The 131,010-nt window shown below is 37.9% G+C and overlaps 3 protein-coding genes, 1 long non-coding RNA gene and 3 pseudogenes across 7 annotated transcripts; 2 read left to right on the forward strand and 5 right to left on the reverse strand.

The window, feature by feature from the left end:
- Window positions 1-4,946: 4,946 nt before the first annotated feature.
- Window positions 4,947-47,017, reverse strand: LOC140514263 (all-trans-retinol dehydrogenase [NAD(+)] ADH7-like). Of its 2 annotated transcripts, none has more exons than XM_072624422.1 (9): window positions 46,784-47,017; window positions 35,571-35,672; window positions 30,942-31,080; window positions 26,688-26,775; window positions 26,370-26,586; window positions 22,059-22,319; window positions 18,860-18,995; window positions 13,498-13,636; window positions 4,947-6,023 (listed from the first exon to the last, which is right to left on the reverse strand). In XM_072624422.1, the coding sequence occupies exons 1-9, from the start codon at window positions 46,799-46,801 to the stop codon at window positions 5,999-6,001; spliced, it is 1,125 nt and encodes a 374-aa protein (XP_072480523.1). In that variant the 5' UTR covers window positions 46,802-47,017; the 3' UTR covers window positions 4,947-5,998. The 2 variants fall into 2 exon arrangements, with proteins under 2 accessions (XP_072480523.1, XP_072480521.1); XM_072624420.1 differs by lacking the exon at window positions 4,947-6,023 and adding an exon at window positions 6,054-6,532.
- On the forward strand, window positions 39,412-40,850 carry LOC140513375 (splicing factor ESS-2 homolog pseudogene; annotated as a pseudogene).
- LOC140514266 (uncharacterized) lies at window positions 45,330-56,641 on the forward strand. The gene is made up of 4 exons (XR_011970520.1): window positions 45,330-45,570; window positions 45,906-45,979; window positions 53,795-53,952; window positions 54,556-56,641. It is a non-coding gene; the product is annotated as an uncharacterized lncRNA (long non-coding RNA).
- Window positions 56,642-57,511: 870 nt separating this feature from the next.
- LOC140514767 (all-trans-retinol dehydrogenase [NAD(+)] ADH7-like) lies at window positions 57,512-77,359 on the reverse strand (annotated as a pseudogene).
- Window positions 77,360-77,493: 134 nt separating this feature from the next.
- On the reverse strand, window positions 77,494-86,417 carry LOC140514265 (alcohol dehydrogenase 1-like). Its single transcript, XM_072624423.1, has 4 exons — window positions 85,725-86,417; window positions 82,491-82,592; window positions 78,580-78,718; window positions 77,494-78,070 (listed from the first exon to the last, which is right to left on the reverse strand). The coding sequence occupies exons 1-4, from the start codon at window positions 85,776-85,778 to the stop codon at window positions 77,880-77,882; spliced, it is 486 nt and encodes a 161-aa protein (XP_072480524.1). The 5' UTR covers window positions 85,779-86,417; the 3' UTR covers window positions 77,494-77,879.
- LOC140514264 (transforming protein RhoA pseudogene) lies at window positions 79,308-80,503 on the reverse strand (annotated as a pseudogene). The gene has a single exon (XR_011970519.1). The product of XR_011970519.1 is annotated as a transforming protein RhoA pseudogene (transcript).
- A 4,919-nt stretch (window positions 86,418-91,336) lies between the features above and the next one.
- LOC140513870 (all-trans-retinol dehydrogenase [NAD(+)] ADH7-like) lies at window positions 91,337-117,180 on the reverse strand. Of its 2 annotated transcripts, none has more exons than XM_072623851.1 (9): window positions 116,891-117,180; window positions 108,520-108,621; window positions 103,121-103,259; window positions 102,042-102,129; window positions 101,729-101,945; window positions 96,328-96,588; window positions 95,504-95,639; window positions 92,721-92,859; window positions 91,337-91,959 (listed from the first exon to the last, which is right to left on the reverse strand). In XM_072623851.1, exons 3-9 carry the CDS (start codon window positions 103,206-103,208, stop codon window positions 91,935-91,937), a joined length of 954 nt encoding a protein of 317 aa, XP_072479952.1. In that variant the 5' UTR covers window positions 103,209-103,259; window positions 108,520-108,621; window positions 116,891-117,180; the 3' UTR covers window positions 91,337-91,934. The 2 variants fall into 2 exon arrangements, with proteins under 2 accessions (XP_072479952.1, XP_072479951.1); XM_072623850.1 differs by lacking the exon at window positions 116,891-117,180 and adding an exon at window positions 110,944-111,051.
- Window positions 117,181-131,010: the final 13,830 nt, after the last annotated feature.

A 131,010-nucleotide genomic window follows, 5' to 3' on the forward strand; every position in this document is an offset into this window, starting at 1 on the left:
CCCAAACAAAAATCTTCACTGTATATTTGACAAGTGGCCATTAAACCTTTGCTTTAGGACCTTTGATGAGGTCTTCTACCTTTTACTTGAGGCACCCTATTTCATTTTTGGATCATTTTAATTATTAGGAATATGTTCTTAACATTGAGTCTCAGTTTGTCACTGCAACGATTTCTTTTGTTCCTGCTCTTGCTGGCTGGAGATAAGCCAACCATATCTAATCCCTCTTTTAGACCCAACTCTGAGAAAAAACCATCTACAGTAGTTACCAAGTATACTATCGTTGTTGATGTTGATGTTTCCTAGTGACATCACCAGGCTCTGTCTTGACTTGCTAGGGAATTAGATTTAAATACGGCAAAGTCATCAGCCTCAGTCTGTCTTCTAGAATCATTTAAATCCAGTGGCAAGACAAATGTCAGGATGATTGATGATGGCTAGGAATGTTGTGGACCTTTGTATTTTCAATGTCTGGCCAACTTCGAAGCACTTCAAAGTGCCTGCCTCAGCTACCTTCATGGAAGTTGGAACAAATTGTTCTCATTCACCCATTCTGAGGGGAGAATCTTCATGTGTTTGAGGTAGACATTTCCCTACCTCACCAATAGGTTTGAGGTCTACTGGTTATTCTCAATCTGGTTTAGCTCATCTTCCAAGACAGTTTTACCAGGGTATGGCTGCTGTGCACTCCACAGCTTCTTGGAGCCTCAGGTGACAGTTGACCAAGACAGGTTATAGGTAACAACTATAAATTCTCCATGGTTGCATGTTGGGTTGTGGATACTCTAAAATCTCAGCTAAGGCAAATTAAGCATCTTATATTTGAATGAAAGAAATAGTAGGGTTTATCACATGGACGTCATTGTGTCACATGTTGACTCACAGAATATAGGACCATAGAGTTGAAAGGGCCTTCAAAGGACAGCTAAAGATGTGTAAACTGAGGTTCACAGAGATTATCTATCTTGCCCCAAATCACTTGGGAAGTATGTATCAGAAACACAATATGAGGCCAGGTCGTTCAATTCATAAGTCAATCTTCTTTTCACTTTTCCACATTGACTGTTTATATTCTAGTAAATGGCAGACAAGTTGGTCTTCCTCATAGAATCACAGAATCTCCAAGTTGGAATGAACCTCAGGTAAGTCATTTGGATCATTTCATATTTTTCTAAACAGTATCTAACAAGTGTCCATCTAGTCTCCACTTGAGAACCTCCAGTCTGCTTTTGGACAGGTCTAACTGTTTTTCCTTATATCAAGTCAAAATGAACCTACTATTCTCCTCCTCTTCTCCTCCACCCCTTTGTATCCTCCATCTTAACTTTAGCACACCCACACAATTAGCAATATACTCAAAGTTGAGATGGTAAGAAAGATTCCTATTGTTTGGGTCCAATGAAAATGAGGCCATCTGGACACAATTTTACTAAGTCATCCTGAATGTTGCTGAAATGATTGAGCTCTGTAAAATTGCAAAGTCACACCAAGTCACTAAGATATGGCTTGGAGGATTGGGGAGAAGGTCCACTTCTGACCTCTCCAACTGTCTTCCCCTCCTATCCTTTCTCCTCATGAGTGGGTAACTACAGGAATAGAGCATTCTTAATGGACATCACAGAATGAGAGGTGACTGAGAGCCACCATATATATATGTGTGTGTGTGTGTGTGTGTGTGTGTGTGTGTGTGTGTGTGTGTGTATATATATACATATATATATCTATAAAATGTATATATAAATTTTTCCCCATGTCTGACTTTATTGTCTAATTCTCCAAATGAACACTGGGAAATAATCTAGTCAGGGACCTGTGATAACTCATAGCTGATATCAAGGGTCATGACACTGTGGAAGAGCACCAGCTCTGAAGTCAAAGGACTTGAGTTCAAATCTCACCTCTTACATTTAATACCTGTATGACCTTGGATAAACTTCTTGATCTCCTTGGTCCTCAGTTTCTTCCTTTACAAAACAAGGGGTTGAACTAAAAGTTATCTGAGGTCTTTTTCAGTTCTAGCTTTGTGATCTCTGCTATTCCATCCCCATAATTCCAAAACAAGCCTCTCTTCTTTAAGATGGCAAAATTTAAAGGGAGAATAATTTTAGCTCTGCCCCAACAGAGTCAAGTATCTGTTAATACTGTTTGGAGGAATGATTGCCAAAAATACCATCCAAACCACAAGTGTATGCCTAAACCTTGGCATGCCTCAGTCTTTCTTTGTCACGCAAACCTGGTCCACACAGATGCTCTAACATAAGCTGAAGCCTTCCCAACTATGCCTCACAAACCTTCCCATGATTTGTGCCACCAACCAGGCATGAAGCTACAGGAGTTTGTTCACAGACCTCATGGAGGGAGCTGGCCTCTAAGTATTGCTGTTAAGTACAAAGTTTCTCTAATAATACACATCTCTGTAGCACTTTGAAGTTCATGTAAAACATTCCACATAATTTCCTGGGAGGTGAATTGTGTAAAGATTATAAACTTCCTTCTGCAGATAATTAATATTACTTATTGTTACACAGTTATAGAGATTTAAGGTTTGCAAAGACACTTGCAAAGACCCTTGATATATATAATATTTGCACATATGTGTGTATGTATTTTGGTATATATATTTATATATGTGTATGTATATATGTGTGTATATATATTATACAGATATAAAATTGATCCTCCCAATAACCCTGTAATGTGGGTGCTATTATTATCTCCATTTTATCAGATATGGAAACTGAGGCTCAGAAAGTATTCGATAGACATTATGCCACCTAGAAACAGACTCAGGGAGATGAAGTGATCAAGTTGGCTCCACTTCAAAAGAAAATTCAGCAAAGACATTTGCCTATAAATCAGCATAGCTTAAAAGATGGTCTTGCAGAATTTCTAAAATTTAGTACTGGAAAGGGCCTCAATGGTCAACTAGTCCAACTTATAAAAGAACTATCCCTACAATACATTTTGCAAATGGTCATTCAGTTCCTCTTTGAAGACTTTGTAATTCTTGAGGCAATTCATTCCACCTTTAGTTAGCTCTAATTTTTTTTATAATGTTTTTGCTGATATTGAGCCTTCCAACTTCAACTCTTTAGGGTCACATAGAACACAATTAACATTTCTTCCACAAGTTCTCGAGTGTAGCAATCATAACCTTTCCACTATGTCTTCTCTTTTCCATGCTAAATTTCTCCAGTTCCTCCATATGATAACACTCCTCCTCCAACATTTTATTTTAACCCTTGATATGAAACTCAGCCAGTTAAAAGAGGGTTACCCTGAATGAGAATATAAGAGCCCCACCCTCAGAAGTGCACTTTGTAGCACCCTCTTTCTGCTGCATTGACTCGTGTCTCTGTATTCCTCAACACAGAGCTGGCCCTACGTGAATTATTCTCTATGTTGGTGTGTATGTCTTACTTGTATTTTGGGTTCCCTTGTCCTCTCTTCCCTCTCCCCATCTTCAGCATTTTTTGCAATAAGCTTTCCATTGCTTTGGCTCCTACTGCTTTACATAGTTTCTCAGCATCTGAACTCATCAAAAGGTTTGCTTTTCCACCAGTCTGTGGCTGGCCCATAGACCTTTTCTTAGGTAAAAAGTGGGTACCAGAACAAAGACTTCATCTATTGACAGCTGCACCTACACCAGGAGAATGTGGCACTGTGAGCCAGCTGTAGAAAGCAATGGTCAGTGTTGGAATCCTACAACCTCCTGGAAGGGGACTCCTTTATGCCAAAGGACTGTCTCAAAACAAGAAGAGAAAAAGATAGCATAGGACTGGACATTGAAATTCATAAGTCTAGTACAAGAAGCAGAAGTTCACACAGTCCAGATGTTCTAAACCTTTCTTGTGTATTGGACCTCATTGACATTGGAATGATGCTTTTAAGTGTATAAAACAAAATACACAGGATTCCAAAAAAACCCCAATTATATAGAAATATAATGAGCAAATTTTCTTCTTAATCTAGATTAAGATCTCCTGCCATAACTCCTGCTATGTAACTTACCACTGAAGATTTGAGATGTAGGAACCTTGTAAAAAGATGCCTTAAGAAAAATGGCACCATTTTGGAGAACAATCTGGAATTATGCTCAAAGAGTTGCTAAACTGTCTATAACCCTTTGATCCAGCAATGCCACTACTAGGTCTATCACCAAAGATAATCAGATAAAAAAGAACCTATATGTTCTAAAATATTTATAGCAAGTCTCTTTGTGGTGACAAAGAACTGTGGGGATGGTCATCACTTGGAGAATGGCTGAACAAGTGGTGGTATAAGATTGTGATGGAACACTACTGTGCTGTAAGAAATGATGAGCTTGAGGATCTTAGAAAACCATGAATAGAACTGCACCAAATAAGGAAGGGTGAAATGAGGAGAACCAAGAGACCACTGTATACAGTAAAAGCAATATTGTTTTAGAAACAATTTTAGGTAAGTCATTGTGACTATTATAAATACCCAGGTTATCTACAAAAGACCCTATAAAGGAAGATGCAATCACATTGAAGTATGTATAGAATGATTTTACATACATAATATATGCATATGTATGTATATAACATAGGCATATGTACACATATACACATACGTATTTATATATAATGGTAGCCATCTTTAGGGTAGGATTGGGAGAGGGAAGAAGAAAAGGAGAAAAAAGTTACACAATAACTTTATTATATATTTAAAAGAGATAGCAAGTTGTACATAACAGATTTTCAGTTTCATGTGCAATTGTCTTTTTTAAAAAATTCTACTGTGTTATAGAAATGTTTGTTTTATTTCATAAATTAAAAATAAAGCAAAGTTTAAAAAGGAAATATTAGATATAATTTCACATTCAGAAGAACTTATATCCATATAAGCAAAGGGATATCAATACATAATTGACTTTATTAAAACTGAACTGCATAATCATTTGGAAATTCTCAAAAAAGGAATTCAGAATATATTTTTATCATTCAATTCAAAATTGCAAAAATGCACATTTTCTTTAAGCTTTGATACTCATTAAACATTCATCTTAAAATTTACATCAAATTATTTGAAAATGTTTCTTGAAATGAATTACAAAAATATATGAAATTGTATGAAATTACTGTCAGCTCCTTGACGGCAGAAATTATTAGTATTATTCCTTTTTGTTTTGTATCCCCAGTGCAAAGTAAAGGGTGTGGTACACAAAATATACTGTATAAATGCTTGTTGACATGAAACAAATGCTCTACTTTCTGTAAAATATGCATTCATATTTCTTAATTGAAGCAGGTGAACTGTATCATATGAAAAATGAACTATTTTATTTTATGAATTCAATTTGCTTTTAAAAGAGGTGCTCAAAAGTATTCATATTCTTTGAAACATGAAGGGATAAGACAAGGAAGATGACAGATGCAGCCTTTTTTGTTTAGTACATATAATGTAAATACATGTAAGACATTTGTATATATGTGTGCACATTTTGAAAACATAATTTGATGTCTTCATAAGAGCTTCCTTGTCAATACTTCATCTGAAAGATAATATCTGGTTTAAGGTATTACAATAACATCATCCCATATGTCTTCCCTAGCTCATTTGAAATAGATAATTAGAACCCTAGAAGGAGTCGTCCTTTATGCTCTTATTAATTTGATGCATGGATATTATCATTTCCCTTAAAACTTCTACTTCAGTAAAAAGTGGAAAAAGCCTATATCTTTATCTAATGATCTCTAGTCCAATATAAACCATTTTCTTCAGATTAAACACCAACAATCTTAATATTACCAGTAGCATCCTACTATTATCCCAGATAAATTAAATTATGCTAGTGACTGCATTAATTCTTAATTTAAGAAATTGAGTCTATTTATTCTAACATACTTAATTTCTGTCTTGTGTCTTCCCCACATGAAAGAACCATATATGCTCTATGGTTATTATTTGAAAGTGAAACATCACAGAAAGAGACTTCTGATGGATCCACAGATATCTCCTATAACTTCCAAGTTCAAAAAGTTAGGACTGTTCGAATGCTGAAAGAAAAAATATTAGTTTCTATTAATAGCTTGTTTCCAGCTCTCCCAATAAGAGTAATTTAATATTGGGGCCCACTTCTTATAGACCATACTCTTTAGTGTGCACAGAAATAGTAAATGAAAAATTGCTACTTCATTTCAAATGAAGTACTGCTCATTAAGTGAATGATGAATCTGAAAGATCAATTTGCTAAACCTGGGGGCTAGGGGAGGGCACAGTCAGGAAGCTAAAGGATATTTGGGGGTCAGTGAGGCCTAAGGCCATTTCCCCTAGTCTTAAAAAAGAGGTGTCTTTTAGATGTAAAAGCAGGTCTCAGGTTTTACGCTTCCCAAGTGAGAGAGTAGGAATAGATGAGCTCTGTGTCCTTCAAAATGTGAATCAATGAAGTTGTGATACTTTGCTCTTCAGGAAAATAAAATGCATAACACATATACTGAAATACTTGGCAAAGAGGAGGAGCTCAGGCAGATTAGCAGATTTATATAATGAGGATACATTTCTTCTCCTGTAATTAAAAAGAGAGAGAGATTCTTGTCTCCTACATGATACAATTAAATGGAACCTATTCCTGCAAAGAGATCAGAAAATGAGGAAAAGAATCCTTATGTACAAATATATTTAAAATAATTTTCTTTCAGTGGAAAAGAATTGGAAACTGAGGGGATGCCCATGAGTTGAGGAATGACAGAATAAGTTATGATATATGCATGTGATGGAATACTATTGTGCTATAAGAAATTATGAAGAGGATAGTTTTGGAAAATTCTTGAAAGACTTGTATGAGCTGATGCAGAGTTAAGTGAGAAGAACCAGGAGAACAGTTGAGAGAATAACAAGGATACAATAAAAACAACTTTGAAAGCTAAAGGACTGTGGATCGACTGTGATCAATTCCAGAGTACATGAAACATGCTACATATATATGTATATATAGATAATATTTATATATACATATAAACATGTACACACACATAGAGATATATCAATATTTGCAATACATATGGCATTTTACAAGATGTTTGTGAGAACTTACTTTGCTTGAATCTACATATTTATTATAATAATTTTTTCTTCTTTTTCATTTGAGGTTGGGAAGATGAGAGGTAGAAAAGACAGATTTGGGTTAATTGAAAAAAATAAAATAGAAGATCAGTAATAAATAATTACTAAGGTTCTTTTCAAACTTCCAGATCCTTCAATGGTCTTCTAATTCTTAGAGCTTAACTGCAAAAGTTGATGTAAGATGGCAGAGTACAGACTGAGTCCCAGCCAAACAACTTTAAAAAAAATCTCAAATCAAATTTTAGGATGGCAGAGCCAACAAAAGTTTAGGTACAGACATTTTTTCCAGCCTAAGACAATTTAGGAAGTCTGCAGGAGAGATCTGTGACATCAGAGTGGGTGAAGACCTGCAGTGTGATAGGAGCACCAGCTGTGGGCTTTAGAGGTAGCCACCACGCAACAGCAGCAGCTTCAGGGGCTCTCAGTTCAGAGACAGTAAGGGGGTCAGACAACTAATCAGAAAGAGATTTGGGGGACCCTTTGTTGTGCACTAGGTATGGCTGATGTTGATTTGCATTACCTATAACCAGTTGTGGGTCACAGTTTTAAAATGAAGTAGGGACCCCGGCCACAGTTCCAGAGTCAAGAGGATTGCTAACATTTATGACTGCAGGAGAGCAGAGGCCCTTCCTGAGTAAATACCAGAGTGTGGACCAAAAGAGCAATGACCATATCTCCCCCAGGTTCATATCACCTTGGAAACATCAAAAACTTGTAGACCCCCAGAACTAGCTCAAAAATAGCAGCACAGAAATGCATGAAGCCTAGGACAGTGCCTTCTCAGCTGCAGGTGATGAGGGTCCAAATTTAACATAGAGTTGAAAGTGAAGAAATAGGCTGGGAAAATGAGCAGATGACAAAAAAAAGAACAACTATAAAAAGCTATTATGGTGGAAGGGAAGACCAAGACACAAACTCAGAAGAAGACAACAATGTGAAAACAGTTACAAGCAAAGCCTCAAAGAAAAATCCTAATTGGATGGAAGGTCAACAAAAATTCCTAGAAGAGTTGAAGAAAGAGATGAGTGGTAGAGGAAAAATTGAGAAAAGAACTGAGAATGAGACAAGAAAATTATGAAAAATAATGAACAACTTGGTAAAAGAGGCAACAAAAATACTGAAGAAAATAATAACTTAAAAAGCAGAATTGGCCAAATGGAAAAAGAGGTACAAAAGCTCACTGAAAACAGTAAGTCATTAACAATTAGAATCAGGCCAGTGGAAACTATTGACTTCATGAGATTTTAAAAAAAAGTTAGAAGCCTAAAAAAAATGACGAAAATGTGAAATATCTCATCACAAGTACAAGTAACCTGTCAACAGATCTAAGAGAGATAATTTAAGAATTATTGGACTACTGGAAAGTGATGATTAAAAAAGAGTCCAGATATTATATTTCAAGAAATTAACAAGAAAAATTGCCCCATATCCTCTAGAAAAAGAGGATATAAAGAATCTATAAATCATTTTCTGAAAGACATCTGAAAATGAAAATTTCTGGGAATATGATAGCTAAATTTCAGAGCTTTCTGGTCAAACAGAAAATATTGTAATCAGACAAAAAAGAAACAATTCAAATATCATGGAGCCACAATCAGAATCACACAAGTTTTAGCAGTTTCCATGTTAAAGAAGTGGAGGGTTTGGAATGTGATTTACCACAGGGCAAAGAAGCTAGCATTACAACCAAGAATAACCTACCTGGCAAAACTGATAATCCTTCAGGGGGGAAAATGGATATCTAGTGAAGTAGGGGCACAGCTGATAGAACACCAGGCCTGGAGTTAGGAAGACCTGAATTCAAATGTGACCTCAGATACTTACTAGCTGTGTGACACTGGGCAAGTCACTTAACTCTGTTTGCCTCAGTTTCCTCATCTGTACAAACTACTCCATTATTTTTGCGAGGAAAACCTCAAATGGGGTCAGGAAGAGTCAGACATGACAGAAAAACAAATAAATAACAAATGAAATAGAAGACTTCCAAGCATTCCTAATGAAAAGACCAGAGCTAAATGGAAAAATTAACACTGAAATACAAAATTCAAAAGAAGCATGTAAAAGTAAAACATGAAAGAGTGATCATAAAAGACTCAATAAAGTTAAACTGTCTCAGTGGACATTCCTATATGGGAAGATGATACATATAACTCCTAAAAACTTTGTCATTATAAGGCAATTAGAAGGAATCTGCATAGACTCATAGGCATGAGTGTGAATTGATTATATTGGGATGATCTCCCCTCTCCAAAAATAGAGTGTAGGGGTGAGAAAGAGGGATCCACCGGGAGCAACAGGAAGGGAGAAGTAGACTAGGGCAAGTTTTCTCACATAAAGGAAGCATGTAAGGAAGGAGGGGAAAATAGAATGGTGGCAGGAAATACTTAAACCTCATTCTCATCAGAATAGGTTGAAAGAAGGATAAATATACATACACACGCACACATATACATACACATACATATCTATAGCTTTAGCTATATTTGTATACACATGAACACTCAGTTGGTAGAAATCTGTGTTACCCAATACAGAGATAGAAGAGGAGACAATAAGAGATATGTGTTGGGAGAATGACAAGGGGGAGGATGGATTAGGGGAAGCAGTGGTTGGAAAGAAGACAGACTTTTGAGGAGGGACAGGATAAAAGGGAAAGATAAACAAAGAAATGAAATGGAGGGAAATGCAGTTAGTAATCATAACTGTGAATGGAATGAGAGAAGCTAGCCTATGGAACAGAAGCAGATAGCAGAAAGGATTGGAAAGCAGAATCCAACAATGTAATGTGTACAACACACACACACACACTTGGGACAAAAACACACACACAGAATTGAAATGATAGATTAGATCACAGTCTATTAAGCTTCAACTTAAGTGAAGAGGACAGGAGTGGCAATCATATTCTCAGAGAATGCAAAAGCAAAATTAGACCGAATTGAAAGAGATAATCAGGAAAACTACATTTTGCTAAAAGGTGCCATAGACAACGAAATATTTTTAAAATGTACAGCAAATTTCTCTAGTAAAAGTCTCGTCTTAAATATATAGGAAACTGAGTTCAATTTATAAAAATAAGATCCATTCCCCAACTGATAAAAGGTCAAAAGTTATAAATAGGCAGTTTTCAGAAGAAGAAATCAAAACTATCTATTATTATATGAAAAATGTTTTAAATCACTACTGAGTAGAGAAATGCAAATCAAAACAGCTCCAGGGTACCACTTCACACCTATCAGAAATGACAAATGCTAAAGAGAATGAGGGAAAATAGGTACACTAATAAACTGTTGGTGTGGTTGTGGAGTAGTCCAACCATTCTGGAGAACAATCTGGATACTATGTCCAAGGGCTATAAAATTGTACAATTTGGCCACTTGCTAGGTCTATTCCCCCAAAGAGATCAGAGGAAAAGGAAAAGTACCTATGTGTACAAAAGCTTTTTAGCAACTCTTTTTGTGGTGGCAAAGAATTCGAAATTATGAGGATGATTATTAACTGGGGAATGGCTGAACAAGTTGTGGCATGTGATTGTGATGAGGTAGTATTTTACTACAAGAAACGATGAGGGGGATGGTTTCAGAAAAATATGGCAAAACCTATATGAGCTTTTGCAAAGCAAAATGAGAAGAACCAGGACATCATTGTGTACAGTAACAGTCACACTGTAATGAGGGTCAATTGAGAGACTTTTGGATACTCTGATCAATAGTATGGTCCAAAACAATCCAAAAGACTCATGATGAAAAAAATGTCATTCACCTCCAGAGAGAGAACTGATGAATTCCTGGTGCAAACTGAAGTACAGTTTTCTCATTTTCTTTATTTTGGATTTTTTTTTGGGTAATATGACTAGCACGATATGACTGATTTTACACGTATAATTGATATGTTGGTTGCCTTCTCAGTGGACAGTGAAAGGTGTGGAAGGGAAGGAGCAAATCTAGAATTCAAAATTTAAAAATAAAAGAATGTTTAAAATTAATTGATATATTTTCAAAACTTGACTCACTTCAGAAGTGAGTTGCAGAAAGGAGGTTATTTTATAATTTTGGTTTTTAACAGTGCCACCCATAAAGGGAGTTCTTTATATTCACCAGCCTTGACTTGTTGGATTTTATCAACTCTTTTCTAAACTTCCTATTAGTCTTATTGTTACAGATCAAATTTTTTTCTTTTTATTTATTTTTTAGTTTTCAACATTCACTTTTATAAGATTTTGAGTTCCAATTTTTTTCTCCCTCCGTTTCTTCCCTCCCTCCATCCCAAGAAAGCAAGAAATCTGATGTAGGTTATACATATACAATTATAGTAAAAATATTTTCACGTTAATCATGTTGCAAAAGAAGAATCAGAACAAAAAGGAAAAACCAAGAGGAAGAAAAAGTGAAAATAGTATGCTTTGATTTGCATTCAGATTCCATAGTTCTTTCTATGGACATAGATAGCATTTTCCATCATGAGTATTTTGGAATTGTCTTGGATCGTTGTACTGTTGAGAAGAGCTAAGTTTACAATAGTTCATCATAGAACAATGCTGCTGTTACTGTGAATAACGTTCTCCTGGTTCACTTCACTCAGCATCAGTTCATTCAAGTCTTTCCAGGTTTTTCTGAAGTTCACCTGCTCACTATTTCTTATGAAACAATAATATTCTGTTACATTCATATACCATAACTTGTTTAGCCATTTCCCAATTGATGACCATTCCTTCAATTTCCACTTCTTTGCCACCACAAAAAGAGTTGCTATAAATATTGTTGTACGTGTGGGTCCTGTCCCCATTTTTATGATCCCTTTGGGATACACACCTAGAAGTGGTATTGCTTGATTGAAGAGTATGTACAGTTTTACAGCCCTTTCCACATAATTCCACATTGCTCTCTAGAGTTGGTTGGATCAGCTGCTAACTCCACCAACAATACATTAGTGTTCCAATTTTTCCACATCTTTTCCAACACTTTCCATTTTGCTTTTCATACATCAAAATTGAAGACATTCTGTACTTTCATAGAGCTTCTTCTCATCACTGTCTTATTCATTCCTCTAACGCAAGTTAGTTGTCTACTGTGCTATATTGAATAACATATGTAATAGCATTTGTATCTATACACAATTTCAGATGAAGACAGATGTCAGGATTATCATGTGACTTTTGGCAAATCACTTAATCTCCCCAATTGTAAATGAAGAGGTGAGGCTAGGTGGTCCCCAAAATCCCTCTTAACTATAGAATGTTACTATGATCCTATGATTTGGTCAAATAATTGGTTAATTGGAAAACAATCAGTTTGTCTGATTTCAAATGTTTTCCAAGTGGTGATTCGTTGTTTAGAATGTTCAAATCATTTTTTTGTAATGGTTTTAGACCACTTTACTCATGGAGACATGTACTGTCTATCCCTTGTGATCTGACTCTAACTTTAGTACATAAAGGAGACATAAAGACTGGAGAAGGATGAGAGAGAAAAAAACTCTGTGATTTTCCCCAGTGCAATGGAAATTGCTTTTTGACAATGAACCTTTTGTCCTTGTAACCTTCAATGCCATTGGGATCCAGAGAAATGCATGATGGGAGATGGAGCACTGTGCACAATGGACTTTCTTAGATAGTTATGAGTAAGTATAGGCACCAGGAAATGGGGATGGAAAAAATATTCTTTTAAAGTAATCCAGTTTTCTCTACTTTGTTAACCCAGTACTCATTTTTGAGATCAAAATCGAACAGATTCTGTCCTGTTACAACACTCCATATGCCATCATGTATTTCTCTTTGTCTGAGAAGTTTCATAGGCTATATTTTATATAGAAAGGTTCTCTTTTCCTATTTCCAGGGTCCAGTGAGACAGTTTTGGTATAACACTCAAGTCATTCACTATTCATATCCATCTTCTGCCTTTATCTTCTTATCAGCATTGGGATTTGATGCCAAGAACTCTCAGGATTAATACAGACAGTGGGGATTATTTCATAAAATCATGTCTTAGAGACCATAGATGTTATCGAGAAAAACCACATCATTTTAAAGAGAAAGTGAGTAGCATCAGAGAGATGTAGTTGTCAAAGATCATATAGTCAGCAAGTTACAAGACTGGGATTTGGACCTAAATTATTGGACTCTAGGTCTAGACTTCTCTATGCTACCCTGCACCCAGGTGACATCAGCAAAATGAACTTCCATTTTTTGAGGGAAACAGGATTTAATAGATCTGATGAATGAAAAAAATGTATGGAAATTCAAAGGAAAACATTATGTTCATGTGGGACAATCCAATATTGATCCTATAAGGATTTTCATTTTTGTGGAAGTCAGAAATTTAAAAAAACCCCACATAAACAAGATGATTGTTTCCAAATTCTGTATTATACAAATTGCAGTTTTGAGTGTTGTAAACATAAAAAACATACCTTTCTCCTTTGTTGAGCATATCAAATCCATCCCTGATTTTGTTGAAAGGTAAAACATGGGTTATTAAATGGTCCAAGTCAAATTTCTTTGCCATGTAGTCAGCCACTAGTTTTGGGAGATCGTTTCTGGTTTTCCAACCTTAAAAAATTAAGCACCAGTATTTTACTTTTGTAAACCATTAAAAGTCAGTCAGCCAAACATTTATTAAGTGCTTACTATATGCCAGGTATTGGGGGGGCACAAAGGAAGGCAACAATAGTTTTGCGTGAAGAGTTTACACTCTAATGCGTGGCAGAGCATTGAGTGGATTGTCTAGGGAAATAAATGGACAAGAGAAGGGGTTCGTGTGTGTGTATGTGCGTGTGTGTGCATGTGCGTGTGTGTGTGCGTGTGTGTGTGTGTGTGTGTGTGTGTGTGTGTGTGTGTGTGGTTGGGTTGCTGTCTGTACTGGTGGCATGCCCAAATGGATGAGATCATGGATCCATACAATATTAAATTACATTTTACTCTAGATTTAAATTTGACAACCTTTATTTTATATGATGTTATTTTTTTGTATCAAAGGAAAATCTAATGCTATATTTGTAGTATATAAAAGACCCTTTTTAGAAGAAAAGGATAAAGTGAGGGGGCCCAGATTCTTTCATGGCCATAGTGTCTTTTACAAAAAATCTTACTTCATCCAAGAAACCTTTTTTAGCTAACCTCATTCTGCAGTGATCATGTTGTCTTAGGTAAAACCCATAATAACCCATATTTATTATGTAGGGCTTCATGATTTACAAAATAGTCATATTAAAACTACCCTGTAATGGAGGTAATACAAATATTTTAAAAGTGATCAAACTAGAGCTCAGGGAAGCCATATTTATTCCTCTGTCACCTAGCTTGTAGGCGTGGGAATCTGAATTTCAGGCTGGATCCTTTATACTACACAAGATTCTGTTATAAAGCTAATACCATTTTGTGAGTTTTATCTCTAGTTTCCTTTTTAGTTATTGCTTTTTAGAATGTCTTATATTGCCAGGTTACAAAGTGCTCTCCATACCCTGTCTTGTGTGGTCTTCACAACAGTCCTCTAAGTTTGGCAGTACAAAATTGTCTCCATTTGCCAGAGACAGAAATTCACTTTCTCTTTCCTCCTCAAGCAGAGCAGGCAACAGAGAGTACAAATTATTCTTTCTTCCTGACATGATTATAGCAGGACTTGGCCCTTTCTCCCCTCTGTCTTTATAATTTTGGAAAATAGCCCTGGATAATTTGAATAACCCATCCCAGCTACTCTAGGAGATGGGGAACTATAGAAACGTTTAGGGATAAAGGGGGGAAACTTCCCTACTCCATGAAGTTGAGCAGGGAGTGCCAGCATGATGGAGAGTGACACTTCCTGGGTATATGAGGAGAGACAAGCCAAATAGAAATAACTCCCTGTGAGCCTACATAGGGTTAAAACAGTGGCATGCTGGGTCCAGATCAGAAGAGTTCACTGGAGCCAGTTGTTACATTTTCAGGACGAGGATTTACTCTTCAGAAAACAGCAAACACTCCATGAAAGTTTTTTTTTTGATATTTTTGATTATATATATTCAAGAAAGAGATGGAGAAAATATAAAAAAATCCAGATTAAACGTGTTCCATGCAAACATTTTCTTTTTAAGAGTTGGTTGTTAAATCTTTGTCAGTATATTAGTGGGTTAAAGGCAAAGACTGACCCAAGAAACACAAGAAAAAAGAGTTCCTATATGCCCTACCATCACTAGAATCCTCTTGTGTAAAGCTTGGTATTGTGAGAACTCTGTTTAAATGATGGCTTATGAAGAATGGATGAATGAGCTAGAGGGAAAATTGCAACTAGAGGCATCAATAGGAATGAGTGACATTAGCTGAATCCAGAATTATGCAAGTCTCTTTAGAGAGAAGGTTGTTTGGTCACTTTGGGTTTATTGCTACATTCTTTGGATTCAGATTCAAGTCCTATGAGTTTCCATTAATTCATAAATAAAAATGTTAATGTTTTAAAGCTTGTAAATCTATGTGATTTAAAAAATTTATTCATCTATTTATTATTTTAAATGTAATTTAATTTTTTGTTACATTTTAAGTTTTGAACTATCTTAGTCTTTCCCTATCTTGCACTATAGAAGGCCACCACCACTTCACACACAAGCTCACACACACACGCACACACATACACATGCACACATATACACACATAAAACTATACTAGGCACACTTCTATTTATCAATTCTTTCTCTGGAGGTGGGTGGCATCTTCCTTTATAGGACTTTTGTAGTTAATCTGAGTATTTATAATACTTAGAATAACTTGGTTGTTCACAGTTCCTTGCACAATGTTGCTGTTACTATATATAATGTTCTTTTGGTTCTGCTTGTTTCACTTTTCATTATTTTTTGCAAATCTTTCCATGTTTTTCTAAAACCAATTTGCTCCTCATTTCTTATAGCACAGTAGTATTCCATCACAATCATATCCCACAACTTATTCAGGTATTCCCCAATGAATGGGCATTCCCTCAATTTCCAGTTCTTGGCCACCACAAAAAGAGCTGCTATGAATATTTTAGAATATATAGGTTCTTTCCCTTTTTCCTTGATCACCTTGAGAAACAGACCTCCTAGTGAACTTGCTGAGGCAAAGGTTATACATAATTTTATAACTCTGGATGCAATTCTAGATTACACTCCAAGCCTGTGTGATTTCAAAAGGCAGTTGGTGCTTACCCAAAAGGGAGCGTCGTATATTAAATTACCCAGATTAGTTAGGTGGGGCAATAAATCACAGAGGTTTCTCCAGTTCAGCCAGGACCTTCTGTCACCTGGGAACCATTGACACCTGTTGAATCTGTAAGTTTTTAAGGAAAGGGATGCTATCTTCTACTAGTTTCTATCTTTTTGGTTTTATTTTATTTTTTTCTATTTTTTTATTTTTACCTTCACAGACTGTATAGTACAGTACTCAGCACAATGTACAGTCTTAATAAATGTTTCACTTTTTCTATAACTAACTTATAGAATGTCTGATCTTCAATAATGAGGACAAATATTAGGGAGAATACTGATTAAATTTTGATGTTTCTTATTCTCTTGGCTTCTCATTTTTCTGTTTTTTGTTGTTATTTATTTCAAAGAAGTTCTAAAAATAAATTTCCATTCATGGAAATGTTTTTACAGTTTTGCAAAATATAAACTAGAATCAGAATGATTTAAAGCTGAGATAGAGTTGAGATCATCTCTTTACAGGCAAGGAAACTGAGGACCTTAGAGGTTAAAGTGAGTTAACAAAGAGCAAAAACAGGGCTCAAAGTCTGTTCAACCCTAGCCCACTTCTTTATCACTTACATTTGCTGTCTCTCCAAGGTTTTAAGTGTGACAAAGAGCATTATAGATATAGAGAAGACAGGAGAGGTGGTGGATTTAATGGGGAGGATAATGTTGCATAGATACATTAAAAATTATGTTTGATGGAGATCATATATCTTAAGGCTAGATGGAAAAACTGAAAGCATAGGGAGGTTCTCCCCACCAAACCAAACAAAGAAGCAAAGTCCCAACAGATTTAGGAAATGCAAAGGACCAAATCCTGCAAAGACACAATTCATTTGTTCATCCTAGGTCAGCATAGGGAGACAGACAAAAGTTTAAAGTTCCTGGGGATGGGTCAGGAAGGTAGCAAGGGGAAGTTCCTAATCTATACTGGGTCACCACCAGACCCATAGTAGGGAATCATCATGGGCACAGGCACCAATTGGCAGCTTTGTCACCTTCTACCCTCTTCTGGGTCACAGATCCAGGGTGGAATACAGTTCCATGAGTGAGAAGCGAGAAGGTGAACTTTTGTCAATTTTTTTTTTAAAGGAAGCCAAGGACTTCACTCTATTGCCTAATTCAGATGAAATAAGCTTTCCCCAATTACCTCCTCCTCCGCTACCAGCAGCAACAGAATAAAGTTCAGCTTGTACTGATCTAGTATGGACAACAGGGTAGAAAAGTCAAGAGTGCTGCTATTTAGGAATATTACAATAGGTAAATTGTTTAACCTCTCCGACCTTCAGTTGTGTCATCTGTAAAATGGGAATAATTCTTGAATTAATGATCTCACAGGATTGTTGTAAGGAAAGTGCTTTGTAACTTTGAAACTCTATATCAATGTGAGTTTCTGTTATGGAGGTCAACTCATCTGTCGTGATATGAACCTACAGCTTTCAGATCCAAATTTGGATCTGAAAATGTGTGTCCATGGCCTTATAGGCATTACTGAGTGGAAGAGCAAATCAGTACCACATGCAGGAATGTAATTGAATATTATTGTGCTATAAGAAATCATTGTTATGAAGATTATGGAGAATTATGTTGACATATAAACAGATACAAAATTAAGAGAGCTAAACTAAGAAAATAATATACAAGGACTATAATAATGCCAATGAAAAGACCTTCCTCCCCCCATAGTGAGTATTGTATAATTAAAATGTTTGGGTGATCCCGAGGGAGAAATGAGAAAATGCTCCTCCCTCCCTTCTTTGCAGAGGTGGTAATATGGGTCTGGAACGTTGCATATGCTGGTCCACTTGGGGACGTGTTAATTTTGCTGAATTTCTTTCTTCTCCTCCCCTGTCTTTATTACTCTTTGTTACAGAGAATGTCTCTATGTGTAGGAAGAGATATAAGTATATATTTGGGAATTAAGCTGATATAAAAATATAACAAAAATTCAAATAAAAAGAACTTCTAGTCATAAAAATTCCTGCTAGATTAGGGGGTAACATTATTGAGATAAGTCAAAGTAAGACCTGGGTATCTATTTTTTTCTTGTTGATTTGTTCAAATTTTTCCTTTATTTTATTCTTTTCTCTACACTCAAAGATCTCCCACCCCACCCCCACCATGAAATGCTTCTTAAAATGTTATGAGATCATAGGCTTTCTCTCTTGGAAAAGGACAGGTCAGAATGTCCAATCCCTTCTATCTATGTGTCAATACCTTTCTCCTCCATCTTCAGATATTTCTGATACTGTGACTTCTCCTCTGATTGGTAAATTCCTTTCCAAGTCCAAATTCCTTGCCATTTCTGGACTGAAAAGCCTGGCTAGCTATTTTCACATTTCTCCTGCCTTTGCTCATGACTTTCTGGACTTTGCTCCTCACCCCACCTTCTCCTCTGGCTGCCTTGTATGTGTTGGCATCTCACATTAGATTGCAAGTTTTTTGAGACTAGAAACAGAAAATATTTTATTTACTTGCATTTGTATTCTTAGCACTGATCACAGTGCCTGTCACATAGGAAGCACTTAGTAAATTCTCTCTGTCTGAATAAAAACTCTGCATTTCTCAGTCACATACCACCAAAAATACATCCTTTCCAGGTGCGTCCAGTAAACACCAGTAGGGGATCATAGGTGAGCATTTTTGATGCTGGAGGATCGCCAACTACCACGCTGGTCCCATAGTTCATATGGCAAGAAGCCAGGGCATCAACCTGATATACAAATGAAAGAGCAAATATGTTTCTTATGGTTTTGATCAGAATGGGAAGAGATTTGTGCCTTGTTCCATTGCCACCAATTAGCACAGTCCCCCAAATGAATGGATCACCAATCATGTATTTACCAGGCAACTGTGCTGGTTATGCCAAACAAAAGAGTACTTCCCCTCAAGAATGCTGCATTCAATGTGTATGTGAGGCAGCACTGACCTATACACATATAAGTATAAAGAAATCAGAAAGTAAACTCAAGGTAATTTAGATATTGGAGTAGGGGGAAGGCATCGACAGCTTGGGAGATCAAAAAAGCCTCCTGTTGGATGTGGTGTTTGAGCTGAGATTGGAGGAAAACTTGACTTACAGTGACATAGAGATGAAGAGGGAGGTCGCTCCAAGCATGGGGTACAGCACATAGGCATGGAAAAAAGAGATGGCATGCCATGCCAAGAAACAGAAATATGTCCCCACATGTTTGCATAGATTTGGTTTCTTACATAACAAAACTTGTTTTGAATAGTGTAGAAACTCTGCATTTCTTAGTCCTCTGTCACTAAATATCTTTCCAGTAAAGGCAGGAAACAGAAGGAAGAATTAGAGGATCATAGATTTAGAGCAAAAAGAGACCTTAGAAATCTTGCCTAGCCTGATCAGTTTATAGATAAGGGAACTGAAGCCCAGCAAAATGAAGTTGTTGCGACAGAGTTCCAAGGGAACATGTGAATGAGCCGGGATTGAAACTCAGCTCTGGTGTGCCAAAGTTTAGACCTCCAAATTCAGTATTTTTTTATTTAGTGGCACACTGTTATTGAAAAAAAAAATCATGTTCACAATATTTCCATCAGTGAAATATGATCAAAACAATGTCACCAGATATACTGCCTGGCGTGAACCAACAATATAACTATGGTCAAAATCTTGCCCTAGTGAATTTAATAAAATGGACTTTGTTGATTTTTCCATTAAAGAATTCAAATTAAATAGAAAAACAAATCTGTCCCAAGAGGTAACTTCTTGCTTCCCATAGAGAAACTGAGATTAATGCACATTACTTCTGAGTATTAGTTTCTTTGCCCCTTTACATTCCCTTTCCTTTCCTTTCCTTTCCTTTCCTTTCCTTTCCTTTCCTTTCCTTTCCTTTCCTTTCCTTTCCTTTCCTTTCCTTTCCTTTCCTTTCCTTTCCTTTCCTTTCCTTTCCTTTCCTTTCCTTCCTTTTTCCTCTCCTCTCCTTTCCTTCCCTTCTCTTCCCTTCTCTTCCTTCCTTTTTCATTCCCCCCTTTCTCTCTTCTCCCACTCTGTACTTATCTCTCTCCCTCACTCTATTTCTGTCTCCCCCTCCTCCAGATATTTACTAGAAGCATAGTACTAGTCTCCTTGGCCAGGCACAGTTATTGTTTTAAAAGATCAGTGTTTATTAGGAAATACCTAGAAAGAAATTATATTTATTACCATTATTACTACTAATATATAATAGAAACACATTGTTCTTACAAAAGAATAATTGAGCATGGCATTAGTTCCCTTGGCAGTAAACATAAATGCTAAGTGATGGAGCAAAGCCAAGAAACCATCATTAACTCAGAGATACTCACATCTAGGTCACACTAGGTCACTAGGGCATCAACAGTGAAGTGATCTCCTACAGACAACAGCAATCACCAGGGATTTGGACCAACCCTTCCAAGTTCCTCTTTTCCCAAAAGCCACACCCCTGGCCCAGCACTGTAGCCCTCTAGTTGGAGCTAGAACAATCACACACCTTCAGTAGCTAGATGAGAGGGGCTTTAATTTCCATTTGATACCTTGAGAGTAGGATCCACTGTGCTAATCTGAATGTTCATTTACTCAGGCTCAATTACACATCAGGGTGCAGAAATTCCAGATGGGAAAATGGGAAGGAGGGAAAGGATTTAGATTCCTTGGGAAGATGTTATAAGGCTTGCTGAAGACCCTTTGGTGTCCCCATAGCTTCCCTTTCCCCTCTCCAACCCTCAGGCAGATCACTGAGGAAGGTTGAGCTCTGTGTGGGATCACTTTTCTTTCCATTAGGCTGTGAGGTGGCACAGTGGTTATATGATGGACCTGGAGTCAGGGAGACCGGAATTTAAATTTAACCTCAAAACCTTACTACATAGTTGGATGACCCTAGGTAAGTCATTCTCTTGATCTCAGTTTCCTTAGCTATATAATGGGAATTAAAATAACAGCTAACTAGCCTAATTATGATAAGAACAAAATGAAAAAAATGTTTGTAAAGTGTTTTGCCAATCTTAAAATGTTACATAAATGCTACTATTATTATCATTTAAAATTCAAGAAAGTGCATATTTTCTTTGAATTGTTGATTGCTTGTAATTACTTGTCTACTTTAACTCAGATAATAATGCTGCAGAGCCATACTTGACTTGTAAAGCTAATCATACACTTCAGATAGTTTTGATCAGTCTAAATTTAGAGATTGGTGGATGACTGAGCAAAAATTGCCCTCAACTGCTATGTCTAGTCAGGCTCAGACCAGGCTCCCCATCGCATCTTAGCTTTAGCTGGGACACCAGGGGTCATCTTGCACAGGAATCCTGGTATTGACCCTGCCACCAGGAAACACCTTCTTTCTCACCCCTAGCTTTAGATTTCTTGCTCTTACTCAGAGAAAAATAATTCTATCAGTACTACCACTGCTATTAGAAATAAGGTAAAATCAATGACTCTACTCACCATCCCCTGTGACTCATCTGACCAAGATACCCTTTCTTCACTCCTTTATATATGTTATTTCTGCCTAGTAAAATATAAGCTCTTTGAGAGCAGGTATTGTTTCACCTTTTTATTTGAATCTCCAGAACCCGGTCTAGTACCTGCACATAGTAGGAGCACATTAAATTCCTATTGATCAATTTACACTGCTTTATGGAAATTCAGCTTTTGTCTGGATCATTGCTACATTCTAAGGACTCTATTAATGAATTTGAGAGGTGGACTCTACCATTGCTCAGATTTGAGCTGGGATTGAACATTTAGTCATGGCTCTCAAATTCTTCTCTCTACCTACTGATTACTTACCATGGTATCAAGGTTTCCAGTGGCCTCAAAGGTGAACTCCACAGAATCGCCGGTTATTTCTTTCAGGACTTCATTGATGGGCTTTGTGTAATCCTTAGGGTTGATGCACTCAGTGGCTCCTACAGCCTTGGCTCTCTCAAATTTGCTTGGGTTGATGTCAATTCCAATGATCCGGGAAGCACCAGCTACTTTGCAGCCTATGATAATGGAGAGGCCAACTCCTCCCAGCCCAAAGATGGCACAAGTAGATCCACGGGTGACCTATGGTGATGAAAAAATACTGGCCATTAGTAATTAATGATCCAGTAAAACTGATACTATAGTAAGTCTGGGATTTTGGGAACCATGAAATCTAGAGTGTAACTAATCCAGCATAACCATTGCCAAACTGATTCTGGTAGTAATACCTTGAAGGAATGAGAAACAAAGGTGGTTTAGAGATTTTATATATATGTACACATATACATATATGTGTGTGTACATACACAGAGACATACACATATATACATACACACATACATATATATATGTATTAGGAAGTGAGGCTGTCATCTCAGAAATGTCATTTTTAAAAATGCATATAGGCTCTTGTAAGGGACAGAAAGTGCAAACTTTTTGTTGTCATAAGTAACCTCACTTACATATCTTTATCAAGACTTTCCTGATTCCCTTCACTCCTCCACCCACCCCAAATAGTGCAGTAGATAGACTACGAGGCTGGCAATCAGGGAAATTCCTCTTTCTGAGTTCAAATCTGGCCTCAGATACTAACTGTGTGACAATGGGTAAGTCACTTAACCCTGTCCACCTCAGTTCCTTATCTGTAAAATGAGCTGGAGAAAGAAATGGCAAACTATTTTAGTATCTTTGCAAGGAAACCCCAAATGGGATCACAAAGAATCAGACACGCCTGAAAACTGACTGAAAGTGCCTCTCTACCAAAAAAAGTCTTTATATTTATTTCATATTGTTTTATATGTGCACAAGCCATTTCTCCTAATAGATGCTCCTTTAAATCAAAGATGGCTTCACGTTTCCTCTATTACCAGGGCCTAGCTCAGTGTCCAGCATAGAAAATGCAGTAGTTCCTTAATAGACGCTTAATTGATTGATCGATTGTTTCTTGCATGTAACAATATTTCAACAGGTCAATAAGAAGGGTGCTCCCATGGTGCAGATCAAGTCTCATGCCTAATTGATTATTTTGTTGAATTCTTATCTATGTCTTATCATAGAGTTTCATGAAAAAAATCTCTTCCAAGAATTAGAAGCCTTTTCTAGGTCTCAACATTCAATGAGCATCAGCAAATCCCTCCCTCTGTCACAATATAACTGTCTTTGTCAGTCATGAGGGCTGTTTTTATTTCTGAGTGACATCTTTCACACTTTGGTGACATCATTCACAATTAACAAAATTCAAATACAATAAACATGAACTAAGCATCTATGATAAGCAAATCACTGATCATAAAGTTTGGGACTCTGAGAACCAAATGCATTTTTAGCATTTCATGCACCCACTATCCTTGCAGTCCTTCTAGAAGCTGAGGCAGATGTTACAATCACAAATAACAATGCTCTACCCAATGCTGCACCATGAGGAGACCCTGGTGCAATCCATGTGTTACTATTCAAACTGCCAAGACCATGGATTGGGGATGACTTGATGTCAACAAGTTAAAACACTCAAGTTGAAGATTTCTTGGTTGAGATGACTCTGGTTATGATCCTTTTCACAGCTAAAATATTGCAAATATTTGTGTTATTATTAAGATGTTGCCATTTTAATGACAAACAAGAGACAGGGTGGGATTGCATTCCAGTTAGGGAACAGCCTGCATAAAATTATAGATTTAGGGGCTGTAAGGTCATATATAAGGAACAGCAAGTAGGTCAGTTGTACTACATTATAGAGTATAGGAAAGGTAATAACATAATGAACATAGGAGTATAGGCTATAGGTAGACTTTGAAAGACTTAGTTGTTGAACAAGAGTTTGTATTTTATCCAAAAGCCAATGGAAAACACTGGAGCTTCTTAAGTAGGAGTGAAATGTTCAGATCTGTACTTTAGGGACATTTCTTTGGAAGTTGTGTGAACAGATTAGAGAGGAGAAATATTGGGGGCAGAGAGACAGATTAGGAGATTCTTGCAATCCAGCTGCTCTTAATAATCATGCAGAAGAAGCTAACCTCTTGGTGCATTGGGGAAATGCAAACCTGGGTATCCAGAATGTGAACCAGCAAGCCACACTACACTTTGCCATTGAATGACAACACACTCAAATAGTCAGGTTTTTGGTTCATGCTAAACTGGATATTGAGGATAAAGATGGGATACTTTCTTGAATGAAGCTCTGAGACGTCGTACTTCGTTACAACTCCGCCAGCTCCAAGATATGCAGGATGTGGGGAAAATAGATAAAGCCTGGGAACCATCCAAAAACACATTAATAATGGGACTTGAGAAGAGTGCATCATGTACCACATACTTCTTAGCAACCAATGGAGTTGATCTCAGTATTTGAAATAAGAAGCGTCAATCTCCACTTGATCTGTGTCCTGATCCTAAACTCTGCAAAGCATTGGTTAAGTGTCACATTGAAAAAGTCAGTGGTCAGGTGGGTTCACAGAGTGCTTCTATGATCAGTAATGATTCAAAACTTTAGAGGAATGTATAGTATGTTGAAATGTGAAGATACTTTTTACGGCCCAGGAGGACACATTGCTACACTATCTCTGCGTTCTCCACATGTCAAGAAATGCCTCATCTGTAAAAATCAAGCTCAGTGTAGAACAAAGATTCAAGAATGCGTGGTGTGCTCTAAGAAGGAAACTGCTGTTCATTTTCAGCCCTGTGGCCATGTGTGTGTTTGCAAGAGTTGGGTTAACCTGATGAAGAAATGTGTGCAATGTTGGTTACTGGTTGAATGGAGAGTACCTTTGTGTCTTGTGACTTGCGGTGGCAACACTAACTTTGATATTGTGATGAAATAGTTTTGGTCAGAAAAACCTCAGGGCTGGTGTCCTCTCTACCGCATTGACATCTTGGGGCAAGACTTCACTCATGACTTTCAAGTATAGGCAATCCTACTTCGCAATCCTTTGAGTAACACTATTCACATTTGCCTTCTTATAAGAAGGTATGTGCCTTGCTGTCTTCCTCAGAGACTATGAGTATCCACTGATTTGCACATAGACAAATACAGAAGGGTTTGTATAGTCAGGACCCCCTTGAAGTGACCTTTCATGCTGTCATTTTATTCGCTACAGAACCAATTCCACCAATTCTTTCATTTGAGTCATGAAGGAGAACCTGAAACTCATTCTTCCATTTAGTGGGAATGTTCTCCTCTCTTCTGTGTTTTTCCCATTTTTAAATACTGAGAATGTCTCAAGTTTAATTCAGCAAGTCTAATATATCCACTTATTGGTTAATAGATAAGGCTATCTGTCACACAACAATTAGCTAAATTGAGATTTTAAGATTCAAAATGTCTAAATATTTTCTGATTCTTAGAATCACTTTCCTGCTACAATGTCACAGAAGAAATTGAAGTGCCACATGCCATTATAATCACCATATCGCATTTGTCTTTATTTCCAGGGTTGCCATGGCAAAACAATTCATTAAATAACCAACCTACAGCTGAAGAGATTTTCCTTACATGGTTTGACTGACCCATGGAAAGAACAATCAATGTGTTGCCAGGACTGTCCTAGAAACATCTCCACCATAGTAAAAGCTTGTGGTTCTAGGGCTCTGTCGGTTTAGTTTTTGAGAACCCACAGCAGACTCCTTTCATATTCTTGATCTTTTTTTCTTTCAGATGAATTTTTTTAACATTTTTTTCTAGCTTTATGAAATAATTCTTTGGTAGTTTGATATGGCACTGAGTAAGTAAATCAATTTAGGTGGAATTATCTTTTAAAATTATATTTTCTCAGTCTACTCATGAGTAATTAATATTTTTCCAGTTGTTTAGATCTGACTTTATTTGCGTGAAAAGTGTTTTGTAATTGTGTTCACATAGTTTCTGGGTTTGTCTTGGCAGTTAGATTCCCAAGTATTTTATGTTGTCTGCAGTTATTTTTAGCGGAATTTTTCTTTCTATCTTTTCCTGTTGGATTTTTTGGTATTATACAGAAATGCTGATGATTTTTGGGGGTTTACTTCATATTCTGCAACTTTGCTGAAGTTGTTAATTATTTCAACTAGTTTTTTAGGATTCCCTAAGTATACCATCATATTATCTACAGTGATAGGTTTTTTTCTCATTGTCTATTCTATTTCTTTTGATCATAATCTTACCTTGCCAGTGTTGATTGCAGCCCCATATCCAGTAGAGAATGCACAACCCATCAAACACACCTTCTCTGGAGGGGCAGAAGCATCAATTTTCACAACTGCACCTTCCTCCACCACTGTGTACTCACTGAAGGTACTGGTGTTCATGAAATGGTAGACAGGTTTCCCTTTGCAGGTAAATCTGCTGGTGCCATCAGACAATACTCCCTTACCGGTAATACTATTAAATACAACAAAGACATCTGTAAATTATTTCTACTCAAATATTAACAAGTCATGGGGCAAATAAATGAAATCTCAGTTAAAATGATAGAAACTCACTCGATCTTCTCACAGAAATTGGATTTGGGGCTTATGCAGGCAGAGCAAAATCCACATTGCGGGACAGCAAGTGGGATGACCTTGTCTCCTAGAAGAGAAAAAATATGATGAAAAACATTGCCCAGTAATAAGCTTTAAAAATACCAAATTAATAAACATTTCAGGAGTGGGCTATGGAAACAGGAGACAAGATGGCAGAGTACAGCCAGCAAAGAAGCTAAACTCTCCCAATATTCCCCTCCAAACAACTCTTTTAAATTTAATTTTTGTTCATTTTGAACTTAAATATAAGACCAAAAAAATAGAACATCTAGCACAATATAAAAAGAAGATTCCATATAAAACCATGAATTCCCATTTCATAATGCTTATTTTTTAAAAATAAAATATGTAATAAATACTATCCATTGTTTTCAAAGCTACCATGATATTTTGGTGCTTCCTTCTAAGTTTTCTTTTGTTCTCTGCTGTCTATTTTTTATTTTTCTTTCTTCCTCTCTCTCTACCAGCGTTAGAAAAGGCTAGATACAAATACATGTATATTTGTAGAACCATAATATGTACAATTCTATTTATCAGTTCTTTCTCTGGATGTGAACACTGTCTTCCTTCATAGATCCCTTGTATTTGATTTGAGTATTTATAATACTCAAAATTATTTAACCATTCAAAGCTCTTCTTAGAACAATATTGCTATTACTGAGTATAATTCTGCTTATTTTACTTTTCATTATTTTGTGCAAGTCTTTCCATGTCTTCTTTTTCTAAAAGCAGTCATCTTATCATTGCTTATAGCATAGTAGTATTCCATCACAATTATATACCACAACTTCTTCAGTCCTTTCCCAGTGGATGGGCATTCCCTCAATTTCTAGTTCTTTGCCATCACAAAGAGAGCTGCTATAAATATTTTAGAACATACAAGTGCTTTTCCTTTTTCTCTAATCACCTTGGGAAACAGATACAATAATAGCGTTGCTGGGTCAAAAGGCATACACAGTTCTATAACTCTTTGGGCATAATTCCATACTGCTCTCCAAAGCAGTTGGATCAGTCCGCAGTTCCACCAACAGTGAATTAGTATTAGTTTATCCACATGCCCTCCAACAATTGTCACTTTCTTGTCTATTGTTTTAGCCAATTTGTGAAATGGAAGATTGTTTCAAAGTTGTTTTAATTTGTATTTCTCTAATCAATAGTGATTTAGAGCATTTTTGTAGTTTTAATTTCTTCATTGAAAAACTGCCTGTTCATATTTTTTGACCATTTATCCGTTGGGGAATAACTCATATTCTTTAAAATTGGACAAAGTTCTTATATATTTTAGATGAGATATTTATCTGAGAAACTGTTTATAAAATTCCCCCCCCCCCCACGCTCTGTTTTCATTCTAATCTTAGTTACATTGGTTTTATTTTCAATTTAATGCAATTAAAATTATAGATTTTGCACCTCCTAATACTCTTTGTTTCTTTTTTCTACATAAATTTTTTGTCTATCTATAATTCTGACAAGTAATATATTTCATGTTCTTTAAGATTTCTTGTAATATCTCCCTTTATATCTAGGACATGTATCCATTTTGATTTTATCTTGGTAAGTGGTGGAAAATATTTGTCTATGCTCAATTTCTGCTAGATTGTCTTGCTTTCTCAATAATGTTTAGCAAATAATTAATTCTTTCTTCGAAAGCTTAAATCTTTACATTTGTCAAACAAAAGGCTACTATGATCATTTGCTACTATATACTGTACGTCTGCTCTATTCAACTGATCCACTTTTCTATTTTTATTTTCTATTTCTGGCTGGTATCAGACAGTTTTGATAATTATTCTTACACTTAATTTCATTAATGTCACTTTTAACTTTTAGAATTTCAGATTTGGTGTTCAATTGAGGATTTTTTTCTAGTTTGTTAAAATTGCACACTTAAATCATTAGTCTGCTCTTTCTCTATTTTATTGATATAAACATTTAGATATATAATTTTCCTTCTGATTACTACTTTTGCTGTATCCCATAGGTTTAGACATGTCTCATTATCATCATTTTCTTTAGTGAAATTATTGATTGCTTCTATGACTGAGAGGTTAAGCAGCTTGCCTAGGTTTCTACAGCCAGTTCAGAACAAAAGCAAGACTTCCACTGAGGTCATATCCAATATTCCAGTACCTCTTTTAGGCATAGCAAAAATTTCGTGGTAGCAAAGAACAATCCACAGAATGGATTCCTTTTGACTGGAGGATTGTTAAACAAAATATGATATCTTAATATAATGGAATATGATAATACATCAAGAAATCAATATGAGGAATTCAGAAAAACATGGTGTTATTTATGTAAGGAAGAGAATTTCCCCTCTCAAACCCAAGTTTATATCACAGTGCATTAATGATAAGTTAATTAGACCAGAGAGACAGGTCTTCACCCAGATCCCTTTACGAGGTGTGAAAAGCTTTTTTTTTTTTTTTTATCAATAAGAAGCAACTAGGTTGATGAGCAAACAAATTAGATATTCCTCTAAGTAGTTTGAATAGTTAAGATCTGGATGAATTCAAAGTTTCAGAGGTGGAGAAATTATAAATTCAAAGTTGCTTTTAGAGCAAACTGGACTTTGATGAGAGGAAAACGAATTTCATACTACTCTGTCCTCTTCCCACCCATAAGTCCACATCTGCATGAAGTTTTAAGACAGAGCTGCTTAAACCAGTAGAAGACTCTGAATCCAACAGGAAGGAGAAACATACACACCATACAGATATATAGAAGAATAGTTTCCTGAGGGAGGCAGAAGTTGCAAGAAGCATTCCCCCTTCCCTCAACAAAAAAGGAAAAGAAGTCTAATAAGGCAAGCCATCCCTGAGAATTCAGCTGAGCAACCTGCCTAACAGAGATGTTGACCCAAAGAGGAAATATGTGAGGACTCTATGAAAAGAGAAAAGGTTTCCAGGTTCTGTAGAAATGAAAGTTAAAAATTGTCTTTACCACATGAGTATCTACATGTAAACCTATTGCCATTATACTCTAAGTATGAATCTACTCTTTCCACAGATAAAGTGTGCAGTTGTGGGGAAATGTGTCCCCTGCTTACGAGGCAGAGGGGGAATGTTTTGTTATTTCTTTTGTCATTCCTTTTCTTACCATGCCATTTGAGTAACTGCTTCTCCTAAAAGTTAATTGTGTGTATGTGTGTGTGTGTGTGTGTGTGTGTGTGTGTGTGTGTTGACTAATGGCAAATGGAAAAGAAAAAAAATCTTGATGGTGTAGGGGTGGGTGTCCTGAGCTATAGCATTCACAAGGCAACCCCAAAGGGTTTTTCATAGAACCTGTGACATTAGTCAACTTTTGAAAAGTATATTGGAAGTGGATATTGCACTTCTATGACTTGATACAGGATGAAAAAACCAGTTTGTGAACAATAAAAACTATCATAACAGTAAAAGGAAGCCCAAATCTCCGTGCCTATAAAAATATATTGACCTGGGAGAACAAAGAATAAAATATCCCTTCCATGTCTTGCTAGGGCAAATCATTGCATTATAGGGCAGATGGCTGCATTTACTGTTGAATGTGGTTACCTTAGCCATCCTAATTACTTAACTGTTTTTCAGTTTTGTTGTTCAGTCGTTTCAGTCGTGTTCTACTCTTTATGACTCCATTTTCGAGTTTTCTTGGCAACGATAACAGAGTAGTTTGCCATTGCCTTCTCCAGCAGATTTTTACAGATGAGGAACCAAGGTGAACAGGGTTAAATGACTTGCCCAGAGCCACACAGCTAGTGAGTGTCTGAGGTCAGATTTGAACCCATGAAGATAAGTCTTCCTGATTCCAGGTTCAGTGCTCTATCCACCTAATTCTCCTGTTTTTCTTTTAGGGTATGGGATTGGAATATACCCAGAAATGATTTTGCTATGGAAATGAAAGGCATCAGTAAAATTAATTGTTATAAATAAGATACCTGTTAGAAGCAATCTAACTAATCTAAGTTAGGGCAATCTCTTTCCATTCTCTTCATTTAAAACATGTATCCTGGCCAATATTCCCACACTTCAGAGGATTCTTCTGTGTGTGTGTGTGTGTGTGTGTGTGTGTGTGTGTACTTTGGAAGCATGGCAAAGTCCATGGACTCATTTTGAAATGCATATAATAAAATAGATTTAAGATTATGGAGGAAAACAAATTACATTGAAATACAGTGATCAACATATGTAAAAAACAAAATCACAGACCTCAGATTAAAAACCCCTCTCTCACCTGGTTTCACTGTGGTTACTCCTTCTCCAATACTTTCTACAATTCCAGTTGCTTCATGTCCTCCAATTACTGGAAATTTAGCAGGCATGGCTCCTGTGGATGCATTGTTATCTGTGCGACATATGCTTGTAGCCAAAATCTACATGGAAAGCGAAAGACAACTGAATCCAGGGTGTAACAGGACCTTGGAAATGTGCGTTTAAATTATTCTTGACTGAGTTACTCTTGTATAGAGATTATTGCTTACATTGTATTGGATTCTTTGCCTACCAAATGGTTCCTGATTGGAAGGAGCTGACATTTTGAAGCAGCATTGTTTGGTGTGGCCACCACATTCCAAATGCAGTGAAATGCAAAGTGTTCAGGTAGGGGACCCAGTCAAGGCATGACTGATCATCTCACCAAAGGACCATATGATAATATCTTATTTTTTACCCAGTAAACAAAACATGAAATGACTCAGAGAGGTAGGTCAGCAGAGAAAGGGGCTTTCCCTGAAAGGTCTTACTAGTATTAATTATCCCAAATCCAGGCATGAAGCTGCAAAAACTTCTTTGATTTCAAACACTCTTTTAACGCAAGAAAAAAAATTGAATTAAATTTAAAAATTTAATTTAAATTTTTTATGTAAATAAAAATTTTTATTTGAATACAATTTTAAAAATTTACTTGAAAAATTAAATTGAAATTTACAATATATACACTAGAGAAAAATGTAAAGGGATATGACTTAAATTTTTGTAAGATGCATCAAGGAATGCGGTCACAAGTGGAATTAGGAAATATTTTTGGAGGTTAAAGAGGCCTTATAGGTATACTTTATGAATGAAAATAGTATTGCTAAATTAACATTACTTTATGTAAATTCATTTTTATTATAACATCTTCAATTGTAAGGGTATAAATCTTATTTTATAAATTCCAAGTCAATTCAATAAAGACTTATTAAATTCCTGCTAAATGAAAGACACAATTATAAGTGTCAAAGATATAAAACTAAAAGAAAATAGACCCCATCCTTGTCCTCAAGGAGTTTACATTCCACTGAGAGATAAAAAAAATACAAAATATATGCTAAATAGAGAACAAAGTGTTTATATTTGCTCAATGTGTTCCTAATATAAATCAATAGAAAAAAGACTTTTATAGCTAAATGAGTTCTAGAAGATTTTGTAAGAGCTCATTTATTCACAGTACATTATGATTGCTCAATAAATATTTAATAAGGGAAAGAGAGCTGTCAAAGTCTAACTCAAACACATTGATCAGATGCTGCCTCCAACAATCCAAGCTAGTCCACCATATTATATGATTCATGTCTATGCCTTCCTGCTTGTCCCACCTGATGTCCTGGGATCCTAATAGAGCACCCAGGATCTGTCCCTGGCTCTCATTAGGTAATGAGCACTTCTTTGCTTTAGATGATACATTTCCCTAAGGACATTTTCTATTCAAGGGATCCTCTGCTCTTAGCTAACTTTCACTTCTTCACTGTCCATTTTGAATTCTTCTGTCAGATACTCATTTTAAATTCTTCTCTTATGACTCAGAGTTGAACAATGCTGTGAGAGAAATTATTATTTTGCTATTATGTTAACAACCAATTATTAATTAGGATCCAGTATTTTAATATTTTTATTAAAGGCTCAACCCCTATCTCTGAACAAAATGGCTGATAGATGAGAATGCCTTAATCCCCAGGGAACATGCTCCTCTATATTGGATAGGACCCTAATCAACTAGAAGACCTTACTTCTGTTTAGTGTGTAAATAGAATCTAATCTAGATGAATTCTTGCCCTTAAGGAATAAGCCCATGTCCCTGTGCCCCTCCACTGCAGTTTAAGGTGAGTCACCCAGGTCCTGAAGGAGAAAACTAACCAGAGTGGTCTGGGTAGAGGACCAATTCCTTAGACCAGATTGATGGAGGCTGCTGAATCTCTTGATCAAGTCTAAGGAGGAGTTGAAGACTTTTAGCCCATCTCCTCATTTAAATCAATCAACATTGATTTGTCCTGTCAAGGGCATTCATTCCCTTTCAAAAAAATATTTCAGGCAATCATCATCTGCATTAGGTGTCTTTGGTTACTGAAAGAAACTACTGATCATCAATTTATTAATTATTAACTAGTCTACTTAATCCATTGATTATTAATTACCTAGAAACTCGGTCCCCTGGGTTGTATAATACTGTATAATACTGATTTTAATAGAAAACATTTAGATAGTACTTAAAGGTTTGCCAAGAGCTTTAGAAATGTTAATTCAATTGATCTTCACAGCAATCCTGTTCCATCCCTGTTTTACAGATGGGGAAACTGAACCTCAGAAAGGTAAAGAAATTTGCCCATAGTTAGTAAAATGTCCGAGGCAGGATTGAGGTCTTTTTGACTTCAGGCTTTGCACTCTGTGATCAAGAGAAAAGAATTAAGAATGACCCTGAAGTTGTGAACTTGGCTTATTGGGGGTGGAGGTGATGCCCTCAACAAAAATGGGGAAGTCAAAAAGAGGGGTAGATTTGGAGAGAAAGACATTGAGTTCTATTTTGGATATGCTGAGTTGGAGATGCCTACAAAACATCCAGTTTGAAATATCAAACAGTCATTTGGTGACATGGGTTTAGAATTCAGGATTGGGGAAGAGTGATCTGGAAGTCATACATCAAGAGATAACTGAACCCTTGGCTACATATGAGAAAATCAAGTAAGAAAACAGAGAGTAAAGAGGAGAGGACCCAGGACAGATCCTGGGAGAGGGGACCCAGAGGCGAAGTAACTTGCCTAGAATCACACAGTTAGTAAATATTTTGAGGTAGGATTGGAATCTGATTCTGGGTCTAGGACTCTATACACTATAGCAACTAGCTGCCTTGACAATCTTTTCAAAAGATTGATTTTTCTTTTTCCTAGTAGAAGTCTGGTGTTCATTAATAGCTTTTCAATTTCTTGGAAGCAATCTAATCTGTCTTCCTCCTACTACCTAGTTCTGGAATAATCTCGGGCATTTTCTGTGTCTGTCCAAGATGTATGTATATATTTGTGTGTCTATGTGTATGTATCCATTGTGTGTGAATGTGTATGTACAGATATGTGCATGTATGTGTATTTGTATATTGGATGAACTTTTATGGGATAGGGTATCCATCTAACTGCATGTCATAATCTACACATTTCACATTCCTCATCTCCTAAGTATCCTGTGTGACTAGCTAGGCCAAACTCTTTGGAGTGATTACAGATGTTTGCCAGGAGATACAGCAGTACTCCAGGGCTCAGTGCAACTGATACAATGTCTTCAGTAGACAGGAGTATTTGGAAAAGGTTATCATCTGCAGAAATTCCCTTGAATAGCCAACTTGAATATCCCACTGGATCTCCTTTATGACAGTGGCAAACTACCTTGGAAAGCATACATGTACCTAATTTTTGCCTTGCTTGATGTTAATGATGAGAGAGAGAGAGAGAGAGAGAGAGAGAGAGAGAGAGAGAGAGAAACAGAGAGAGAGAGAGAGAGAGAGAATAGAGAGAGGAAGAAAAGGACTTAGAAATTAATGTAAAATTCAATTGGCATAGAATTTAATTTAGAAAGCATTACTCTAGAAACCTCTGAGTGAGAATCTCCAAATATGATATAATACTGGAGACATCTACTTCCAAGTGATCCTTATATTTTTCTTCCTCATGAACACTTAGAGATTTAGCCCAGAGTCCTTTGGGGATGATAATGATATAGGTCTGGGTAAATTTATCTCATCTTAATAATTTAGTTTTCTCCCAATTATATATAAAAACTTTTTAACATTCCTTTTTTTAAAAAAAAATTTACTTAAAGTTTTGAGTTCCAAATTCTATCCCTCTCTCCCCTTTCCTTCTTCTCCTCCCCCTCCCTAAGATGATAAGCAGTCAGATATAGGTTATACTTGTGAAATTGAGTAAAACATTTTCATGTTAGTCATTTTATACCAGAAGACTCAAATAAAAGAAGAAAAAGAAAGTGAAATTCAAGTAATATCATTTCTTTCTCTGGGGGTGGATAGTATGCTTCATCACCAGTCCTTTGGGATTGTCTTGGATCCTTGTATTGCTGAGGATATCTAAGTCATTCACAGTTTTTCATCTTAAAATATTGCTGTTACTGTGTACAGTGTTCTCCTGGTTCTGCTCACTTCACTATCAAACAGCTTTCTAAGATAACTGTCATAAAAGGAATCATTGAGAAACACCCAGAATAATATAACAATCATAATATTGGCAGCTACAGAGATTTAATGCCATATTGGAAAGAACAAGACTCAGAACAATTTAGCTGCTTAGCCATGCCAGTGGTACACCTGTTTCCCTTTGGTAGAGGACCCTTATCAATATGAGATTTTCAGTCCAGTATATATTTGAAATGGTATTACTATACTCAGGATTACTTCCAACTCCAGTGCTAAGCCCTCCTTTGGCACATTGAAGCTCTGCGGCTTGGGGTAGGTCATTGAATTTTTTAGTGCCCCCAGGCAACTTGGAGGCTCTGAGATGCAGAGCAAGGGTCAATCTCAATGGTGGAGGGAGGTTTTTTTTAGGGGGGGTTCCCTATACCAAAGAAATCTCAGGCTTTCTCTCAAAGGAATTAAGAATTTCAGTACCTTAATTCGAACTTCATGGGCTTTTGGTGGTGCAACCTCCACTTCCTCAATGGAATAGGGTTGTTTCAGGCCCCACAGCACAGCAGCTTTGCATTTAATCACCTGGAAAAAACAGCAAGAACATATTCATGTGACATATTCATGAACCCATAACTTCTGATCATTTGACTAACTTAAGCCAGAGAAAATCCAGTGCAGGAGCTATCAGGGTGGGCTATTGAACTAATGCTCCATCAAGCCCAGAACTTTTTCATGCATTTACAAGCTTAAATTATGAAACTACCACCTTTGGAGAAATACCTGTTTCTCAGAAGGCTGGAAACATTGGCATGAGAGTCTTTAGGAGAAAGGAAAAAGAAACTGCTTTCAAAGAACTTGTGGGTCCAGAATGGAGGAAAGGAAGAGACTGTGCAAATTAAAATCATCTAGAAGAGCTGACCCTGGGAGCTGACACCCAGGTAGGCCTGATCTTCCAGCTGGGAATCTCTGTAGGATTTTCTATTACCAAAGATTTTCCTTGCCCTCTTTGTGTTATGCTACCTGATACAGTACTTACCAGTTAGAGATGCAGTTAGGTTAAGGAAAGGGTTTCTTTTAATGCAAAAAATAAGTCAATAACATAATAATGTGAATTCATTCAGCTTTTTTTACCTTCTAATGGTTGGGCTTTTGATCACAAAGTGATGATAGATACTTTTGGGCCCTAGAATTGTTTGTAGTGTAGGGTAGCCTAGACAGAGTGTTGTGTTGGATATCAGAAAGTAACAGTGTGAGGGAAAGGATTACTATAGTCCTGACAAGAGAGGAGATAAAAGGAATCAAAAACTCATGTGGGAAGGTGTCATAGACTTTGTCTACCTTAGAACTTTAACAACACAATTATCCAGCATCATGGAGTGTTGGAAGAGGTTATGAGGGAGTCAAAGCCAAGCTAGTAGAGAGAAGCCAAGAAACTGCCTGAACTCTCCCCAGTTTCCCTCAGATACAAAGTTAAATAAAGCCTTTAAATGGATTCTGCAGCAACAGAACTCACAAAAACACAGAGTGAAATAATTTTCCAGCTTAAAATAGTTTAGGACTTCAGGAAAGGTCTGTTTCACTTTGGTAAAAGGAGAGCAGAGCTCAGCAAGTGGTGTCCAGACAAGCCAGCATGAGGCTCTTAGCCACAGCTCAGATCAACAACTAAGGGCCCTCAGTCCTGGCTCAACAGGCCAGCAGTTAGTCTTCCAGCCTCAGTGCAGAAAGAAAATTGTAAGCTCTGGAACCTTAGCACAACATACAGGAGTAAGCTTGGCCACTCCCAGAAAGCACCTGAGGCTCTGAAAACCAGTGACTAGGCCACTGGCCCCCAGGAGAAGAAGCATGGCATAGTGACCACTATGTCCCATGAGCAGAACTCAACTTTAAAAGTCACTAAATGGGCCAAAAAAGGAGTAGAAAACAGAAAAGAGATCTGACCATAAAAAACTACTGTGGTGACAAACTCAGAAGAGGACAACAATGTCAAAATGCCCACAAGAGAAGCTTCAAAGGGGAATATGAATTAGTCTCAAACCACAAAATTCCTTTTTGAAGAACTCAAAAAGGATTTTAAAAATGAAATAAAGAAGGTAGAAGAAAACTTGGGAAAAGAAATGAGAGTTAGGAGAATTATGAAAAAAGAGACAACAGCTAGGAAAAAGAAGCACAAAAATCCACTGAAGAAAACAACTCCTTTAAAAGTAGAATTGGCCAAATGGAAAAGGAGGTATAAAAAGCTAACCCAAGAGGATCATTCCTTATAAATTAGAATTGGGCAAGTTGAGGCTAATGACTTCATGAGACATCAAGAATCAGTCAAAATCAAAAGAATAAAAAAAGATAGAAGAAAATGTAAAATACCTCATTGGGAAGACACCTCACTTGGAAAATAGATCCAGGAGAGATAATTTAAAAATTATTGATAAAGTCATGATAAAAAAAGATCCTGTACAGCATCTTTCAAGAAAGTATCAAGAAAAACTGCCCTGATATCCTATAATCAGAAGGCAAAAGTTATTGAAAGGTCACCGATCACCTACTGAAAGAGATCCCCAAAATGAAAACTCCAAGGAATATTGTAGTCAAATTGCAGCATTATCAGGTCAAGGAGAAAATACTACAAGCAGTCAGAAGGAAATAATTCAAATATCAAGGATCCACAGTCAGTATTACACAGGATTTAGCAGCTTCTGCACTTTTTCTAAAGGATCAGAGGACCTGGCAAATGATATTCCAGAAGGCAAAGAAGTTTGGAATACAACCAAGAATCAGACATTCAGTAAAATTTAGCACAATCATTCAGGGGGAAAGGTAGACATTCAATGAAATAGGGGACTTTCAGACTTTTCTGATGAAAAGATCTGAGCTGAACAGAAAATTCAATTTTCCAATACAGGACTCAAGAGAAGCATAAAAAGATAAAGAGGAAAAGCAAATCATAAACATATTATTCAATAAGATTAAACTGTTTACATCTCTTTATGAGAATATGACACCTGCTACTCTTGAGAATTGTATCTCTATTAGGTCAGTCAGAAGGAGAATACCTGGATAGAGGGCATGGGTATAAGTTGACTTTGATGTAATGATACTAAAAAAATTATGGGGTGAAAAAAAGGAGTGTACTGGGAGAAGAGGAAAGGAGAGGAGACAGAATGGGGCAAATTACATTACACGAAGAGGGACAAAAGATCTATTTCTGTAGAAGAAAAAAAGGGAGGGGATAAGCATTATTTGAATCTTACTCTCATCAGTTTTGGCTCAAAGAGGGAATAACATACACACTCCACTGAGTATAGAAATTTAACTTACCCTACAGGGAAGTAAGAGGGGAAAAGGGAAAAGAAAAAGGAGGATAATAGAAGGGAGGATAGATTGACAGAGGCAGTGGTCAGGAGCAAAACACTGGCGAGGAGAGCAAGGTGAAAGGAGATGGAAAAGTATAAATGAGAGGAAAATAGGATGGAGGGAAATATACAGTCAGTAATCATAATTGTGAATGTGAATGGGATAAACTCTCCCACAAAATGGAAGTAGATAGCAGAGTGGATTAAAAAATATAATCCTAAAATATATTGTTTAAAAGAAACAATATAGGGAACTTTCAGACAGAGCAGAGAACAAAGGTAAAAGGCTAGAGCAGACTATACTATGCTTCAGCTGAAGTAAAAAAAATCCCACAGAGTGGTAACAATTCTTTATCTCAGACAAAGCAAAAGCAAAAAATAGATCTAATTAAAAGAGATAAGGAAGAAAACTACATCTTGCTAAAAGGTGCCATAGACAATGAAGTAATATCAATACCAAACGTATATAGCATCCAAATAATAGTGGTAAATAACCATAGTAATCTACTATTTGATAAATCCAAAGACTCTAGCTTCTGGAACAAGAACTCATTATATGACAAAAATTGCTTGGAAAACTTGATAACAGTATGGCAGAAACTAGGCATAGACCAACATCTCACACCTTATACCAAGATAAGGTTGAAATGCGTACATGCTTTAGACATAAAATGTGGTGATACCATAAGCAAATTAGGAAAGCAAGCTATAGTTTGCCTGTCAATATATGGAGAAAGGAAGAATTTATGACTGAACAAGAAATAGAAAACATTATTATGAAATGCAAAATCTACACATTCAGTTAAAAAGTTTTTGCACTAACAAAACCAGTGCAAGATTAGAAGGGAAAAAGAAAGCTGGGAAACAATTTTACAGCCAGCGTTTCTGACAAAGGCCTCATTTCAGGAGCTTGGTCTCCCACCCTCCTCCAGCTCCACTTTGAGGCTGCACTCGAGCCTCGGGGACCCAGTGAGATGGAGAGGCCCTGCATGGGTAGCGCCTTGTTGGTTGCTGTGGCTGGATGCTGAGCACCTTGCAGAGGCAAGGTACAGCCTTGGCCAGCCCCAGGACAGGCAACAAGCAGGTGCGGAGGTTAAAGTCCTTGATGAGGAAGAGTACATTGAGGGCCTCTAGACATTGATTCATTGGGACTTCTTTCCTGATGTGGAGAAGCTGCAAGTTCAGGAGTACTTGGAAGCAGTGGAGATTGGGGGACTTGAAGAAGATGCAGATAGAGATCAAGTTTGTCTTCTCCCTGGGCAGACTCTCCAGAGACACCCCTTAGTAATATGTGACTGCAGCCATGTTTGAGATCCCTGTATTTCACCCAGGCATAGCCTCCTTGGTGACCAAGCCCAGTCTTCCTGCCAAAGGTCTGGAGGAAGGGTCAGGAGATGCAGAAGAAGAGGTCAGAGAGCCTCCTCCCTAATCGGGAAGCTTTCCTGACCAGGTACACCAGTGAGGACAATGCCTCCTTCCAGGAGATCATGAAAGTGGCGAAGGAGAAGGAGCATGTCCACCATGCCTGGCTCTATGAGGTGGAGGATGAGTTTGAAAAGAGGCAACAGGAGAACCTGGCCTTACTGTCCATGGAGCAGCAGGCCCTGCAGAGTCAGGCCCAGGCGGAGACCTGGAAGTACAAGGCTAAGAATTCCCTGATGTACTACCCTGAGGGTGTCCCTGATGTGAAGGTCTTGTTTAAGAAGCCCAGGCAGCTGCTGCACAGAAATACGCATTTTCTTGGGGACCCCTTCAACCAGGCCCTGAGCAAGTCCCAGGTGCTGCAGGAGCCACCGTCAATTTCCAGTACAAACAGGGTAAAGTGGGACCTGACTGGAAGGATCTGATCCTTCAGGAGTTTCCCAAGGTCAATGGATATGGATTCATAGGCCCCCTTTCTCTGGCCTCTGGTGTGAATGAATCTACCATGATGACATGGGGTGAGGATGAGAGCACCTCTCTGCAAATTGATGGGTCAGAAACTCCATATGTGGACAGAACTCCAGGGACAGCCTTCAAGATCCTGAATCATGAACACAGGGAGAGGTTAGGTCTCAAGATGGCCACCGAGGCAGCTGCTAAGAACTAAACCAAAAAACAGGAAGCTCTAAGAAGAGTTCCTGAGAACCTGGCCAACCTCACTCCGAAAGGCCAGAGCCATGCTATGTCTCTGGCCCAGAAGCACCTCATGAACAAGATTGCCAGCAAATACACTGACAAGGCCCTGTGGGCCAGCTACACACTGTCCCCAGTTCACCCTGGCTACAGGACACCTGCAGGTAGCCCTCAGATTCTCATGGGCACTCCTGCCCCTGGCACTACCGCGAGGACTCCTCTGATCCAAGGCCCTGCTTCCATCACTGACAACCTCCTGCAGCTCCCTAAGAGGCAGAAAGTATCAAACTTCTTCTGAGAACCCTGCAATGGGGATCCTGGACAGAGCACAGATGTCCCTGGTTGTGAGAACATTGGGAGCAGCTCTCCCTCCATGGCAGCAAGATGCTTTGACAAGTGGGACGGAAATGTTTCCCGTGAGGGGCCACGCCTGGCTCAGACTAGAGTGTCAATGACTTGCTGCAATAATTCTCTTTCCTTTTCCTTGAGGTATTGGGGTGACTGGTACTGGTGGAAACCTGATCCTTACCCTCACCCCATTTTCTAGTTCTTCTCTCTCCTGACCCACTACGAAAGAAATTCCTCCTATTTTCCTCCTGGTCTCTTCCTAATATAACTTAATTTCTATCCATAAAAGGAGTATGGTGCCTTTAAAGATAGGTTATGCTAAGGGATGACAAATTCCTTGAGGAAGGGAAAGGGAACTAATGCAGGTGTACCAAGGGATCCTAGTTCTATTCCAGCAGCTCCAGATTATAGAAAGAAACAAATCTTTTAATTAATCAGGTCCCGGAGATTCTGGATTATAAAAACTATTCAATTAATCAATATTCATTTATTAATTGTCTGCTGCGTGCCAGGTCTATGCTAAGTGCAGAGAATACAAAATAAAAAGGTGAAAAGACGGTCTTGAGTCTAAGCTCAAGTTGCTTAAAATCTAATCAGAAAGTCAACAAACAAGTACATACAGATACACAGAATAAATGGGAAATACATAAAGGAGAGGAGGAACTGGACCTAAGAGATGGGAAAGGCTTCCTGAGGAAGGTGAGATTTTAGTTAGTACTTCAAGGAAGCCAAGTGAGGATGAGAAGAGAAGCGAAGGGAGAACTTTCCAGGAATAAGGGACAGACAGAGAAAATATCTTGAGCCGAGAGAAGGAATGTCTTCCTCAAGCAACAGTAAGGAAACCAGTGCTACTGTATAGAAGAATATGTGGTGGGAAGTTAGATGGAAGATTGGAAAGATAGGAGAGGGTTAGGTGATGAAGGACTTTGAATGCTAAACAGAAGATTTTCCATTTCATCCTGGAAATGCTAGAGTTTATAGAATAAGGGCATACTCTTTAAGAAACTCACTTTGATTGCTGAATGGAAGATGGATTGGAGTGGGGAGAGACTTGAGACAGGCAGACCAATCACAAGCTGTTGTAATATTCCAGGAACTGTTTCACAGTGATAGCAGTGTCAGAGGAGAGAAGGAGGCATATTCAAGAGATGTTGTAAAGGTGAAATTGATAGGTCTTGGCATTAAAGTGGATTTAGGGAGTGAGAGTGAAGAGTCAAGGATGACTCTTATGTTGTGAGGCTGAGGATTGAGGAGGATGGTGTTGCCCTCTCCAGTAATAGGGAAAAAAGAGGGGGAGGGTTTGCATAAAAGATATTGAGGTCTGTTTTAGACATCTTGAGTTTAAGATGTCTACAGGATATCTAATTTGAGATGTCTGAAAGGCATTTGGAGATGTAAAGTAGAAGGTTAAACTTCAAGAAACTCAAGGAAAGAAACTCAAACCCAAAGAAATGGCACAAGCCTGAGTTTGGCATTGAGTCTTGGTCAGTCCACTCGTAGTTTAAGTACATAAAGAGCTGATCTACAAGCAGGGGAAGTAAAACTGAGAATCATCCAAACTTGGTTGATCATCAGAGATCCATTGCTGAGACTCTCTGAGGCATGCTACATTCAAATTGCCCTAAGGGTCTTTTACTCAATTTTCCAGCTAGTCTTTGGTCAAACTAGACCCTGCTAAGTCTTATGACTTTCATACTGATGTAGACCAACAGGGTTTCATTCCAGGAACAAATTATCTTGGGTCTTTTTTATCAGAAGAAGATCTGAAGATGAGGAAGACTTACATACAGTCTTGGCCAACTCTAACTAAGCCTGATTCTGGAAAGAGAAATTCAGTTGTCATGGGAAAGGGAAGGTGTTGAGATGACAAAGACTCTCATGATTGGAGGTTTATGTGCCCTGGCCCTGAACAATTGATGAAAGCAATGGGAAGTAGACCAAAGGAATCCGCAATCAAAGCCCTCCATGGTGACATACCCATATATATTCTTTCATCACCCAAGGGTTGAGGAACAAAACTGTACTTTTATGAACAACTTTATTGTAGTTTCTGATGCTCGTTTACAAATAATACTCATGCCTCAGGTTCAACTGGGAACACTACCTCATCCTGAGAAGAAGGAAATCATCCTTTCACTTGATAGACTGTGGATACTACGGTTTCCTTAAGCTTATGCAACTGATTATGGACCTTGTTTTCCTACCAAGAAAAACACGCAGTTAATGAGCTAGGAGGTCATCTGGCAGCTTCTTAAAGCAGTTACACAATAGTGTTTTCCAAACAGATCAATCTTATTCTTGAATGCCTTTTTTAGCTCAACATGGCTTTTAATCACAAAGGTTAACATCTGGACAGTAAGTATTTTATTATTGGGGAATATTGCTGCTACTTATTGGGAATATGCTTCATCTCCCTAATAAAAATGTCATGTTCTCAAAAGAAACAAGAAAGATACAGTTGTTACTGTTGACTGCTCGTTTCTTTCTTTGTGTTTCAGTGTTCTACGTTAAAATGTTATCTTCTGTACTTGAATTTGCATCCCAAAATGTAGAAAGATGAAAGATAATTCTGGTATTGGATCAAATAAACGTTTGGTCTGGAATTTTCGTTGAGGTAGTTATTAAAAATTTGATCAACATAGAGCAATGTTTGATAAGATTAACCTGGTAGGAGTGAAACATGGTTTGGTTTCTTAAATACTCATTTAAAAAGGGGGGAGGGAGTGCAATGAGGTAGCTCAGTGGATAGAGTACTGGCCCTGGAGTCAGGAGGACCTGAGTTCAAATTTGGTCTCAGAAACCGGACACTTACTAGCTGTGTGATCAAGTTACTTAACTCTGATTACCTCACCAAAACCAAAACCAAAACAGAGATTTTGGGGGAGGAGAAGTAAATTATAGGTAAATAAATATAAATATAATATATAGATAAAGATAACAGGTAAATTATCAGCATAAAGAACGCAATTAAATCCATGGGAGCTGATGATGTCACCAAGTGAAATAGTATAAAGGGAAAAGAGGGCCAGAACAGAATTCTGGGGAAAGTTTAAGGTTAGAGAATGTGATCTAGATGAGAATCCAGGAAAAGAGATTGAGAAGGAACATTCAGAGGAGTAGTAGGAGGCCCAAGAGAGAGGGATGTCCCAAAAACCTGGAGAGAAGAGAATATTTAGGAGGAGAGAGTGATCCACCATGTCAAAGGCTGCTGAGAGGTTGAGAAGAATGAAAATGGAGAAAAGGTCATTGGATTTAGTGACTAAGATCACTGGTAACTTTGGAGTTACCAATTTTGGTGGAAATGATAAGGCTGGGATGTAAGAGGTTAAGAAGAGTGTGAGAGGAGAAAAGCAGAAATATCCATTGTTGTGGATGGCCTTTTCAAGGAATTTAGTCACAGAGTACAGAAGAGATATTGAATTATAGTTTGTGAGGAGGGAAGCATCAAGTGAAGGTTTGTTTTTAATTCTCCCTCTCCCCCCCAGGATGTGGAAGACATGAGCATATTTGAAGGAAGTAGGGATTGAATTCAGAATCCAGAACACCTGTGGAGGAAATTCCCACAAGGCTGAAGGAGAGTGGAAGGTGAAGTCCAAGGTAATAAGACATACAGATTAGAACATGCTGGACTTTTAGAGTTGGTTCTTTAGTTCAAGATAGGAAAAAGCAGGAAGACAGAAGATGCGCATAAACATTTCTCGTGATTGGAAGTCTCGGAGTAGCCATTGCAGTTTGTTTTCTGTGCTGGCAACCAGGGAGTCAGTCATATTGTCTCTCTCTTCTAAGCATGTGAGTCCTTCCACCTTACTCTAGCAAATATCTCATTGGCTTGTATACAACTTTAAGCAGAGGAAGACTGGTGGATGTATGGGGCTGTCATAAGATAGGCTCACAAATCTCTATCCACAAGGGCTTTAGGTCAGTCATTGACTCCCATGAAGATGAAATTCTGAACAGAGTAAGTAAAATGAAATTCATAAAAATTAGTGTAAGAGTTAAGGGTGAAGATACCAGCTTCATTTAGTTCCATATGCTTATGAAAGCAATCTCCAAATTAATGTACAACCTCCATTCTAGGCCACTCACAATCATTTTAGACCCCAAGGTTACGATTTTATTTGAGATGTAACAAAATTTAAAACATTGCTTCTGGCATAAAAAAAAAAAATTCATGAAAAAGAATTTTAAAAGTTACTTTATCAAAATTAGCACTGAATGCCAAAATAGAGAAAATAACTGATTCATTATATTCATGGTGCTTTAGTTACAGCATTGGTGGTAATTACAAATATGCCAATTTGAGATATTCTTAAGTTTTGGTCCTTCTAGACCTTCTGGGACCATTTTGCCAAGCTCTTTCTAAACAGGACCAATCTCTAGTGTTTAAACTAGGTTAAGCACCTCTTACTAATTGCTTATACTTGGAAGTGTGTGTGTGTGTGTGTGTGTGTGTTTGTCCTTCGTTGCCAAAGAAGACCATGCCATCAGAGAAATAACGACATGACTTGCACTTGACTTTTTTTGAGAGAGGGAGGGCTGTGCAGGTCACCAGGCTCACTTCTCCTCCAGAGCCATCTGAATCCAGTGACCAGATATTCATCAGGATTACTGGAGATGACCCAGGATGAGGCAATTGGGGTTAAGTGACCTGCCCAAGGTTCACACAGTTGGTGAGTATCAAGTGTCTGAGGTGAGATTTGAACTCAGGTCCTCCTGACTCCTGTACTGGTGCTCTATCCACTGCACCACCTAGCTGCCCCTACTTGGAAGTAGCATGGGATGGTGAAAGATGCACAAGCCTTGTTCAGAAAATCATTGGAATGAGTCTACTTATTAGCTATGTGACCATAGGTAGAAGGCAGCTAGGTGATGCAGTATGCCTGGCCTGGAATCAGGAAGATGAGTCTTCCTGAATTCAAAAGTGACCTCAGACTTTTAGCAGCTATGGGATCATGGGTAAGTCACTTAACTTTGTTTGCCTCATTTTCCTCATCTATAAAATGAGCTCTCTTTGGCAAGAAAACCTCAAGTGGGATCACAAAGAGTCAGACATGACTGAAAAATGGCTGAAGACCTTAGGTAAGTAACTTTCTCCTCTCTGATTAATTACCTTCTCTCTGATTCAATTACCTCATCTGTTAAATCAGAAAACTGAACATTTATTTCCTTCACATGGTTGTGGTAAGAATTAGATTTAATATCCTGGAAAACTTTGTTAACTATAACACTCTACAACAACTTTTTTGGGTTGTTGCTGTTTTTAGTATTTTGATTATGACACTTCAATATAATTGGGTCTTTTTGTTATTCTATGTATTTTATGTTATTCACTTAAAAATATTCTTCTGAGAAAGAATCCATGGGCTTCTATAGACTACATCAGACTGCCACTCAAAAAGTTTCAGAACCTCTGTTCTATCCATACACTTAGTTATTATTTTATTAATACAAACAAGTCCTTGAACAGAGCCATCTTTACTTCTTAACCTCACACAGGTAATTGGTAACACATCGTTGGCCACTCCTGGGATTGCTCAGTCCTTTAGTGTTTGCACACCATGTGGTGCATCCTACCCCTTCCTAAATATAGCATTGAGAGCAGAAGGTGTTAATTTTCTAGTGAAAGGACATAAACCATATTCCTGCTAATACTGCTAAAGCCCTGCAGCAAAAATATTCCTCCCCATGGTCATTCTGTTTATAGTTTCCATTTTCTTCCTACAGCAGTGAAATGTTCCAACCACCATTTTTGCTAAACGCTTGCCCACCTAGGCAGACTTTTCCTCTCTTGAAGATTTACTTTCCCAAACCAATAAAAACCTCTAAGGGCACAGTTACTCTTCTTGTTAGCTTGTGATGAAGATACAAAAATTCTTTGCTTACCTTTCCTGAAGTGTTCATCCTGCCTTTTCTCGATTCTGATGTTCAAAACGCTTTGATGTCCTCTCGCCAAAGTTTGGACTGCCCTGTTTTGCAAACTTTTATCTTTTTCAGATAAAGTGTTCTATTTCAAATCAACACCTTAAGAAAAAAAGAACCTTACTCAGAACCTTCAATTTCTATCTCCCTACATGATTTCATCCTCTTGTAATGTTTAACTTTTCAAAAAAAAAAAAAAAAAAGAAAAACCAACAACCACTTGGTGCGTCTAAGGCAACCGGGAGTTATCACTAATAGTGAATAGGGATGAAACGATCGTTTTTTCTTTTGTAGCTTCGTGGTTCTAAAACAGTTCAGACAACAACCTGAGAATTTAAATCTTAGGAATTTTCCTTAACAGTCTTATTTTTTAAAATGACGTCTGATATGCAGAGCAATTTTTAGTTCCTCTCCTTCTGTTCTAGTTATTTACCTTAGACCCACAGCGACTGTATCATATATTGATCTCTTCAATCTATTCCCAAGTTATACAGAGGATCATATGAAGAAATACTGCCCGAGGAAAGAAAATAGAAACTGTGGGAAGAGACATAAGCTTTTGTCTTCAAGATCGACCTCCTGTGTCCAGAGGAAAGTGAACAATGTAGATTTCTTTTTTTCCAGTTTGTTGGGCATGACTTCAGGACTCTCCAGTCAACTCTTCCCCTATGAAGCCACACAATTTAGATAAGTTTGTTTCCCAAACTACTCTTGGGGTAGGGGAAGGAAGAAATAATTCTATTTATTGAGGAAGGTTCACTGGATGTTCTTGTTCATTTTGTAATTTTGATCTCTTTCCACCATGATAAAATGTTAATTATATCAGTGTGCTGTTTTCCTGTATCTTTTAATATAGTAAATTACTGGACACTGAGACATGAAGTAACCTTAAACGTTCTCAGTATTTTGCTTTTTCAAACTGGGTGGTGGAAAGTCATTTTAAGAGATTAGATACCATTTAAAGGTTCCTCTATGTGAAACCCTGTTCATGAGGGTAGGGGGAACAAGCAGTAGAACCTCCTCCAATATATTATGGGAGCTCCTCTAGAATTTAGATTAGTTTGGAGTTTCTAATTCAGACTACCTCCACAACACTTCTGCTGTATGTTGAAATATTTTTGTATGTTTAGAATCCATTGACAGGTCCTCAGGTTGGATTATATTGGAGGACAAGCTGACAGAATAAGGCATCTAGGCACTACTGCGGGGCTGTTGTCTTCTCATCCTCAAGTGATTCTTTTTTTCTCATTAAAGAGGTCAATGCCTACCTCCTAGGTTTCCTTTTTGCCTCAGCTTGAGGACTTCATTGTTAGTATTCCTTTAATTACCTTGACTTCCCAGTCCCTCAGTCTTCTTAACTCTCATGACCTACTTTTTGATTCCCTGGAGTTTACTAATTAGAGGGAATTAGATGGTTGATCTTCAGTTTTAGGAAAATCAACTACTACTACCACCAACTACTACTACCTACAATAACTACTATTACTACCAAATATTGTTACCTACAGTAGCTACTACTACTACCTATGATAACTACTACTACTAGGAACTACTACTTACAATAACTACTATTACTACTACCAACTACCACTGTGTATAAAAACAACAATTACTACCACTACCACCACTACTGTCACTACCACCACCAACTTTAGTTCCTTATACAGCAACCCCTAAGGCACCTTCCATTCTTTCTCCATGATGGAGTTCAAAGCAACCTCAGAAGTGATCTAGTCCAAACTTCTTTATTTTTTTTTTAACAAATGAAGAAGCTGAGGCAAGCAGGATTAAAGCATTTGACTAGGGTCACACAGCCAATAAGTGTCTAAGGCCAGATTTGAACTCAGGAAGCTGAGTCTTTCTAACTCCAGACCAGTGTTCTGTGCACCATGGAGCCACCTAGATGCCCTTTGAACTTGAGCACTTCCACAACATTCTAATAATCTGGACCCTTCTAGCTTTTTTTCAATCACGTGTGAATTAGTGAAGCCATTCAGTGGTTTAGGAATAATATCATTTTCCATAACAAAGTCCCAATCCTAGAAAAGTCTGTACTTTCTTCAAACATGCATCATTCAGAAACACTTGTCTTCTCTAGCTCAGTGCTCACACCTGGCTGAGATGCTTTGTGATCCACATACTTAATGAAGGTTCTGAAAAACTTTCACCCATCTATTGACAGTTTCAGAATAGCCTTCTTGAGTTGACCCAACACCAGGAGTTCTCTACTGCAATAAAATCCCTCTCTCTCATTCTCTCTCTCTGTCTCTCTATTTATCTCTTCCCCTTTTCTTTCTCTCTTCCTCTCTGCCTCTTTGTCTCTTTCCTTCTTTTTCTTCCTGTGTCTTTCTTTGTTCCTGTCCCTTTTTTCTCTCTCTGTCTCTTTCTCTGTCTCTGTCTCTCTGTCTATCTGTCTGTCTCTCTCTCTCTCTCACACACACACACACATAGTATAAATGGGAAGTAATCACAGAAGGAAGGCACTAGCAGTGGCAAGGGAGGAAATATTTGGGAAGTAATGGAACAGAAAAGTACTTTGACCCAGTGCAGTCAATGCTCTACTCAGTTGGATGTTGTATGCTGTTACTATGCAACATATTAGCTCTATCAGCTGTTGTTTGGCACTAAGCTCTGGCTCAACAGAAATCCTTGTAGTTTTTTTTCCTCAAAGGAACAGAAGGTGCTGCCATTGACCTGAAAAGCCACAGGTTTCCTGATGACCTCCATCACCAATAAACATTATTTTTTAAAAAATTATTTATTTTTAGTTTTCAACATTCATTTCCACAAAATTTTGAGCTCCAAATTTTCTCCCCGTCTCTCCCCTCTGCACACCCCAAGATAGCATGCATTCTGATTACCCCTTCCCCCCAATCTGCCCTCCCTTCTATCACACCCCTCCCTTCCCTTATCCCCATCTCCGCTATTTTCTTGTAGGGAAAGATAGATTTCTTTTTTTAAAAATTGTTTTTTTTTTACTTTTTAAAATTTTTAAAGTTTATTTTTAGTGTTCTACAATCACTACTATATAACTAAGATATTTTTCCCCTCCTGACCCCTTCCTCCCCCCTTCCTCTCCAACATGGCATACAATTTTATATAGGTTCTACACAGACATTTCTATTAAATACATTTTCACCACAGTGATGTTGTGTATAAGAATTAAAATGAATGGGAGAAATCATATAACAAACCAAAACGTAACACAAAAGAAAATGATCTGCTACATTCTGTGATTGAATTCCATAGTTCTTTCTCTGAATGTGGAAGGCATTTTGTCTTAAAAGACCATTGGGAATTTTTTAAGTCCTTGCATTGCAATGAAGTTCCAAGTGTACCAGAAAAAACTCTCTCACACTGTGGTTGTTGCGGTGCACAAAGTTCGTCTGGTTCTACTCCTTTTGTTCAGCATCAGATCACATAAGTCTTTCCAGGCCTCTCTGAAGTTTTCCTGTTCATCTTTTCTTACAGTGCAATAGTATTCCATTACATTCATATACCATAATTTATTCAGTTATTGCCCAATTAATGGGCATCCCCTTGATTTCCAGTTTTTGGCCACTACAAACAGTGCTGCTATAAATATTTTTGTACATATGGGACCCTTTCCCATTTTTATGATCTCTTGGGGATACAGTCCTAGAAGCAGTATTGCTGGGTCAAAGGGTATGCACATTTTTGTAGCCCTTTGGGCATAGTTTCAAATTGCTCTCCAGAATGGCTGGATCAGCTCACAGCTCCACCAACAATGAATTAGTGTTCCAACTCTCCCACATCTTCTGCAACATTTATCAGCAAGATAGATTTCTATACCCCATTACATGTATATCTTATTTCCCAGTTGCATGTAAAAACAATTTTTAACATTCAGTTTTAAAACTTTGAGTTCAACCTCTCTCCCTTCTTCCCTTCCCACCCAAGCAATTTGATATGTGTTATACATGTGTAGTTATGCAAAAGAGTTCCATAAAAGTCATGTTGTGAAAGACTAACTATAGTTCCCTCCATCCTATCCTGCCCCCCATTTGTTCTATTCTCTTTTGACCCTATCCCTTCTGAAAAGTGTTTACTTCTAATTACCCCTCCTCCCATTTGCCCTCCCTTCTATCAGCCCTACACACCCCTCTTTTCCCCTTCTCCCCTACGTTCCTGTAGTATAAGACAGATTTTCATGATAAATTGAGTATGCATGTTATTCCCTCCTTAAGCCAAATGTGATGAAAGTAAGGTTCATTTTTTCCCTTTCACCTACTCCTTCATCCCCTTCCCTGAAAAAATCTTTTTCTTGACTCTTTTATATGAGACATAATTTGCCCCATTTTATTTCTCCCTTTCTCCTTTTCCCAATATATTCCTGTCACTCCTTAATTTTACTTTTTTAGATATCATCCCTCCCTATTCAACTCACCCTGTGCCTTCTGTCTATATGTATATAATCCTTCCAACTACCCAAATACTGAGAAAAGTCTCAAGAGTTACAAATATTATCTTTCCATGTAGGATTATAAACAGTTAACCTTTACTAAGTTTCTTATGATTTCTCTTTCCTGTTTATCTTTTCATGCTTCTCTTGATTCTTGTGTTTGAAAGTCAAATTTTCAATTCAACTCTAGTCTTTTCATCAAGAATCCTTGATGATATAAACTCAAAGTCCTCTATTTCATTGAAGGACCATTTTTCCCCTGAAGTATTATACTCAGTTTTGCTTGGTAGGTGATTCTTGGTGTTAATCCTAGCTCCTTTGACCTCTAAAATATCACATTCCAAGCCCTGTTATTGCTTAATGTAGAAGCTGCTAGATCTTGTGTTATCCTGATTGTATTTCCACAATACTCAAATTGTTTCTTTCTAGCTGCTTGTAATATTTTCTCCTTGAATTGGGAGCTCTGCAATTTGGTTACAATATTTCTCGGAGTTTCCTTCTTGGGATCTCTTTCAGGAGGCAACTAGTGAATTCTTTCAATATTTATTTTACCCTCTAGTACTGCAATATCAGGGCAGTTTTCCTTGATAATTTCTTTAAAGATAATGTCTAGGCTCTTTTTTTGATCATGGCTTTCAGGTAGTCCAATAATTTTTAAATTGTCTCTCCTTGATCTATTTTACAGGTCAATTGTTTTTCCAATGAGATATTTCACATTGTCTGCTATTTTTTCATTCCTTTGGTTTTGTTTTATAATTTTTTAAATTTTTCATAAAGTCATTACTTTCCATCTGCTCCATTCTAATTTTAAAGGAATTATGTTCTTCAGTGAGCTTTTGAACCTCTTTTTCCATCTGGCCCATTCTGCTTTTTAGATCATTCTTACCCTCATTGGCTTTTTGAATCTTCTTTGTCATTTGGGTTAGTCTATTTTTTAAAGTCTTATTTTCTTCAGCATTTTTTGGGGTCTCCTTTAGCAAGCAGTTGACTTGTTTTTCATGATTTTCTTGCATCACTCTCAGTTCTCTTCCCAATTTTTTTCTCTATTTCTCTTACTTGATTTTCAAAATCCTTTTAGAGCTCTTCCATGGCCTGAGACCAATTCATATTTTTCTTGGATGCTTTGGAAAAAGGAGTTTTGACTTTGTTGTCTTCCATTTGTATATTTTAGGCTTCCTTGTCACCAAAATAAGATTCTATAATCTGATTCTTTTTCCAGTTTTTGCTCATTTCCCCAGCCATTTACTTGACTTTTGAACTCTGTCATGGTAGTTCTCTGCTTCCAGCAGAGGTGGGGAATGTATTGTCATTTGCTCCATCCCCCCACAATCCTTGGGTCTAGAGTTCCAGAAACAGTGGCTGTAGCTGCCCCTACTGAAGCTGTGGCTGCTGTGTGTTTCCCCTTTCTGATGCCCTGGGGTTAGGGCTGGATCACTCTACTCTCTTACATAGGTCCCACAGGTTTTTTCCATGGACCTTGCAATTTGTCCTTGGCCTTTTGGGATTTTGAAGCCTAGAAACCTCCACAGGTGGCCAAGATTCAGTCCCCCAGAGGCCTACTCAAGTTCTGTCTGTGCCAATGTGGCCCACACTGGACTGTGCTCTGCTCCCAGAGTGGCATGATAGACACCTCCTGGCGACCTTCTAGGCTGTCTTGGGCTGGAAATTTGCTTCACTCTGTCATTCTGTGAGTTCTGCAGCTCCAGAATTTGTTTAGAGTCATTTTTTACAGGTATTTGGCTGGGCTTGGGGGGAGTGCTCTAGCAAGTCTGTGCTGTTACTCTGCCATCTTAGTTCTGCCCCCCACTAAACATTATTTTTAAAAAGCCTTCCCCCATCACCCCAAGTCCTCCTACTGGAGTTCCTCAGAATCTAGGTTACTGCAACCTCTCATCTCCCTAGGAATGCATTCTCAGCCCCAGAAACCCATTTGCTTGAAAAACAAAGGGAAGAATATTACTAATTACCTCAGGTTTAGTCATTTCTTTGCATCAGCCTCCAGGGCTGCTCTGTCAGAGGCTTCACCATAGCTTGTTGGGAGCATTCCATATACCTACCAAATTTAATCTTTGAAGGTTAGACTATAAACCAGATAATGATTATTTGCTTTGAAAATGTCAGATAGCTCTGGGATCTGGGCCTATCCAGTTTTCAAACCCTAACTCTCTTCTGCCCTCCTATACGGAGGAGTGGTTTTAAAAGAGCACAAAAAGGTAGAGAGAGATTATGCCAAGCCCAGACAGCAAGATCATGGTCTCCTCCATTTGTTCAACCACATTCTTGGTCCTCTTATATGCATATACAGTCACCCCAGAACATTTGAGGGGCTTTGCAATATGCCCTCACAATATGAAGTCTTCTTTCTCATACTGAAAATAAGAAAGAATTATTTAGGAGCATGTCTTCACTTGAGGCTACAAGGTTTTATGTTGACAGACTTGAGAGGGAAGATCAAACAAATATCTGAGTGGGATGGCGGACAACCCAAGGACATCATGGAAACAGGAAGGAATTAGGTATGAGTCAGACCATTTGCCTGATCTTTTCAACAGAGATTCTGTGACACTTGGGAGAGAGCCTTGGAGGTCAATAGATAACAGCCAACAAGGCAGAACGAAGAGCAGGTATAAGGGACCAGTAAAAGCTCCAGGAGAAGGAATGACTGATTCATCATGAGGAGTGGAAAGTCTTCCTGTGAACCTTCAGAAAGGTATGCACAATGGGCAAATCTTAGTCTCTGCTTGCAAAACTTTAGAAAAAAATGAATAGACATTGCTGGGGAAATTTGCTGAAAGCAACACTTAACCAATGGGTAACGAGTGGGGTCCTGTCAGCTGAGGGTGAGTCTTTTGACATCACCATGTGAGAAATAATTCTTTTGACTTCCACTCTATTCCAATCAGTACTGATCAGTTTGCTATGATTCCATAAAGGGAGTGATTATAGGTTCTGTGTATTGGGCCCCAGAGTAACGGACTGCAGATTGTAAGTTCACTTGCTTAATCATAGGAAGCTAATCAGAAGCCCTCCACCCTTGTTTTCCCATGTGATGGTGACCAAGCCCAGTGTGTTGGAGGTGACTCAATTACATGGAAAGTCTTCCCACTTATTTTGTACCTCTGGACTATCTTGTCCAACATGACCATCTTATGACCATTTAGTTAGTGGAGATCCCCCCATGCTTTGCCCAACCCTAGGTCCCCTCCCCCGCACTGACATGCCAGTTTTAGTTGATTCACCTTTTTTATGTATATTATAATATACATAATTACGCTACATTATCTATATTTACATATTTATTTATTTTGTGTAGACCCTTTCGTGTTCAGGTGTCAAATCTGATATCAAGACTTATAAAAATAAGGTCCTGGAAGAAGGTGGAATCTCAGGTCATGAGGAAGATCTGAGGTCCACTTCATTGGAGGGGACCATAGACTCTTTAATAAAGTATCACTGGCTCAGAATTCTGCCTCAGTCTCTATTATTGTAGATTGGACAATTTCAATTCCCACAATAATCTAGTCTTGGGCTGACATGGGCACAATTTCACAGGACAATCCAGCTTCCCGGATTAGTTGATGTGATAGAAGGATCTTGACTTTGATACAGTCAGCTCACCAGGGCTTGATTAACTACAGTCTAAAATATGAAAAGAATTGCCAGATGTGATTGCCAAGCTGTTAGCATGATCTTTAAAATTTAGGACTGATACATTCCTGGAGAGTGATGAGAGCCTGCCGAAAGTCTATTTGCCAGGTATCTTGCAAATTTCATTAAAGGGACTTTAAACTAGAAGGCATAGGGATGGGAAAGGGTGATCAGAGAAACTACCCATAGATGCATAACCAAGTTAGACATCATAGATAAAAACTATAATGAAATAAGGAGAAAAATTAAGTAATCTAGAATTTTACAGGAGACAGAATCTAAGAAAGGATTCAGTGGCAGCATCTATGGTCTCAAATGTCTATGCAGAAATATGCAGAGTTGAGGCCCTAAGCAGGATGCTTGGAAGCCCTCATTCAAAGAGGCAAATGTGACCTTGTAGTTATCACTGGATCTTGGTAGGATGAAATCTATGGGGAGTATATGGCTCTAGGTGCTCACTCAAAAGAAACCAAGTAGTTAAAAGGGTGAAGTGTTGAATTTTTCTATTAAGAAGGCACACATAAGTGAGGAAATCCAGAAGTCTGGAAAAATGGTGGAGAGTATTTATGATGAGCTTTAATATAGCAAAAAGCAGAAACAATTTAGTCATCTGAGCTGACTAAAATCCAGACCGATTACAATCTGGACTATTGGCTGGACAAAAAGAAGAAATAGTTGAGTTATTCAGGAAAAGATCATAATCATGACAGAGAAATAACTGAAGTGACTGAAGGCTTTAAGTAGGGCAGACTTCTTCTGGAGGTGTGTGTGTGTGTGTGTGTGTGTGTGTGTGTGTGTGTGTGTGTGTGTGTGTGTGTGTGTGCCTAGCTGTTTCTCTCCATTTCTGTCTTCTTGTCCTTTTCTATCTGTGCATCTAATTCTCTGCTTCTCTGTCCCTTCTCTTCCCCCACCCCAAGTCCCCAAAAGCAGAACAGTTAATAACATTTTGACTTGACTTAATGATAATTTTATCCTTCCAAATGTGGAAAAAGTAACAAGGCAAAATTCTATTCTGGATCTGACTTTCATTGACAAGGAGGAACTTATTGCTGAGGTGGAAATTATAGGAAGCTTGGGAAGGGGAGGGATCACATTCCAAGAATGTGACTCCAAGATTGTTGTTCGTCCATCATGAAGGTTTAACTTAGGTAGAGCTGTGCCAAGTCATCAGAGTTATTGAAGTCCAGTGGCAAGACATAAGTGAAGATGACTAATGATGGCCCAGGATACAGTGGGAGACCTGGGTCTTTTTAAGCTAAGATCTTTCCCAGATCTCAATTTAAGATAGCACCTACTCAGTGATTAAGGGCTAGGTAAGAAATGAGGCAAAAGATGCCCTAGTTTGCCTTCACAAAAGAATCAATCTGGGAGGGGGAGATGCTCCAAGTTTCTAGACGGAACAGAAAAACATTTGGAATTTACATTCCCTCTGAGTTATCAAAACTCAAACATTGAGCAAGAAAGGCTTGGATTAAGACCTATTATTGGCCAATCAATGAAAGTCAGAGAGTGATTTGGGTTTAAAGGCATAGTGCAGCAGCTCCATTTGAATCACAATGGACTTCTTCAAAGCCTTTTTCTCTAGAGCTATATTTCAAGAAATCATAAATGAAAACCTCACAAGACAAAGAGTTAATTGTCCCAGGTTTTTGAAAAAAAAATGACAAAATAAATAAATAAGGGGAAAATCTAGCCCCCAAACTTCAAAATTCTTTGTGAAATAGAAGTGATCAAAAAAAAATCATATTCCTTTGGACAGAGCATGCATATGAAATGCTATATGGATGGAGGGAGAGGAGGAAGAGGAAGAGGAAAAGGATGATGATGAGGTGGTGGTAAGTGATATTACTAGGATGACCCTTGGAGATAAAGCACTTTAATTGTTCAAAAGTCATGGAGCTCCTAACTGTTCCCAGTCCATTAGCCTTGGAATTAAATAACCAAGATTTTGAAACTCCTAGAAAGAGGGTAAGAGGTGAAGCAGTTTATAAAACAATTTGGAACCAAAGTTCTCCAACTGAAGGGCACCTGATGAATTAGGATAAGTTCTGTTGTTCTTTCTGCACCGCAGTTTTTTGTTTTTTGTTTTTTTTTATAATTGTTAAAAGTAAAAAAAACCAAAACAAAACTAAAAAACAATGTCCTGAATTCTGGAGAGGGTTGGGATTCTACACTATTATGTACTGCACAAAATGATTAATGCATTACTCTGGGTTCTTGAAACTCATATCCAACCCAATAAATCTTTATCTCTAAATGAGGCTATCTAACCCATACTTTAGGATTTCCACTCACTGTAGCTACAGAAGTTGTAAAAGCCAAAAGACCCAGTAGTTCCCAGGGCCATACCAAATATCAGGCTAAAATTCGGTAGAACTTGCAATAAATCCATGGGGTCCATTAGTGGGTTTGATCTCTCTCATACATAGTAATAAATTGTCCTCCAGGATCACTGATGAATCAATTAGGAAATTGAGAGGTGACTTGAAAGCTGGTCAAAGAGAGTCATTATTTTGTGGTCCCTAAGGAGATATTTTTAAGATGTTCCACCCTTTGTCTTAATGCTCACTCACAGCACAGGTTTGGGGAGAAAAAATGAATTAGAAACAAGGGTAAAGACTATATCAGTGTTTTTATTGACATAGGAAACTTCTACCAGTGCAAATCAACATTTCTTCTGCAGTCTTAGGGCATTGCCTAGAGCTCTGAAAGGTTGTGATTTGTCCAAAGGACGCATTAGAAATGGAACTAAGCCTATTCACAATGAAACAACAGGTGCCAGAAAGTACAATCATGTCCATTCTATAGAAAATAATAATAATAATTATAAAGGGTTTCTTCATTGAGATTGAGAGTTACCTCCAAAGTTAATATCAATTTCTACTTTCCTGTCTATGTGCCTATATGTGTGCTGTTTATGAATTATAACCTTGTTGTTGTTATGGTTTGTCCTTTGTTTTCAAAGAGGACCAATGACATCATGAGGTGATGTCTTGGTTTTTGCATGCATTGGATTTAAGGTAGAGTTGTCCAGCCTCAGCTGTCAGCCTTACTCTTCTTCCAGAGTTATCTAAGTCCAGTGACAAGACAAAAGGTGATGGCCTGGGATATGGTGGATGACCTTGGCATTTTTGATGTCTGACCAAGTTCTAAATGCTCCATAGCTCCTGCTTTAGTCACTTTCAGAGCCACTAGAACAAGTTGTTCTCATCCACCCATTCTACCGGGAGAAGTCTTCACACGCTTGGAGGAGGCATCCCCCTATTTTACCAACAGGTTAGAGGCCTGTCAGTTATCCTCAACCTGGTTTAGCCCATCTGCATAGACAGTTTTACTGGGGTGTGGCCACTTTGTGTGCTACATCTCTCTGGAGTTACAGGTGAGAGCTGGATAAAGTTGGACACCAAAGGTGGATAAGCAACCCTGGAAATGGCATGGTAGCCCTCACTCCAGTGGTGCTAGATCTTCTTGAACATGAGAGACTAGAATTCAAGGGCTGTATATGAAAATCAAGAAGTCATTTGCATAGAGATGATAATTAAACCCGCAGGAACATGAGATCAATGAGAGGTCAACAATAAAAATATAGGAAGGGAAGAGGTTCTGGGACAGGACCTAAGGGGTACCCACAGTTACAGACTTTGAGGTGGATGATGGTTCATGGGAGCCTGAGAAGGAGCAGTTGGGCACATAAGAGAATAATGTCACCAAAACTTATAGAGAATACAGTATAATTTACAGATTAATTGTTATCTGCTTCAAAGGAGGGAATTTCCACACCACAGAATTCCCTTCACTGATGAAATCTTGGGCACAGTACAAAACCCCCAAATACCACCCCATCCCTTAATTATCACTAATACATTTTGGAAAGTCAGTCTTTTTTATTAAGAATGTTGAACACCTGTGAGGCAAAGTTTTCAAGTGAGAAGGTGGAAGGAGGGATTCACATGAGAAAAGGAGTCTTAAAAAGGATGAAAAGGATGAAGGGAGCCATTAGGATGAGCAGGATAGTGAGTTAATTAGGGATGTGTAAGAAGATTGCTTTGCAGCAGTAAAGGCCCAGGTGAGGTTATATAAAATAATTTTGTAGTGGACCCAGTCAGTCAGCACATTTTCATGATTCTCTCCAGCTTAATTTATCAGCTCATTCAAAGGAGCAAAGGCAGAAGATGGTAGGAGTGATGAAAGGCTAAGGCTGGACAGGACAAGATCTGTGCTATAAGACAGGCACAAGGAGCTCAAGACGAAAGGATCATACATAGTTGAATGGATTCACCAACATGCCAAGATGGAGAAAAGAGGAAATCGTAGCTAACACAAAGATGATGGCCTGAAAGAAGACTAAGGATTTGAGGGATTAGAAATCATAATGTTGTTTTTTCATGGTATATTACGGGGATGGTTGTCTCAAAGAATTCAGAATCAGACCACCTCTAATGCAAATATAGGTATTTGTTGGGAATGAAACCTCCAACAGTCTCCCACAGAGACTTAGTACAACAAGACAGACTATTTTATAGTGTAATAGTGCTGATTACACAACAGAAATTATGAATATTCAAAAGGCAGGAGGGATTTAAGAGATTAGGTAATGGGGAGGAGTTCCAGCCTTGGTGAAATTGCACATACAATTTCCCACAATGAATACAGAAAAACCCATTTGGGGAGGGGCATTAATATATGATAATAACATTATAATAAGCCTCACTATAACACAAGTTTACTCTAGGTTAGTTCTCTACTATTAGTGCACAGGAGCCCTCTTAGGGAAAGTTTCTTCTATTGTTTTGGGGTCGGCCAAATATTTTTTCTGAATTTTGCAGTCAATCCTTGTGTAAATATTTTCTCTTCTTCCACACTCTCCTTTTTCACTTCTATCAAGTTATTTGACACTGCTTCTTGGATTGTATTATAGAAATGTACAATTTACGTGAATCTCACCTCTGTGAAGGCAGAATTTTTTTCATTTTTGCCTTTGTATTCAAGGTGGTAGATAAATACTTATTGAATTGAATTGAAAAGTATGATGTGCTTTCCTTAAATTAAAATATGGGCATGTATTTCAGAGTGGAAGCAAGTAAGTCATACCATGTGATGAGACAGACTATTTTATTTAAAAGATTCAATTTATTTTTAAAGCGGAATTTAAAAGTACCTATTTCCTTTGTAATATAAAAGAGGAAAGAAGAAGGTGAATATAGGCTTTCTGTGGAGTAAATATAATTTTAAAAGTCTTTACAAGAATAGTGAATCTCAGTAATTTCTATAAAAGATTAAATATTTTTAAAGATTTATAGTAATATTATCCCATACCATGAAATGCTTAGCCCACTTTCCTGGAAGAAAGAAAAGGGGAAAGGAATAGGCATTTATTAAGCACCTACTATGTGCCAAGTACTGAGCTAAACACTTTACAAATATTATTTCATTTGAAGCAGAAGATAAGATACCTAGAAGGAGTAGTCTTTTAAGGCATTTACTACTTTTGTCCAAAGGATATTGGAATTCCACTTAAAGTGTCCACTTCCAGCAACAATAAGAAGAATTTACAACTTGATCCAATGTTCTAGTCCAGTATAACCCCCTTTCTTCAAATTAAAAAAAACCCAAAACATTAGTACCTAATACTACCCCAGGTAAATTGACTTAGTTATTGACAATTTTAATCCTTTATCTTGGAAAATGCGTTTATTTGTTCCAAAGTACTTTATTTCTGTTTTCTGCACAACTCACAGGAGAGAGTCATATGTGATTTGCCATTATTATATGAAAGCAAAATCTCAGGAAAGAGCCTGGCAGGGATCCATGGCTACCTCTTTTCTTTCAGGACTTCAAAATGTCAGGATTGTTCGAATGCTGAAATAGAAAATAAAAATTCCTCTTGATAGTTGGTTTTCATATCTTCCAAATAAGAGTAATCAGATCTTGTTCAAATTATTATATCATGTGTTTTCCTCTGATGCAAACTGATGCAAAATGAAATAAGCAGATCCAGGAAAACATTGTACACAGTATCAGCAACACTGCATGATGGTCAGCTATGAATGACTCAGCTCTCCTTAGCAACACAAAAATCCTAGACAAGTATAAAGGACTCATGAAGGAAAATGCTATCCCCATCCAGATAAAGACCACTCAAAATGCAGATCAAAGCATATTTTTCTCTTACTTTATTCTTTTTGTGTTTTTTTTCTTGTGTTCTATTTCTTCTTCTACAACTATGATGAATATAGAAATATGTTTTGCATGATAACACATGTATAAACTATATCAAACTGTCTACCATTTTCAGAAGATGGGAGGGAAGGAAAGGGGGGAGAAAAATTTGGAACTCAAAATTGTGTAAAAATGAAAGCTAAAAATTTTCTTGATATGTAATTGGGGAAAAAATAAAATACTATTAAAAAGAAAAAAAAGCAATTGTCTTTCTATCTTGTATGCACAGGAACAGTAAATGAAGTAGCTCGTTAAGTGAATGACAAATCTGAACCTTTAAATCCCAAACCCAGTCGGAAGAGGCTTCTGGAGTCTGAGAGGAAATTTGGGAGTCCATGAAACCTGAGCGTATCTTCCACTAATCAGTAAGGAGTGGATTGCTTTATATCTGATACTGTGTCTCAATTTTCACACCTGTAGAGAAGTGAGGGAATAGGAATAGATGAGCCCTTAGGACCTCTCTACATCTACAGCTAACGATCCCATGATTCTTTGCTCTTCAAGGAAATACAGTAAAATACAGCACAGCTGCTGAAGCTCTAAACAAGAAGATGGGAAAGGTAAGCAGTTTTTGTAATGAAAATGCATTTCCTCTTCTCTCATTCAAAAGAGAGATAGCAGTCTCTTTTATGAAGCCATTAAATGCAGGGGGGAGGTTGACCTTCAAAATGGCAACATCTGTCACCAGAATTGCTGGTCTCTGGCTAGAGTAGAAAGATGAGGTTCCACTACCACCTTGGTCCTGCAGAACCTCAGTTTTCTCCTCCATACAGTGGAGGGACTGGAAAAAGTTATTAAACTATGCATACTCCTAGGCCAGTTACATTAAGACTATATCCCTGTGATATTAAAGAATGAGGAAAAGAAAAGAACCCTTAAGTACTTTTATACTTAAAGCAGTGATAGCAAAAAACCCTGAAAGCTACAGGACTACCCATCAGTTAGGAAAATGGCCAATAAGCTATAGTGTATAGATGTGATAGAATGTTATGCTATAAGAAATTATGAAGGTGATAGTTTCAGAGAAATCTGTGAAGATTTGTAAGAACTGCTGCAGAGTGAAGTGAACAATTTATATGATAATAAAATATGACAAATATACAATATAAAAATGTACAATTTATATAATGATAAAAAAACTTTAAAAGACTTAAAAACTAGGAGCTGCGCAATTCCTAAGCACTCATGTTGAACTATGTTAAACACCAGAGAGATGAAGGACCAAGAATACAGATTGAGACATGTGTGTATATGTATATACATACATAATATATACATATACATACATATACACACATACATATGGGGGAGATGGCCAATGGAGAAATTTGTTTTGCTTTGCTACATATATTTGTAACAAAGACTATTTTTTTCTTTTTCAGTTGAAGGTAGAAAGATAGAAGAAAAAGAAGGAAGATTTGCATTAATTTTTTAAATCATTTTAAAAATTAAAAAAATATTAAAGGCTTGGGTTAAATGATTTCTAAAATTCTTTTCAAATCCCAGATACTTCACTGGTTTCCTAATTCCTGGGGCTTACTATATACAACAAAAGGTAATCTACAGTCAGGAATTAAGTTGGTAAAACAGTGGCTATTTTAAAATTTAGATTGTAACAGTGGCACTTATTAGGTGGGATCTCTTCAGATTCACAAAAGTTAACCTATTGGATTTCATTAGCTCCTCCCTCTACTTACTGCCAGCCTTCTTGTCATACTGTATTGTCATTGCCTTATCTTACGTCAAACTGCCGATTTACTGTACTGTCTAGTACATGTAATGGCATTTGTATTCAAACACAGTCCTGGCCAAACAGCAGCACTGAGATTCTAGGAAAGTGATTTAATTTCCCCGGGTTTTAGTTTCATCTGAGTTCTCTCCCAGCTCTATGTTACTATAATCCCATGACTTAGCTAAACAACTGATCATTTGGGAAACAATTAGTTTGTATGAATTCATCTGCTTTCCAAAATGTTTCCAAATTCCAAATAGTAATTGACTATTTAAAATAATTCTAACCATTTAAGGTACATATTTAGACCAGTTCTCACAAGAAGATATTTATTTCCTGCACTGCCTAAATTCTACAGATAAAGGAGCCACAAAGGTGAGAGAAGGATAAGAAAATCCTTGTGGGAAAATGGGAGAAAAAGTTTGTCACACATCGATGTACATTGACTTTTTTTTGGCCAATGAAACAGAAATCTCTCGTCTTTATAATTAGAGAAACCACTAGAAAATGGTAATGTATGATGGGAGATGGAACATTACGACAGAATGTACTCTTTTAGACTACTATAGGTAAGAATTGGCACCAGGACAGGGGTGGAGAAAACATAGTTGTGTTCCGAGCCTATTTTTTCCACTTCAACATCCCAGTGCCCATTCTTGGGATAGCAGCTGAAGGGATTCTGTCCTGCATCGCACTCCTATTTCCCCTCATATATTTATTTTGGGGCGAGGAATATCAAAAGTTTTTCCTGTTATGTTCCTGGGGGCCAGTCAGTCATTCACCATTTGCAACCATGATCTGCCTTCATCTCCCCAGCACCAAAATACCATGTGAAGAACTCTTACGGATAGTACACAAACAGGAAGTTATCTTATGTGATCATGACTTAGAAAATCTAAACGTCAAATCCAACTCCCTCACTTTCCAGAGGAAGAAACAGGCCCAAAGAAGAAGGGTTCACCCAAGGTCGCATAATTATTAATGGGCAGGACTGGGATTTAAACTCATATAATTTGACTCCATATCTAGCTTCTTTTGTGCTATATTGAGTCCAGGTGACATCACCAAAGTGGACTTCAATTTTGTGAGAGAAATAGTACCTAATAGATTCAATCAATGAAAAAAAAATACCAAGAAAACTATTATTTCGTATAGGACAGTGACATATTATTTCCACTAGGATTTTTATCTTTTGGAAGCCAGAATAGGAAAAATACATATACAAGATAACTAATGTCCAAATATTAAATTACAGAAATTGTATTTTTGGTTATGATAAATATACAAAATACATACCTTTCTCCTTTGTGGAGCAGATCAAATCCTTCTTTAATTTTATTGAAAGGCAAAACATGGGTTACTAATTGGTCCAAGTCAAATTTTTTTGCCATGAAATCAGACACTAGTTTTGGGGGGTCATCTTTGCTTTTCCAACCTTAAAAAAAATAAGCACCAATATTTCTCCCTTTGTAAAATATAAAAAAATCAGTTAACAATACTTGTTAAATGGTTACGATAGGCCAGACATGGGAGTATAAAACAAGGCAACAAAAATTTCTGCACAGAAAGTACATATAACAAATATTTGGATTTTCTGAGGGGGACTTAGAGAAATAAATGGACAGGAAGAGAAGAGGTTTGAGAAGGGAGGGGTATGTGTGTGTGTGTGTGTGTGTGTGTGTGTGTGTGTGTGTGTAGACCGGTTGTAACCTGCACTACTTATGCACCCAAATGAATGAAATCATGAATCCATTGAACATTAAAGTATATTTTATTTTAGACTTAAATATGACAGCCTTTATTTTGTATGATCTTATCTTCTTGTATCAAAAAAAGTCTAATGACGTACTTGTAGCATATAACTCATCTTTTTGACAAGAATCGGGTGGAGGGAGGTTGGCTCAAATCCCTTTGTGGCTACCATGTCCTTTATCAGACTAATTAAAGTCATACTTTATTCAGGAGACCTTTTCAACTAACCTCTCTCTGCACTGATCATGCCCTCTGTGAACTTGTAACAGCCATATAGCTTATATGTATACCTCACTTCATAATCGACAAAATAGTCATATTTAAACAACCTTATAACAGAGATAATGAAAATATTTTAAAAGTTAAGAGAACTAAGACTCCAAGAAAGTGGTGCCTAGTTCAATCACTTGTTCGGGACCCCATGCAGTGTCCTTTGCATTGCACCAGAATCTTTTATGCTATTATTTTATTATTATTTATTAATATCATATTTTGTCATATTATGTTATATTAATAATTTATTTATACAATATTACAACATAATATTATTTTGTTGGGTGTTTGCTTCTAGGGTGAAAATCTGTAACCTTATTATATATTTAACAACTTCAGCCTTTTCTTTTGTCTCTGAGCAAAGAAACTCAAGATTTCAAAAGTTCAGTCTTCATAGATGCCAAAGTTTATTCTTCCTATCAATTACTTTTAATTAAAGAAAAACTCTGAGCTAAGTGTAAAAGATTCAGTACTCTCATAAAACAGTTGGACTCTAAAGAAATTGTTATTTCAGCACCACTTATGCCGAGGAAACTTGTTAGCCCTCATTATTTCATCTCCTGAGAAACTTCATGACATCTGGGTGTTATTTTTGGGGGTTGGCAAACTGACCTGGCACATTCCCACAAGATATACTGGCTATCTTTATTCCTCTTTGCCAATTAAAGGTGTTCTTATCTTATTCCCAGTGAGTCTACTACACACAGTCTGCTATCAGTAGACTCAGAACATAGATGGGTCCCATAAACCAAAAAAGCATTCCTCTATGACAGAGAAAAGTGGTTTTGGTCCCATGTATGCACAAGACTGTCTTCCTTAACATTGACCTCATCCCCACAATGCTGCCAACCCTATAATCAATTGTATTATTTTCTCACCTATTTCCTGTCTTTTGTTCTATGCTTATAAAAAGGAGTCGTATGTCCATCTTGGAGCTGTTGGCTTAACTGAGGCATCCATTGACCCACTCTACTGACAGGTTTGTGCTCTGCCAATAAACCATTACAGTGCTTGGAGAAAACATACCTTATGCCAGCTTTGTTGAATTTCACTCATGACACTTTTCTAGGTAGTGATTTTTAGAGTGTATTATAATGATTGCTTACATAGTGTTCTCCACAACCTGTCTTGTGTAATCCTTACATAATCCTTATAAATTTAGTAATACAACATCATCATTTACCAGAGATAGAAATTTTTTTTGTCTTTCCTCCCTGATCACATCAGACCACAGAGACTATAAATCACTCTCTTTACCTGACATGATCACACCAAGAACAGTTGTGACTTTCTTCCCTTCCTGTTTTTAGGTATTTTGGAAAGCAGCCCTGCATAACTTCGATAATTCCCATCTATGCTAAGGGATAGGGAACTGTAGGGAGAATTATGGAGAAAATGGGAAACTATGAAGTCTAGCATAAAGTACTGACATGATTGGGAGAGCCTGGATGTGTGCAGAAAGAAGTGAAAACAGAAGTAACTCACGGTAGGTCTACATCAGTTGAAAGGCAGAGAATCATCTAGGAAACAATAAAGAATTCCTGTATCTCCTAGCATCATCAGAGTCTTCTGATGTAAGGCTAGGCATTATGGAAAGTATGAATAAAGGAAAGCTTAAGAAGATTGGAAGAGTGAAGTTTTTGGAGCTATTAAATCAAATTCCAAGACTTACTCTTATGCACACCAATGTCAGAGAGCTGGTCCCCTAGGAAAGGAGACTAGCACCATCTGCTGGACAACAGCAGACAAGACAAACTGCAGAGACTAGTAAATAAATTGAGAAGTGAGTTCTAGGAAGCAGGGGCAGTGGAAGGCAGCATCCTCAATGACATGGCCATGATCTTCTGGGAGTTTAGGATTACAGATAGCAGAGCTAAGAGAAAAAACTGCAACTGGAAGCATTAATGGGAAGCACCAACTGGTAAGTAACAGTAATAAGTAACTCAGTAGTAACACTGGCTGAGCATACAAAAAGTGGTTCATGTGTTTATTGCTGCATTCTTTGGACTCAGGTACAAGTCTTGTCAGTTTCCATTAATAGTTAAACAAAAAAGTTAATATTTTGAAACGTGTAATCCAGTCAAAAGGCAGCTGGCAATAACCCTTTGGGAGTATCAGATGCTAAATTTCCCAAGTCATCTGGGTGGGACTGTGAGTCCCAGAGGTCCCCAAAGGGCAACCCTTTTGCCTAGTGGGAACCCATGAAATAGGTTGAATTTGTAAGTTTCTCAAAGGCAGAGATGCTGTCTTCTACATTCTTTACATTTCCAAGATATATGGTATAGCACTTTGAATATTGTTCATAATTAATGTTTCACCCGATTGATTGCTGTCCTTTGTTCTCAAAGAGGACCAAAATGACATCACTATGTTAGAGTCAGGTTATAGTGTGTCTGACTGGGACTAATTACCTAACTGTATACTGAACTAATGAATTAAGATATGTTCAACTTTCAATAATGAGAACAAATAGGGAGAAGAATTAGCTAAATTTTAATACCATTTATTCTCTCTTGGTTTCCCATTTTCATTTTTCTCTTATTTATTTCAAATACATTTTAAAAACATTCATCTGGAAACTATTTTTACATGTGTTATAAGGCATAGACTAAAATATGGGACAGCAAGGAGGCACAGTGAAAAAGTGCAGGGTCTAAAGTCAGGAACTCATCTTCCTGAGATCAGATCTGGTCTCAGACACTAGCTGTGTGATCCTAGACAAGTCACTAAACTCTGCCTCAGTTTCCTCATCTGTAAAATTAACTGGACAAGGAAATGACAAAGCATTCCAGTATCTTTGCCAAGAAAACCTTAAATGGGGTCATGAAGTGTCATAACTAAATGAAAATAGACTAAAATCATGGAACATTTTAATGCTGAAACAGAATAAAGACTTCATCTAGTCATTTTACAACTCATTTCACAGAGAAGGAGACAGGATCAGAGGGTCTGAAGTACCTTGACTTTGTCTGCATTGCTAATTACTAGAAGAGTAAGAACTGGGAACGAAATTTTCTCAATACTTTTCTGGTGCTTCATGCTAACTCACTGAGGTTTCAAGTTGAATAAGAGCATTGATAGAAAAAGAGAACACAGGAAGGATGGTAGATTTGATGGGGAAGATAATATAGTAGGTGTTTTTAAAATGGTATTTAATGGAAATCTTGAATTTAAAGGCTTTGTTCTATTACCTGATCCACATAAAATGACACCCCTCATGCCTCCCCCAGACTCCACCACCAGCTGCAGAATAAAACTCAGCTTGTAATTATCTGTCAAGACCAAGAGCATACAGAATAGATAATGCTAACCTCAGAGACAGGACACCTGGTTTTGAACATGAGAACTGTTATTTACAAGCTATATGACTCTGGGTAAATGACCTCTCTCAGCTTTAATTCCTCATCTGTAAAATGGGGACAATACCTATCACAAAGGATTTTTGCAAGGAAAGCATTTTGTGAGGTTAAACACTCCTAAGTACTATAAATAAATAGGAGTTACCATTATGAGATTCAACTTCTGTCACAGTGTGAATCTACAGACTTCTATATTGAGTTATTTACTCAAACTTTGGAACTGAAGGTACTATTTAGCAGTTCAGGAAATTTATCTTCATGGCTGCATAGATGTTACACAAAATAATAGAACAAACCAGAACCTCTGGCCACACATGAATGTAACTGTTTTTTTTTTTTAATTTTTGTAATTTACAATAATTGCACTATGAGAAATCATTACTATAATGTCTGTAGATTATATTAAGACTTATATGAACTAATGCAAAATGAAGTAGAAAAAATCAAGAAAACAATTCCCTATGATGCCTATGCAAATGGAAAAGAACCTCCCCTCCCTCCCAAAAGTGAACGATGTCTAATTTCAGAGCCTAAGACTGATCCCAAAGGAGAGGTAAGAAAGCATACCCTCCTTCCCTTCTTTGCAGAAGTAGAGGCTATGGGTGTGAATGGAACATTGCCCATTTCGTTCACCTTGGTTGATAATTTGGTTTTGTTGAATTCCCTCCCTTCCCAATCCTACCCTTCGTTATTCTTTGTTACTGGAGATAGCTCTCTGGGTAGGGGAGGATGGACATAGATATTTGGGAATAAAATTGATAGGAAAAGATATCAATAAAAATTAAAATAAAAAAGAACTTATATCTACAAAAATGCCTTCCAGGGGAAATATTTCCATGGTTTCTAACTCAGAATGAACTAAGCTTTTTGAAAACTTGCATTAGAGGTACCAATATTGAGGGAGTAGTCAGTGTAAGACCTGAGTAATTATTCTTTTTCCTCTTTGATATCTTCATATTCCTCCTTTAGCTGGTTCTCTGTACTTCACTCAAAGAATTCCCCTTTTTTTCAGTGGCATGCTTCTTACAATAGTGGAAGATCATAGGCTTTCACTTGGCAAAGGACATGTCAGAATGTCCAGCTTCTTCTACCTACATGCCAATACCTTTCTCACCTATCTTCAGACGTGCCCACCACTGGGGCCCCTCCCCTAATTGGTGCATTTCTGTCAAGGACTATAACATCATGAAGAGTTCAGAGTATACACGGGCACTTCTCTCCTTCCACTCTTTACTCTCTGGACTTTACCTCCTTGCCTTCACATATTCGCTTTCTCCTTCAGCTCCCTTTTAAAGATTCTGAAGATCTCTTGGCAGGATAAGATACCAGACATGAGGTCCTCTCTTGAACTAAACTGCCAAGCACTCAAACTTTACTGCAGAGACAGCTACTCTGATGGGCTGGTCACATTGTTTGAATGCCAAATACACATATGCCTAAAAGACTATTTTATGGAGAACTCACACAGGGCAAGCATTCACATGGCGGTCAGAAAAAGTGATACAAGGACCACTCTCAAGGTCTCTCTTAAGAACTTCAGAACTGATTGTGTGACATGGGACACGTTCCCACAGCATAGCATGCCCACATCAGAGAAGGGGAGGTGTTCTATGAGCAAAGCAGAATTGAAGTAGCTCAAAAGAAACATACGATGCACAAATTAGAGAATCCAGCCCAAATGTTCATATGGACTATTTGTGCCCAACCTGTGGCAGAGCATTCCAAGCTCATGTTAGTCTGATCAGTCACAGTCAGACACACTAACAGAATAATGTCATTTTGGTCTTCTTTTAGAATGAAGGACAACAAGAAACCATGTGTAGTCATCCTCCATGTCTTTGAGGGTAGTGGCTATCTACTTATTCATTCATTCATTCATTCATTCATTCATTCATTCATTCATTCGTTTGTTTCTTCATTCATTAATTCATTAATTCATTCATCTGTCTATTTGTTTGTTTGCTTACTGCATTTGTATTCTTAGCACATTGCCTGGACATAAGAAGCACTTAATAAATATTTTATCTCTCTATTTGAAATAGCTAGACCCTCCCTTCCATTTCTCAGCCACATACCTCCAAAAACACATCCTTTCCAGGTACGTCCAGTGAACAGCAGCATGGGATCGTGAGTAAGCATTTTAGATGGTGGAGGAGCTCCTACAATCACACTGGTCCCATAGCTCATATGACAGGAAGCCAGGGCATCAATCTGAGGCATAAATGAAAGAGAAAATGTGCTTCTTACTGTATTTTTCAGAATCAGAAGAGATCTGCTCCTTATTCTATTTCCAACATTTAACACGGCTCCCCCACATCAATGGATCAACAATCTATTCAGTGTTTACTATTTTCCAGGCACCATGTTAAGTAAGGACTGTTGATACCAGAGGTTCCCAAACTTATTTGGCCTAATGCCACCTTTTCAAAAAAAAAAATTAGTCAGTGCCCCCTGACCCGAAAATCTACTTTGTTTAACTCTTTGATTTTTTTTTTTTAGAAAATTTGATCATTTCAAAAATAGTTATCTTTTAAATGACACATCTTAAATTTAATAATTTATTATAAATTTGCAGGGTTTTTTCCTGCCTTGAAATTTTGATGATGTAACATTGCATCATGTAACCATATAGTAATTGTGTTTTATATTTGAAGAGAATAGCAAGTTGTGCCTAGCAGAGTTGCACATGGACAATCATCTTTTTACTGCACTGTGTTATGAAAATGCTCTTTTATTCTATAAATTAAAAATGAAAATAAAATAAATTTTAAAAAAGAAGTGGGGAAGAGGGAAAGGATGTAGATTCCTTGGAAATAACTTGTAAGGTTTGCAAAAGAGCCTTTGGTGGCTCTAACGCCTTTTCCTCTTTGTGTCCTTCAGCACATAGTCAATCTCTTTTAGATTACACAAATGGGACCACTTTTCTCCTCATTAGTTTGGGAGGGAACATAGTGGATAGAGTGCTGGACCTGGATTTGGAAGACCTGAGATCAAATCTAGCCACAAAACTTACTAGCTGTGTGACCCTGGACAACTCATTTAACCTCTACCTGCCTCTGTTTCCTCATCCCTAAACTGGGGGTGATAATAACACATATCTTACAGGGTTGTTGTAAGGAGAGAAAGAGATAATCCTTGTAAAAAATGCTTTCACTTTTATAGAAAGCAGTATATAAATATTATTATAAGAAAGCATGTATTTTCCTTGAAGTATTGATGGTTTGTGTTACAAGTAATTGATCCTTCTCAAACTCACAGGATAATGTTGTGGGGCTACTGTTGAGTATAAGGTAAACCTAATCTAAGGCTTTAGTGAATATCTAAAAATTCTTGTCAGTGGGTGAGTGAAGGATTGTAAACTTCCAGCTACTATATCCAGCCAGCCCTGGACCATCCTTCACATTACATTTAGCCTTCCACCAGGAAACCAGGATTCATCTGATATAGACATTTTGTCAGTTGCCTTGCCACCAAGAATCACCCCTCCTTCTCCATTTTTATGCTAACTTCTTCATGCTCAGGGAATGATAATCAAGTCATGTTATCATTAATCTGATGTCGTGGTCTTTTTGGGCAACAAAGGATGAGCAGAGCAGCAACCGTTGCTACTGGAAATAGTGTGACAATCTACTTACTATCTCTTTAATTCAATGGATCAAGATGCACACTTAAAATTGTCAACACCTTTGAGGGCAAGAACTCTCTCACTTTTAGATTTGGATTTCAAGATCCTGGCACAGTGTCTACACATAGTAGGTGCTTATTAAGTCCTTGCTGATTAAATGAAATTAATTAAAAATACAAGCATAGTTTTTGTCTGAATCATATCTGGGTCCTAAGGACTCTCTTAAACCATTGCTCAGATTTGAACTGAGGTGGATTTGAGAGTCCTAGCTCTCAAATTCTCCTTTCTACCTACTGATTACTCACCATGGTTTCAGTGTGTCCAGTGACCCCACAGAGTCGCCAGTCATTTCTTTCAGGACTTCACTGATGGGCTTTGTGTAATCCTTGGGGTTGATGCACTCAGTGGCTCCTACAGCCTTGGCCCTCTCAAATTTGTGTGGGTTGATGTCAATTCCAATGATCTGGGAAGCACCAGCTGCTTTACAGCCCATGATAATGGAAAGGCCAACTCCTCCCAGTCCAAAGACAGCACAAGTAGATCCAGGGGTGACCTATGGTGATGAAAAGATGCAGGACCTTTGTAATTAATGATTGATTCAATAAAGCTAAGATTCTAGTAAGTCTGGAATCTTGGGAAACTTGAAATTGAGAGCATAACTTGTTCATAAATTTTCCAATAATAAAAATAGCCATCATAAATAATAATATAAATATGTAATTATATATTTATATATAAACATAATAAATAGAAATAAATTATAATATAAGTAATAATACAAATACAAATTATAATAAATACTAAATAAAAATTATGACAAAATAATGGTAATTCATAATGATATTAGTATCTAAACAACAATTTAAGATTTGCAAATCATGTTACAAATACCATTTCATATCTGATCTTCACCACAAGGCGTGAAGGTTGGTATTATTATTATCCCCATTTTCAGCTGAGGAAACTGAGGCAGACAGAACTTGGATGACTTTTCCAGGGTGACAAGGCTAGCAAACTAACTGAGGCAGAATTTGAACTCAGGTCTTCCTGATTCCAAACCCAGCATTTCAACAACTCTGCTACCTAGCTGAGGGTAATAAGTACTTTGAAATGATTAGAAAATAGCAGTTCAGAGAACAGAGAGCACTGTTGTATCTGCTACCTCAGAAATTTTCATGGACAGAAATGCATACAGGTATTTTTCAAGAGAGAATTTGTAACCGCTTTGGATTTTTTATGAGGTCTTCTCTGATTCCCCAGAATCAAAATGCATATGTTTGGAATTCACTTTGTTTCTACTTCAACATGCATCTTATTGGCCCTAATAAAAGGTGAGCTTCTTCAGGGTGGTGATCATTTCTTCTCTTGTCATTCTACGCCCAGGTCTAGTTCAGTGCATGGCACAGAACAGGCCTTTTGTAGTTATGGTTCAGTCATTTCTCTAGATATTCATTGATTAATCAATTGATCGATTCTTAATTGTCACAAAACTTCAATGGATCCAGGAGCTTAATAATGTGGGGACTGTCATGGTGCAAATCAGAAACCATCCATAATTAGTCATTCAGTAAGATTCTTGTCCATATCATTCTCATAGAGTCTGTAGAGAAAAAAATCTATGCAATGTCCTGGTGGACTCTCCTAGATCTGTTAGCATGCATTGGGGACTGGCACATCATTCCACCTGTCTTTTATCCACCCCCCCCATTCTCACATCAAAACTTGCTCGCCTTCTTTGCCAGTCATAAATTTTTGAGTGACATCTTTGTACACCACTTAATGAATGCCCTTCAATAAATTCAAGAAATTTTAAATGCAATAAATTTTGATTAAGCAGCTACTATATGAAAGACACTGAAAGATAGTTTGGACAGGGATGGGGAACCTGTGACCTTGAGGTCACATGTGGCCCTCCAGATTCTCAAGTGCAGCTTTTGTTCTGTGGAGTTTGGATTCAGTCAAAGGGCCACACTTGAGGACCTGGAGGGCCACATGTGGCCTCAAGTTCCCCATCCCTGGCTTTAGGACAATGGGAACAATTTTTTTTTATCATTTTGAGTAATGAATAAGCTATTTTTTGAGCCATGCTAAGATGATTTTAAATCTGATATTAGCAGTAAACAGCCATTAATTCTGAACCAGCTATAAAGATGGTTCAGAAATAAATAACTGGTACACATATAAGATCACAAGTTTTTAGAATAGCTCCAGGAAGACCCAATAATGGGATTTTTTAAAGGCTTGAACTACATTATACTGTATAGAATACGCTGTAAGGAGATTTGAAACCAAAGCGTATCTAAGGAATCATTTCCTGCTGCCATTGTCCTGGGCTAATTTGAAAACTGTCAGATGACACAACTTGAGACACACACAAAATGCAATTTGTTTTGCCTTTAAAATATCAGTATACATTTTACTTAATGAAAACTATATGCGTTGTATTCTAAGAAAGGACACAATCCAACCTACTGGGACCCAAGCAAATGAGATTGTGTTGTTGTTTTTAATTTATTTTCTATACCATATTTCTAGCTTGCAGCAGAGAACTCTTGTAGATATTACCCCATTCAAATGTGACCTCCTGGAACACAGTGATTAGCTTTCCTATTTATTTCCTTTATGATTTGCACTCTCTAAGTGCTTGACAAATATCTTTTAATTCATTCATTCAATGAGAGCATTTCTTTCGTGACAAATGAGGACTCTGAAATCACTAATGAAACATATTAGAATTATATGTATGTATATATATATATGTCTACATGATGCCAAAATCATGTGGATAAAAAAAAAAAGAATTTCAGATTATCTGAATGCTTTTGTTTTCAGCTATTATATATTTGTAGAGACAAAGCATTCTGGGTGATTAATTGGTTGGTTGTTTTTCATCCATTCTTTTTCTTTTATTAGAATTTTCTTGTACAAAATGACTAATATGGAAATGTTTTGCATGATTGCAATCTGTATCTGATTACTAACATTCTTAGGGAGGGTTGGGAGGGGATAGTATTTGGTATTACACTTGAGTGTAAAGATGTGCTTTGAAGAAGTTTTTTTAACCTTTGCACCAGTCTTTAGTATGCCAAGAAAAGCATCTTTCCTCACCTTGGCAGTCTTCACTGCAGCCCCATAGCCAGTGGAGAATGCACAGCCAATCAAACAGATCTTCTCAGGAGGAACATTTGCATCAATTTTTATCACTGAGTTTTCCTCCACCACTGTGTACTCACTGAAGGTACTGGTGCTTAAGAAGTGATAGACTGGTTTCCCTTTGCAGATAAATCTGGGGGTGCCATCAGACAATATTCCCTTTCTGAAAAGACTATTCAATGCATCAAAGGCAGTTATAAATGAGTTCAGCTCTAATGTTAGTATAGGGATAATTAAAAGGAAGTCTCAGTAAGAATGACAGATACGAAAACTTTATACAGAAATTCCCATTAGGGTGTATACAAGTAGAACACTTCCCACACTGTGGGAAGCAGAGTGGGATGACCTTGTCTCCTAAAAGAGAAAAGATCCTGATGAAAGACATCGCCTAGAAATAACCTTTTAAAATAGCCAAACTAATAAATGTTTTTGAGCGCCTACCATGTATTCATCCTAGGTGCTTGGGGATTGTGTGTGTGTGTGTGTGTGTGTGTGTGTGTGTTGATATAAAACAGTACAAAATCTGAGTTTAGTCTGTGAAGAACCATCCTGGGGAGACCCCAAACTGTCAGTGAGTGTAAGGGTAGCCCTAGCAATGTCCGTCATTTGAGAAATAGTTAAGCAAGCTATACTATATGATTATAATGGAATATTATTGTGCTGTAAGAAATGACAAGCAGGATGCTTTCAGAAAAACCTGGGAAGACTAACATGAACGGATGCAAAGTGAAGTGAATAGAACCTGGAAAATGCTGTATACCATAACAGCAATATTGCTTGATGAAGAACTGGGAATGACCTAGGTATTCTCAGCAATATAATGATCCAAGACAATTCCAAAGGACTCGCGATGAAGCACACTATCTACCTCCAAAGAACTGATATTGTTTGAATACAGACTGAAGCATGGTATTTTTCAATGTTCTTTCTTTCATTCTTTTTTCTTTTATTAGAATCTTCTTGTACAAAATGACTAATATGGAAATGTTTATATGACTGCATATGTATAAACTGTATCTGATTGCTTGCATTCTCAGGGAGGGAAAAGGGGAGAAAGAAAGGGAGGATAGTATTTGGAACTCAAAACTATAAAAAAAAATCTAGTGTTAAAAATTGTTTTAACATGTAATGGGGGGGATTATATATTAGCCCTGAGGGGGCAGTACACTATTATAGGGAGCTTATACAACTTTCACTGTTAAGAGTATGACTTGCCAAGGGTTGCCCAGCAGAGGCAGATTTTGAACATAGGTCAGCTGCTGAAACTGGCACCATACTATGTCTGACAGACATAGACATACTATGTCTAATATACCACTATGTGGTAGCAAAGAGCTAGCCCCAAAATGGGTGTCTACTTATTGAAGGAATCCTTAAACAACTATGGCATATGAATGTAATGGAATATGTTAATGCCTTATGAAATGAATATGGGAAATCCAAAGAAATAGGAAAATGTTGATGTAAAGGAGGAAATTTTTTTCCTCCTCTCCCTCCTCCAGCCTCAGCTGATATAGTAACAGAAGGCCTAGATTGTGATCAGGTGCTAAGGATATGTTATCTGGTTATTGAGATGAGTCTATTTCCTCCTATCCCTTTATCGAGTTTGAATACTTCTTTTATTGAGTCAAAAAAAGGAGCAAAGTAACTGAATGAGTAAACAAATTAGTTATACCTCTGGGTACTTTGAATATCTAAGCTCTGAATTGCAGACTTGGAAAACTGAACTGGACAGATACTTTTGAAGGAGATTGGGGATTAGGGAGAGGAAAAAGGAAGAATTTCACTTTGTTCACTTTCCACCCTTTACCCTCAAATTCACATTTGCCATATAAGTTTGAGGGGGAACTATTTAACCTTTAGGAGATATTAAATCCACCAAGGAGCAGAGAAACACATTCCAGACAGATATGGATATGGTGTTATTTTCCCAAGGAGAGAATATTTTCAATGACTGTGACTCCTGGCAGCAGAAAAGAAAATAGGACCAAGAAGGGCATCCTCCCCTGAGAATACAACTGAACAATCTGCCCAGTAAAGATGATGAACCTAAGGAGAATTGCAGTAGGATGCTATGAAGAAAGAAAGGACTTCTCTGCCCTATGGTACCAGAAGAAAATCTAGACTTGCTTTTGCCACATGTCTATCTTACATGTGTAACATACTACCATTATACTTTAGGTATGAACCTACTTTTTCCATGAATACTGTGTCTATTTGTGAGAGAGTGTGCCACAGGTTTATGGGGCAGAAGGGTGATGTTTTGAAATCACTTTTCTTACCATTTTATTTGTGCCATTGGATCTGATGGTTGATTGTTAGCAGGGGGAAACACAGTTGGGGGCTCAAAAGCCATAGTATTCAGAGTGTGGACTCAAAGGGTCTAGAATCTAAATTGTCAGCTAACCTTTGGGGAATACTCCAGATATGGTTGCTTCATTTGTATGAACTGATACAAAGTGAGGAGAAAAAGTCTAGACCACAGAAATATACATTGAAGTAGGTGAAAATTTTTGTTTGTCCTTCGTTTTTAGAGAGGACCAGTGACATCCTGGGGTGATGTCTTGACTTGCACTAGAATTGGACTTAAGTGAGGCAGAGTTGCACACAAAACTACCAGCCTCACTCTCTGTTTCAGTCATTGAAGTTCACTGGCAAGAGAGAAGTCAGGATGATTGGCTATGGCCCAGGGTGCTGCGGATAACCTGGGAGCCATTTATGTCTGACCAAGCTCTACGTGCTCCACAGTGCCTGCTTCAGTCGCCTTCGTGGACAGTGGAGCAAATTGTGTCCATCCACCAATTCCATCAGTGGAAGTCTTCTCATGCTTGTGGTAACCTCTCCTCTAACTCACTGACAGGTGTAAGGCCTGTTGGTTACCCTTGACCTGGTTTAGCCTGTCTGCCAAGGCAGTTTACTGGCATGTGGCTGCTGCAGGTGTTATAGCTTCTTGGAGCCACAGGAGAGAGAGGCAGGTGAAAGGTAGACACCAAAGATGAATGAGCAGCCCTTATACCAGGGGTGCTAGTCCTCCCTGAACACCCTCCGATTCCCCAAAGGAAAACACCTGTAATAGAAGTCAGTCTCTCAATATCTATAAAAAACAATATTGGTCCTGGAAGACACAAAATAAAACATACCTCTTCATTTTGCTACAGACTAAGGGGCAGACTGCTACATTCATTGTTAGATGTAGTCACCTGATAAGTCACATTCGTTTAACTTTTTCTGTTGAGGTTAGAGATTGAGGTATATTTATAAATGACTATGATATAGAAAGAAAAGGCATCAATAAAATGAAACTTTATGAAGAAGATCGCTATTTCAAGAATTCAGCTTGTGTTCTGCTTAGTATTCACAAATCTCAAGGGATTCTTAAACTTTTGTATGTCCTAGACAACGCAGCTGCCATCTGGTGATGCTCATGGATTCCTGGAATAAAGTTTTTTTGATTCATGATAGAAATTTTTATCATATGTAAAATTATATAGAATTATATATACATATATAATATATAATTATCAATATATTTTTTGTTAAATTCACAGACCCCAAGGTTAAAAACCATCCCCTTACCTGGTTTCACTTTAGACACCCCTTCTCCAACACTCTCTACAATCCCAGTTCCTTCATGCCCCCAAATTACTGGAAAGTTAGTGAACAGGGTTCCCCTCATTACACGGTCATCTGAGCGACAAATTCCAGTGGCCAAAATCTACATGGGAAGAGAAAGACCACTGCTCTCAAAGGGTAACCAAGCATCTTGGAAATAATTTGCTGTTGTTGTTAGAAAACTACCCTCATTCTATTAGTATTGTGTATAGGGGTGGGGGAGGGGGTGGGGCAAATTAACTGATACAGAAGAAAGTTTAGTCAGCTGGAGAGGATTGAAGTTCCAAGGAGGATTTTGACCACCAACAAAGAGAATGAGTAACAAACTCCCCAGGAGATTAAGGACAGTCACCACTGGAAGAATAAGAAATAAGGAAACGTTGTACCAACCAAGATGCTGCAATTTGAGTTCCAATCAATCACTCCAATTTCTGAACCAATTCCCCCATTCGCAGACCCCCAGCTCCAGTGGACACTGGAGAATGTGGTACAGAAAAGGAACTGCTAATGGCTGTATTGACAGGAGAAACTGACAAAAGCAGATTTCAAATGTTTTTCCATCTGGCTTTATGTTCAAATTCACTTAAGAAAAACAGAAACAAAAACAAAAACAAACCCAAAAAACTCAGAAATCTTCTGTAGAAATAACAAATACAAATATTAGTTTATACAAAAAAATACTACATCCAAGCTGGGGTAGATACATTTATTTTTTGGTAGCATACATTAAGTGGCCCTAATTACATAGTAACTCTAAGGTGACTAACATGAAACCACAGTACTGTGGCTTTACCACGGCTGCATGGGAACTTGCTGTCTCTGGCTGGGTCCCTTTTTCAAACAATTGAATAAGAACTCAGAGCTATACCAATCAAAGCCTTATAGGAGGTCCCGCTCCATATTTATTTCCCCAAAGGGTTCTTCAGCTGACAGCAACAGGACCCGTTAGGTATAAAAGTAGTCAAAACCCAATTCATAAAAGTTATCACCTTTTTTCCTCTTTCTAGAAAGAAGCAAGAAGTTAAGTATCCCCTTGAATTAGTGCCAGACGTGCTGGTTGGGAGAATGAGCAAGGTGATTTAAGAGTACTATCCGAGGGACCTGTGGTGTGCACAGATGTGTTGGGCACAGACAGTCATTAAACAATCATGGTTGGTTTCTAATTACTGGTGGTAAGATGGTTTCTGATTTGTAAATCTCTTCAAGTAAATTACAGATAAATGAAAAAGGCCAGTAAGCATACATTAAGAGTAATAAACCGCACTTTAAAAATTAACCGAGTGAGGACTTGGCCTTTCCACTGTGTTTACAAGACAAGACAGTCAGATTTTCTCTTTCCACGTCTGACTTGTAAGGCCGCTCTTGTAGCCATTTCAAAAACCTCCCTCACACCGTCTTTGGTCTTTGCTGAACACTCCATATAACCGAATGCCCCGATCTGATTGGCCATATCTCTGCCTTCTTCAGGTTTTAGCGGCTCCTGCTTGTTCTTGGCCAGCTCCCACCTCATGTGCTCATCATTTCGAAGATCTTTCTTGTTTCCAACCAGGATGATGGGCACGTTGGGACAGAAATGCTTTACCTCCGGGGTCCACTTGTCTCGGATGTTCTCTAAACTCTTAGGGATATCGATAGAAAAACACATCAGTACAACATCCGTATCTGGGTAGGAAAGAGGTCGAAGGCGATGACAATCCTCTTGACCAGCTGTGTCCCACAAAGCCAATTCCACTTGTTTTCCATCCACTTCTATATCTGCTACGTAATTTTCAAACACCGTGGGCACGTAGACTTCGGGGAATTGGTCTTTGCTAAATACAATAAGCAAACACGTCTTCCCACACTCATCGTCACCAATTATAACCAGCTTTTTTCGGATGGCGGCCATAGCTTAGGCGGTTCGCGAGTCCCTCCGCGAGAGGCAAGCTGTGGCCTTCTAGAACTCAGGCGGTTTTAACCCAAGAAACCGGCGGGAATGCCCGCCGATGGCCCGTGGGGGCGGTCCATCTCTCTCGCTCTGGAACGCGGTACAGTTTATATTTTAAGAGGATTCTCTGGTTCCAAATGGATCAGGGCTTCGATGGTGCTCAGGGTTTTGCCTACCGTTTAGCAAGTACATGGATTATGAAATTCAATTAGATGGATAAACTAACCCATAAGAGCTCTTTCATCAGGACACACATACAGGCTCATCTGTACGTATGTACATACATACAGACATACACATATAATATGTGTATATATACGTATATGTGTGTATACACACACACACATATATGATATATATATACACACACACACATATATATTGGTTAGAAAACTGCCTTTATTCTGTTAGTATGGGAGGGAATCTCTGAAACAAAAAAAGTTTAGTCAGCTGGAGAGAAGTAAGAATGTATAATATATAATAATAATGTACATTTGGCACAGAAAATGCATCCGTTAATTACAGAATTAAACAGAAGGGGAGCAGGTTGAATTGCAGCCTACCTCAAACTTTTATCAACCAGAAAAGTCAATTTAAAAAAAAAGAATGGAGAGCCAGACCTATAGAAAGGAAGATTTGAGTTTCCATTGCACCTCAAAATACTTACTAGCTGGTGTGACTCTGGGCAAATCACTTAACTTAGAAATTCCCTTTTCCACAAAGCGCTCTCTCTCTCTCTCTCTCTCTCTCTCTCTCTCTCTCTCTCTCTCTCTCTCTTTCTCTCTCTCTCTCTCTCTCTGTCTCTGTCTCTCCCTTTCTCTGTCTCTCCCTCTCTATCTGTCTCTCTTTCTGTCTGTCTCTTTCTTTCTCTCTCCCACCCCCCTCTGTCTCTATCTCTCTCCCTCTCTCTGTCTCTTCTTTTCTGTCTCTGTCTCTGTGTCTCTGTCTCTTCCTCTCTCTCACTTAGCAATCTCATCAACTGCTAGGATGTTTTTGCAGATCATTCCCAGATTGACTTATTCAGTCCCTTTTTTCATCCTGAGCTCTAGTCCTGCATCACAAACTGCCTTTTCCAAATTTCTTTTTTAAGATACATTTTCATTTATTTTGTTAAATATTTCCCAATTAAATGCAAAATTTTTTGACATTCATCTTTAAAATCTGAGCTCCAAATGATTACCTTCCCTCCCACACCTTGCCAATTCTTTGAGAAGACAAAATAACCTATCAATTACAGATGTGAAGCTATGCAAAACATGAGACATCTACTTCCAGGTGACCCTCATATTCTCTTCCTAATGGACTTCTAGAGATTTGTCCCACAGTCCTCAGGGGTTCCATACTTTCCATAATTGTAATTGCATTTACCCCAGCTTTGGGGTTTCCATATAGCTGAGCAAACAATTGTAGAAAGAATCATTGAGAAGCAGATGGAAGAGTAAACAATATTGGAAGCCATAGCTGAATCTAGATCTGGTGTCATGCAAGACAGAACAAAACTCAGAATTACTGACCCACACTTGGGCTCTGGTTAAAATTCTTTGACTGTAGATTCCACACTATGGCTCATCCTTCTACCCTGCAGAGGTTAGGTGTACCGGTGGCACAGTTCCAAGTATGCTTTTACCTTACAACACGAGTTCATTAGCAATTTTGGGATTCACAGGCCCAATGACATGTTTGCAATGGCATTACATCCAGGTATTACATCACTTAAGACTTGGATCCCAATCCTTCTCCTTTTCCCTACCCCTGGATCCAGGCTAAGTGACCCTAAGCAGGTCACTTAATGTCTTAGTACCCACAGGCAACTCTGAGAACCTGAGGTGCAGAGCAGGTGCCAATCTGCATTGTTGGAGGGAATTTCCTTTTGAGGAATTGCCTACACCAAAGACATCCCAGGCCTTCTCTAAAGGGGAAAAATAGTCCATATTAGTAATGTCAGTACCTTGATTCGAACTTCATGGGCTTGCGGTGGGGCAACTTCCACTTCCTTGATGGAAAACGGTTGCTCCAGACCCCACAACACAGCAGCTTTGCATTTAATTATCTGGGAAAATAGCAAGAACTTATTCATATACCCTGGAAAACTCCACTGCAAGAAGCATTGTATCTGGGTAGGCTGCTGGGATAAGACTCCTATCAAACCCAAAACTTCTTTCATACATTTGCAAATTTAAAATTGCAAAACTACTATGCTTGGAGAATTTCCTTCCTCTTGGAAGGCTAGCAGCATTGGCAGGAGAGTCATTATGAGAAAGGAAAAATAAACTTGCAGCTGTCAGAGAACCTGTCAGTCCCAAAACAGAGGAAAGGAAAAGACTCCAAATCTGAAACCTCTTTGCGAACCTGAACCTGGGGACTGACTCCTAGGGAGAGCTGACTTCCCTTCCCATGGCCAGCATTTCCTGCTTTGTGTCTAGTTCCTGATACAGATTCAGCTGTGTTAAGGGGAATCTTTTGAAGTGCAGTCTGTCTATCTATCTATCTATCTATCTATCTATCTATCTATCTATCTATCCACCCATCATCTCTTTCTATATTATATATATGAATAAATATAATATATATATCATATTAGTGTGAATTCATACAATCGGCTTTCTTGTCTTTTAGATAATTGACTTTTAATCATAGAGTAACGATACATTTTTTTGGACCCTGGAACCTTTTGTTGTACAGAGTAGCCTTGGTCGGGGTGGGGGAGATGGTGCTCCTGGGTGCAGTATTGAGGATCTGAGAGCAGGAGTATTATGATAAAAGTTACTAGGGTCTGGACAAGAGGGGATTTAGAATATAGAAACTCTGGAGAGAAGACACCATGGACCTTGTCTACCTTAGAATTTTTCTCATGGAGGATGCCTAACCTTTGAGTTAGGCAGGTTCTCAGGGAAAATGATGAGGAACACTCTGTATTGAACCAAGCATCCAGTTCCCTGGAACTAGTTTATGGTAGAGTAGATGGTGTCATTGACTTACAGAACTAATTCTTCTTCCTTGTCCTTGGGGTGCTGGGGTGACTGGTGCTGGTGGAGGCTTGAATTCCTGGTCTTTATCCTCACCCCATTTTCTAGCTCCTCTATGTCCTGACCTACTTCAGTAGGACTTCTACAATTTATCTCCTGGTCTGTTCCTGCAATAACTTATTTCTGCCCATGAAAAAAACATATGGTGCCTTTAGAGACACGTTGTTCTGAGTGACTAAGGGATAATGAATTCCTGGAAGGAGGCCATAGGAGAATAACTCAGGGGTACTAAGAGAAACTGAGTTTGCTCTTGCACCTCTGGATGCAAAGACAAATGATAAACTCTTCAGAATCCAGGGCAAGTATAGGGGACATTCCCAAAGGACTGAACGTGAGGGTAGGAGGTGATGAGACATCTGGATTTGAAACTAGTGGTTCTTAATGGCAGGGGGTAAAATGTGAAAAAGGCAGGCATCTGGAGGATCTACATAAACATTTCTCATGCAAGAAAATCTCAGAGCAGTCACCATGGCTTGCTTTCTGTGTTGGCCATTAGGGAATCAATCCCATGGTCCCTCTCCTGCAAGTCCACAAGCCTTACCCCTTGTGCTCTTGTGAAAAGTCTTATTGGCTTGTGGGTAATCTTAGGCAGAGGAATGGTGACCAAAGCTTAAGACTGAGCAACATTTAAGGGCCATTAGAAGATCTGCTCACAATTCTATATTCGTGTAGTCTTTATGTGAAGTATTCATTCACATTAAGACAGAATTCAGAACAGTTTAAGTTAATGCATGAAAGTTAGCATAGGAGTTAAAGGGGCAGTTCCCAGCCTCATCTAGTCTGTAGGTTAACTGATCAGTCCCCAAATTAACCAAACTTGGACACTCCCAGTATAATTTCGATTCAGGGCCATTCCCAATCATTTCAGGCCCCTATGATTGGGATTATATTTGCCACGTATCTGAATTTCAGTTATTATATGTGGCATAAAAAAGCATTCATGAGAAAGAAACATAAAAATCACTTGCAAAAAATGATACGTGGAAGTCAAAATAAAGAAAATAATTGATTAATTATACTAATTGTTCTTTGGTTACAGAATTGGTGGTAGTTACTGATGCAAAAATTTGTCTGGTTCTTTTAGGTATTCTTGGATTCGATCCTTCTAGACCTCCTGGGGACATTTTATCAAATGAAGGAAGTATCCAAGTTCTTTATAAACTGGATCCAATCTCTGGTATTTAAAGGGCTTAAGCACTTGCTATCAATTTCGTGTACTTGGAAACAGTATGGGATGTCAAAAGAGCACACACACAAACTGGGCTGAGTCCACCAACTAGCTATATGACCCAAGGCAAGTTACTTAATCTTGGAACTGCAGTTTCCTCATACGTAAAGTAAGAAAACTGAACTTGCTTCATCTGCTTTAAATGATTGCTATCAGAATTAAATTTAATGTTTGGGAAAACTTTGTAAACAATAAAGCTCCATCAAGTGTTCTTAACTTAGGGTCTGTGAACATGCCTTTTTTTTTTTTTATATTTTGATAACTGTATTTCAATATGATTCATTTTCCTTATTATTTATGTGTTTTCTCCTATGCAGTTGAACACATTATTCTGAGAAGGGGTCCATGGACTTCACCAGACTGTCTCAGGGGTCCCAAACATACAAAAAAAAAGAGTTAAGAACCTCTGTTCTATCCACATGTTTAGTCGCTATTTTGCTCACGTAAGTAAGTCTTTGAACAGAGCCATCCTTACTTCTCATATATCTCATTGATAAAGATCGCATTCTTTGGGAAACTGTAATGTGTGGCCAATTCTTTGGTGCAGTTGTAGATTCTAGCAGAAGAACCCTTTGGTTTCTACACATGCATTCCATCTTTAAACTGTTGCTGAATACAAGAGCCAAAGAAGAGATTTATTTATTCATTTATATGGTTTGAAAACAACAAAAACCATATTTCTTCCTTATGGGCAAAATACCTGACAAAGGACCTCTCTCCCCTTGGTCATTGTATTTATGTCTTCATTTTTATCCTGTAAGAAGGAAATTTTCTACCCAATATTTCTGCTGCATCCTTCCTTGTCTAGACAGACCTCACCCCTCCTGAAGTCATATTTCTCCAAATAAATAATTAAAATACTAGGGCATTGCAGAGTTTCTAACCATCTCTCTACTTTGTGATGAAGATAGAGAAATACTGTACTTACTTTTCCTGCAGTGCTCATCTTGCCTCTTTCTTGGTTTAGTAGACCTGAAGTCATTCAGTCAGTCTGGACTGCCTTGTTGTGTAAACCAGTACATCTTCAGATAAGCCTTTCTATTTCAAAGCAATGCCTTCAAAAACATGACTCAAGCCCTTTGCCTCACAGTCTGGTCTCACCTTCTTCCAGTGTTTAAGTTTTGAAAAGAAGAGAAAAACTCCAGTGATAAATTGTTTTTAGCAGAACTGGTCCACAGTGAGTATATATAATATGTGGACTTCCTCAATTCATTTCCAAATTGTAAATAAAGGATCCTGCAAGGAAATCCTGTTTAGCAGAGGGTGATGGGTAAACTGGAATAAAAGAAGAGAAACTTTCTTCTTCAAGATCTACCTACTATGTCCAGAAAAGAAAGAACAGTGTGGATTTCTTTTGATCCTGGTAGTTGGGCATTTTTTCAGAATTCCCTCTCCCAACTCCTGTATTCTGGAGCTAAGGACTTGGGGATGAGTTTGTTTCCCCAACCGTTCTTGGGGTAGGGGAAAACGGAATAAAACTACATTTCTTCAAGAATTTGCACTGGTCTGCATTAATCCTCTTGTAACTCTGTAATCTATTTTTGCCCTGATTAAATATTAGACTGTTTCTCTGTTACTGTTTACAAATGTCTTTTAACAGGATGATTCACTAAATAATCAGACCAAAGGAAACTTTAGATTTTCTCACATTTCTCAAACTGGCTAATATTTAAGTCAACCAGAAAGATAAAATGCCCATTAAAATTCTCTACATTTGAACCCAAATCCATAGAAGTGGGGGTTGTTCAGTTCTTTCAGTCATATCTGACTGTTTGTGACTTCTGTTGAGATTTTCTTGCAAAGATATTAGAGTGGTTCACCATTCTTTCTCCAGCTCAATTGACAGATGAGGAAATGGAATCAAACAAGGCTAAGTGACTTGCCCAGGGTCACCTGGCCAGTAAGTGTCTGAGGTCGGATTGGAACTCAGGAAGATGAGTCTTCTGGACTCCAGGCCCAACGCTCTATCCACCTAGCTGCCCAATGCCATCTTCAGGAACAGAGGTTTAGAGCTAGAAGTTGCAGACCTTTGTGGAATAAAATAAGTGGTCTGGAACCTACCTACTTTACTACCATTAAGGTCATATTTTTCATGGTTGTTGAAATAGTTCTATTTCAGCCTAAAGCAATGAAACACTCCCAACTAGGAAACAAGATGTTTAAATCCAATTCAGCCCTTCGAGGGTCTTTATCCAGTAGACAAGACCATCAATATTTATTAAGCACTTAATATTTGGCATGGGAGAAAACAAAGAGAAAGCTAAACAATTCTTGCTCTCAAGGAATTCACCTTTTAATGAGATTGACAGTGTGAAAACAACTATGTACATACTAGATGACAACTAGGCTTAAAGAGGACAGCAGGGCAGATGGGTGAGGTTAGGGAGCAGAAATGGCTGCTCGACCAGTTGGCATTTGAGCTGGGTCTTAAAGGAAGTAAGGGATTTTTAGAAGTAAGGGTGAAGAGGTAAAACCTTCTAGGCATAGGGTATAACCCCTGAAAAGAAAAGGACACCAGAAATAGGGCATAATATAGGAGAAATCGCAAACAGATCTTGCATCAAGTAAGCTGTAGTCCATGGATAGATTATGGACAGTGTCCAGGGGAGGAATGTTTTAAAAGACCAGAAAGATAGGAAGGGATCAGGCTCTGAAGGGCTCTAAATGCCCAACAGAAGAGCTTATAGTTTATTCTAGAGTTACCAGTCACTGGAGTTTATTGAGTAGTGGAGGAATGACATTCACATTTAACCTTTAGTTAAATAATTTTATGGTGCCAGACATGGTAGTATGTGCCTGTAATCCACACTGTTGGGGTGGTTGAGACTGGTGCATCACCTGAACTCAATTCTGAGCTGCAGTAGGAGCAAGCTGATCAGGTGGATATATTATATCCAGCACCAATGGGGAAAGCCTCTGGGAGTGAGGAGGGCACCAGGTTACCCATAGTGGACAAATTGGTCCAGGTCAGACACAAAGCAAGTCAGAGTTCCCATGGTGATCAGCAGAGTGTTTGGAGCCATAAGTTGCCACTTTATTTCCAGACTGGGTGAGGTAAGACAAAGAAGAAGAGAGGAGAAGAGAGGAGAGGAGAAGAGAGGAGAGGAGAGGAGAGGAGAGGAGAGGAGAGGAGAGGAGAGGAGAGGAGAGGAGAGGAGAGGGGAGAGAGGGGAGGGGAGGAGGGGAAGGGAGAGGAGAGGGGAGGGGAGGGGAGGAGAAGGGAGGGGAGGAGAGTGGAGAGGAGAGGAGAGGAAAGGAAAGGAGAAGTGAGGAGAGGGGAGGAGAGTGGAGAGGAGAGGGGAGGGGAGAAGAGGAGAGGAGAGGGGAGGGGAGAAGAGGAGAGGAGAGGAGAGGAGAGGAGAGGAGAGGGGAGGGGAGAAGAGGGGAGGGAAAGGAAGGGAGAAGTCATTCAGTAGTTTAGCAATAGCAATAATCTCCAAATGCTAGAAAAATTCCTCAATTTCAAAGATTATATGAACTTGTTTAGTTTAAAATTGATTCTATCTTCTCCAAATCAGTGTCCACACCTTGCTGAAGGTTCTGGTAGCACCTGAAAGGGACCCACAGTTAGGAGTCATCATATGGATGGTAATCCAATAGCGTCTGAGAAACAGCTGACTGTTTCCCATAGGAAAACAAAGTCATCAAAACTTACAGAGGAGACAATACAAGTTATAGTCTAATTGCTTTCTACTTAAAAGGAGGGAATTTCCACATTGTAAGTTAGTCTTCACTGACGAAATCTCCAGCCCAGTCCAAAATAAAACAAAACTCTACCTCATTCCTTAATTTCCAATAAAATATTTTGGACAATAGGGTCTTTAATAAAGAACATTAAACACCATTTAGTCAAGATTCTTAGCTGAAGGGGTAGGGATGGCAGAGGCATGGGAGATCTGAGAGGAGATAGAAAAGAATTTGAAGAACCCCTTTGATGAGTGGGATCATGAGATAATAGTGATGTGTAGAAGTACTGCTTGGTAGCAGCAAGGGCCTCATAAAACTTATGTAACATAAATTTGTAGAGTACCCAGTCAACAGGTTTTCATGATTTTCTCCACCTTCATTCAGCAGCTCACGGGAAGGGGAAAGAAAATCAGCACATGGTAGAAGCGATACAAGGCTGAAGCTTGGAAAGAACAGATTAGTAATATGATAATGAATGAAGGGACTCAAGAGAAAAGAACAATATGGAAGAGAAATGATTTACCAGGGTGTCAAGATGGGGAAAGGAGAGTGTAGCCAATATGGAGGTGATGGCCTGGAACAAGACTGAGGGTCTGAGGGATTGGAGGACACATTGTGGATGATAAGCAGACTTTTGGAACTGGAAGGCAGATGGTGAGGTGGAATAGTAGATTGTGATAAAATGAGAGAATTTCAGAGTTTATAAACATGGAAGTTGAACATTTGGGGGACACAGCAAGATCAAAGTTATAACTATCTTTGTGGGTGAGGTAGGTTGTGGGAATTAAATTATGGAACTGGAAGGTTAGGGTGTTTGTGGGAATATCATTATATATGTTGGAGTCTTCTAGTAGGAAGACAGGCGTTAGGAAGGAAAGATTGTGGGCCAGACAAGGAACTCATTGAAGAAAGAAGGGGCATGTCCTAGTGATCAGTAAACATCAGCTGGTTGGTTTGGTTGGTTGCTTGTTGTCCTTCATTCTTGAAGAGGACCAAGATGACCCCACCATGCTACAGCCGTTACAGTTTGTCCAACTGCGGTTGATCAGACCAACACAAGTTCAGAATGTTCTGTCACAAGTCAGGCACAAATATCCCATGTGAATGTTTGGGGTGGATTCTCTAAATTTGCATATCTTGCATTTCTTTTGAGCTACTTCCATTCTGCTTTGCTCATAGAGCACAGCACCTTCTGTCATGAGGTGCCATGGTGCAACGCCTGATCCATAGACAAAAAAAATTGCTTTTATTTTAAATCTTTTGTTTTCCCACTCTTTCCATCTTTCTCATGCTCACTGAGACCTGGATCGTTACTGATGTCACAGTCTCCTTTTGTGCCCTGTCCAACAGTGCACTTTTACTCGTATCCCTACCCCCAAAACAGGTCAAGATGTAGGAGTTGGAATACTCTTTGATCCGTATTGACACTTCCATATTCTCCCTTTATCAGTATTACTTAATAACCTCTCCTCCTTTAAGGTTCATTTAATTCTTACCTACCACTCAATCAATATACTTTGGAATTGATTGTGTGACATGGGAGACACTGGTACAGGAGTAGGCATTCTAGGGGACATTGTGGAAGGTGTGGGCAGCTTTTGGTTAGGACTTTGGCTGGGGGTGGTGGTGAGGGGAATGAAAATAAGGGATCCAGCAGTTGGGGAGGGAAAATAGGGTTTGAATGATTACCAGTGGAGAATCAGACTCATTGGGATGGGGAAAGTATGAGCAGGAGAAACTTTGTTAAAAATTAATGAAGACTTTAGAAATATTTACAAAGTCCTTAGGGTTTTGGCTTCAGGGTAGATTCCTTCTAGAGCCTTAGGCAGTTGGAGCAAATACTTGGAACACAAGGCATGGCGTTACTCTCCTTCCCTAATGCAGGACATCAAGCTGGAGAGTTAATCAAATGTCCTTCTTCTCCCAACTCCCAGCATTAGGATATTGGGGTACTGGTGATCCAGGAAAATCTCTTAAGTTTATAAAATACAGAACAATTGCTTATCTGCATTTTTATGGAAAGTTTCCACATTGTAAGTCCCCTATACTGAGGAAATTTTGGATCCAGAGAAAATCTTGTCCCCTTTCCTTTAACAACAAAAATCACATTATAACTCTACTTCTCTGACTACAAAAATTACTCTGGATTCTAAATTATGTATCAGGTCTTACCCAATAGGTCTTACCAAGTTGGAAAGATTTTCTCCCCTTGTGATTGACTGTGACTGTCAGTTAAGGATCACAGTAGCTAAGCTTTTCACTAAAGAAGCATTTTGTTAACAAAGGATTAAGAACTTTGAGGATGCTAAAATATCAAAGTAGATAAGAACATGAAATTAGTTATGATACAAAAATACTATACCCAAAAGGTGTTAAGTGGATTAATTTCTAAAAGGGAAGACACCTGTGAAGATCAACAAAGCTGCATTCTTATAGAAATAGATTTACTAAAGTTTAACTGGATATTAATTTGGAAATTATGAAAATAGGAACCTACACTTTTATCATTCAATTCAAAATGGTAAAAAGGCAAATCTTTTTTGGAATTATGAGTCCTTGGGTAAATACTTTCTCTTTTCTTCTTGAACACTCACTTTTTAAAAATTTCCCTTAAGGTATTTAACAAAGCATCTTGGACCAAGCTATGGAAATATGCAATTTATATCAATGTCAGTTCTTTGAGGTCAGGAATTATTTCATTTTTTGCTTTTGTAACCCAAGTAACGAGCATAATGTCTGGTACAGAGAACACAATAGATAAATTCTTGTTGAATTGAATTTAAGTATATGTGTTTTTCTTAATTTAAAATACACACATATATTTCAAAATGAACTAAAGTAAGCAACACCATGTGATGAGACAGACTATTTTATTTAACAAGTTTTATTTACTTTTTTAAAAGCAGTATTAAAAACAGTATTAAAACATAAAAGGGGGAAAGAAAAAAACTTTCTGTGGAGTAAACATAATTTGAAAAGCTTCATTATCAGTAATACTGCGTAAAAAGATACTATCTACTTTTAAGATATCATGGTAGCTCATCTTAAGTCATATATAACCTAGCCTAGCTCTCTGGAAGCAGATGATTAGCATCTTCTTAATTTTTTTGACACAAAGGTATTGAAATTCTACTTTACAATTCTACTTCAGTCAAAAGTAATAAAAGTTTAAAATATTTATCTGATGTTTTAGTCCAGTGTAACTCACTTTATAAAGATTAAAATGACAAAAATAACAACATTAGCATCTTCTACTACCCCAGGTAAACTGAATTACGGTAGTGACAAGTTTAATTTATTATTTTGGAAAGTGTGCTCGAATGTGCTTTGTTTCTCTTTTGAGCATGACCACAGGAGACAGTCACACAAGCTCTGTCATAATTATATGAAAATGAAATCTCAGAGAAAGAGCCTGGCATGCATCCCTGGGTACATCCAGTCACGTAGAAGCTCAAAATGTCAGGACTGTTCGAATGCTGAAGTAGAAAACATAAGTGCCTGTTAATAGCTTGTTTACATATCTTCCAATCATGAGTAATTTATCAGCAGAGCTTTCTTAAAACTGTTATAGATACTTTTCTATCCAGCATGCATAAAGATAGTAATTGAAGAGATTCTGTCCTGTTATATAACTCCTCCTCCCATCAGGCATTTTCTGTGTCTGAGAGGCATCATGGATTGCATCTATTATAGAAAGTTTCTCTTCTTATATTTATATGGAGCTATGAGACAATTTTGGTTTAAGACTTAAGTCATTCATTGTTTCTATACATGCTCTGCCTTCACCTTCCTAGGAGTGGCAGGGTAAATGCCAATAACTCTCAGGATTAGTATACATATAGGATGTTATCTCATAAGACAAAGGCTTAGGGATCTTAGAAGTCCTCAAGTCCAGTGCCATCACCTTACAGAGGAAGAAACTGTGGCACAGAAAGATGTAGCTGTCCAAGGTCACATGTTTGGTAAGAGGCAGCTAGAATTCTTTGCACTACAATGAACCCAGGTGACATCACCAAAGTGGACTTCAGTTTTGTGGAAGAAATGGGATTACCCAATGAATGAAAATAAGTACAAAATACCAAGAAAAACATTATGTTCATTGGGACAATGAAATATTAATCCTATAATGATTTTTATTTTGTGGGAACCAGAACTAGAAAAAATTCCTATATGCAAGATGATAAGTGTCCAAATATTACATTATGGAAGTTGAATTTTTTTAATGAAAATTACATACCTCTCTCCTTTTTCAAGCAGCTCAAATCCTTTGTGGATTTCATTAAAAGGTAGAACATGGGTTATTAACAGGTCCAAGTCAAATTTCTTTGCCATAAAATCAGACACTAGTTTTGGGATGTCATATTTGGCTTTCCAACCTTAAAAATTTAAGACCAGTATTTCATTATGTGTAAAATATTAAAAGTCAGTCCACAAACATTTATTAAGTACTTTGTACCAACCATGAGAAGAGAGAAGGAATGTGCATAAAGAAAGGCAACAGCATTTGCTACATGAATTTCTAATTAATTTATGAAATGCAGTAAGCACATTTGGTTCTTTGGTTACGTGCTGAGAAAGACCATGATGGCAGCAGGAAGTGAGACTGCAGTCACACTTTAATAATGCAGAGGGGCACAGGGGTTGGAATCACAGAATACAGAGATCAGTGGCAAAAGGAGGTACAAAGGCAGATGGCATAGAGGGACAGGGATAGGGTGGTGGAGGGAGGCAGATAAGGTGCAACTGAGCATGGGGAGGGGAAGAGGCACCAAGGATTACTCACATAACCATGAATCAGAATTAGGAGCAGCCACCAGTTTGCCCACAGATGGAGATGGAAGAGAACTCAGGGTCAGGAGTTTGAGGTCTCATTTTTATCATATTTTTTGCGGGGGTAAAGGGGTGATAGACCACCTCTTATCAATGCCAGCTTGGAATTAGTTTATTAACAGATCCAAAGCATCAAAGTTGTCAGTAAAACTTTGAAGTTAACATATCCACATCATCTCAAAGTTATCAGTCACATTTGGTATGCAGCTGGTCTTACTGTGGATGTCTAGATCTTTGTGTGAGATTTACATGATAGGACCAAAATGCCATGAGAACAAAACCTAGAAGTCTTTTCTTGATTTAGCATATATTAGCTGGTTAATATGTGATACAATTTTCAAATTATGTTCCTTTGATTTTGGGGACATCCTGTATGTGTCTTCTAGTTGAAAAAGGCTGTTAAAAATCAAATTGTAAGACTTGTCTGTACTCAGTCTTCATTGTAGTAGCTGATGCATGCGATCTGCTTTCAACTGCCCCTCCTCCAGCAGCTGGGGTAGACTAAAACTCAGCCTGTACTGATATGTTCAGGACAATACCATATAGCAGAAATGATGCTGGCCTTGGGGATAGGAGACCTGGTTTTGACCACAAAACTATATGATTATAGGTTAACCATTTAACCTTTCTGAGCTTTAGTTTTCTGGGGACTATACTTGTGCTACATCTTAAAGAATTTTTGCAAAGAGAATGTTTACTCTTTTATTTTTAATTTATGGAATAAAACAAGTATTTTCATAACAGTATGATAAAAAAGACGATTGTCCATGAAACTTTAAATCTATTATATACAACGTGTTATTCCTTTTAAAACAAAATAAAATTATCATGTAAATTTCTTTTTTTTAACTTTTAAAAGCACTTTTAAAAACTATATAAATAAGAATAATGATTATGAGGTTCGCTCCTCTGTCACGGTATGAATCTATAGCCTTTTCTAATTAATTATTTACTCTAATTTTGGAACTGAACGTGCTGTTTAGCAGTTTAGGAAGTGTGTGTGCAGGTCGCTATAGGCATTGCCCATAGTGATAAAGCAAGTCAATTTCTAGCTACATACATGAATATAACTGAATATTATTATACTGTAAGAAGTCTTCATTATGAAGACTATAGAGAATCATGTTGACATATAAACTTATGGAAAGTAAGTATGCAAAATCAAGAAAACGATATACAAGGATGATACATATGGAAAGAATACACACTCATACACACACACACACACGCACACGCACACACACACACTGAATGCTGTGTAATTAAAATACCTAAGTTTCCTACCCAAGGAGAAGTGAAAAAGCACACTCCTTATCTCTTCACTGCAGGGGTGGAATTGCGGGGCTGAGTGGCTGTGGGGGTGAAACATTTCGTATTCTATTAAATTTGGTTGATCGCTTAGTTTTGTTGAACTTCTTTGTTCCTACTTCCTCTCCCCTGGTCCTTTCTTGTTCTTCGTTAAATTTAAATAATTTGCTTGGCACATAGTAAATATTATGTAAATGTTAGCTATCATCATATACATATTTGAAAATTAAGTTAATATAAAAACACTATCAGTAAAAATAAGAAAAGAACATTTAGCTACAAAAATGCATTCTAGGAAAATTATTATTGTGGGCTCCAATTCAGAATGGACTAAACTCTTTGAAAACTTGAGGGCTGCTGGTATTGAAATATCAGTCAGTATAAAACCTGAGTATTTGCTTTTTCACCTTTTGGTATTTTCATCGAATTCTTCCTGTAGTTTCTTCTGTTATTCACTCGAAGAATCATCCTTTGGTCAGTGACATATTTTTAAAATATCGCAAGATATTTCCTCTCACTTGGTAAATGTGAGATCAGAATGTCATCTGTTGCACCCATGTGCCAATAGCCTTCTCAGCCATCTTCAGATGTCCCTCCTCTGATTGGTAGATTCTGCCTAGAAGCACTAAGAAGAAGCCAGGCACTCATCCTCACTTGTCTCTTGGTTTCCCTTATAGCCCTCTGGACTTTCCCCCCTTGTGCCCTGCATCCTCACCTCATCTAGCTTCCTCTCATGTGCTCTTATCTTCCATTAGAATGTTTGTTCCTTGAGGGAAGGTGATGTACATGTTGCCCTTTATCTCTGTATTCCCAAAAGAATACTTAGCATACAGTAAGTGTTTAATAAAGTCTTTCTCTCTCTGTCATTTCTCAGTCACATACCTCCCAAAAGACATCCTTTCCAGGTGCGTCCCCCGAATAGCAGCATGGGATCATAGGTGAGCATTTTAGACCTTGGAGGAACTCCTACCATAACACTGGTCCCATAGCTCATATGGCAGGAAGCCAAGGCATCAATCTGATGTTCAAATGAAAGTGACAACACATTTGTAGTATCTATTAGGAAGGGAGGGATCTTTGCCTTGGTCTATTGCTACCAATAGACACATTTGCCCAAATAAATGAATCAAAAAGCATCTATTCAATGCTTACTATTTGCCAAGCTCTATTTTCTTTCCCTTTCCTTTCCTTTTCTCCTTTTTTAAATTAATTTATTCTTTCTTGTGTTTTTTTTTCCTTTTGACCTGTTTTTTCTTCCACAACTGTGACTGATATAGAAATATGTTTTACATAATAGCACATACATGAGTTATATCAAACTGCCTACCAATTCAGAAGACAGGAGGGGAGGGAGGGAGAAAAATTTGGAACTCAGTATCTTATACAAATGAATGCTAGTAAGTTTCTTGATATGTAATTGGGAAAAAATAAATGCTATTTAAAAAGAAAGAATATGAATTTCTCAAGGGTGGGCACTGTTTCACTTTGGGATTTGGATTTCAAGAATCCAGTGCTTACACAGAGTAGGTGCTTACTAAATTCTTTCTGCTTAATTGAAAATGATTTCTCCAAACACAGCTTTTGTCTGAATCATATCTGGGTTTGAAGGACTCTCTTAATGAACTAAACTATTACTCAGATTTGAACTGAGGTAGAACATTTAGCCCTGGATCTCAAATTCTCCTTTCTACCTACTGATTACTCACCATGGTATCATGGCGTCCAATGGCCTCAAAGGTGTACCCCACAGAATTGTCAGTCATTTCTTTCAGGACATCACTGATGGGCTTTGTGTAATCCTTGGGGTTGATGCACTCAGTGGCTCCTACAGCCTTGGCCCTCTCAAATTTGTGTGGGTTGATGTCAATTCCAATGATCCGGGAAGCACCAGCTGCTTTACAGCCCATGATAATGGAAAGGCCGACTCCTCCCAGTCCAAAGACAGCACAAGTAGATCCAGGGGTGACCTATGGTGATGAAAAATACAGGATCTTAGTAATTAATGATTTATTCAATAAAATTAAGATTGTAGTAAGTCTGGAATCTTGGGAAACTTGAAATCTAGAGCAGAACTAGCCCACTCCCACCACTGGTAAAGTGATATAATAATAACAGCTATTATTTATATAACACGTTAAAGTTTGCAAAGCACTTTATGAATATTATGTCACATTGAACATTACAACAACACTGGAAGTAAAGTAATACTGTGATATGCATTTTACAGAGAAAAAAACTGAGGCAGATAGAGGTTAAGTGACTTTCCCAAGGTAACATGGCTAGCAATGTATCTGAGGCAGAATCTGAACTGAGGTCTTCCTGACTCCCAGTCCAGCAGCGCTCTGATCAATGTGCCACCCAGCTGATCGATGTGATAAAAGGATTCAGAACTTAGGCAGTTCTGTCTACTATGTCAGAAACTTTCTCAGTAAAGGAAACACATATAGGTACTTGTCAGGGGAGAATTTGTTAACATTTTGCTGTCACAAATAACCTTACTTAGACCTTTATGATGCCTTCCCTTGATTTCCAGTGTCCCACCTACCCTCTCCCTCATGCTAGTGTTGTTCCACCAAAAAGTTTCATACACACACACACATATGTATATATAAAATTGTGTATATAATTATATCTACTTACATGTGCATGAGATATAGATATGAAAGATACATAATATTACATATATATATATCTACTTACATGTCCATGAATTATTTTCCCTAATAGAAGGCAAACTCTTTCAAAGAAGGGAGTTTTCATTTCTTCTCTTCCTATCCCCGGGGCCTATCTCCCTGGCACAGAATAGGCCCTTAGTAAAGGCTTATTGATTGATTGATTCCTGCTTGCCATGATACTTTAAAGGATCAATAATTTGGGTACTCCCATGGGGCAGAACAAAACCTATCCATAACTGATCATTCTGTAGAATTCTTGCTCATGTCTTCTTATAGAGGCTCTTGGGAAAATTTACACAATATGTTGGAGGCATTCTTCTAGGTGTGTTAATGCTCAGTGGGTACCAGAACATCATTCCAACTGTCTGCTGTTCCCTCCCCACCACCACGTTATAACTGGCCCACTTTCTTTGCCAGTCAAGTTTTCTAGGTAATATCTTTTTATACCACTTATTGCACACAACCATACAAAATCCGAATACAACTAACATTAATTAAATATCTACTAACATGGAAGGCACTGATGAGATGGTTTAGGACAATGAGAAGCAAGGGAGTTTTGTTAATTTTAGGCACTGAATAAGTTATTTAATGAATTGTACCAACCTGATTTTAAAGCTGGCCTCTATTGAACTAAGAAGTAAATGGCCATTAATGTTTAATCAACCATAAAGATGGTTCTGAAACAAATAACCAGTATACATGTAGGACCATGATTTCTGAGAATAGCTCCAGGAAATCCAAAGAACAAGATTTTTTTAAAAAATGAAGCATGTTATATTGTTTAGAACATTTCATAGCAAGTTTTGAACCCAACTTACATCTAGGGAGTTATTGCTTGCTGCCCTTGTCTGGCCATAGGAGATGTGCCACCTGAGAAACCCACAAAAAACAATTTCTTCTCAAATGCCAACCAGGTCAAAACCCCAGTTCAGTTGATTGCATACATTCTACTGTCATTTGCATCAGCGTTCCATGTCAATAACATCAATCAATCAATCAATCAACATTTATTAAGTGCATGCTACGTACAAGGCACCATGCTAAGCCCTGGGAATACAAAAAGAGGTAAAAAGATAGTCTCTATCCTTAAGGAAGCTGCAGTCTGATAAGGGAGAAAAGACCTTGATACCGTTCAGTTGTTCAGTCATGTCTGACTCTTCATAACCCCACGGACTATTGCACACCAGGTCTTTTTATGCTCCACTATCTCTGAGTCTGTCCAAGCTCATGTTCATTGTTTCCATGACACTATCTACCCATCTCATCCTCTGCTGTCCACTTCTGCTTGTACCTTCAATCTTTCCCAACATCATGGTCTTTTCCAATGAGTCTCATCTTCTTATTATGGGACCAGAGTATTTAAGTTTCAGTTTCAGTATTTGACCTTTCAACAAACAGCCTGAATTTATTTCTTTAAGTGTTGACTGGTTTGATCTCCTGGCTGTCCAGGAAACTCTCAAAAGTCTTCTTCAGAGTTCTGCATCACTCAACTTTCCTTATAGTTCAACTCTTACATTACTACTGGAAAAACTATGGCTTTGACTATATGAATCTTTGTGGGTAAGGTGATGTCTCTTCTTTTTAGCATGTTGTGAAATTTGCCATAACTTCCTGCAAATATATACAAAGCAACAGGATAAATAGGACATAATTAACAGAGAGAAGGCACTGGAATGAAGAGGGGCTGGGGAAAGCTTTCTGTAGAAAGTAGTATTTTAAATGGAAACTAAAGGAAGCCAGGGAGGTCAGCAGTCAGAGAGAAGAAGGAAGAGTACTCCAGGCATGGGGGAGGACAACCAGAGAAAATGCCCAGAGCAGAGACATGGAATGTCTTGTTTATGGAATGCTCAGGAAGTCAGTATCATTGGATCAAAGAGTACATGTTGGGGAGTAAGGTATAAGAAGACTTGGAAAGTAGGATGGGGCTAGCTTATGAAGGGCTTTAGAATCTCATTTCTTTGAATGTATGGGGAGGAAGAAGGACGTCCTGTTTGAATGAAGAAAAAAAATAATTGCAGGATATTTTTAAAGAATATAGTTTCACTGGTAAGAGAAAGCCTATCCAATGCAGACTAAGCTAGTCTTTCTTTAAAAGATACTGAAACCATCTTCAACAATTAACAGAGGCAGTTAGGTCACACAGTGGATAGAGTACCAGCTCTCGAGTCAGGAGGACCACAGTTCAAAATTGGTCTCAGACACTTGATACTTAATAGCTGTGTGACCCTGAGCAAGTCATTCAAACCCTATTGCCTGGCCTCCCCCTCAAAAAAAAAACCATTTAATTATCTCTACATTAGGTCTAGAGCAATTGACACAAATTCTTGGTATCCTACAATAGACACAGTACATAGCTAGGTAATGCACTGGATAGAGCCCCAGACCTGTAGTCAAGAAGGCTTGAGTTCAAATTTGACCTCACACACTTAATAGCTGTGTGACCCTAGGCAAGTCACTTAACCCTGTTAGCCTCAGTCTTCTCATCTGTAAAATGAACTGGAGAAAGAAACGACAAACTACTCCAGTATCTTCGCCAAGAAAACCCCCAGTGGGGTCATGATGAGTGAGACATGACTGAAATGACTGAATAAGAACTACATACATAAAATAGTTAAGCATGAGAATATACCATTTCCTCCCTTTGGTTTCTGATTGGTAGGTCAACCAATGTTGTATCTTAGCCAAATAGCCTTTTGGTTAAATAATCTTTATTCATTATTTTCAGATGTTATATAATTGTCTCATTTCATTCCAATCTTGAACCTGAACTACTCTAGCAGATTTTAGTCAGGCCTTGACTACTTTATCCTACCAGTGAATGTGGGTCATTGTTCATAGGGTTTGAAAAGCCAGGATTGGTCTTTCCATCTCAGTGGTAGTACTCGGCACATTGTAAGTGCTATACAAATGTTAGCAGTTGCTGCTACTTCACTCTTTACTTTGAAGTTTAGGCAACCCCATTTTGCAATGCTCTAAATGGCACACTTCCTCCTTATATTTGATACCTGCTAATAAAGATGCATGTTTATCCCTTAGACGATGAGTATCCACTGAGGTGCACATAGGCAAACCCAAACTATAGTCGGAATACCAATAAGTCATCTTTCTGGCTATCTTTGTCTTGTGTTCTCTATAGAACCGACTGTACCAGTTCCTTCATTTGTTTCTCCAAGAAAAACCTGATACGCATCCTTCCATTTTTTTCTCTATTTTCCTGATATTGACAATGTGCAGATTAGTATAATACAGCACGTTCACTAGAATATCCACTTATTGGTCATTGGACAAGGATGTCACACGCTAATAGCCAAATTGGAGTTGATGGAGGGGCTAAAAACTATGTAATTCTTAGCCCTCTCTGCCTTACTGTTCACCAGAATTTTACTGTAACTACAAATCAGAAGGGCATCACACTAGGGGAAGTACTATTTTGTATTTTATATTTCTTCGAGGCTTACATGGCAAAATTATTCATCATCAAATGGTCAATATATTGTTGATGGAGCATTTTCTGTATTTAACTTCTCTGATCCCTAGAAAGGAGAAGCTTTTTTTTTGGCCAGCTACATTCTAGAAATATTACCACTATGGCAAAACCAGTTAGAGTTTGGGCTCTGGTGACATAGCCCTTCAGAAACCATAGCCACCTCTATATCAAGAAGAAGCCTTTTAATAAGATTTGGGAGAGGAACTTTTTACTTAATAAAAATTATGTGCCTTGTGTCCTAATCCCAACAAAATCCAATTTCACCCAATTGGGCCAAAATAAATACAATTTCATGGCATTTTCTATTTGTTTTGTATGTCATATGTCTGATTTCTAGCAGAAAATTCCATTAAAATGTGAGCTTCAGAAGAGTAAGGATTATCTTTCTTTTCTATTTGTTTCTTGCCTGATTTGCACATAGGAAATGCTTCCCAAATGACTTCTCATTCATTCATTCATTCATTCATTCATTCATTCATTCATTCATTCATTCAGTGAATGCACTTTTTCATGACAAATGGGAATTTTTCCAGACCACTGACATAACATTTAATTGTAAGAACTTTTTGTCTCTTTTTGTATCACTCATGCTTAGCCCAGTGGCTGGCAAATAATATTCGTATAATAAATGCTTCCTGATTGCTTGATAACATGTTAGAAATTGTGCCTGTGTCTCCATATTGCCAAAAATATCTGGATGAAAAACAAGAATTTCAGATTGTCTGAATGTTTTAGTCTCATGGTTATTATATATTTGTGGAAACAAAGTATTCTGGGTGATTAACTGGTTATTTCACTGTTCATCTATGTGTTTGATATGGTGCAGACAGGACCTCAACAGAGGACAATGTTCTGGAAAATTTTTTAACTTAACAAATCTTTAATATACTGAAAAAAGGAATATTTCACCAAAAAAAAAATTAAGCCACTGAAAATTCTTACCTTGGCAGTCTTGATTGCAGCCCCATAGCCAGTGGAGAATCCACAGCCAATCAAACACACCTTCTCAAGAGGAGCAGCGGCATCAATTTTAGCTACCCAAGACTCTGAGGACACTGTGTACTCAGTGAAGGTACTGGTGACTATGAAGTTATAGACTGGTTTCCCTTTGCAGGTAAAACTGGTGGTGCCATCATTCCATGCTCCTTCAGCTGTAACACTATTCAACATCAAAGGCAACAGTAAATGGATTTAGTTCTGGTGTCCATTAGTATAGGGACAATTAAAGTGAAATTTCAGTAAATGTGACACTTACTTCATCTCCAAACAGAAATTGCCATTAGGGTTTATGCAGGAAGAGCACTTTCCACACTGTTTGAGGGTTAATGGGATGACCTTATCTCCTGAAAGAGAAAAGATCATGATGCAAAATATTGCCTAGAAACAACCAGTTGAGTAATCTATATTAAAAAAAGTGCTGAACTCAAATGCATGGAGAGAGAAAAGACTTCCAGGTCTTACACAACTAGGAGTTAAAAATCATCTTTGCCAGATGTATAACCTAACTGTATTCCTCACTGCCATAATCAAAATATGAACCCACTCTTACCATGGACACTGTGTGTATTTGTAGGAGAGTATATCCGAGGTTTATGGGATGGAGCGGTATACTAAGTCTGTAGATCAGTTCTTAATGGGAAGACCTCTGATGGGAGCTAATGAGCTATAGTGTTCAGAGTACAGACTCAAAGGGATACTCAGAATTTGAAGGATCAGCTAACCTTTGGGGACTACCCTAGAGGTCAACACTACATTTATGTGAGCAGACACGCAGTGGAAAAAACAGCAACAACTCAGAATCAGAGGAATAAAATGTTCCACTAGAATAATGTAAATGAAAATGACAGTGAAAGGAAGCCAAACTGTCAGTACCTACACAAAACAATGTTGTTTCAGAGAGTAAAGATGAAATATAATGGTGGCAGAATTCATTGTCAGATGTTCTCATCTTGACAGTTCTATTGGCTAAACTGTTTTTTCCATTAGCATTGGAATGTATACAAAAATGACTATAACGTAGAAGAATGCATCAATGAAATTAATTTTGATGAGGAAATCCTTGTGATAAGAATTAGGATGATTAATTTCCATCTTCTTCATTTAAGACTTATGTTTTGCTCATTCTCCTCATACCACAGGGGGTTTTCAAATTTTATGTCTTGGACACTTTTGGAAGTTTGGTAAAGTCCATGGATCCCCTCTGAGAACAAAATATTTTTAAGTGCATGAAATAAAATATGTATAGGAATGTTAAAAATAATCAATCATTTTGAAATACAGCTATCAATATTAAAAAAAAATTAGTATACCAAAGCTTAAAAACCCTTGTCTCACCTGGTTTTACTGTTGTTACCCCTTCTCCAATACTCTCTACAATCCCAGCTGCTTCATGTCCTAAAATTACTGGAAAATTGGCACCCATGGCTCCAGTGATTGCATGGTGATCTGTGAGGCAGATTCCTGTAGCCAAAATCTGCATAGAAAAAGAAAACTCACTCGGGGTAACAGGTCATCTGTTTTAAGCATTTAAATCATTCTTGAGTGAAATGCAGTTTGTATTTAAAGATCGCTCCCTTTTATAAATATATCCATGCTGACATTGTACTGGGCATTTTGATTACTATTTAACACAAAATTCTTGTCCTAAGAAAGTTTATATTATGAGGGAATATTGCCCAGGGTAAAAGCTGCTTGTTAAATATAGTGAAATATAAAATGTTCAAGTGTGGGAGCCAGTCAAGATGTAATCAGCTCAACAAAGATCCACGATAAAACTATCTCTATTTTGTTTTCTTTTTACAGATGACAAAGCACCTTTCCCCTGGGATGACCTAGAGGGGAATATCAGCTGGGAAGGGGGCTTTCTCGAAAGGCTCAACTAATATTAATAATCCCATTGTCGGGAACTGTTTTTGCCAAAAGATTAGAGAGCTGCAAAATCTTTTGCTGTTTAACATAAAATATAACATGAAAAAGTCAAATTCAAATAGATGGTAATTCATATACTAGAGAAGATATAAAGGACTAGGACTTAGAAAGGGAGTAGGAAAGATTTTAGAACATTAGTCATTAATCAAGGAATACAGACTTACTTATTTATGTACATAAAAAATAGTGATAAATTCATAGGAATATCATCTAAATTTGTTTTATTGTATTTATGGTCATCTGTAAATATATTTAATTATAAGTGCATATAATTTAAAAAAATAAACACCAATTCAATTCAGCAAAGCCTGCTATATCCTAAATGCCAGTGATATAAAAAGATAACAAAACAATTTCTGTCCTCAAGGAGCTCACATTCCACTGAGGGATAAAAATGTGTACACAAATTAGTAAATAAAAAATATATATTAAATGAATATGAGTTGATTTGGGGTGCTGGGAAAAGGAGGGGGTGATCCAGAAAGGTAACACTTGAGCTGAGCCATAAAGGGGGCTCAAATTTCCAAGAGGAGGTGGTGAGAAAGGGGAGCATTGCAGATATGGGGTCTGTGCAAATGCACAGGGGTGGGAGATGTAACACTGGGTAAGAGAGCAGAGAGTGGACTAGTTTGGCTGGAATATAGCATATATTAAACAAGTCAGTTTGGATCGATTGTTTGGAGCCTGATTGTGAAGGGATTTAAATGTCAAGCAGAAGAATGTTGTATTTTATCAAAGAGTCCGAATCTTCTGGTTCCGATAGTGACTTGATAAGACTGAAGCTTTAGGAATGTAAATTCAGCCGCTTTTTAGAGGTTAGACTGGACAAGGGACCCATAATGAGGCAACAGCAACTGACCAAGCAAGAAGGCGTGAACAAGGATGTGGGGCATGTTAGGGGAGAGGAGAAAACAATTGTGAAGGAAGTTGATGAGGTAAGATCAAGACTTATTCATGGGGGAGAAGAGACGTAAGGAGTTGAAGATGTCTTTGAATCTGCAAACCTCAGTGACTGGAAGGATGGTGTTGACTTCTGATAGAAATAGGGGCTTTAGAAATGATGGAGCTTGGATAGAGGAAAGGAGAGAGAACATAAGGAGCTATACTTTGGCCATCTGGAATTAGAGATGATGATGATGCATTCAGAAGTGGAGAGCTCCACCAGATGGTTGGTCATATACCACTGGAGCTCAGCAGGGAGACAAAAGCAGGCCCACAATACATGGATTTTCCAACCCTTGGCATAGATATGGTAACTGAACACATGAGAGTGGATGAGGTCAAAGAGAGAGACAAGATAGCCAAAGAAGGCAAGATGGTTCCTAAAGTACACTCCCACATGGAGAGTGGGAAATATGACCCTGCAAAGGAGACTGAGGAGAGCTAAGAGGAGAACCAGAAGGAACCAGAAATCAGGAAAAACCTGGAGGAAAGAGCCTCTAGAATGAGAAAGTGGTCAACGGTATCCAATGCTATAGAGAGGTCATGGAAGATGGGAACTAGAAAAGTCAGCTGCAGATCACAGTGGAGAGAACAACCACCTGAGAAGAATGAAAAAATAATGTTATAAAATGAGAAATACTGAGCCTAGGCCCCAGATTAAAAACATGAGAAGGGGGTTGCCTTCCAACTCCTTTGGAGAATCACGGCATCCACCCATGGGTACGTAATACTGCATATAATATTTATTATTCATATATTTAATTTTTAATATATTTAATATTATATTAATGTTAATTATATAATATATCATATTATATTAATTATAATATACTAATATTATTAATATAGTTAATAATTAAATGTATTTAATATTTAATGTAATGTAATATATTATATAGTAATTACAGAATACAATAATAATTACAGAAAAAAGGTCAGATATTTTTCACTATGTCGACCGGTTTTGCGGATTTTTTTCCTTTTTTCCTCTTTTTTTTTTTTTTTAAATTCTTTGTAATAATATCCCTGGCTCTCTTAAAGGATGAGTGGGATATGAAGGTAATGTAAAAACAAAAGATATTAATATAAACTTTTCCCCTCCTCCATTCCTGTGGAGGGCAATACCATCCTCCCATCCATCAGACTCACAACCTAGGAATCAAGGGTTTTTCCCTATCTCTCATCCCACGTATCCAATCTATTTGGGTCCCAAGGCCTGCAGATTTCATCTTTGTATGCTCTCTCCCATATGCCCCCTTCTCTCCTTTGAGGCAGGCCCTCATCACCTCATGCTTTGATCCCTGTATTAGTTGCTTCAAGTCCTTCCCAAGTCCAATTCATTTTCCATTCAGACACTGAAGTGATTTTCCTAAAATGCAGATCTGATCATGTCACCCCTTTCCAACTCCTGTCCCCAATAAATTCCAGTGACTTTGTGCATCGCCAAGAAAGCTAAAGCAGTGCCATTTTGCCTGTAGGTCCCTGATCTACCTAACCCGGCTTGCATTGCAACCTCTACACTGTTTATGACTGTCCTATCTGTTAGAAAGGGGTTACAAGAGACCACTAACCTGAAGAGCAGTCTTTCCTGTTAACTAGCCCTAGCAAAGGCACTGTCCAATCAAGGGATACTGTGTCCCCTATTCCTAACCCATAAACTCTCAGCACTGGGTCTTATCCAAGCCTAAGGCACCCCATACCCAATTCAATTCTTGCCCAAATTGAAACCTATATGAGCTTTGTCCTTCTTCACCTTGGCGATTCTGCAGATGGGCTCCTTTGTTGTCGAACTCAATGAACCCCATGGGCTCTTAAATTTTTGGTTTGGATTTTGCTTTCAGTTCTGGTTCAGAATTGCTCTGGCACATTCAGTTTTATCCATAGTTTCCTATTTCCTCCAGGAACAAATGCAAAATGTTCTGTTTGGCATTCAAAGCCCTTCATAACCTAGCCCCCTCCTGCCTTTCTTTCTTCTTATCTCTTCCTCCCTGACACATAGTCTTTAATACAGTGATCCTGGCTTCCTTGCAATTTCATAAATAAGGCAATGCATCTCTTGGCTCTGAGTATTTTCTTTGACTGTCCCTGGTGTCTAGAAGGCTCTTCTTCCTCTTCTCTGACTACAGAGCTGGCTGGTTCCCTTTAAGTCTCACCTAAAATCCCACCATTCATAGGAAGGTTCTTCATTCCAGAGCCTTCCATGTTATTTATTTCTGATTTATCCCATAGATAGCTCTCTTGGTATACGTTTGTTTCAACTTATCTCCCCAATTAGATTGTAAATTCTTTGAGGGATGAGACTGTCTTTTGCTTCTTTTTGTACCTGCTTTCCTGCGCTTTCTTTTTCCTATCATCCTGTCTTCTTGTGGGATCATACATTTCCCTAAAGATATCCTTTATCTGAGTGATTCCTTCTGCTTATACCCACTATGCACTTTTCCATTGTACACTGATTGATAACTACTTTGAATTAATTTTAAATTCTTCTGAGCCTCTGGTCTTATTCATAGCTAAACAATACCTCTAGTATAATACAGCTTTTAATATCAAACACTTACCACCTCAAGATTTGCAAAGAGCTTAACTCATCTGATCCTTACAACTACACTTCAAGTTAGATAATATCCCCATGTAACAGATGAAGAAACTGAGGCAAACAGAGGTTAAGTGACTTGCCCAAGTCACCCAGATGGAGTAGTGTCTAAGGCAGAATCTTCCTTCCTTTTCTCTTGAATTCAAATCTAGCAGTCAGTGATCCAGAAATAGAAGTGAAGGATGACAGTGCAGACCCCAAACTGGGAGGATAAAAAGGGAAATATCCAGAGTGCGGGGTGATTTCTACTTAGGACATGGTGAGTTTGAGATGACTCAGAAACATCCAGGAGGTTACTGGGTTAGGACTGGAATTCAGTACTTTCTGACTCCAGATCCAGATGGTCCTTTAATCTTTTTTAAAAAATTGTTTTTCTTTTCTGTTAGAAATATGGGGATGGGAAATTAGTTTTGCATTTTCTGGAAAGCAATCCAATCTGCTCTCTTTAATTCTGGAATCAACTTGGGCATTCTATGTGCCTAAGATATAGATGGACAAGTAGAAAGATAGAGATATATATGTAGAAATAGATATATTTACATATATATGTAATATATATATGGCTACATATCTACATTTAATATAGTATGTGACATATAGCATATTATATGTATGTAATATGCATTAATTAATAATTTAATAAATAATAATATATCATATCTAGGCCAGACACATGTGTATATATATGTGTATGTATATATGTGCATATAATAGGCAATATATACACGTACATATGTGTACCTACACACTTATACATAGAAGCAGGTACTGATGGATATACTCTCCTAAGTTACCTGTCTAACTGCATGTCATAATCTACAGCTAACACTTCTCAACAATTTGGTTGTCTTGTCTGAATAGCTAGGAGAGCGAGCGAGAGAGAGAGAGAGCGAGAGAGAGAGAGAGAGAGAGAGAGAGCAATTATTCAGAATGCTATTAAACTCAGATGTTGATTGAGCTCTACAATATAACTTGAGACTTGGATTCAAGTCCCATCTTTGACACATACTGCCTGTGTAAGCCTGGGCAAGTCACCAAACTTATTAATGCCACCAGGCAAGGCTGTCCCTGCCTAGTCAATTAACTCATTTAGCAAACTGACTGTAACTATTAAGCTTGCTTTATGTCTTTGGAATAAAAACTACGTTGCAATAATTGCCAAGCAAGTATGAATCTGCATCGGTAGATAGCTTCCTCTTTGGGAGTTCCCTATAGGAAAGAAATTTCAGATCTCTAAAAGGGAAAAAGTCCATCTTTGGAATTTCGATACCTTAATTCGAACTTCAAAGGCTTTTGGTGGAGCAACTTCTATATCCTCAATGGAAAGGGGTTGATTCGGGCCCCACAACACAGCGGCTTTGCATTTAATCACCTGGGAAAATAACAAGAACATATTCATGTGACATTCTCGGGTACTATAACCCCTGACTATCTGACTAATGTAAGCCTGGGAAAATACAGTGCAAGAAGCATTCTATCAGAGTAGATTATCCATCTAACACCACATGGAGCCCAGGACTTTTCTCATGCATTTGTAAACTTAATATTGCAAAACTATTACCCCTGGAGAAATGTCTGCCTCTCAGAAGCCTGGAGCCATTGGCAGGAGAGGCATTTGGAGAAAAGTAGAGTAAATTTATAGCTCTCAGTGAAACTGTGGGTCCAGATGTGGAAGAAAGAGACTGCAAATTTGAAAAATCTTAAAGGAGCTGAGCCTGGGAGCTGACTTCCAGGGAGGACTGGTCTACCAGCTGGTAGCCTCCATGTCCAAATGATTTTCCCCACAAAGCTAGTATTTCCTGCTTTTTTTGTGTGTCTTACTGCCAGATACAGTATCTTGCTTATTAGCAATTCAGTTAGGTTAAAGGGAATCTTTTAAAAATGCAATACTGACTCTCAGTGGCTAATAGTATTATGAATTCTACTCAATTAACCACATGGGTTGGTGGGAAGAACATAGAAATTCAATTCGGAAAAAACATTGAACTAAGCTTGCTTACTGGTGGTGTGACCTTAGGCAAGCCATTTAACTTCTCTCAGCTTCAGTTTCCTCATCTATTAAATGAGAGAAATAAAATTTCTTTTTGCATTGTGTGGTTGCTGTAAGAATTACATTTAATATCTGGGAAAGCTTTATAAACCATAAAGTTCTGCCAAGTGTTCTTAACCTCTAGTATCAGTAAACTTTTAAATTTACATTTTGGTGACTGAATTGCAATACCATTGATTTTCTTTGTTATTCTAGTTTATTCTATGCATTTTAAAATGTGGTTCTGAGATGGGGTCCAAGGACTTTATGAGGCCAGAAAAGGGAGTGTATGGCATAAAAAAGGCTAAGAATTTCTGCTCTAGTTGATGGGTTGCTTGGACTCCAGTTTCAAGATCATATTTCTCTCTAACTTCAAAACACTATTCGTGATAGTTTTCTCCCCAGCCCAAGGACAATATTGGGTCCAAGCAGTTACTCATGAGAGGGCCCCAGTAAGACAAACTATCTTTCCCCAAAATTATTCATGAGCAAAAAGTAAACAAACAGTTTACTTTTGTAAAACAAGCAGTAAAACAAACTATCTCTCCCTGTTACAAGAATAAGCTGACCTTTGTTGAAATTCTCTTGCAAAAACAGGACTATTTATAACGACAGAATTATCATGTATTGATTCCCATAGTTATATACCATCCAGAGGTCAAGCAAGCTTCTCTTACAGTTACCTAGCCACAGACAAAACAGACACCGCTTTGGAACTATTTCTTTTGCTTTCCTGTGGTGCATGATGCCTGTGACTAAGATTATATGTTATCACCTAATTAGTCTGTCTGCCAGATAATCCACTGCTTTTCCTATGTAAGCTTTAGCATCATTCCTGTTAAGCTGCAAGTTCCTCATGGAGCTTTGCCTACCATATTGGCATTACAATAAACCTTTGCCAGCTTGACTCCAATAATACTTGTCCATGAATTCATACCAGATGACTCTCTTCTGTACTTCAGTCCTTAAACTGAATCATAGTCACATACTCAGTTATATATTGGTCACATAATATCCTTATTTCTTACAAAACTAAATGATCACATTCTTAACCACCATCATTCATTTCAGTAGTTTTTCAGTCATGTCCAACTTTTCCTGATCCCATTTGATATTTTCTTGGCAAAGATACTAGAGTGGTTTCACATATCCTTTTCCAACTCGTTTTACAGTTGAGAAACTGAGGAGAACAGGCAAGTGACTTGCCCAGGATCACACAACTAGTAAGTGTCTGAGGCCAGTTTTGAACTCAGGCTCAGTACTCTATCCATTGTGCCACTTAGCTGCCCAACTAACTGACATTATGGGCTCGTTCAATTCTTTGGTCCTAATTTAAGATACCTTTGGTTTCTATGCTTAGCATCCAATCAACTAATTGTTCAAAATACAACAGAGTAGATAATGTTAAGATTCTAGTGCAAATAAGGAAAATTATATCCTTCAGTTACTGGCAAAAGGTTAAAGAAAGGACCTCCCTCCCTTCTTATTTCCATCCTGTGGAAGTGAAATTTTCCCCTCAATATTTTTGATACAGGCTTGCTTTTATCTAGACAGACCTCATCCCTCCTTAGGATATACTTCTCTAAATAAATACTTAACATACTGGAAGGTTGCAGTTACAAATCTTGCTAGTTCATGATGAAGAAACAGAAATGTTTCCCTTACTTTTCCAGCAGTACTCATCTTGCCTCTTTCCTGGTGTTTACTGGATGTTAAAATCGTCAGACCCAAATCTTGACTATCTTGCGGTGCAAATCAGCATTCCTTCAGATAAATAGCTCCATTTAAAAGCAATACCTTCCCAAATACAGGAAGGTCCCACCCACCTTTTCAATGTTTAACTTTTGAAAGGAAAGAAAAGAAAATCAGCAACCATGTGATGGATCTAAGGAAATTGAGAGCATTATCGTGGTTGTTCAGTAATTTTTAGTTAACGTCTCACCCTTCGTGATCCCATTTAGGGTTTTCTTTGCAAAGATGTTGGAAAGATTTGCCATTCATTTCTCCACCTCATTTTACAGATGACAAAACTGAGGCAAACATGGCAAAGTGATTTGCCCAGGATCATCCAGCTAGTAAGTGTCTGAGGTCAGATTTGAACTCATGAAAATGAATCTTCCTGACTCCAGGCCCACACATCACCTAACTGCCCTAATTGAAAATATAGTCAAACAAAATTGGAGAATGACAAAACATCCTTTTCATTTTTGTAGCTACATAATGCCAAAACTGTTCAGACTACACCTTGAAAATTTAAAACCCCTCATTTTCTTTCATTTTTTAAGGCATTAGGTCCTCTTTCTACTCTAGCCATCATCTCAGGCCCACAGGGACAACTATCACATGTTGACACTGGAGGAGAGATCGTATGGGGAAACCCTTCTCAAGACAAGATGAATAAACAGGGAAAAAAGATAAACAACGCCCTCTTCAATTTCTACTTTCTGTGTCCAAAAAACAGTGAGCAATATGAATTTCTTTTCAATGAAATAATCCCATGAAAATACTAGTGAAACTAAAAAGCCTCTTTTTTTCTTCTTTCCCTCTCACATTTTCTTAATTTATTTTTAATTTATGGAATAAGAGAAAGCATTTCCATAACAAGGTATAATTTTTAAAAATGATTGCACATGAAACTGCAAATATATTGGGTATGTACAACTTTCTATTCCTTTTAAATACATGATAAAATTATCATGCAAATTTGTTTTTTTATCCTTTTTTCTTTTTTCTCTTCCCTTTGTTATACAGATAGAGTGGACACAGAGTAAGTCTGTAGTCTGAAAGGAATCAATCAAGAGGCTGCAGTGAGCCAAAAGTCTTCCTCACTTCCAGATGCCTTTGCCAGTGTTCATAGGCTGATTTTTCTGAGCTGTGCACCTTGAATTGGCTTAAACCATCCTGTGTATGTGTCTCACTTGTTTCTAGAAAGGACAGTTCACTGTCCACTCTAGCCCCTCTCCTTTGTAATTTTCAAAAATCAATTGCCCATATTCTTCCTGGGCTGTGGACTATATTGTACTTTAGGATTTGTGTACCCAAAATGTATATCTAATATATTTTCCTTTTAATAAATAATTTTGTTCTGACTTAACCAGAGCTTCTCTATGTTTGAGGGGTATATTTTTCATGATTTACAATCCTTAAAACTGGGCATTCTTTCAGGACTTCTGGAACCAATTCCTTTGACTTAAGGTCATGAGTTTTGGATATTTGATTCCCAAACTACTCTTGGGTTGAAGGGGGAAGAGATAAAACTCTACTGAATTGGGAATACACATTGCTCAATATCGTCCCCCTTGTAACATTATAATCAATTTTTATCTTGACTAAATATTTACTCTTTTAGTCCTGTTCTTTGCTGTGTTTTTAGTATGGCAAGTTATTGAAAACTGAGACTGGAGGTAACTTCAGATGTTCCCTGTTTTGGTGGACCAAAACGATAATGACTAAAGGTTTCCATATTTGAACCCAAGTCCATGTGGGCACAGAATGGGTTGGACCCCCTCTGATACATTATGGGGGCTCATCCAGGATTTAGATTGGTTTGGGGGTGTTTAGCTCAGATCACCTCCACAACATTGCTGGGATCAACTAATGTATTTTTTGTGTGTTTAGGCTCTTGGTGGGGTTTCAACATAGCACCATCTTATTAAGTAGACACCTGAAAAGCAAACCTTGAGCTTGAGTCTAGAACTATTACACTAGCTGCTATCTGATGGTTCCCTGGTCACTTTTCATTCCTTGATGACTTAAGTGCCTACCTTCCACTCTTCCTTTCCAACCCAATTTTCTCGCTTCTGTACTTTTAGTCTAGGGGATTCAATGTAGCTTTTGGGTGTTCTGTATTCTTTTTGCTAAAATCTTATTTAAAATTTTTGCATCTATATTCATTAGAGAAATTGGTCTATAATTTTCTTTCTGTTTTGGCTCTTCCTGGTTTAGGTATCAAAGCCATATTTGTATCATAAAAAGAATTTGGGAGGACTCCTTCTTCCCCAATTTTCCCAACTAGTCCATATATTATTTAAGTTAACTGTTCTTTAAATGTTTGATAGAATTCACTTGTAAATCCATCCAGCCCTGGAGATTTTTTCCTAAGGAGTCCAATGATGGTTTCTTCAGTCTTTTTTTCTGAGATGGGGTTATTTAAGTATTCAAATTCCTCTTCTGGTAATCTGGGCAATTTATATTTTTTAAAATAATCATCCATCTCATTTGGATTGTTGAATTTATTTGTCTGAGGGGAGATTTGAACTCAGTTCCTCCTGATTCCTTCACTGGTGCTTTATCCACTGCACATCTAGTTGCCTCTGTTTAGTAATGATATTGCTTTGTTGTCTATGGTGCCTTTTAGTAGGATATAATTTCCTCCCTTATCTCTTTTGATTAGATCTATTTCTGCTTTTGCTTTGTCTGAAATTAGGATTGCTACCTGTGCTTTTCTTACATCAGCTGAAGCACAGTATATTCTGCTCCAACCTTTTACCTTTACCCTGTATGAATACACCCAGTTCAAATGTGTTTCTTGTAAACAACATATTGTTGGATTAAAGTTTTTAATCCATTCTACTGTCTACCTCTGCTTTATGGGAGAGTTCATCCCATTCACATTCACAGTTATGATTACTATCTGTGTCTTTCCCTCCATCCTTTTGGCCACCACCCCTTGTAGTCTTCCCTTCCTTCTTTCAGCACCCCTCCCCTTTACCTTTACTACTTCTTCCCTCCCTTTTAGCCTCCCCTCCCTTTTCTTTCCCCCTTCACCTCCTACTGCCTATAGAGCTAGTTAGATTTGTATACTTATTTAAGTTTGTTGTTCCCTCCTTGAACCCAGTCAGATGAGAGGAAATCTCAAACAATGCTCATCTCCCTCTCCTCTTTCCCTCTACTGTAATATAATTTTGTGCCTCTTCCTGTGATGTGATTTACCATTTTCTGCCTCCTCCTTTTCACACCTCCTGGGGTGTTGAGGCACTCCTGGAGTCCTGGTGTTGGTGGTTGAGGGGCTTTAGCCCCTTGGGGCTCTGGATCTCCTCCCAGTTTGCTGGGACAGCTCTGGTTCTGCACTGATTGCCTTCGGCCACAGCAATGGCAGTCCCCCTTATAGCTATTTTCCCAGCCTCAAGTGCTACAAGACTGTTCTCCCCTTTTGGTGAACGCACTGTTCCAGGATTTTTCTGGGGATATATTTTATGGTTCTTTCAAGGTCAACAACAGGAGGGGGAGAGAGCATTTACTGATCACTCTGCCATTTTGGCTCCTGGAAGTTCAAGTAGATGACTTACAGACATTTAATCTATGGGCTGATAGTCTCAGCAGCACCTGCTGCAGTACCTGGAGCTCTGGGCTTTCACTCACTCAGTTCTGCTGGGCTCCCATCCTGGGTTGATATGCCCAAGATTCTGCAGTGCATCCTCTGCCTTAGACCACCCAGGGCTTTCTGCCTGCTGGTATAGCCTGTGCATTGTGGCTGTATGCTCCTCCAGCCCTGCAGAACAGATCCTTCCCATCAACCTTCCAGTCTTGGGCTGTGAATCTGCCATAGTCTGTCTCCCATTGGATTCTGCCCCTCCAAAATCTGGTCAGATTCTCTTTTTAGAGGTATCTGAAAGAGTTTGTCTAAAAGCTTAGGTGGATAATTGCTCTCACTCCACCATCTTGGCTCCACCCCAGAAACTATAAATATATATATTTTTATAATAGTCAAGATTTCAAATAGAAAAATATGTTATCAAAGTAAATATTAAATTATCTAATTTTATCACATCCTTTTAAAAGCCCAATTCATATATAACAAAATGTAAATTAAATTTGCTCTAACACTATTTCTACCTCACAATGGTCTCAAATTTTACAATCTGAGGGAACTTTAGATATACTATACAATTGAGAAATACAGTAATAACATATCAATTGCATTTTCAGAAACTATTGATCTTATTGCTTTTGACATTTAAAAACCACTTCAAAGTTAACAATTATATTAAATTAGAGAGAAATAATGATAACGTTGTGTCTAATATATGCCAGTCCTTCTGTTAAGCACTTTACAATCATAAGGACAAATAACTGTGCAAACATTTTAACTACATATATGTATATATGTATGTATATTTATAGTCCAATCTGAATAACTTTTCTTCTATTTCTTTAAAAAGTTTGAAATTATATTAGCTTAAAACATGCTAGGTTGATATTCTAACTGTTGTCTTTGATCTTGGCAAAAGAGATCTAAAGAATTCGAAACAGGGAACCTCTGGAGCTTAATAATTAACTGAATAGTAATAATTACAAATCACAGTAATCAATATCTTTACTACATTCAGTACCCATTTTTAAATTCACTAGAACTCTCCATAACTTTATCTACTGAATTTCCAGTCAGGCTACAAATGTTCACTTTCAGTCCCTGATCAACATCCCCAAATCTTCTGAAGTGGGATGGTAGAGGGAGTGCCCAAGAGCACATAGGTGTGCTGCTTTCCCACACCCATATTCAAAATTTTCTATCTCTCTCTGAATCTTTACTCAGACTATCTACATTTTCCTTTACATTAGTTAAATGCCTTACTTGCACAAAGTAAACATAGGATACACAAATTTGGAGTATCCACCCCAAGTATTCACACAGACTATCTGTGTCCAACCTGTAGTAGAGCATTCCCAGCTCATATGAGTCTGATCAGCCACAGTAGGACACAGTGAAATTTCACTTTATCATGGTGATGTCATTGCAGTCCTCTTCGAGAATGAAGGACGACTAGTTAAATGCCTAATAATTTACATACTGTTGACCTGAAAACTTTGTTAAAGAAAAGGCAACAGGCTAAATGCATACATTTTATGATTTAATTAATTAATTGATCAATTCCGTATTAAAGACAATGGTAACATAATGCATTATGGAGCCAGAAATGTTCTGGCTACCGATACAAAGAATTGGGCAGCCTTAAATCTGTTTTAGGACAAAGAAGTGTTCTGTGTCCTTCAGATTTATGATCTCCATGAGTGATTAACTAGACCATTAGAAAGGAATTTCTTAATTGCATAGGTTGTAAATACAATAAGATAACAGTTTGACAAAGTTTCACATAGAAATTATGACCCAAGATGTCTGTGTTTTCTTTACCATTAACATGCCATAACACAGTCATATGTCTACAAATATTAAGATATGGAAAACGCCCCATTATTCAAGATAGTGTCTCAGGTTAAAGGTCTCTTAAGGAATGTTAAGTCAGCCCTGGCAGGCTTTTGTTGACATAGAAAGAGGCATTCTCTGAGTTTGCTTCAGAGAGAACAAAGAGATTATTCCAAAATTTTATATTAAACATTATCAATACCAAGAGAGAGCTACATTTCTTCCCCAGCCTCAGCAAAGAGCTTTTTATAACAACCCCATTATACAAACTTTAGCTTTGAGAGGTAATCAGACCTGGACTTAAACCTTCAGCCTTTTGAATTGCCTGCTTGAGGTTTTTTTTGCTTGCTAATTTTCCACTAACTTCTAACTGAGTTTAATAAATTCTACCCTGTTTTAAGCATTAAATTTAGAGTGACACATTTCACTTTTCACATTTCCAGATACAATCAGAATTAATTCAATTACCTTTTAGTTGTGTCCCATTACAGAAAAGCTTCTCCTTTAGGCAGGGCAGGAAATGGTTAAATGCTGGTCAGCCTGCCTTTCTTTGTTCTGAGGGGAAAATATCTCCTTCCTCCTTTTTCTTTTTTATCTTTCTTTTCGCATTCAAAACTTGGCCAGAGTTAGAATGCAGAAACAAAGAATTTTTACCAGCAACTGTAGAGAACCTTGAGAGGTTCGAAAGAGCCCCTTATCAAGAGCTCCCCTCCTCCAAGGGAGAATGATGGCTGACTTGAGAAGTGGTATATTATTCTCAGGTGCACATCCTTGAATTCGGGGGTTGAAGTTCCAGGAATCAGGACCCCTTCTATACAGTGTAATATTCCTAGAAAACAGGCCCTGAGGCCTCCCCTGCTACTTAGCACAATCTGTTCTGTTCTCATGCCTCAAACGCCACCCCTATGGTTTTTTACTATATAAGTCCAGGCCCTCTGATTTGTGACTCAGTGTGTCTAGAATAAACTCAGCTTGTTCAGACTGCTGTGTCCCGCCTGTCTTTTCATCCTGGCTCTGTGAGCCCCACAACCGCCCCGGACCTGCCCGACTGCGCAACTTTTAAAAAGTTTCCAAAAGTTTTCTTTCTACTCTCAAACCTTTTGTTATGGTTTCCTTAACCTTTCTACCCATCACATAAGCTAAACAGTAATTTTTTTTTTTTTTTTTGCTAAGTGGCTGCATTTCCAACCTTACAAGGTGTCAGATTATACATAGTCATTCATTCACACAGAGACACAAATACAGAATATATACAGACAGAGGCAATACGGATATAAGAATCAGTTCTTTTGGATATCTTTTCCCAGAGTAGATGCACTACCCCAACTTGCTAGCATTTTCCCCAGTAGGTTGTCTCGGGAATCTCAGGGGGTGTCCCTTCCCCCCTCCCCACCCCGCCCCAAGTACCTCCACCTTAGAGCTCTTATTTCCCATCTCAGGAGTTAGACTCTGAAGGTCTCCAAAGGACTGGTCTTGCCTAAGATTCCCTGTACTAAGACCTCCCTCCGACAGCCCTCACCCTGGGCTGATCCGGTTCTAGATAGGTCCCCAAACTAACAAGGCAGTGGTTTAGCCACTGATCTTTTCCCCCTTGCACGATATATCAACTTTTGTAGTTCTGGCCATTCAATCTCTTAATCTCTTATTTTGCCTGCATGCCTGAGTTCACAATGATTCCAAACAGTCCTGGGAAGTTAACTGTCTGAAGAGGGGAAACTTGCCTGTGGATGTTTGGGCTGTTGAAAGCCAGTGGGGTGTACCTCCCCATTTCCATAGTGAGTTTCCCTTCTAATGCTAGAGAAATGGGCACAAGCCCCCAAATTGTGAGAAACATGCTCACTTTAAATAAAGAACAATATTTGTTGTGAAATCAGGAAAGTTTTTGTTAATTTCTATGTTCGTTTCCCCTGACTGAATGGGTAGTTCCTAATGGACTGCTACATTTGTTTAGATCAATGTAAGCCTTTTTATGCCCTGCCTCCCATTGGCCAGCACTCCAGGATTCATCCCTCCTCTCACATATGGGCCACATTCCTCCTTTTCTTTACAGAATGACATGATATAAATTCTTGTAAACGAATTCCCTTAATTGACGTACAATCTTTCTGGTGTCAACCTGAAAGTTTGGTTAAAGAGGCAAACAGGCTAAGTGGTATCTTAATTTAATATGTGGTAAATACAGTAAGATAAAAGAGTTGCTAAAGCATCAATTGCAATTATGACCCAGGATGTCTGTGGTTTCTTTACTATTAACATAGCATAACATGGTAGGTGTCCATAAAATATTAAGAAAGAGTTTCTTTATTCAAGATAGTGTCATTCACAGGTCAATTAAAGATCTCATAAAGAATGCTCTTAAGTCAACCCCTTCTGGTTTTATTGACATAGGAAGAGGGATTCTCTGAGTTTACTCAGAGAACAAAAAAAACTGTTAGGTCCAGGCTCTTCTTCTGGTTGATGAGTTCAGGTTCTGGTTCTTATTAAGGTCCAAAATTGATATTAAATGATTATCACTTGTATTACAGATATTACATATTTTCTGTGAAAACATAAGTTCAATTCACCTCTCACAACTGTGAAGGTAGAAATGACAATATTTGGCAAAAGAATTTGTTATTTCTGATTAGGATGGAGTGAATTCCTATAACTTACGCTAAGGTTAAAGAAGTTATTGATAATGTTTAATATAAAATTTTGGAATAATCTCTTTGTTCTCTCTGAAGCAAACTCAGAGAATGCCTCTTCCTATGTCAGCAAAAGCCAGCCAAAGCTGACTCTACATTCCTTAGGAGACCTTTAACCTAATACACTATCTTGAATGGTAAAGAAAATATAGACAATTTAGGTCATAATTTCTATTGAACTTTGTTTACCCTTTCCTATATCAGTTATCTGTTTAGAGCAGGAAGCCTGCCACTTACTAGTGGTGGGATTTCCTTCTTTTTCACCGAGACATATGTTTACCCAGCTGGAATCACAAGGCCCAACTGACATTGCTTTGTTAATTGTCCTGTCTTACTGAATTTATGGTTTGCTTAATTAGGAGAGTTTCTTTCTCATGGCAAAATGTATATAAGCCAGAAGATTTCTGCACTGGGTAGCCAGAACATTTCTGGCTCCATAATGCATTATGTTACCGTTGTCTTTAATAGGGAATTGATTAATTAATTAATTAAATCATAAAATGTATGCATTTAGCCTGTTGCCTTTTCTTTCAAAGTTTTCAGGTCAACACTATGACAGAGGGCTATGTTGAGGAGTGTAGCGGCCATGGACTTCGTGGGTCATACTGGGCTGAATCAAATGGTCAGCATGTGATTGCGTGAGGAGTTGATGTAGGAATAACCCCCAAATTCAAAATGAACCTGTTGATGGATTATATTTCTTGTGGATTCTTCATTCTTGAAGAGGACATTATGAGGAAGCTGCTTAAAGTTGTCAGTCTCCCTGCCTCCTTCAGAGTCATCAAAGGCCAGTGGCAAGACAAGAATCCAGATGACTGGTGATGACTCAAGATGCAGTGGATCACCCTGGACTTTCTAAATGAAGGTGTTTCCCTGGCTTCCGTTTGTCTGAGGCAATGCTTATTCAATGACTAAAAGCTAGGTAAGAATTGAGAAGAAAGATGTCCTAATTTATTATCACCAAAATATCAATATAAGAGAGGAAGACCCTCAAAATTTCAAGTCAGAACAGAAAACAATTGCTATTTACACTCATTCTAAGCCATCAAAATTTAAACAATGAGCCATAGAGGGGGCTAGGGGCTATTATTGGCCATTCCACAAAAAGCCAGAATGATTTGGGTTTTAAAGCATAGTCAAGTAACTCCATTTGAAATACAATGGGCTGGTCCAGAGAATAATTGGATTCCTCTAAAACTATTATTTTTTAAGCGTGTTTTTTCAGAGCTATATTTCAAGAAATCACAAATGAAAATCATATAGGAGAAAAAGTCAATTGTCCTAGCTTTTAAGGAAAAAAAAATTAAGCCCTCACACCCTGAAATATCTTCAAAAACATAAGCAACTAAAAACTATATTCCTATGGCCAGCGTATCCACTTGATAGGTTTAAGGATGCTAACTGGTACTTAATGGATCAAGAAAGTGTACCGAAGTTACAAAATGTGCCCTTGGAGTCCCAGGGAACCCCTTCAACAAATAGGTCAACAAATGAAAGTAGAAGCTAATTCCAAGTGGGCCAGAAGCTCTAACCAGTCTTGTTCTTTACTGTTCATTAGTCATTCTTCCTAGAGGAATCAGGTTCAGAGGTCAAAGCTATTCACTTCAGGAGCTTAACTACCAGAATATACCTAAAGGAGCCAGGTTTTATTTTGATATTGTGGTGAGCAAGATGGATATATTCATGAGCTTATGCACTCGAGGAGAGAGAAGTATATTGGTTTTCAAGTAATTGAAATTTATTGAGATTGCATCAGCTGGGCCAGAGATAGGGGTTGCTGCAGGCACTAAAAAAAACTTAACCCATACACCAAATAACTTCCCTGGGTCCTTTCCACCTGGTATCATTAATATGATTTGAAGGGGTTCAGGGACCCCTCAAGGACTGAAGTATTGGAGAGGGTCATCTGGAATGAATTCATGTACTCAGGCATTTTTAAAGTCGATTTGGCAAAGGTTTATTGTAATGCCAATATAGTGAGCAGAACTCCTTTCGGAACTTGCATTCCTTAAGGAACTTACAACTTAACAGGAATTATGCTAAAGTTTATATAGGAAAAATTGTGGGTTATCTGACAGATATGCTAATTAGGTGATAACATATGTTTTGGTCACAGGCATCATTCACTACTGGAAACCAGAAGAAGGGGTTTCTCAAGGTCTGTTATGTCTGTTGCAAGATAGCTTTGAGAGTTGATGTCAATAGCTTGACTTCTGGATTGAATATGATAACTTTGAGAATCAATATATGATATTCTATAGTTACAAGATAGCCTGTTTTTACAAGAGAATTTCTTCAGAGGTCAATTTTTTCTTGTGATGGGGAAAGATAGTTTTGTTTTACTGGGACCCACTCATGAGTTATTGCTAGACATAGTGTCCTTGGGCTGGGGAGAAAACTGTCAGGGATAATGTTTTGAAGCTAGGGAGAAATGTGATCTTGAAATTGGGGTCCAAGCACAAGCACCCAAGCACCCCATGATCATAAGGCTGGGTGCTTCAGGAGGGAAGGAGTGAGGATTAAAGATGTGATGAGTCCTTCAGTGCTAGCCAGTGAATCTTAAGTAAACATTGATTTATCAAGGCTACTCAAAGTCATTCATCCATTTGTATCTATACCCATGCAGTCAGAATCAGACTAGAGTTCAATTCTACCTCAGACATTTACTAGTTGTATTGACTGTGGACAAGTCACTTAAACTCTTTCTACCTCAATTTCCTTATCTGTAAAATGGGGATAATAATAGCATTTGTCTGTCAGGGTTGTTATAAGGATCAAATGAAGTAATATTTTTAAAGTACTTAGTAAATTCTACTAAATAAATCCTTGTTCTCTTTTGCGCCAGGTACTGTGCCAAGAGCTGGGGATACAAATAAAAGCAAACAATATAGGTCCTACTCTCAGAAAGTTTCCATTCTAATGGAGAGAAACAGCCTATAAAAGAAACCTTGATAGCTAGGGCCAAGGCAGTATTACGTGGGGATGGTAGGAAGATGAGGAACAGTGTTGAAAGAAGTCTCAGTTCAAGTCGCCATCTTCAATAAGGCAAACTCAGTAAATGAAAGGATTTTTATTAGCACACTAATGCAGCAAGTAGTTGGATCTGGCCAATCCTGATTCAAAATTACAGACAAGAGTGAACAACTTCCACATAGGGGCAAAAGTACGTTGATTGGTAATCACAAGGAGATTAATTGGTTCTGCCCAAGCTCCTTATCGGTCCAGTGAGAGTCCATCCTAGAAAGATGTAATTAGTTCTAGGGTATTTTCAGACACCCTCTCCTGTAGACTGGCTATGTGCTCACCCAAAATCTAAAAAAGTTTTTAAAATGGTGTCATGCAGACTGACTGCACAAGTAGATGACTTTCAATTAGATTGGCTAATATGACAACAAAGGGAAATGTTGGATATTGGAGGGGATATGGGAAAACTAGGATACTCATGTACCATTGGTGGAGTTGCCAACTGATCTAATCATTCTGAAGAATTTGGAACTATTCCCAAAGGACTATAAAACTCTTCATTACCTTTGATCCAGCAATAACACCACTAGGTTTATATCCCAAAGACATCCAAAAAATGGGAAAAGGACCTATTTGTACAAAAATATTGAAGGCAGTTCTTTTTGTTGTGGTTAGAACTTGAAATCAAAGAGATACACATCCATTGGGAAATGACTAAACAAGCTGTAATATATAATTGTAATGGAATATTATGGTGCTATAAGAAATGACAAGCAGGAAAATTTCAGAAAGCTTGGAAAGACTTACATGAACTGATGTGTAGTGAAATGACCAGAACCAAGAAAATGTTGTATACAGTAATAGAAATGTTGTTTGATGAAGAATCGTGAATAACTTAGCTATTCTCAGAAATACAATGATCCAATACCACCCAAAAAGACTAATGAAGCATACTATACACCGCCAGAGAAAAGATCTGATGTTTTTTTGAATACAGACTGAAGCGTGCTATTTTTCACTTCCTTCCTTATGTTTTATTCCAGTCTTCTTGTACAGCATGACTAATATGGAAATGTTTTACATGATTGCACTTGTATAAGTTATACCTGGCTGCTTACTGTCTCAGGAAAGGAGGAGAGGGAGGGAGGGAGGGAAGGAGGGGTAGAATATGGAACTCAAAACTTCAAATAAAAATGTTTAAAAATTGAAAAAAATTAAAGAGAAGTTACTTTTCTAATGTTATACTTATAATGCTCTCTGAGTATCCTTTTTCAAGTTAATAGCACTTCTGATATAATTGTTTCCCAAAACTCACAATTCAAGAAAAAAATAGAAACAAATATAGCATCAATACCATGCTTTAAAAACATGAAACAAAACTTACTGCCAGTCTGATGACATCAATTAAATTGAATGCATTTCCAGATTACCTTACATAGAAAAATCATTCGTTTTTTTATTGCTTTTAGCATTCTATATTGATTGCATTTAGGATCAGTACAGAGTAATTTTCATACAATTATGTCTTTAGCAAAACTTACTAGCAGCTAGGTGGTACAGTGGATAAAATTCTGGCCCTGGAATCAGGAAGGCCTGAATTCAAATCTGACCTCAGATGCTTATTTGTTGTGTGACTTTGGGCAAGTCACTTAACCCTATTTGCCTCAGTTTCTTCATCTGTAAAATGGTAAACTACTACAGTATTTTTGACAAGAAAACTCCAAATGGGGTTCACAAAGAGTCAGATATGACTGAAACAACCTAACAACAAATTCCTCAAATAATCCTACATTGCAAATATATTTAGTCTGGCTGATGGCTCCAGCTCATGGTGGGGACAAAGTGGACAGTGGGGTGGGGCATGTGGGGTGAACTGTAGGTAACTAGTGCAGGTGGGGTAAGGGTGGTGGTCCACAATTCAACTGGTTTTCCATGAGGCCCTCCCTGTTGATAATGTTGCCTTTTTCCAAAGGCCTTTATTTTCCTGCAAAATCTCTTACTGTTCCTCCCTTTTATAGAAAAATACACCAGTCCTTTTGCTTTATACATCTTTCTTTCCAGCTTGTTATTCTTCTGAATCTTTTTGTATCATTCTCTTATCTTTCTCAAATTCCTTTTTTTCTCTAATTATTCCTTTACAAATGGTTCTTAAGAGTACCATGGCCTTTGTTTTCTGAGAAATCCAGATTGTATAAGCATCACAATAAGAGCAAGTTTTGGTCTGAAAGTTCCACCCAATGGTACCAATAATTCACACTGTCAAGACTCTAGATCTTAAAAGTACCTCTTTTCATTCCAGTCTTCCAGTTTTAAAATCTCAGAGTCATCTTTGACTCTTTCATCTCTTTCCTTTCTCATCAAAGCAAGTATCAAGTCCTATTGATTGTACCCAAACAGTAACTTTGCTTAAAGCCATCCCATTGACTCAGGCTCAGTAATGCCAATGCGATACCCATAGCACCTGCTATGAATATGCATATGTATTCCCAGAGTTTGTTTGCAAAATATAACAAATTCTTTTCCTCCAAAGCAAAAGCAAAATATTTATTTGAAACATTCTTATTGGGATATCAGAAGGCAAGATTTAGTAAGGTACTATCATTAATCATTAATCCAGGGAGTGCTGACATTTCTCTTCATCAAACCTCCCTAAGACTTCCCTCCTTGAGTTTCTCTTTCTGCCTGCTTCCCTCCAAGCAATGCATTATTTACTGTTTCCAGTCAAAGACTCTTGATTGGAAAGGCACTTGATTGACTTAGAGAAGTTTGGAAATCAGCACTTAATATGAAAGGTGTGGGATCCCTGTGTCCCAGAGCCTAATTGACTCTGCACCAGGGCTCCATGGGAGGTCTATTAATGGTCAGGGAAGATCTTATATCCCATTAACCTTACATTTGGCCCCAAGATCTTTCATGACCATTATGTAGACCTATGGGACTTTAGGAACAACTTGTATCTGGATAGGTATTAACATCTAAATAAGTACAACATAATTCCCACAAAATAAATATATCATGAGCTTCACATTTACAAAATACATAGCAACATAACAAACTAGTTACCAAGGTGGCCACATGGCCTTAAACAAACACAAATGTATATGACATTCTTTGGGGGTCAAAATCTTTGGGAAGTGAGCAAACAACTCCTCCTCCTTTAATCCAAAGCAAAAATGCCCAAGCAAAAGTCCTCTTGGGGTTGTGTCCTTCTCCCCATGCTACTGTTGCAGGCTCCCACCTGGCACTCTCAGGTGCGCACATGCTCTAAATAGCCAAGTGCCAGTCTTAACACTGCTGCAGTCCCCACTTCCAAGTCCTGAGTGGTGGCTGGGTGACAAAGCCAACAGTGGAGGCCCTTAAGGGTCCACGGTACTTCCCCTCACCCACCATGGACACCTCCTGGGTCCTAAACCATCCCAGAGGAATGTGACAGGAAAGCATCCTCAGTGCTCCTGCCTTGCTGTAAAGCTTTTATATTGCGCCGGAGCTATATTTCCAGTTTTGGGGTTCTTCCTCCTGCAGGGGCCAGCTGCTCCTGGCTCCTGCCTGAGTCCTGATATAGGTAGCTCTTTGCTCCTGCTCCCTGACTTCACTCTATTTCCATTGCTTCTGCTGCTTCTGAATACTGTTCCAGACTCTGTTTCAAGGTCTAGAGGTGGTGCTCCTGCCTAGCCTCTGAATACAATACACTTTCAGGGCATTCATGCCTCCAGTACAGTCCCAAGCAGGGCTACTCCCCTCAACCCTGGCTCTAGTCATCCCCACCTCCCACAGGCTTGATTTACTCTAACAGCTGCTGCACCAACCTATCTCCTCAGGACTGCAAGTATGGTAAGGAAGGGGAAGTAGAGGTTATCTCCCAGGGGCCCTGCTCTAGGCAACCAGGAAGTTGCTCCCATCACTGCTACTCACCTAGTTCCCTTGAGGTCACTGCTGTTCCTGGGGCTCCACGGAACCATAGCCACCACAACTGGGAAATAACAGACGATTATCTCTATTCCACAAAATCCTATACTTTCCTTTTAATCTGTTCAAATCCTACCAACTACTGCAAATATGACAGCAAGCACCCTAGCACCCTCAGGATGGCCTGCAAGCACAGGTTCTTTTCATCTGCTTTATAAAGGAAAGACAGCTTCAAAGGGGTTAACAATTCTTACTTTAATTACAGAGAAAGAAGTGAGTATAGAAAATAAAGCAAAGAAATTAGCATAAAAACCAACAGACAGGGCTCTAGCTGCCTGAACAGACCAATATTACTATACATCACTGGACTGAGGGAGCACAGGCATCTAAGCAGTCAAGGGAATCTGAACATATGTCTACTCAGAGTCTCAACCAGGAAATCCAAAGATCCTTCTCATGATCAAATTCCCAGAGCAAAAGACCAATTCAGAGTGTATATACACCTTCCAGAGTTAGAAGGCCTCACAACCCTTGTGACCTAGTATGAAAACCTTCCTACAAGCAAGCTTCCCCTAAGCAAGCTTCTCTTTAAGCAAGTTCCTTCCCCCAGGGGCTCTGTGTGATTTAAGATGTGTCACAACTGGGCACATAATCTCACAGGTCCTCATCACTGCTCTCCTGAACAGCTGTAATATTGGTGCCCCTTTGATTGGTGCCCCTTTCTCTCCTCTTGCTAGCTCATCTTTCACATAGTCACTAAAGCAATTGTCCTATTCAGTAGCTTTCTTACACAATAAAATCCAAAATCTCCAACCACTCCAATCTCATCTTCTGAACCTATTTCATATTACTGCCCTCATACATTCTATATTTCAGTCAACAATGAACAACTAGCTATTCTGAGTCTTAGTATTCATCTCCCAACACTCTGCTTTCACACAGGTTCTCTATGCCTGCAAGGATGTAGAGAGAATAAGTAAGATTTAGATTTAGGTATCTAGGTAATAGAGAAGGATGCATATGAACAAGAAACCTCTCTCTTTAACCCTCCTTTCGCTCTGTGCTCAGAATCTTGCCTGCTATTGTGAAAATGCATTCATTTTTATGTGAAACTGACTGAGGCTGCCATTCTGTGTCTTAGAGGCTTAAAATAAAAATCAGATGAAAACATCTGGTCCAAACTCCTCATTTTATTGATGAAGAAACTGAGTGCCAGAGAGGTAACATTCATAACAGTTTCATATAGTCATTTAATTTATATAAATCTATTGACCTGGCAGAGGGGCAGGGAATAAGCATTGATTGAGTGCCAGCTGTGTGCCAGTTACTATTTGATCCTCATGGGTGTGATTTTTATCCATATTTTACAGCTGAGGCCAGGGCCATCTCCAGTTGTCCTCATCTATATCTTGCCACTGCACCCAGATGGCTCTAGAGGAGAAAGTACAGCACAGTTCTGCTGCACTTCAATTCATTTGCAAGTCATGGCATTACCTTGCTGATGTCATGATCCTCTTCAAGAACTAAGGGCAAGCAGTAACAAACGTGATGAAACAGAGGCAGGCAGAGGTTTAGTGATTTACCCAGGCTAGCGAGTGTCTAAGACCTATTTAAATTCCTATCTTCCTGACTTTGTGCTCTACCTACTGTACCACCTATATGCATGAATTTCTATGGATCTATAGATGTAAATACAATTTGGTCCTTTGAATTTGTAAATATAATTATTCATATTATGAAGTCTGTGAATTTCAAAAGGAGCTGTTGATTACCCTCAGGGGAGTGTCAGATACTGAAGTTCCCTCATCATCTGGGTGAAGAGGAAAATTGAAAGGTCACCAAAGTATACCAGTATCTTTCGGGTCAGGAATTTAAAGCTTATATAGAGGAGACCACCCCCCCCCAAGTCTTTCCTAAGCTAATTATTAATAAAACCAAACTAGAAACAAGGTCTACTGATTCCTGTTCTTGGGCTCTTTCTAGTTACACCATGTTTTGGGTTGTTGGTTTTTTGGTCTCAGGCTTAGATGGCATCAAGATATCTAAGCAGAAATGTCCAAGAGGCAGTTAGAGTACCAGAGCTTTAGTGGTTAGACAATAGAGATAAAGATCCAGGAATCTTAAGCACCCAGAGAAATGAAAGAGTTCACTATAGTCACACAATTCATGGAAAGGTAACTTAGCTATCTTCACATGACAGGTATCTATCTATTGAATTAATAAATTCAAATGTACTGATTATCAAATCACCAACTTGTCCTGTTTTACATATATAAATGTAAATACATGTATTTCTATATATTTAACACATATAATGTTTAAAATATAAATTTTATATATTTATATATAAATATAAAATTATATGTATCTTTAATACATATAAGATATATTTTTAAATACCAATTTTATTTATATTATTTTCTTATATATTTATTCAAAATGCTTCTATATTGTTTTCTGAGCACTTACTGGGAGTCTTGGCACTGGAAGAGTGAATGGAATGAGATAAGAATGGGGGTCATCAGAGAGGAGAGGATATCCAGGGGAACTCTGGAACCATCTCAAGCTGCTGCTGGCGTTGTTGCTCACTTGTTTCACTTACGTCCAACTCTTGGTGACCCCATTTGGGCCTATCTATATAAAATGCATGCCTGAGACAAATATATGATCGAAGTCAGTAGTGTCAAATTCCAATAGAAACTGGAGCCCCTAAATCATACATAAGAATGCCTATGGGCCTTGCATATTGACTTAGAAAACCACAATACAGTCCATCCTTAACATCCACCTGGTTAACTTTCCTGACTTCAAGCTTCGGCATAGTACTCTTAGTAACTTCATTTCCACTTTTGTGTTGGCAGCCACGCACATTTGCGGCTATGTGCAGCAGAGAATAAAATAAGAGACCTAATGTACTCCAAGTGTGTGAAGAGGCTGGATTCCTACTAGGTGCTCCTTAAGTCTTGTTCACCCTACTGTTCTCAAGAGCTCCGCATGCGTTTCTTGCGTATTTTCATTGTCTGTCTCTTAAAACTCAAGTTCTATGTTGCAATTATGCCCCCAAAGCCTAGTGTAAGACCTTTGGGTTCTAAGTCCAAGGGTGCAAAATAAGTGATATGGCTTAGTGAGGAAAATAAAGATGCTAGTTAAACTTCGTGCTGGAATGTCTACAGCCTGTTGGCTGCAAATTTGGTGTTCACTAATCATTGGTTTGTTACATCAGTTTTATCTGCAAGAAGGAGGAAGGTATTCATAAAAGCGTTCTTGAATTCACTCCAGAAAATGCTAAAAGTGACCTCTCAAGTGTGCAATGAAGAAATTGGAAAAAAAAAAAGGAAAAGTGGCTAAGTTTGTGGATAAATGAAAGGCTGGTCACTTCTGCTCTCTTGTCTGAGCTTACGTACCCTATTACCTGTGGATCTGGCCTGGCAGGAGTTCTAACTTGGACCTGGGTTAGGGACTCACCCAAGGCATGTGCTTTTCATCCCAGGACAATTTAATCAGAGTCAAAAGAGAGATTCCATAGGCTTGGTTACCATTTTCTCTTTTTTTTACCTTGGGGTTCTTCTGACATCACCATCCCACTCTTTCTCATCCCTCTCCTGTCTTGTATTGCTTCTTGTCTCCCCTGCATTTTATAGATTGTTCCATGGTTACTGTATTATGAAAAGTGCATATTACAAGAATTCGTGTTTTGTTATAAAGGATTGTACACCAAAAAGTGTGTTTTCAATAATCTCTAGTGAAAGATTAGTTTTTGGTGCTGTGGGAATCTAACTCCCAATTTTCCAAAATTCACATTTTTTTACTTTTGCACCATTTTCTAATAGCACTACCTTGCAAAAAATAAGCATTGATTATATCAATAATATCTTTGATATTATTGCATTTTAAAAGTATTTCTCAATTACATGGTAATCTGGTTCAGGCTTCATTAAGGAATATCTTAGGCCTGAGTGGGCTTACATTTGGCACCAATAAATCGTTAAAGTTCTGTGGAGATTTACACAATTCTGTTAGGAATTGAAATGAATGCCAACTAGATAAGAGCTGAGTTAACAGAGATTGATACTGGAGTAAACAGGGCCAGATGAGGCTACACTGGAGAGGTTTACTTAGCCAGAAACATCCCCCTCTAAATTAACATTGCCTCCAAATCAAAATGAATAATTAGTGAGCATTTTTAAGTGCATTATGGGGCAACTAGGTGGTACTGTGGATAGAGCACTGACCCTGAAGTAAGGAAGACCTGAGTTCAAATTCACCACTTAACTAGTTATGTGACCCTGGGCAAATCACTTAACCCTGATTACCAAAAAAAAAAGGGAGGGGGGGGAGAAGGGGACATGGTGAAACTGAAGCAAGTAATTGAGATAGAGAGATTTCTTAAGATTACCCCAAAGAAAATACAATTTTTCATTTGACTGATTAAAACAACAAGATCATAGACACTTTTAGGCAAATTTCCCTCATATAGGAGTTGTCTTTAATTTAAGGGACCTTAGTTTTTCTCATGTGTAAAGAGAGTGGGCTGAACTACATTACAGAATCCAAGATATGGATGAACCTTTGATTTTAACATGTAGAATCTTAGCGATCTATAGAATCATAGTTTAACCTTGACTCATGTCCACAAGGTAGGTTTATAATATAGAACCTGCATTCATAGTGACTTTGCACTTAGAAGGGTAGTTATGAAAAGATGCTAATGCCTAGCAGCTAGGGAGTAAAACTCTCTAATAATAGAGTTTTGTGGTGTAGGGTGGGTAGAGATTCTAGCCCTGGGTTAGAAAAAGCCTCCTTTGGCTACCATTTGAACTCTAACAATTAAAAAAAATGCCATAGGCAATGAAGTCCTAGAAATACTACATATATATGCACCAAATGGTATAGCATCTAAAGTTTCAAGGAAGTTGAATGAGTTACAGGAGGAAATAGACAATAAAACTATACTGGCGGGGAACCTGAACTTTCACCCCTCAGAAGTAGATAAATCTAACCAAAAAATAAACAAGAAAGAAGTTAAGGAGGTGA

Source organism: Notamacropus eugenii, chromosome 7 (genome assembly GCF_028372415.1).
Source record: "Notamacropus eugenii isolate mMacEug1 chromosome 7, mMacEug1.pri_v2, whole genome shotgun sequence".
NCBI classification, from domain to species: domain Eukaryota; kingdom Metazoa; phylum Chordata; class Mammalia; order Diprotodontia; family Macropodidae; genus Notamacropus; species Notamacropus eugenii.

Bases quoted from the DNA above. Each gene is read 5' to 3' on its own strand.
- LOC140514263 (XM_072624420.1), bottom strand. The intron at 31,081-35,570 runs GTACTGAAATTC...CTTTCCATGTAG, and splicing joins CCCATGAAGTTCGAATTAAG to ATTTTGGCTACAAGCATATG. The intron at 26,587-26,687 runs GTGAGTTTCTAT...TGTATTTAATAG, and splicing joins AATTTCTGTGAGAAGATCGA to TATTACCGGTAAGGGAGTAT.
- LOC140514265 (XM_072624423.1), bottom strand. From the start codon at position 85,778: ATGACTTCAGGTCTACTAAACCAAGAAAGAGGCAAGATGAGCACTGCA. The intron at 82,593-85,724 runs GTAAGTACAGTA...CTATTTTCCCAG, and splicing joins AGATGAGCACTGCAGGAAAA to ATAATTAAATGCAAAGCTGC. The intron at 78,071-78,579 runs GTAAGGGGATGG...CTTCTATTACAG, and splicing joins GGTGTCTAAAGTGAAACCAG to GTGTTTTCCTTTGGGGAATC.
- LOC140513870 (XM_072623850.1), bottom strand. The intron at 103,260-108,519 runs GTATCGAAATTC...TTTTCTATGCAG, and splicing joins CCTTTGAAGTTCGAATTAAG to ATTTTGGCTACAGGAATCTG. The intron at 95,640-96,327 runs GTGAGTAATCAG...TTTGAACATCAG, and splicing joins TTGGACGCCATGATACCATG to ATTGATGCCTTGGCTTCCTG.